The sequence below is a fragment of the Neofelis nebulosa genome, chromosome 5 (assembly GCF_028018385.1).
Source record: "Neofelis nebulosa isolate mNeoNeb1 chromosome 5, mNeoNeb1.pri, whole genome shotgun sequence".
NCBI lineage: Eukaryota > Metazoa > Chordata > Mammalia > Carnivora > Felidae > Neofelis > Neofelis nebulosa.
In genome coordinates, this window is record NC_080786.1 from 12,407,586 (window position 1) to 12,551,764 (window position 144,179).

General features: G+C 40.4%; 2 long non-coding RNA genes across 2 annotated transcripts; both read left to right on the forward strand.

The window, feature by feature from the left end:
* The first annotated feature begins 2,995 nt into the window (after positions 1-2,995).
* LOC131511702 (uncharacterized) lies at positions 2,996-62,928 on the forward strand. Its single transcript, XR_009261679.1, has 5 exons — positions 2,996-3,074; positions 3,261-3,449; positions 58,633-58,823; positions 61,460-61,540; positions 62,665-62,928. It is a non-coding gene; the product is annotated as an uncharacterized LOC131511702 (long non-coding RNA).
* Positions 62,929-88,212: 25,284 nt separating this feature from the next.
* On the forward strand, positions 88,213-88,628 carry LOC131511344 (uncharacterized). The gene is made up of 2 exons (XR_009261474.1): positions 88,213-88,338; positions 88,477-88,628. It is a non-coding gene; the product is annotated as an uncharacterized LOC131511344 (long non-coding RNA).
* The last annotated feature ends 55,551 nt before the right edge of the window (positions 88,629-144,179 follow it).

Sequence of the window (144,179 nt, forward strand, 5' to 3'; positions counted from 1 at the left end):
GGATAGTGTGTGTGTGAAATAGTGAGCATTTTACCAACTGATGTTTGAGATGGAAGAAGAATTTACTCCCTCAATTTTATTAGATAAAGAGACGAAGGCCCAGAGAGCCTATGTGGTATTTCTGAGGCAGCAGGCAGCCAAGGGCAGCAGTGCCTGCAGAATTCTGCATTTGTACTCTTGCCCCCTGAGAATTGATTGTCCAGCTTTATCTATATATTTTTTCCTATTTACTTGTATTCAGTGTGACTGTTATGGCTGAGGCTTGCTTTATATAAAATTGGGCCACTTTGGTTCAGTGGGGCCATATTTAGAATAAGAATGGTTGGGGCACCTGGGTGGCCTTGTCTGTTAAGCACCTGACTCTTGGTCTCAGCTCAGGTCATGATCTCCCAGTTTGTGAGTTCGAGCCCTGTGTCAGGCTTTGTGCTGACAGCTGGATCCTGCTTGGGATTCTGTCTCTCCTCTCTGCCCCTCCCCTGCTTGTGCTCTGTCTCTCTCTCTCTCTCTCTCTCTCTCTCTTTCTCTCAAAATAAATAAATAAACTAAAAAAAAAAAAAAAGAGTAAGAGTGGTCAACACGTTTTCAGAGAGAGTGGGAAAAGGCAAAAAGAAGACTGTTTAAAAGGTGAAATGTCAATGCCATTTTAGCAGATACGACCGAACATTTCAATCATCTGTGGAAGGCTCTGATTAGGTGCTTTGCATATGTTATTTCATTTCATCTTCACGGTTCCCGGAGGTCGCTGTCCATATCTCTATATTTACATAAAAAATTGGCTTTTAAAAAGGTTAAGTTACCTGGGAAATGGCAAAGCTCTGACTTGAATGCAGGTTCCTCTTCTCCCAAAGTCTATGTTCGTTCCACTGTGCCAGTGTTTCCCCTGGTATTTACAAGGTTATTTTAGATGGTTCTAGGATGGACATAATATAGTGCAACAGTTATGTGTTGATTTCCGTGTGCTCTAGGAAAGTAACATAACAGACACATAAAGCTCAAATATTTACCTGTTGCTATTTCTTATTTCTTTCTTAACATACTTATTGACGTTAAAAAGGGGCATGTGGTTAAAATATTCACAAAACCATGGCAAAATTATATAAAATAGCTTAGGCAAAAATATGAAGTGGTATGCCATGAAGCTGAAGTTTTAGAAACTGTACTATACTAGGTTGTCATGATATCATTGACTGGCTATTGGCCATTGAAGGGTTTCCAAAGAATTCATTCAGATTTCCTGACACTTAACACAAGTGAGTTGTGGTTTTAAAGTCTATCAATCATATTAGGGTTAAAGTATGCTCTTCAAGGAAATGTACGGCTCCTTTAAAATTTATATGTTTAATTTAGTAGAAATGTGCATCTCATGTATTCACAAAGCATTGTTCTTAGATGAGAGCACCATCTATCCATCCATCCATCCATCCATCCAATGGCGTTTGTAGGCACCTGAAATGTAGTAGGAATAGTATAATTAATGCACATTCCCTATGTTATAACAGAGCTCTCGCCTACTTGGAGGAGACAGTCAGGCAAATATTTATTTATGACATGTTTTTTTGTGGGCAAAGTACGACGGCATCAACTGAAGAGTGAATAACTCCCTGACTCTTCAGGAGTGGGGCCTCTAGGAAAATCTCATAGTGCAGAGAATTCTATGATAGATAATAAATTCCACCCAGATGGAGGCCAGGTGAAAACCTGCTGCCCACATCTGATAAGTCACAGGAATCTAGTTTGGGGTAAAGGTGAAGCACGGTACTTCACAAGGTGAAAGGTCTAGCATAATTGTCGCCTGGAGCTTATCCTTTTTTTAACACCACCACTCTTCCTTAGATAAAATTATTTTTAGTGTTATTCTGAAGTAAAAGGATTCATGATAATAATGACTTCAAAGAAGCGCAGAGTAATAGATTAATACTTTTTAAGTACATTAATGCAATCTTCAAAGAAGAGAATGTATACCATAATTGGGTTCACCCAGAGTAATGAATAACAACATCACGGTTCGTTTTTGAGGCTTAGTTTCTTGCGATTTGTTGATGACCTCACCAAAATCAATCTTCTTCACATATTCCTGGAAAAAAAAGAGTATACCTAGAGTTTTCAATCTATTCCATCTGCAATTGATGAGAGAACATACTTTATTAATTTTAATTTCCAAGAGTTGTTTTTATGTTAAGCAACATATGTGGAAATAATTCTGAAATACTTTAAATGTAAGGATCAATTTGGCAGAGACCTTAAAAACTCCACTTTATAATAAATCCTCCAAAATGCATCTACCCATAGATTTGTGTCTTCAAGATAGTGTGATTGATTCTAGGGGCTTTAAGCAAATGCCTCTGTAGCTGAAAAATTATAAACAGAAATTAAAACACGATGCAATGAATTCGTCACTCAAGTTCTGTTTCTCGTCTTTGCAATCATCGTGCCATCATTATTTATTTCCAAGTCACCCTTTAAATACAGGAATGCGTGGTACAGGAACTTAGCCTGAAGCCAGCTCAAAGGATTTCAAACCGTTACTCGTTTACTCTCAAAGGGAATTCATACATAGCTAGGTCTAGGTGTTGTGGGTCAGACTGTCTCACTGAGAATTCTCTGGGTGTCACGTAGCTATACTGAAATATGTTAATTTTCTGCTTACATATATATTTTCAAGCTTCAATGATAACCACAGTGATTGTTTAGCAGTTAAACAACAACATATTTTTTTAGGGAGGAACATCTCTATGTAACTGACATGGTTCAGATTTGCAAGTGCATGGTATTAATAAAATGTAGGCTGACTTTTAGTCAATTTTATTATTTTTTTTAGCATCGTCTACAGGCAGTGCCTAGAGTCTATTGACCGCAGTGGGGGTCAGCCACTCCCAGACCTACCCTTAGCATGCTCTTGTGCTCTTGTGCAATCTTTGTTAGATGGGAGGGCTATCGCATGTCTAATCAGGCCCTGGGAATTGGGCCTGGCCTTTCCGGTAAGAACAGGCATGTAGTTCACAACAGTAACAGTAAGCCTCTAATCTCTGGTATGTGACTCCCAGTTTACTGGGAGACAGCAGAAGCATATCCAGGTAAGGAAATCTGCCCACACATCCTGACCTCTGGGATTCTCTCTCTGGGATGCTTGTGTCTGGAATGATACCACATCGCCTTCTCAGCTCAGGGGAGTCTGACCCTCGGAGTTCTGTTCATCATTAGCCCACTGAGGGGTAAGCTGACTTCCGCCGTTCGTACGACCGTGTCTGCTCATCTGAAAGAGTGCAGGTATTGGACTGCATCAGGGGACACACGCTCAGACGGCCACAGAGGCCGGGAAGTCAGCAATGTGAGTGAAGAGGGCCAGGCACAAGCAAGAGAAGGAAGTGGAGGCTGGAAACCAGAGCTCCCACATTCCGTCCAAAGGGGGTAGCGCCTCCCTCGTTCTTGCCAGTCACCGCCACATGCAGGTACAGTGTTGCCAGATATTTATACTTCTCCCCAAAAGTTTGGTTATCTTGCTTTTCTATGTTAAATCATTTTTAAACACTGGAAATGCACTAAAAATATTTAAAACCCAAACGACATACATCTGAAGGCCAGTTTATGGTCTCCAAACTTTGTGAGTGTTCTGATCCCTGGATTCTTTAATGATTCTACCTTGCTGGCAAAGAAGAGGTTTGGCTGTCTTTCCTGAGTAGGGCATCCAAAAAATGGTTTCTGGTCTGATGCCAAGCTCACAGCTGGGACTTTCATAAATCAATGACTACATTGTTGGTTTGGTCCAAATCTATTTAATCCATCCAGATCTCATCCACCAGGCTGGGAGAAAAGGGGATTACCTTTTATCAATGGTCTCCATTCTGCATCATGGCTTTGAGGTCCGCTTGGGATCAGGTTGACTTTTTCTATTAAGATACAAATACAAACTGAAATGGAAATGAAGCAAATGAAAACTCCCACACTAGACAAAATGAAGGTACAGAATCTTTTCATGCTAAGAAGCCTCTTTATTTTAGTGGTGAATGATGAGGTCATGTGCTTTTCAAAAGGATCAATTGAGTAAGATCTATTTTTCCAGTACGCTTTTTTTTTTTTTGTACTCTTCGTGTGCACGTGTGTGTGTGAGTGCTAACATTTCCAGCTTAAATCGTTTGAACATTTAGTTATTAGGGACACTTTTTTTTTTCCTTGCAATTTACTGCGGCTCATTGCCGGTTTCAGTTCTTCTTCTCTTATTGCTTTGGTATTTTTCTAAAATACACAAAATGTTATTTTAAAGAAATCCTACGAAGGACCCTAAAAGATGAACGAGAGATGAGACGTCACTGAAATGAAGGAGAAAGAAAGGGAAGCAGGGGGACCAGGAGAGAGCAAAGGCAGGGGAGATAAAACCTGAACAGAACTATTACTCACTAGAGTCATTAATCAAAACTATTGCTCTTTATTATCATGTTGGGTCCTGGTGGGCTTACCTCTGGGACAGAAACCTGTGCTCTCATTCTTTTGTTCAATGTTTCCATTGTAATGGGAGAGGGCCCTTATTCAAATATAATACCATTTCCGGAGAATTTATAAAAACATACTGAAAGCTAATGTGTGAGAATTCTCTTATCCCCAGTTTTCCATGCCATAAAAGACATTTTCATTTGCATTGTTTGTTGTGAACAATTAAAGTAGAGGAGAGAGCATACTCCATTACAAATTAAACCTTTTCAGAAGAGGATTAAAAATGATCTTATAAACAGGCTTTTCAGTGCAAGAGCATAAGCTTTAACTCTGAATTGAAAAACCAAAGCCACGTAGAAACAGAAGCAAGAGCATTTAATTAATCTACAGTTTATCCTTTCCTATTGTGATACACAAAAAGAAACCGTAATTTTCTTAGGGCCTTTCTGTTTAATTCTTAGGAACAATTGCATTAACTGAAAGGGTAATTATTACTGCGAAGGAATGCTTGAGGATGCTTTGCAATCACAGGAATAGCACTGAAATGAAAGTCTCCGGGCTTGAAATTTAATCTCACCCTGCCGTGATCTAATACCAGAGAACCTGAATTTCTACCATTTGCAAGGTACTTCTTGCATGTGTCTGTCCTTGCCTGTTTTTATTTAACTCCTGGAAAAAAAAAAAAAAACAGCTTACATCAGTCATTTGAAACAATTATTCTAAAATATTGCCCAATTGATGAAAGGAACAAAGCATTCCCGTCAGGGACCAAGAAGTGATTTATATATAACACTTCCAATGAATATTTCACTTTTTACTTTGCCTACGTAGACACAAGCCAAGAGAAACCAGAAATGTAATTTCAGAATCCGTATGAGCATTTCAAGGCTGAATGTCAAACAAGAATTTAGGAAAGAAAAAAAAAAATCACCATTAAAGACAAGCAGGGATAATCATCCTTGTAACTTAATCTTTGCTCACATCTTTAATTATTGAAATTGGTGACTTTTTAGGGCGGTTTTGGGTCTAGGGGATCCTGGTGGGTTTCCAGTTTGAGATCTTGCTTCAGATCCAGACACTTGGGCCCTACCCCAAATCAATGAATCAGAATATCTAATTTATGGGTCTGGAATAAGATCTAGGAAGATGAATTTTAGACAAGCATGCCTAGGGGATTCTGATGCAGATCACTTTTTGGGAAACCCTACACTACAGCTGCCACAAATTACCCGTGTTTTTCAGACATTTTGCTAGCAGCTAACTGCTTTTTAAACTCAGTACAGAAACAGAACAAACACAGAGCCGCTCTGACAAAGGCAGGTGGTCATTTGAGGGACCTGTGGCCTTGACCTGCCCTCCAACCTGAAGAGGAACCCCTGAAAGTCTCCCTATGGACTGCTGACTACCAGCACACCCCTCTCCTCAAAGCCCGATTAAATAAAAGCTCTTGTATTTCCTTCCTGGGAAGAACTACAAAGTTGACATGAACATTCTTGTGAGAATTTCACTAATGTTTTTGGGGATTTGTATGTAATCAAGACTAATACGGAAACGGCAGCCCCCGCTACGGTCTAACCAGCTGTTCAAGGCCATCCTCTCTTCTGATTGGCTGTTGTGTAGGCCATCAACATTATTAAATATTTTATATCCCCAGTGTTTTTTTAGTATTGAATTTTCGTGGCAGACAGCAATATTTGGCTGCTTCAAGACTGTTCCCAGCCCCACTTTTGCTTTTCTGCTTTCTACTATAAAGGATAAAAACTCGATGTTGCCTTTCCCAGCTTCCCCTGCAGCCAAGAACGGCCCTGTCACGTCGTTTTGAACAGGGTGATGTAAGGGCAGTCTTCTGGAGTCCTTCTAAGAAGGATTCTTCCTCCGTGATGAAAGCAGACGAGTATCTACGGAGAGCTTGCTTACCACCCTGCCTGGCCTCTGTGTCCTGCCTTTGGAAGCAGTCAGGTGAAGGAGCCCTGGAGGAAGTGGCAACAGCCGCCTTACCATCCAGGGTGGGGTCCAAGAGAATGCGTGGCGGACCCCAGTCATCCATACTGTCATGGCCGAGCTAATGAAGGAACCCCGAAAGGGGCTGCCTCCAGACTTCTTTTTTTTTTTTTTTCAATATGGGTATTTTAATTTTTAATGTTTATTTTTGAGAGAGAGACAGAGACAGAATGTGAGCAGGGGAGGGGCAGAGAGAGAGAGAGAGGGAGACACAGAATCTGAAGCAGGCTCCAGGCTCTGAGATTGTCAGCACAGGGCTGGCCGCGGGGCTCGAACTCATGGACTGCGAGATTATGACCTGAGCTGAAGTCGGACGCTCAACCGACTGAACCAACCCAGGCACCCCTAGACTTCTTGTTAAATAAAAATTGCTGTGCTTAAATTGTATATCTCCTTATAGTTTAGTATTTTTGTTTCTTTTACCCGAGAGCATTCTCACTGATGCCGTCTTCAACAAATCTCTTTCTTCTTCTCTGGCCTGTCTTCTCTCAGTGGAATATTTTCCCAGGAACTTTCTTTTAGTAATATTCTAGAATTTCCAGTGGGGTGACCAATGGTGTAATTTGCATATACACCCATACTTCAGAGTCAGGATCAGGATACTCAGAGTTAAATTCTGCTGCACAAGACCTCAAAACTATCTTCGTACACATGATTTTATTAATTGACTGATAGCTTGTCTTACTCGAAAATGTGTTTAGGGGCACCTGGGTGGCTCAGTCGATTAAAGGTTCAACTCTTGATTTTGGCTCCGGTCATCATATTGTAGTTCGTGAGATCGAGCCCCGTGTCGGGCTCTGTGTTGATAGCACTGAGTCTGCTTGGGATTTTTTCTCTCCCTCTCCCTCTGTTCCTCCCCTGCTCTCTCTCTCTCTCTTTCTCTCTCTCTCTCAAAATGAGTAAATAACCCTTAAAAAATAAAATAAAATAAAATGTGCTTAGAAAAACATACAAGTATTCACAAATTACGAGCACATTAAAGTAAGGAATTAGCACAGAATCTAGGGAGCAAAGGTTAGAGCACAAAATAACCCCTGGGTAGAGGAAGATAGAAAAATGCATAACCTGAGGTCCTCGGTAGTAGGGCCATATATTTGTTTTTAAACCAAATAGTAGTTATTCAAAGCGAACCAATTGTTCAGAACAATTGTAACTATTCCTGACCGTAATGTCAGGAAAGATTTTTTTTTCCTGGGGATCCTTATAAATAGAGCATTGTGTAATGTGATCAGGTTCTGTGGTGTGGCATTCCTTAACATTCTCCCGTGGCATCACACCAGGCTGCGTGGTCCTTCGTGCAGCTTGTCCGTACTGCCCAAAGTGAAGCAAAGAACAAGTGGCCTGCCTAAATAGACCACCTAACAAGGGTCGATGGAGCACACTAGGATAGTTTGCTTGGTTTGAATAAAAGGAATCTAATTTTTTAAAGAGAGTGTTGTGATTTTAGTGCACCAGGAGCACAGACTCTGGAAGTCAGGTTGCCTGACGTTGAATCCTAGCTTTGCCGCCTTCCTAGCTGAGTGTCCATGGACAAGTTATGTAATTTTCCTGTGGGATGATAATAATAACACTTAGTTCATAGATTTTTTGCAAGAAGTGTGCGTGCTACCGTGCCTGGCAACAGTAATTACAATGCAAATGTTTGCTCTGATCCTACATAGGGCCTTGAACTAGAGCACGTAAAATGCTCCACACTCAATTCCAAAGTGGACAGTGTGTGTTTTCTCCCACGGAGCAGTTCTCGGGCACCAGCTGGGTGTCTCACAATTCAACTCCACGTTGACACTATCTACCTGGAGATAATGTCAGATCCCACAGGTTAAGGACTCAGTCCTTTAAGACTGGCGCTCTTTCCCCCACAATAACAACGAGTCCAGGTTGTTCCTTTTGCTCTGACTGACCACTAGCTATAATCGAACCCTCTCCTTGGGTTCAGTTAAATTGGTGGAGCAGCTCACAGAACTCAGAGAAATATTTTACTTACTGAATTACCAGTTCATTTTAAAAGGATAGAACTCAGGAGTAGCCAGACGTCATAAGATATCTTAAGGCGTAACCCTAGAAGTTCCAGAATATACATTCTCTGCATTCTGTTATGCAAGCAAACATAGAGTTCCATACAGATTCAAGGGAAAGGGCTCGGACTCCACATCCTTGCTGTCAACTTTAATCTATCACATCAAGTATACACCCTCCTGGTCCAACCTGGGATATGTGCCACTACATCATTGCAGGTGACCACTTCCTTCTTTAGTCTCACAAGTGCTGTTCAATGAAACGATATTTCAAACCCTTTTAGGAAAATATTTGTATTTGGGGACTCTTGACCATAGAAACCATTGAGTATTCATCACCTAATATTTACTTAGTATCAATACAACCGATTTTGTCCCATAAAACATACACAGGATTTCCCGATTTTAAGATTGGCCATCTCTACTTTCTCCTCTGTGGATTGGGCCACAAGAGAATGCAAGCTCTCAGAACTTGGCAACTATGCGCTTAGACATCTGTTACCTACATGAAGCTATCTGATGCCACCAGAGATCAATGCTTGGTGTCTAAAATGCAATACTAATCAGCGTGCCAGTTTACGGGCTTTGCAGGTCAAGTGAAAAGTGGATCACCTGTGTTAGAGACTGAGACAAAATATTATAGTTGAACCCGTTGTAAAAATGCCTTCAAGTGGAAGACACCATAACAAAGACAGAAACTTGGACTTTAGCTATGTAATAAGGGAAAAGTGCAGAGTTGTGAAAGAATACAACCAGTCTTAGGTCGGTCTTCTACTTGCTAGAAGTCTCATGGTGGGAGATCCCATACTGGATTTGTCCTCCATGCTGTCCAGCAAGCATAACGTTGTGTTTGTTCATGTTTTCTTTGTTTGTTATGGGTGTGTGTGTGTGTGTGTGTGTGTGTGAATTTGAATGTGTTTGGGTAGCGTATTCATGTTACCCTTAGGCACAGTTCTCACCACCCCTTACTGTCACACACTGATCTGTTTCACTTACAGATGCTACTCGTTTACCGCCTGCAACTTGAGGTTTTACTAGCTCTGTACACGTCTCTGGCTGTTAACACCTTTTGGGTTCTGAAACTCGCCTCTAACATGAAAGGAAATGAGTACACAAAAAATGTATCACCCAGTCTTAGCTATTGAGAGTATGTCCTAGAACTGGGGCCCAAAGCAGCCAAGGAGAGAGTGGAACGAAGCTTGCCTCACTCGTCTTGGGGGAGCTGGTGCACAATGCTGGCATCACCCATCCTCTGCTTACCTTGCTGGCCGCCTCATAGTGTGACTACCACGATGGCAATGCAGTATGGACCAGACCGGTCCTTACCTACTCTGGTGTCTTGTATCATCCACTGTAACCATCATCATGCCAATAACTACCTCAAAACTTGTGGAAAGGGCATCATTTCAAAAGGATGTGTTCAGGAGGGTGAAATGCTTTCCCTGTAGCTGTCTTATTACTTGGGATAATGGTTGGGCTCATTTTGCCCAGGATCTGAGCAACCTCTTGCTAATTATACTAACAGAGATGGCAGCAGACTGCTCGATGGCTAATACCTGTGGGGAGGACAACTCTTATACAAGACGTTAGAATGTCACAAGGTTGCCTTTTTTAGAACCACAAATCAACCATGTCAGATCAAGGTTGCCCTTGTTTTGACAGAGCAAATTCAGAGTCGAATTAATAAATGATTCTCTTTTATTATATATATTTGTACTTTCTGGGAGATGCATTTTTTCCACTAGGAATGTGCATATTCTGTACATGTTTCTTCCTATTCATCTATCCTCATTATTGGCACTTTAAGAAAGTTCATGCTAGACAACAAGAAGGAATGTTCCACAGGTGCCATAGTAAGCAAATTGCTGGGTTTCATTCCAGAAATTCTGGAATTGAACTGCAGATCATGGTTGGCTCTCTACGTAAGAGGTCACCCTTACTCTCAGCACCCCTGTCCAAACAGGATGCAATCCGAGACCCTCTGAGGTTTTCATTCTCCTATACGTATTGCCTTTTGGTCCCATGTCAAGGAATTATTCTCATTAGAACAATAACAACAAAAACCCTTTGTTCTTTCATTGGTCTCTTGGGTGGTTTTAGTGGTATTGAACTCAGGCATACATTTGCTGTTCCTTGAAACCATGAATTCCACATCTCAATGGGATCGTTACAGACCTCTAGCATGAGATAAATCAAATTGTATGGCATTTGTTTGAGAGATTTCTAAAGAACAAAAGGAGTGTACGTGTTGGGAGGAAGGATGGGGGTGGATGGAATCTATTCACATCTCCAAGATCATGGAAAACACCTCTCCTTAAAATAGCTGCCCTTTGTGGCAGGTACCGCTTGCTGCCTACCCCAAATCCATTTCCCTTCTTCCTTCCTAGCAGGATCCCTCATTTTGTTCAAGGCTGCAGTGGATGTAGTTAAAAAGGCCCATGTCTTGGAGTTCTTTTGTGTTATGGAACTGCTCTGTGTCTTGATTGTGACTATAGTTATATGGATCTGTGATAAAATGCCACAGAACCACATACACAGATAAGAAATGAAAACCGAGCTCATGAAAAAAAAAGCTGGTGAAATCTTAATGGAGTCAAACTTTAGTCAAATGTCATCTGTCAGCGATTTCGATAATGTGCTACAGTTAAGGAAGATGTGACCACTGGGGGGGCAGTGTTGTGGCTAACTGGGGCCTCTCAGTATTTGTGCCACTTCTTGTGACTCTATAATTATTTCCAGATAAAAGCTTAAAAATAAAGATCCTGATGCAAACTCCTTTACAAATAAGGATGACCCTGTGACCCAACTTTGACCAATGGGCAAAAGCAGAATTGCATAGATAGTGGTCCTGGGTAGGCTATTTTGTCATATTTAAAGGGGGCAGAATACTGCCTATGTTTTCACCTTTGTTTTTTTTATCCTTCTTCCTGCATGGAACACACACGTGGGGCCAGATATATACGTATAAAGTAGAAAGTTTGCATATGCAGGTGAAGTAGAAAATTAGAAGGAACTTGGGTTCTTTACTCTGTTCTCCCAGGAAAACTACTTTGGGGTTTGGTATCATGTGAGAAAAAGAAACCCCATTGTGTTTAAGACTGGGTAGTAGAGTTTATGGTTTTTGATGTTGCACGTAATGCTAAATGATACCTTCTTTTTTGTTCCAAATGCAGCCATGGTCACCAAAAGTATGAGTGCCAGTAGACTTTTATGTCATCATCCTCCGAAGAACTTTGGAAAATGCCCTGGGAGTTCTGTGTTCTTATAACAGTTTATTCATGAGCTATCGGTATGCTGTTGGACAAGAAGTCCATTCTCTCTAAGATGAGAGAGTTGGACTTAAGAACACTGAATGCTCTTGTTTGTATAATTAAAGGAAAACCTTGAACCAGGAAATGCATAATGATGGAATCTAGGGACATGTTAAATCAGTACCTAGTAATCAAAGAGTATTGGTGGAGTAAATAATGTAAGAAATAAATGGATATTGGAAGGAAGGAGGCAGATTAAATCGTTTGCCACTACTTAGACCCCTTTTCTTTGTGAAAGAATAATCACTCCTGCCTATTCTCATACATCTGGTTGGGCTTCCTGGAAGAAGAGTAACATGTTGTTTCATTGACTTTAGGCTTGGCCATATGACATGCTTTGGCCAGCGGAATGTGAGAGGATGTGATGTATATCACGTTCACACAAACTTTCGGAGGCAACGCAGATTTTCTCCAGAGTTCTTGCTCTTCTGTGCTATGAACACATCCTTGGCTCACATACTAACTCTCTTCCTTTCTACATTACTGGATGAAAAAAAATCATGGAACACACATACAGCCTAGCGGCAGTCTATCCACAGCTGAGCAAGGACTAAACCTTTGTTGTTGTAAGCCACTCAGATCACAGTCTTTGTTGTTACAGCCAAGCGGACTAGTACGGAGAGGAACCTAAAAGTCTTCAACAAGAACCAGTCCATGGACGTAGCTGCAAAAGTGCAAAAGCTATAATCTAAGGAGGAGATTGTGATTAGAAGCCCAGAAATAGAATCAGGCACTGAAGAATGGGAACTTGGGCTTCGTTTGGTAAATTCTCTAAATTCTGCCAAACATTCAGTTTTCTACTATATGATACACTGGTTACAAGCAGGGGATCTGAAGCCAGGTGTGTGCATTCTAATCGCAGTTTTTCCATTTGCAAATTGTGTGTCCTTGGTTAGGTGACATAGTGTCATCTCTAAAACAGGGTAACAAACAGGATTTAACTCATTGGCTGGTATACAAGGAGGATTAAATGTACTCACACACAGCACTTCAAACAAGTGTTTTGTCTATATTATATACTCAATTGCTAGCTACTATTAGTATAAGAGGGTTTCTTCCCTCCATTATGCCACATTACTCTACTTTTGGCTAAGATGATAAGAAAACTACCAGAACTGTGAACATAAACACTGACCAATGGATAGAGATCTAGAAGGAATTAGGGCAAGACAAATGAAAATCAGAAAAATAAATCCAATGAGAAATGCTTTATCTATCATCTATCTATTCTTCCTTTCTATTTCTCTGTGAATTAGTCTCTAAAGAAAAAAAATAGATATATTTACCAAAGACAAAGGCAGATTTTAAAATGGTTTTGCATTTTTACCTGATGTGTCATTTTATTAAGTTAGAAAATTGTAAGCCTACACAAAACTGGAGAGAAACGTACAGAACTCCCACGTATCTATCACTTAAGTATAACATTTATCTACAATGACCATTCTTATTACAATGCCCTCTCTTCCCCTGCCCCGCTAGATTGTGAAGAAAATCCCAGATGTCATAGCATTCGGTTGAATAACTTTGAAAAATCACTTACAATTATCTTTTTCTAATAAAAGAGAGCATGTTTGGACTCTTAGAGTATTCTCATTAGGAGTTACGTAGCATCAGAAAATTAGAGTATGATAATTAACCGGTGGGTGGTGTCGCAGCTTGTTAAGATATAAAGTGTAGGCTGTGATCATGGTCTAGACCCAAGACACTGCCACACATGCTTCCCACATGGCTTCAGGGCACTTCTTGGGAGTGCAGTGGCATGAGAGAGATTTTTGAGAGTGGCACTTTAGAAAACCTTAAGAACAAATCAACGCAAAATATCAATTCACTTTATTTCAATAGATATTTAAAGACCACCAAGTATCCAATACGCTTTCATGTTTAGGAAAATAGGTGAGTTCAAGATGGGCCCTACCTTTAGTGAGGATTAGTCACATCTATAATGAATTATAACCCAAGGCAGTCCGAAGTCTTGTAGCATAGCATTCCAAACCAAAGGCTCTACTGTCACAGATGGAGCACAAATAATCTGAATTTGGGGAGATGAGGCAAAGAGAGACAGTTTCATAGAGGAAGCAATTTTTGAATTTAGCTTTTAAAAAATGAGTAGCATTTTGACAGGTGAGCTAGGACGTGGGTGGGTAAAAGCCTAAAAAAATAAAAAAATAAAAAATAGAAAAGAAAGAAAGAAAGAAAGAAAGGGAAAAAGCAAGCAAGCAATTTTAAAAAGTGTGAAAATTTGTATGGAAACCAATTTGACAATAAACTTCATATATTGAAAAAAATAAAAAAAATAAAATTACCAACTTAAAAAAATGAAAAAAAAATAAAATAAAATAAAAAGTGTGAAAATATACACATCTTTAACCCAGAAATCAGTGATGTTTTGGGTCCCAATTCTGGAACCTTCTGTCCAATGTTATATAAGTCCAATCAGTGTCCTCGAAACCTGTTTTTTAATAGATGCCATTTGCTGACGTAAACACATTCTCTGCGTACTGATGAAATTTAATAGGCAAATCAAATGACGTAACATTTATATTCATTTTAAACATTCCCATAAAACTAGACTCAGCAAACTATAACCCTTGGGCCAAATCTGACCCATGCCTGTTTTTGTAGATAAAGTTTCATTGGAACATAGTGATACCCATTTGTTTAGTATTCTCTATAGCGTATGGTGTTACAATCGTAGACTTGGGTGCTTCCAAAGGACCGTCTGACCTGCCAACCCTAACAGATTTACTGAGTAGCAGGACGAGGGTGAGCTGAGTAAGGTATTTATAGTGCAAAACTTAAGTAGACACTCATGCTCAGGAGTGCCTGCATGACCCCGACATGAAATGACAGTTTCTTTACATTTTATGCCTTAGATGCCTCACTTGCCTTACCCTAATCCTGGCTCTGTATTTACTACCTGGCTCTCTATAGAAATGTTCTTCTAAACCTTGCTATAAAATAAAAGGATTTATAGCAGATTATCTTCATAAATTATTTAGCAGTGTTCCTGGGATGGATGAAGTCTGTTCATTCTCCAATGGATGAGAAGGGTGGGAAGTGATGGATTTAACGTTCATTAATTATCATTCTTTATTATCCATTATTTATAGCAATGTGTCACTGAAGGGTACCAGAATATGCCACCCGAAATTAGGCCACTTTGGCATAAGAGTATTTTGTGCTAAAGGCAATTAAGAGCCAACAGACACAGGGAAAGCTCTTCACCTCCCACTAACTGCCTAAAAATAAAGTATAAATTTCCCCTTTATGAGGAAATTTACATTTCTAAAGGAAATTTCCATTTGTGTAGATGTGTCTGTATCAGGAAGAGAGACAACTTTTGTCTTCTCAGAGACTCTAATCTGCATAGCAAGACAACCCTTATTTATCATATATTTCTTCCCCCTCATCTTCCCAGAACGTGCCTCCCCTGCCCAGAAGCCCTTTGTTTAGCCTAAGATGATATATAAGCCTAAGTCTTCTAGCTGCCTCCTAGAGCCACATTTTCTCCTTTGTGAAGTCTGGGGTGTATGTACGTAATTATGACTATTTTTTCTCTCGCTTGTCTGTCTTTTATCAGTTTGATTTGCAGGCCCCATCCACGGAATCTAGGAAGGTAGAGGTGAGAGGGTTCAGGGCAAATCTCCCCAAAATGTGCCACTTTGGCAGGTGGACTATTTTGAACTAAAGGCAATTGAGGCCCTGTGGACTCAAGAGAAACCTTGTGTGTCCTTTAACTACCTAGAAGAATCTAAATGGAAGAGTCTTTCCCAGAATCAGAATTATGACCAGAGATGAAGTGTTTCTGAGTGACCCATCTGTGTGGGAAAGCCAATATCTAATTACCAAACATCTGCTTTTCTTATTGCCCTGTGAACAGCCCTCCTCCGTTTGAAATACCAAGCCCCTAGCTCATTCCTTTCACTTAGGGTGGCATATATACTTCGTGTTATTTTCTGTCTTTGAACTTCTTGTGTATATGGGGTTCCCATACATAGAAAATTAAATTCAATTTTCGGTTAATGTATCTCATGTGACCTTAATTCTTAGGCCAGCCAGAAGAATCTTTGAAAGGTAGAGGAAAATTTTTCCTCCCCAATAGAAGAAAAAAGATTTTTCTTCCCCTACGTCATTAAATAGAAATGCTAGTTCACCATTTCTGCAAAGTATCCTGGGGCCAGGACTGGGGATTCTAGCATGAATGACCCAGTCAAATAGGATTTATTTGTTGGTCTTTTCCCTTCCCTGTTTATCTTACATATGGTTTTCTTTTCCAGATATTTCCCCGATGCTCGTGTTGTTTTAAACTTCAGGTTAGATATACAGCTTTGAATTGTATACATTTTAAACCAGTGTGTGCATGGAGTTTAATAAAATTACTCTCATAAAATGGAAGTAATACATTTTTTTTTTGTTTTGTTTTTACAAATTAATAGAACCAGGGGCGCCTGGGTGGCTCAGTCGGTTAAGCGGCCGACTTCGGCCCAGGTCACGATCTCGCGGTCCGTGAGTTCGAGCCCCGCGTCGGGCTCTGTGCTGACCGCTCGGAGCCTGGAGCCTGTTTCAGATTCTGTGTCTCCCTCTCTCTCTGCCCCTCCCCTGTTCATGCTCTGTCTCTCTCTGTCTCAAAAATAAATAAACGTTAAAAAAAAAAATTAAAAAAAAAAAACAAAAACAAATTAATAGAACCAAACAACAGAAGATGGGTCAGAATAAGTGAAAGCTGAAATGGAAGAAGAATGCCTCTTACCCCTTCGTCCTCTGCTGATTTTTCTCCACTCCTGCAAGCTGCTCTAAATAGCATTGTGAATATGCTCGAATTACCAGGTTTCCAGGGCTTCCGGTGGAGCATTTTCTTACGTGAACCCTACTGTCACATCAGTGAGGGCATTCCTTTCAGAGAAAATTGCTTTGCATTTTCACGTAATTTTTTTTTTTTATCCATCTTCTTGTAGCTCTTGACCATGTAAACGATTTCAAGTTGTGTAGCTTGAGAGCCTCATATCACTAATGCCACCAACGATGGCCAGAACCAGGGACCCAGTTATAATGAGGATAACTTGTAAGGTTTTTAAATTTCTTTCTATAAGAATAAAGAGCTACGTAGTTAAGAAATGAATATTGCTGGATAGATATAAAATAGTATATAATGAAAGAAGTCACTGAGACAACATTACAGTCTAACCAAAACGATTGCAAGTGGTGGGAAATGCCAAGTTGCATTTAGGGCTTTCAAAGCATTCCAGAGTGAAAAACAGGGTTTTTTTTTTTAAACAGCTGTGCAAAAAAGTAAATATCAAAGCGGAGGTAAACAGAACAAATGTCTTGATTCTCCCGGTAAACTTAGAGATCATAAATTTTTAATAAGTTTAATCAATATGGGCTACTAGAAATTAGTATTCCACATGCAGGCGTGGAAAATTGAATACGTAACATTTACCCAAGGTCAAAATAAAAAGCTTAGGAAAGGTGGTAGTGTGCTCTGCTTAAAGGACAGAGAAGGCAAGGCACACAAAAACCAAAGGGTGGTTGAAACTAGGAAAAACATACATCGTCCGTTGTCACCACTCACAGCAGACTTTTTGCAGCTCAGAAATCCCGCTGAGCAAGGTCCCTAGAAATTCAAATCGGGGACAAATGATTGGATATTGTTTATACATCCCACAAGCCTCAGGAAGAAAACCACCCTTCCCATCCTCTCCAAAGGGCCCCCGCTCCATACTCCATCAAGTGGTACACAATAGGGTGCTTATGTGGTGTTTAGTCCTTCCTCAAAAGAACCTGGCATCAATCTCAGTGGGAGACAGGATATCAGAATAAATAGGTCATTGTTCCGTTCCATCAGGGCGATTCTGGTGTTCCTGTTGCTTGACAAAGACGCCGGTGCCGGGAAGTGCGGCTGATTGTTTCAAGGAACTCACATTTTAACGTTCTCCTCGCTTGCTTCTTTGGAGTAGTTCCTCTGCTACGGGCGCATCTGGGGAAAAGGTCTTGATAGCCATGCCACTGGGAGGTAGCTCTTTCTTTCGTGCTGCTTCTCCTGCTCACCATCTGTTGCTAATTACTGAGTAGTTCCATTCGCTGGGCGTTTTAGAAATGGAAAAGGGCGCAGGCAGCTTCAGGTCTGGGTTGGGGAAGGTCTTGTGTTTAAAGGTGGAACGAGAAAGCCTTGTGATCAGTCCCAGGAGACCTGTAGAAGTCAGATCCTGGCTTGATGATACTCCTTCTTTTCATGGTAACGAGAATGCATTGTAGCCGCTCTCCTCTGTGTGATTTGATAGGAACCAACTGGATTTAGGAATTTTGGAAACGTGCCTCTGTTAGTTTGCTAGGGCTGCCATAAGAAAGTACCGCAGACTGGGGGTGGGGGCTTAGACAGCAGAAATGTATTTTCTCACGGTTCTGGAGGCTGGAAGTCTAAGATCAAGGCGTCAGCAGGTTTGGTTTCCTCCGAGGCCCCTTTCCATGGCTTCTTGGTGGCCATCTTCCCCTGTGTCATCACATAATCTTTCTTCTGTGTGTCTGTATCCTAATCTCCTCTTCTAAGAACACCAGTCATATTGGAATAGGACCCACCCTCACGACCTCACTGAACTGTAATCATCTTTTTAAAGACCCTGTCTCCAAACAGTCACATTCTGATGCACTGGGGGATAGGGCTTCATCATACAAATTTGGGGGGGCTCCTACATCGCTCAGTCTATAACAATGCCTTTTGCACTCCTTACTAGCAGCAAATCTTCTTTTGGCTTAGGATTGGATAAGAAAGTATCTGGTTTATAAACCTCACCTCAGCTGCCGAGGGCCCACCTCATACAAGAGAAATGTCTTTTGACTACTCAGATTGGGACAGCAGCAGGCTCTCTCCTCCTGGCTCTAACATGGAGTTTTCCTAAGTTTCCTCAGAATGGGGTGAGGGCTGAAGGGTAGATATCTCTGTCAAATGCTGATGAGAAGAAATAAGTTTAACTGAAAAAGTAGAAAAACTTGACACATGATTTACTGTATTATGTGTACCTTACTTTTTTGTAAGGGGAGGAGCAGGAGAGAGGGGGAGAGAGAGAGAGAGAGAGAGAGAGAGACAGAGAGAGAGAGAAAGAGATAGAGAATCCTAAGTAGGTTCCATCCTGATGCAGACTTGATCCCATGACCCCAGGGACCCCATGACCCCAATGCGGGACTTGATCCCACGACCCCAGGATCATGACCTGAGCTGAAATCAACAGGTGGCAGCTAAAACCAATTGAGCTATCCAGGCACCCCTATACTTTACTTTTTTGACATAATTATTTTCTATTTCTCCCCACCTATGTAAGTTTTCCTTTTCATCTTTCTTTTGATGGCAATTCAGAAATATTTTATTGCACCTCTATCTTTTATTATGTCATCTAAATCTACTTAAGGCAGCAACTTTTATCAAAATTTATTTCTCTATTACTATTGTTTATCAAAACCTGCCTTTATTTAAATTTTTCTTAATGTTTATTTTTTTGAGCGGGAGAGAGAGAGAGAGCACAAGCAGGAGGGGGGCAGAGAACGAGGGAGACACAGAATCCAAAGCAGGCTCCAGGCTCTGAGCCGTGAACACAGAGCCCAATGCGGGGCTCAAACCCAAGAACCATGAGATCACGACCTGACCCGAAGTCGGATGCTTAACTGATTGAGCCACCCAGGCACCCCAAAACCTGCCTTCATTTTAATTCTCACTATTAGTATCCCTTGAATACTAAAAATATTTAAAATAACCCTTTCATGTGTATATATATCAAGTGCTAATCTAATTTTCCGTTAATCTAAATAATTTTATTTAAAAATTTGAAGTCCATAAATTTGAAACAAACTTAGAATATCAACAACTAGAAGTATAACACGACAGCAAACAAATAGCAGTAAGGTATCTGAGCTAAAACTGTCGTTGGCGATTAATCCTGATCTGGTAGAAGACGGATAGAATAAATTGCCGTTCTCTTACAAAGGCACACAGCTTTCTCTCTCTCGATGCTGCACTTGGTGCCTGGAGAAGTCACCTTCCACTCTCAGACTGAGATGGCTCTGTAAGAGCCACCTGGAGGAGAAACAAGATGTGGCCAAGACAGAAGTTGAGGAATTTAGGTCATTTCTTTCCAATGACTTGAGGAACGATGGCAATCTCTCTAAAACATAAATGTGATAACTGGATACAAATCAGTGCCATGTGGTGGACAGCACGTCCCAGTCTTTAAGACTCTGTTAAAGATACAATCATCTTTTCCTCTCACAATAGCCTTGTGACAGCGGGCAGTGTGTCCCCTGAGTTCTAAGTCACAGGGAGGTCACGAGGTGTCTAATCTTCATTTGAGATGAGGAAACTGAAACTCTGAGAAAAAAAAAAGGACAATGATTTCCTTATCTGTTAGTCAGAAAGCTCATTGGGAAGTTTATATATTGGTGGCAGCTTTGTGGGATATACTTATAGTCTCAGAGTTACACGGTTTTTTATCGCACGGCCACAATAGACAGACACAAGCCTTTCCTTGAGAAAAGTAAGTAAATCCAGGGTTACATAAATCTTTCCACTTTACAGATTTTTTAAAAATTTCTTTTATCAGAGAGTCTGTTGTATCTACTTTCATAAAGTTGTAACACTTTCATGGTGTCCAATAACTTGGACACCTGAGGATTATACACATATGTAAACAAAATTGGAATCAGGCTAAATATATTTGTTCTTACAAATAGAATATTGTAAGGACTTCTCACAATTTCTAAATGGATGGTACAATCTTAATGTGCATGCTTTACATTTTTTTAAACCTTGTGATACTAGTTAGACAAAGACAAATACCGTATGATTTCATTCATATGTGGAATTTAAGACACAAAACAAATGAGGAAAGGAGAGAGAGAGAGAGAGAGAGAGAGAGACCAAGAAACAGACTGTTAACTCTAGAGAACTGGTGGTTACCAGAGGGAGGGTGGGGGGGATGGGTGAAATAGGTGATGGGAATTAAAGAGCACGTGTATCATGATGAGCCCTGAGTAAGGAATAGAACGGATGAATCACTATATCGTACGCCTGAAATGAATAGGACACTGTATGTTAACTGGAATTAAAATAAAACGCTTAATAAAAAAAAAAAAAGTATGCTATTTATCCTTGAACCAAACTGACTAAAAAAGTCTTTGGAGGAAACACACTATTTCTTGACACTTTCTACTCTTTTATTGGCTACTTTTTACAGAGTTAACCAGATAAGTGAGTGGAAGAAAAGCATTTTAGAAATGGGACACGGGATAAATAGATTTTGAAGGATGGGAGGTAGTGAGAAGTACAGAATCTAACGGGTCGGATCTAGTGGGTCTCCTGTATAGTTAGGAGACATCTACAGCAATAATCAATCAGTGTTATTTATGGAAAAAATCTCTAGCATTCGTTGCTCTAACAATAATCTGAAGCCTATTGGGCTTACCTGTGATGGCCAAGTCTACCAGGCAATGTAGTGCAGGTGTGGACAATTTTCATCACACAGCACTGGCATGTGGGGAAAGGAAAGAACTTCAGGAGGAGGCAAACAAGTACCAAGGAGCCAGCATGGAAAACATCCTAGGGGTGACTGGGTGGCTCAGTCGGTTAAGCGTCTGACTTCGGCTCAGGTTATGATCTTGCAGTTCATGAGTTCCAGCCCCGCGTCGGGCTCTGTGCTGACAGCTCACAGCCTGGAGCCTGCTTCAGATTCTGCGTCTCCCTCTCTCTCTGCCCCTCCCCTGCTCACAGTCTGTCTTTCTCTGTCTCTCAATAATAAATAAACGTTAAAAAATTTTAAAAAAAAGAAAGAAAGAAACCATCCTATGACTGCTTCTGACTTGACCATGGCCAAGCCCTGAGACTTTATGAGACATGAACTTCTCTGCTCCTTTAAGATGCTAGGGACTGAACACAACACAACCACATCTCCCCAAACTAGTCGTTTGCTTTTCCATCACTGTCTGACCCCAACACCAAAGCCTCCTTACAATGGGACTGTGTTATCGGTACTTTTCATTTAACAAGTCACTCTATGAGATTTCTTCATGAGGTGTCAACTGAGTCTAAGCTTACCTATTCTCAAATTATATTCTACCACCGATTCCCACTAAATTCAATCAAATATAATAAATAGGCCTATTTCCCATATATTCCAGAAGAAATTTTTTTCCCACCAAACTCCAAACATCATTTGGGTAAACACTTAGTGTACCTCCATGTCATAGCATTTCATTTTAAGGCTGAAATCTTTTAATCATGTGCTTAAAGTAAATGGAAAATGGGTCATAGGATCCATTAATCTCATTTTATTTTTTTTGCTCTTCTAGCACATTCTAAATTTTCATATGTGACAGCCATTAATATTACATTTTAATTGAATCTCACTTTTACTTCCCTTTTTATACTCAGTATTAGTGATTTAAAAAAAAAATCATTTGAATTCATTTGTCCTGGCATCCAAAAGTAGGACATTTCAGCTCTCGTAATAATTGCATACAGAAGAGATGAAATCATCTGTTGGTTTTAAATGCTTTTAAGTTGAAAATAATTTCCATATGGCTGAATTAGGCATGATCTCCACACTCATAAAGATCCATATGGCTGAAATTATGTATACATGCCTTTAGATAAAGTGGAGAGATATGAAAATTTTTACCACCAACAGCATATAAATTAGCAAGGATGGATCACTTTTCCAGAGCATCTAAAATCGAAATGCCAGTAACGAAGACATTAGCGATCAAGATTTGGTTTTAAAAGTAAAACTAAAACCATCTATAATTATTAGCACTTACTACGTGCTCGATACTGTATTAAGTGCTTTATACAGATCATCAAATCAGGGGTTGCAAACGTCCGCTGTGGGGAGCCGTTTAGACTGTGGGAGCCATATAGTCTTTGTCATAACTACTCAGCTCTGTCATTACAGCACTGATGCAGCCAGAGAGGGTCCTGAACACACGGTAGTGGTAGTGGCTTTGTTTCGATGAGGCTTCATTTACAAAGACAGACAGGGAGCCTAATTTGGCCTGTTGGGCTCTCGTTTGCCAACCTTTGATCTAAATGAATTCTCCTAAGTAACGGATGGCTACCTACTGAGGGCATACCTCTAAGCCATTGAAGCTTGCTGACAATGCAATGGAGAAAATTAGAAAATTTCTCCTCCAGCACCTGGATAGGCAGGATCCACGTCTGCAAATAGTCTCCAGGTCCACATCTTTGGGAGTGTCAGAATTTCTCCGCATCCTGGCTCCCCTTGGGGCACTGAGCATAGGCTTAAGACTGTGGTCCAGGACCACAGTCTGTGGGGTTTTCAGGCGTCTGCCACTACTTGGATTTAGGACACTGGTTTACCTGTACAAAAAAACCGCATGTCTAGCAAATCACTTGCGGAAACCCTTTTCCTAGTGAATTAGCAGTGTCTAGACTCAAGGATAGGGAATCATACCGTGACACTCATGGCTCCATCGTCAGGCATGCATGATGAGGTCAGCTCTCCTCTCGTCTCTGCTTCCACAAGGGTGCTTCCTTTGTACTCACCTGACCTCGTCCTCAGGCTTTCTGTCGTGACCTGTGGAACCTCATTCCATTTTAAGTAAACTCTCCTTCACCCACAGAGTCTCCATAGAATCCCTTTTCTACGTGTTCTGTCTTCACTAGGCTTCCTATTTCCATCTGGCCCTTGTCAACTTGTGTGAGGCTATAGAGTTATCCCTGCCTTCAGCCCTTGGGCCACATGGGGACCGTCACAGCCGGTGTCTCTGGGGTATTGCCTTTACCACATTTCTTACTCAACTAAGCCATACCAAAAAAGGACAGAAAAAAAAATGTAGAACTGACACTATTTCATTCACTCCTTTATCTTTAACCAGTTACTGTATAGACAACTCTCAAGCCTGTATCACTAGCTGGAATCTTCTGAGCTCCTGAAATTTAAATATAACTGTGTCAATACATTGTCCATTTGGTTGTTTCACAAGTAGCTCAAGCTTACTACACTCAAAGATGAGTTCATGACCTTCCGTACAAATGAGTTTTTCCTTAGATTGGTGAATGAAACCACCATCTATTCTCTTATCAAAATCGGAAACCTGGGGAGACCTTGACTCTTCCCTTGACATGAAGCTGGTCCTGTAAGATCTAGTTCTCTGACCTCTCCTGTAGCTATTTCTAAGTGGTTCCCAATATTTGTCCCCTAAAATCTTCCTTTTTCCTACTTAATAATCAGATATTGATAATTAAAATGTTTACTTGGAATAAAGGCTACTTTTTCCCAGACTCATTTGCAGCTAGAGGTAACTATGTTACTAAGCTCAGATAAGGAGAGGCAAGCAGAAGTCTCATGTGTGACCGCCAGGAAGGATTCTTAAACAAAGGATGCACTGCCCATTTTTTCCTTCTCTCTTTCCTGGTGTCTGGAATGCAGGTGTTATTGCCGCTTCTTGAATAGCCATCCTGGACCTTGAAGTGGAATCCACATTTTTGAGGATGGAGAAGCAGCAGGATGGAAGAGTCTTGGTCATGAAAGAATTTTTTTTCTATGTTTACTTATTTTTGAGACAGAGACAGAGTGCGAGCAGGGTAGGGGGAGAAAGAAAGGGAGACACAGAATCCGAAGCAGGCTCCAGGCTCTGAGCTGTCAGCACAGAGCCCGACGCGCGGCTCGAACCCACGAACTCTGAGATCATGACGTGAGCTGAAGTCAGACGCTTAACCAGCTGAGCCATCCAGACACCCCTGTCGTGGAAGAATTTAAGAATTTGCCTTATCAGCTTCCAGTCTGGGATTGGGAACAAGTGGATTCTTTTCACATACCAACAGAAAAAAAGAAGAAAGAAAAATACTATATACATAATACCAACACACACACACACACACACACACACACTACATTTATCTTGTTTAAGCTACTCTTACTTTGTATTTTTTTCTCTAACTCACCTCACCAATTCTCCATCTACAAAAACCTTTCTAAAAAGCAAATCTGATCATTTTATTCTTCCCATTACAACCCTTCAGTGATTCTTGTTTGTCTCTGGGATGAAGTCCCAACTCCTTAACAAAGCATAAACCATACTGACTCCTGGCATCTTCCCTTGTGGCTGCAACCAGTGCAATTGTGATAATAGCTCTTCCTGGGTTGAACTTCTTGTGAAATCTCCTCATAAATCAGGTAAATCTAAAATCAAGGCTAACATTTATTAAACTTATACTATTGTCTAGCTCTAAGAGCTCTCTATACATTAACTTGTTCAAGCATCAAAAGAACTTTGTAAAATAGTATTATTATCCCTACTTTATAACAGAGACACTGAGGCATAGAGAGACAAGTTGAATTTCCCAGTCTTGCCTAATAATGCATACTAGGGCCAGGGTTTAATTCCAAGCGACCTAACTCAGGAGCCTGCTTAACTACTATGCAATATGTCACCCACCAGTGCTATAAAGGCTAATTCTGAAAGCTCCAAAGATTTTCCAGGGCTCCCTCTTTCCTTCCCATAAACTTCCCATATCAGAAGCAGAGGCCTGTGTTGTTCCCATCTTTCCCGAGATCACTTCAGTAAAAGTGGGGAGAGGGGCTGTTTCATGATTCTCTCATTAACTCCTAAGTCATTTGAAGTATGAGCTCACTGAAGTATGGTTCACTTGGATACTTTACATCGTTCTAGGAAATGTCTAGCACTAATTATAAAGCGCTCTTATAGTTAATGCCTACTATACAATGCAAATTCATCTATAGTGCATTAACCCCAAGCTTCTAAATATTTTCAGTTTAACTTTTACTTTCCCAAGGTGAACTCAATCATGAAAACCAGCAGTTACTAGGAATTTCCTCATCTTGTAGCAAAGTATAACACACGCATTCCAGCTGAATGAAAAGAGAAAATTTGCTCTCTGTAAGTGCTCAGAGAGCCAGAAATATTTTAATCGAAGCTTGGAGTTTTGTAATCTTTATATTAGTTTTATGCCTGAGCATGCATAAACAAACAAGATTAAGGGCAAATGAAAGAGATTTAAAATTATAGGACGTTTTCTAAATGATTTCCTCACTAATTCTTTGGAAATGCGCAGGACCTATTACTTTCTACTATGGCTAAGTCACAGAACGTTAGACCAGTTCTTAGTGTCAAAAGTTGAAATTCTACCCAATTAACTAGTTACAACATTACTAGAGTTACTTCTCACAACGTTCTGTGTAAAAATACTCAGAATACACTGGCAAACACTTCTTTGCTATTAAGACATTTCACTGACGTCTGGGGCACCTGGGTGGCTCAGTCCATTCAGCGTCTGACTTTGGCTCAGGTCATGATCTCACAGCTCGTGAGTTCGAGCCCCACATCAGGCTCTCTACGATCAGCACCGAGCCTGCTTCGGATCTTCTGTCTCCCTCTCTCTCAAAAATAAACAAACATTAAGAAAAAAAAGGGAAAGGTATTTCACTGATGCCTTGGCTTTGTCAATGTCTGTCTACTTATTAATAACTGGAATACATCTATTAATACCCAATCTTGTTCCAGAAAGGATTTAAAGCAACTTATTAGGATACATATGAAATAGCAAATAAATGAGGGAAAATGAATCAGGGAAGTCCAGTAGAAGCAAGGATGAGTCAGGAAACAAAAAATCACGCTATGAAGTCATGCATACTTGCTTAGAGGTGTGCCAACAGCTTGATTTTAAGTTTCTGCTGGCCGATTAGAAGGAAACTTTATAGGTGGGTGATTCACACTATTAATAATGTTAAAACTATCTAGTTGCTCAAGATGTGAATAAGGTTATCGGATTCTGAAATCAGAATTTTCTCCTATAAGTCTTTACAGAAAGAGAACACACAACGTAATGTCATAAACCTCGTCTCGATGGTAAACATAGACACAAGTTGTACAGAGGACGTTCACAAAATATACCATAGCATTGGCTCCTGGCCGCTTGGCAAAGCGCAATCAAGTAAAAGACTTAGTGGGGCCCGTGTGACAGACCATAATAAGCCCAGGACTCCCTGGGGGCCTGGCCCAAAGAAGTGTAGATCAGAGAATTCATAATAGTACTTCCTAACATTTATATACGCAAGAATAAAAAAAAATATGAAAGGTGAATTTCTATGCTTGTTTTGCAGAGATTTTGGGTTGGTTCGTCTGGAGTGGAACTCTCCTCTCCTGAAGTGGTTCCAGTGTAGAAGGTAGGGGAAGCCCAATGGAAGGGACGGAGACCAAAAGTGACAGGCAGCATTATTTGATGTAAATTAATTAAGCATCCTTCCACTATGAGAATAATTAATCTGTAACAACTTTTTTGGAGTAATGTTAATGAAAAATTAGTGGCCTTACCCTACTACGGAGGATGTTCTCCTGGAAAATGGTCTTGTATTTTAACTCTTCTCCACAAAGTGAAAACACCTGCTGCATCAAAAAATGGAGGGAAATAGGAATTCATTCAGGGTCACTGAGTGTAGATTTCTTGAAGGTGATATTCCTTAGATGCGTGGGTATGGAAAGAGGTCTTCTGGGATATTGAGCACTTTTCAGAAAATGGTGGCTTCATATGGTGGGTGCTATGGCATGGCATCCAGATTCCCACTTCAGGACTGAGACAATTGATCACCCGGCTGCCACGAGTATTTCCTTCTGATGGCTTACAGATAGATGTCTGTAGGCGTTGTCCCCCTTCATCAAGCTTACACCTGTGGGGCAGCTGGTGTCCCACGGTTAGCTGGTGTGGAGGTGCAGGACCTGGACAGCCTGCAGTCCATGCAGCTCTAGAACTCAGTGTGGGATCGACTGAGGTCTTTGTTGAACCTGCACCACAGTTCAGCTTCTTCCTCCACCCAATTCTTTGTTCCTCACTCCTTGTATTATGGATCCTTAGGGCATTCTTCCAAAACTTTCTACCTACCGATCTCCATCTGAGATCTCCATCTGTTTCCTGGAGAACCTGACCTGACAGTGGGTTCAGAACTCCCGGGTTTCACCTCAATGACATTATTCATGTTACTTTGTTCCAGAATTTTAGTTCCCAATCCGCCACTCCTTTCTGCATCCTTCCTTTTCCTTTTTCTCCTGCTCGATCCTTGATATTTAAGGGCCCCCTACTCTGGATCTCTTGTTTCCTCTATCACTGACCTTATTAGGCTGTATCTTCTTTTTACTCTCTGTGAGCCTGACCTCAAACACACACATACACGTACAAAGCCCTGAGGTTTCTGTGATCTAAGGCATTTGAGAAATTTGGAGTTCAACAAATATGAGTTGCTGCAGGAGTTCTGAGTCTTTAAAAAGCTCATATAACAGAGGCACCTGAGTGGCTTAGTCAGTTAAGCATTAGTCTTTTGATTTTGGCTGTGGTCATGATCTCATGGTTTGTGAGATCGAGCTCTGCATCGGGATCCGAGCTGACAGAGAGAAGCCTGCTTGGGATTCTCTCTCTCTCCCTCTCTCTGCCCCTCCCCTGCTCGTATTCTCTCTCGAAATAAATGGTAAAAAAAAATGAAAAAAAACTTATAAAATGCTCATATAACATACAACTATGATTTTAAAGCATACAATTCAGTGGCACATAGTACATTTATGGTGTTGTGCAACTGGCACCCCTGTCTAGTTCCATAACATTTCTATCGCTCCAAAAAGAAATCCTGTACTCATTAAGGGGTCACTTTCCACTGCCTTTCCTCCTGCCCCCTGAAAACCACTAATCTGCTTTCTATCTCTATGGATTTACCTAATCTGAATATTTCATATAAATGTAATCATATAACACGATATGTGATCTTTCGTGTCTGACCTCTTTCATTTGTTTAGCATAATGTTTCTGAAGTTCATCCACATTGTAGAACGTATCAACACTTCCTTCCTTTTTATGGATGAATAATATTCTATTGTATGGATGTACCACTTTTATTTATGTATTCATCAGTCAATGGACATTTGGGCAGTTTTCACCTTTTCGTTATTATAAATAGCATTGCTATTAACATTTGCATACAACTTTTTGTGTGGGTACCTATTTTCATTTCTTTTTGATATATCCTTAGGAGTGGAATTGAGGAATTTTGATGATAATTCTATGGTTAACTTTTTGAGGAACCAAAACAGTTTTTAAACAGCATATTTGATAGTAAGATACCTAGGAGTAACACCCTTTGAAAAGCTTTCTGTATGAATTCACTTTAAGATGTTAATGGTTAATTGTGAGTTAATGTGTTTAACCTTACAATTGTCTGATGCTCCATGAAACTTTAACTCAAAGACTTGAATTTGGAATAATGGAATTTTAGGGTCAGGATCTACAAAGGGGAGAGATTTTTGAGAAAAGATATCTTTTAGCATGCTATGCCAGAGGTTCCCTATTCCTCTTATTTTTGTAATCTATTTCTGAACTCTTAATTTTCCTTTATCTTATTTTTATTCTGGAAAAAAAAATTTAGAGAGGGAGGAAACAATTTGGCTTTATACATTTCTATAATGTTTAGGCATTCATAGAAATATATCCCTTAAGTCTCCTGGATACTGTAGGGGAACAAAACTATAAATATTGCCATGATACACACAAATTAGCTCAAGTAATATCTGTTTATTATTTAAATAATTTTATTATATATTTAACATTATATGTCTTATGTTATATATATAACATATGGATATTTATATGTAATATATATTATATGTGCACATTATATGTAAAAACTGTATATTACATATACTATTTTCACATATATCATATTTGGGCATGGTATATGTCATAGATATTTTACATATAAATATATCTCTTTAAACCTCAAGGAATATTTTTGCTTACTTAGAGGTCAATTAGCAGTGATAAGGGACACTTGGGTGGCTCAGTTGGTTGAGTGTCTGATTTCAGCTCAGGTCATGATCTCAAGGTCTGTGGCTCAGAGCCTGGAGCCTGTTTCAGATTCTGTGTCTTCCTCTCTCTCTGCCCTTCCCTTGTTTACCCTCTGTCTCTTTCTCTCAGGAATAGATAAACATTAAAAAAAAAGTTATAACACTTAAATTTTCTTTTCAAACACCTCAAAGAAACTATTAATTACCTTTCAATGTAACATGATGTACTTTGCCAAGCCTGGTCTGTGTAAGGATCATATCAGTTACCTCATTATGACGGCAGACTGAGCGGATATGGAAGACTTTTTATTCTACTTTGAGCATATAGAAATGCTGAGTAAATCATTTTTCCCTACCGATGTAATAGTTAGCATGCATGAAATCCTTCAACTGCATAATCAAAACAAAGAGTGGCAAATCTCCACATACCAAAGCTGAAGAGAGGATCCAAAGGTCGAGCGTGCAAGGGAGTTGAAGACTTGTGGTCCAAGTGTCTATAGGGGATGGTGTGCTGATGCCCTCATAGGGACAAGGGTCACAAACTATGATCAGGAAATGACTTTGAAAGTACTGATGACCTGGGCTTAGAAAAACTCTGCCTCCAAACCTTTTACATGGTACACATTTGTGACTCTCACTTATGTAGGCCTCAGTTTGCAAATATGTTATATATTTCACCCAACATTTATACATATTTTGTATTGGAATCTTTTCCCAGGATATTCTGGTTTATTACTGCACATTTGAATCAGTGATAAGAGCAAATGTAAATTAATTAAACTTTCCTATTAAAAGACAAAGATTCTCGGGGCGCCTGGGTGGCTCAGTTGGTTAAGCGTTCAACTCTTGATTTCAGTCCAGGTAAAGATCCCAAGGTCTTGGGATCGAGCCCTGAGTCAGGCTCTGTGCTGGGCGTGGAACGTGCTTAATATTCTCTCCCCCTCCCTTTCCCCTCCCCCACTTGCAAGCACACATGTTCTCTCTTTCTCAAGGAAAAAAAAAAGACAACGATTTTCACATTGCATTAAACATGCACATTACCAGGAATCAACTACATGTATTGATCAACATGGATAGTTCTTCATATCATATTATTGGAAAAGAGTGAATCACAGCTGCATGGATTAACATGAATCAATCTCTAAAGTAGAATGCATCTTGTATGACCTCATTTATATAAAGTACAAAAACAAGCAGAAGTGGACATAGGTCACCATGTCATTGATTTTCTTTAACTGTACTAACGTCTATGTAATATACATTCCAAATTTTTAAAAGAGTAAAAAAAGCAAATTACAGATTGGTACGTATAGCATGATGTCATTTATATAAATTGTAATAGCACAGTTTATATTGTCATTGGGTAAATAGATATGTAGAAAAAAATATTAAAAAATATACTGCAGTGATCAATGCCAACCTCACAGTAGCGATCGGTTCAGAAATGGGGGTTTGGAAATGAGAGTGAAAAGAGGGTAAAAAGGGGACTTTTAAAGTTTCTATAACAAACGTTTTTAAACTGAAAAAACAATTTGAAAAAGAAAGTCAGAATAAAAAGTTTATGTTATGGTGAGATGCCAATGAACACTCAAAGCAGCTCATTGCTGGGGTCTAATTCCTTCCATGACAATTTAGAAAGTAGTTGAACCATTAAACTATAGACATATAATGGTTAAATTTTGGGCAGTATATCAGAGTCCATATTGCCAGAATAGCTCACATCCAAAAAAAGTTTTAATGGAGAAGGAGCTCTGGGGGGGGGGGGGGGGGGAGGCAGGTAGGACTGCATCTCTAGAGGAGGCCAAATCAATAGCACAAATTATCCCTCATGGTTTTCTATATAGATATATAGCCATGTAACCAAGCAGAGGTTATGTACCATTGCAACGAGAAGATAAGTTGACCATGGCAGGTCTGTGCAAGGAGCTGGCTGTGTCTGCCCCACCCCCTTCTTCCAGTGGGAGGGCCTGAACCCAAGCTCAGGGTGGAATGCAATGTCCCATTGACCCCAAGGTCTCCAGGTTCTGGCCCATCATCACTCCCAGGCAGTAGCTGCCACCTGAAATTCAGATTGCCTGGCTCCAAGAAGCGTGTGTGCTCCCCATGGGCCAGGCTGCTTTCTCAACAGCTTGTCTACACCTCAGAGACACGCAGGTGGAAGAGATTCACGTTTTGAAATGCAGGCCTGTCTTCCAGCCCTGGCAGTGTCCCGGCCTTGGGAAGCCTCTTATGGGATAACGTGAGGATTAAGTAGACCTGAGCTGACATTGTCCTGTGTCGATTTTCCCATTAATGGCTATTCCTTACCCTACACCATCTGTATTGCAGAACGTGCCTTGAACTCTAGAATGTAACATGTGGAGACCTGGATGGGCCCTGGTCTGCATTATACAGAGAGAGGCATTGAAAGAGAATATACAGGCATTATAAATAGGCCATTTATTTCCAGTGTCGGAGAAATAAAAAGAAAGAAAAAATCGAGGAAAATGTTAATAATGGAGCAGTAAGCTTCAAAGATTAATACAATATTCTTTGATGTTCGTGATGAAACAGCTGCCCCGCTAACCTGGCCATTTTGTTCCTTGGGAATGATGTCATTTGTGGCCTGTGTTTTATTGCCTCTGCCACTCTCCTGACTGCCTCTGCTTTGGCTATGGCTGCTTCTGCTTCTCTGTGAATCACAAGCTCACAAATCCTGGAAAGATCAAATTAATCCTCATACAATTAAAATCCTATTGAGTGGTATCTTCTCATTTCATCAGCGCTGGATTCTGTGGGATTCTTTTCTAGTCTAAATAACTATTGTTAGAATCAAATCCCTCAAATATGGCACCTTTTGTACAAGGGGTAAGACGAGTCTTCTGGTAAAATCTATGAGTGTGGCAGCCTGTTTCTAATTTTATGCACTCTGCTCCAGTATGGGCAGTGTGAGAGAGTTAGGATGCTGCATTATCTAAACTGGGACTCAATGGAGAGCCCAAAGAGGGGATATTAATAATTAAAGTGAAGGCATGAGTCAGTACTGTTCTGGCCAAGCCAGGAAGTGTGTCACCTTAGTAAAAGAGAAAAAAAAAAAGATAAATAGCCAACTAAGCTATGAACCAGTGGTGGGCTTGGAGTTAACCATACTTTTTTCTGTTTCCCGGCTATAACGCATTTTCCCACCAATAAATGTGGGTGTGATGGTTTCCTATAGTATTCTGTGATTTTCACATTGTTTTGCTTGTTTCTATTTGTTTCTTCAATATCTGACTTCCCTGTTAGCGGCACGAGAGCAGGAATCTGACTCTTTCAAACCACCTATCTATGTATCGCAGGGTTTGGCATATGGTAGACGCTCGGGAGCTCTTTCCCGAATGAGAGGATAAAGGGATCTACCCAGGCATGTCAGGGAATACCTGCTTTCTGTTAAAATATCCTAGAGAAAGTTGTTCCACACGTGGCTTGCTAACATTGACAGCAGCAGCAGTCGACGTGGATGCCATCCGACCAATGTTCGACAGAAGTATTTTCTCAAATTTATTATGTTTAATAGCATGGGGTGGGGGAGAAGCAAGCAAACAAAAATAGTCAACCAATAAAAATTGATACTTATAACTTTTTTTAGTGATGGTGTTTGCAATAAAAATGTAGGAGATTATGTAGAGCAACAAGGTTGGACAGGGAGAAAATTCCTCTGAGGAAATAACATTCCGCAAAACTCAAACTTGAGCGATGATTCACACTGAGCTATGTAAAGAATTGCAGGAAGAAAATTCCAGGGAGAGAAACAGCATGTGCAAAGGCCCTGAAGTAAGAAGCACTTGGATATGCAGGGAACTGCAAGAAAATGTGTTCAGAGCAAAGCATGCAAAGCACAGAGCATTCGGAGAGGAGGTCAGAGGAGGCAGGGAGAAGCTCATGCCGATGTTTGAAGATAGGGGGTTTGGATTTTATTCCAAGAGGACCACATGCTTTCATTTACATTTTAAAAATATGATTTTGTTTGGCAAAGGTATGATAGACTTAGGGACACAAGAGAGAAAGCAGACACCCCAGATGGAAGGCGAGTGCAATCATACACGTGAGGAATGATAAAGATGATAAGAAACAGCTGGCCTCAGAATGAACTGTGAAGGTACAAAGCAGGAAAGAATATCCAGTGGAAAAAAGACAGTCTCTTCAACAAATGGTGCTGGGAAAACTGGACAGCGACATGCAGAAAAATGAATCCGGACCACTTTCTTCCACCATACACAAAACTAAATTCAAAATGGATGATAAAATGCCTAAATGTGAGACAGGAAACCATCAAAATCCTAGAGGAGAACTCAGGCAGCAACCTCTTTGACCTCGGCCGCAGCAGCTTCTTACAAGACACGTCACCAGAGGAAAGAGAAAGAAAAGCAAACATGAACTATTGCGACCTCATCAAGATAAAAGCCTTGTGCATGGCAAAGGAAACAGTCAACACAACTAAAAGGCAGCCTATGGAATGGAGGAAGATATTTGCAAATGATATCTCAGAGAAGAGGTTAGTATGCAAAATCTCTAAAGAACTCACCAAGCTTAACACCCAAAAATAAACAATCCAGTTAAGAAACGGGAAGAAGACGTGAATAGACATTTTTCCAAAGAAGACGTCCAGATGGCTAACAGACATATGAAAAGATGCTCAACATCACTCATCAGGGAAATGCAAACCACAACCACAATGAGATACCACCTCACATTTGCCAAAATGGCTAAAATTAACAACACAAGAAACAACAGGTGTTGGCGATGATGTGGAGAAAGGGGAGCTCTCTTGCGCTATTGGTGGGAATGCAAAGTGGTGCAGCCACTCTGGAAAACAGTGTGGAGTTTCCTCAAAAAGTTAAAAATAGAACTACCCTATGACCCAACAATTTCACTGTTAGGTATTTACCCAAAGGATAAAAAAAAATACAGATTTGAGGGGGTACATGCACCCTGATGCTTATAGCAGCATTATCAACAGTAGCCAAATTATGGAAAGAGGCCAAATGTCTATCAACTAATAAATGGATAAAGATGTGCATAGGGACGCGTGGGTGGCTCAGTCGCTTAAACATCCAACTTCGGCTCAGGTCATGATCTCATGGTTCGTCACCTCATGATCTCAGAGTTTGTGCCCTGTGTTGGGCTCTTTGCTGACAGCTCAGAGCCTGGAGCCTGCTTCAGATTCTGTGACTCCCTCTCTCTCTGCCCCTCCCCTGCTCTCTCTCTCTCTCTCAAAAATAAATAATAAAAAACATTTAAAAATTTTAAAGGTATATAAATATATATATACACACACACACACACACACACACACACACACATACATATACACACAATAGAATATTACCCAGCCATCAAAAAGAATGAAACCTTGCCATTTGCAATGGCATGGATGCAGCTAGAGTATATTATGCTAAGCGAAATAAGTCAGTCAGAGAAAGACAAATACTATATGGTTTCACTCATGTGTGGAATTTAAGAAACAAAACAGGTGAACATATGGGAAGGGGAAACAGAAGAAAGGGACACAAACCATACGAGACTCTTAACGATAGAGAACACACTGAGGGTTGATGGAGAGAGGTGGGTGGGGGACAGGCTACATGGGTGATGGGTACTAAGGAGGGCACTTGTTATGATGAGCACTGGGTGTTGTATCTAAGTGATGAATCACTGAATTCTACTCCTGAAACCAGTATTGAACTGTATGTTAACTAGGGTTTAAATTTTTTAAAAAAGGAAGGAAATGTGGAGGTACAGCAGAAAGCAATTGGAAGCATCCATTCAATTAATGGGTTGGATGGGAGATGTTAGAGAAACAGTTAAATCAAGGATGATGCCTAGGGTTTTGCCCTAAACAGCTGAAAGAATGGTGATATGGTGATGTGTAATGCTGCTTGCAGAGGTAGGGGGATGGAGGTGAGTTTGAAGACGGGAGTCAGTGGGCAATCAAGAGTCTGTGTGGACAGGTTGAGTTTAAGAGGCTGGTTAATATCCAAGTGGAAATGCCAAGTTGGCTGGTTGGTTATACCAGTGCAGATTTTGTAGGAAAAATCAAAACCAGGGATGTGATTTTGGTATTCATCAGGCTAGAGAGGGTATTTAATGCACGGGTTTGTATAAAATCATGTAGGGAATGAGTAAGAAAGGAGAGAAAGGTTGAAATGAGACTTGAGGCTGACCTCAGGAAGAGAAGGACCCAATGAAGGGTTGCTACAAGGCGCACACTGGGAGAGAGGAGGAAAACCAGAATAGGCCATCCCGGAAGGGAAGAGAGTAAGGCATTTTGAAAAGAAAAGAGTGAGGGTCAGTTGTATGAGATGCTTTTAATTTTTCTGAACTACATCGCTCTTTAACTTCAGCTTGGATTTGAAGATGTATCGAATGGCAACATCGACTAATTAATTAAAGATTAATTAAAGATTAATTGTGCTTTTTTCTCTGAGAAGAGAGAAGAATCACAATACATCTCTGTTCATCGGCTTAAATAACGCACATGCAGACATTCTCCTCAATCATAAACAATGAGCAAAGGGCATAGTAAGCATAGTAGGGAGGTGTGGATTGGTAGAATTTACAAAAGCCAGGCTAACATTTACACAGATTTTCCAACTGCCTGCCATCTTCTGAGAAGCTGTAAAGCAGATTACATTCTTCGCTCTACTTTCTAATCGAGTTTAAGTAACTTTATTTTCTCTTCCAGAGTCCTGTTTACAGCAGTAGGAAAAGCCATTTTGTTCTAGGTAAGAGAAAGTTTGATGTCCCTAATTTGACTTTTTTTTTTTCTTTAAGCTTACATTATTCTGTTTGTTTTGGAGTTTTCTGAATTGAATGTCAAGGGTCAGTGTCTGTCACTTGACCTGAGGGAAATGGCAGGTTTTTTTGTGTGTTTTCCTTTCCGTTTTCCACAGAAAGGAAAGGATGACAATATACTTGCCTCTTCCTCTTCCGTGTCGGGTCTTACAATGACAAATGGGATGACCAATACTTCAGAACCCTCTAAGGTAACGGATTCTTTGAGCCCCAAGAATGTCAAGGGTTTAATGGCTTGGACATAATTTTAGGCAACTCAAATAAAGTCTTCAAGTTTCCATTGACGTGACCTGGAGAACTGCGGGAGAAACTGCTCAACAAAACCAGACCCTGGAGTTAACTTGCACAGTACCAGTGGCAGAAATATCTAGAGGAAAAGTAAATTCACCTCTACAGGTGTTAAGTCCACCCTGCCATTCTTGTACTAGGACTGTGACTCATACTTGACTCTTTGCCCCACCTGTGCTACAGCAGTGTGATCTTGCATGTATGTCTCAGTTGTGCCAAATTCCATTTACTACATTTAAAAAAAAATTGTTTTAAAGTTTATATTTACTTATTTTGAGAGAGACATAAAGAGCAAGGCGGGACTGGGGGGTTTGGGCAGAGAGAGAGGGAAGCAGAATTCCAAGCAGGCTCCACGCTGTTGGTGCAGAACCCTAGGAAGGGCTTGAACTCAGGAACCGTGAGATCATGACCTGAGCGAAGTCAAAAGTTGGATGCTTAACCGACTGAGCCACCCAGGGACCCCCATTTACTGTATTTTGTAACACTAGCTTTACAGCACCTTCCCTGACTGTCTCACAGAGTTCAGGTAAGGGCCCAAATCAGAGTGATGTAATGTACCTGTTTTCTAAATTAATAACATTACAAGAATTCATAATGTCATTTTTTATCATACCTTAAATCCTGGATATTTCAAAGTGTTTTATAAAGTAATCCTTTGTTGTTGTACTTTGTCTTGAAGTTTCTTAGATACCTAGAAGGCACCCTAAACCATTCTTTTACCCTACATCAAAGTAATAAGAAAGTTTGACTTAAAATTCCCGAGTTCCTTCTCCTGCTCTGTCCATTCTTACTAGCATGACCCCAAGGTCAATAGCATCATCAAAGCCCATTACTCTTTCTTCTAACTGCCTCCCAGCTTTTTATCCTTCATGCAGCAACCTTACAGTGATCCTTTAAAACAAAACAAAACAAAACAAAACAAAACAAAACAGGGTTGCCTGGGTGGCTCAGTTGAGCATCTGATTTCAGCTCAGGTCATGATCTCACACTTTGTGAGTTTGAGCCCCACTTCCGGCTCTCTGCTGTCAATATGAAGCCCACTTTGGGCTCTTCCCCCTCTCTGCTCATCCCCCACTCACAATCTCTCTCTCAAAAATGGATAATTTTTTTTAAATCCCAGAAATGATCATATCATTCCCCAGTTGAAAACCCACAAATGCCTCCCCAATGTTGGCAGGATAGAATGTGTGATTTTCAAGATTAACCATAAGATTTCTGCTAGCATTTTTATACAGAGTATCCTTTCCAGTCCTTGTCTCCAAGTCTTCAGGCAGGCTGAAGTCCTTGCATTGCCGTGATCAATTGACAGATTTCCACCTGTCCCTTCTCACATTGTCTGCCCACTGTTCTAACTCCTGGTCATCAGGCTTCTCATCTTTTAAGTTTCTGGGTTATGACTCTATACATTCCGTTTGATTTCCCTTCTTTATCCCCTTACTCCAGCCAGAATTTGTACCCCTTCCATGCTTTGTGGTCAGCTTAGCCTTCTTTCTCAGACCCTGAAGCATAGAACTTCAGGTAGGTGTTCACGTGATTGCCTCCTTCTTGACTGTGAGCTTCTTTAATGGAGACACCACTTCTATTTGTCTTATTCAATGTTGTTTTACTCCAGCATCTGGTGGAGAACCTTGTAATCATTCAACAGGAAGGAAGGAAGGAAGGAAGGGAGGAAGGAAGGAAGGTTGTAATCATTCGATAGGAAGGAAGGAAGGAAGGAAAGAAGGGAGGAAGGAAGGAAGGTTGTAATCATTCAATAGGAAGGAAGGAAGGAACGGAGGAGAGAGGAAGGAAGGAAGGTTGTAATCATTCAATAGGAGGGAAGGAAGGAGGGAAGAGAGGGAAAGAAGGAGGGAATAAAGGAAGGGCAAAAGGAAGAGACTGAAGGTATAAATCATTTTATTTATGTTGCAAGTTATATCTACTCCGAATACTAAAATAAATGATATCTACCCACCAATCAATCAAATTATTTTATGTTGGATACGTTTCTTTCACTACAATCTGTCAAAACTAAACTATATCTCAAGCAGCCTTTGGTAAAAGGTGGCACAGTTCTTGTTATTTCTGTGCTTTTCCCTGGGCTCCAGCCTCTCCCTGGGAAGCCTCTAGTTCTGAAGGTCACAGCTGCTAATAGCAGAACTTGATGAGGAAGATGCCAGAATCCCATCTGGAATTCACAAAGTCCTGGCCAACCTACTCACAAAGTCTGAATCTCCTTTAATCCAGCGAAATTAACTCAAGAGCATGTGGGACCTGAAATCCATGCTCTGCGTATCAGCGCAGGTGCCCAAGGCAAAGTAAAGGCCCTGCTTTTCACATCTGAGAGGCATTTGAAACAAAAGGTCTGTTCTGGCAGGTCCACAAGGAAGCGTCAACCATACTACAGAAATGTTACGTCCAGGACTCTCTTCTGGAGTGTGAGAATTGATTGTGCCCGTGACTTCCCTTCTCCGTGTTAGTGTTGTCAGAGCAATTGATTGAAACCCAGCCATCGTAAGAGTATGTAAGCCACAAAAATTGGCATAAACATCAGGGCTTTTCCTTTTTTTCTGGAGAGCCAGTTGAAGAGCACGCCATTCTCTCCATCTTGTTTGCCTCTTCTCTCCCACCAGCCCCCCTCCCAGTCCATACTTTTAAAAAAATTTTTTAAAAATGTTTATTTATTTTTGACAGAGAGAGAGAGAGAGAGAGAGAGAGAGAGAGACAGCATGAATGGGGGAGGGGCAGAGAGAGAGGGAGACGCAGAACCCGGAGCAGGCTCCAGGCTCTGAGCTGTCAGCACAGAGCCTGACGCTGGGCTCGAACTCACAGACTGCGAGATCGTGACCTGAGCCGAAGTCAGAAGCTCAACCGACTGAGCCACCCAGGTGCCTCCCCAGCCCCCACCCCGGTCCATACTTGAAGAACTGTGCTCCTAATGAACCGCTGGTGAGAAACATACAGAAGTCGTGTCTGCACAGGAAGATTTATTTGTTCATTTACCTTAATAGAGGAAGTTCCTCTGCAGTGTTTTTTAGATGGAGGTGCTGAAAGACCACGTCCTCTTTGGCTATTCACTTCAGCTTTATGGGGACTTTGTTTGCCAAGAAGGTGTTGAAATCTTCCCAGAACACAGTCTGAAAAAACTGACCATGAAAAATCCCAGTTAGTAGACTAAAGTTACAAGTACACACACACACACACACACACACACACAAGATCCACCTTTACAACTTTCCTTTCCTCCCTTCCCTTCTCCAGACTCTCCTAGACCACTCAGTAGGGAAACTTTTGAAATTAACAAACTAAGGAGTTCAAGTGCCTTCAGCCCCTGGTTTGAGTGGTTTTATTATTGTTGTTGGTACTCTTTCCTAAATCCTGTCATTAGAAGGGGTTTATCATAACGCTAATGAGGCTGAAACTTCAGGACCCTTTCTTAAAAGACTCTTCCCAAATTACAATGTGTTCATGCGATCAGATGTCTTTTAGAAAATTAAGAGTAAGAAAATTTTTGGTGAATTATTTTTTCGTGAAAAGTGTGCCACATGTTGTATAAATTTCAGGTCCCGCAAAAACTGGATTCATCCCTGAGAGTTATTTTACATTGTTTTTCCCTGACTTACCTGAAGTCATAATCACGCTTCTAACCCTATGCTTCTCATTAACTAAATTCTCATCCTCTTTCCCTTGTTCTAATAAATTCACAGGGAAACCTCTGTGTTATAGACTTGCATTTTTAAAGTTCTATGTTATTACCAAGAAAAAGAAAATGGATATCCATTTAACTTCTAAAGGGAAAATTGTTGACTCAAGGGTCTACCTTCCCCAACCTCCCCGTCCCCCACCAGCCCACTGCCTACATTTCAGCCATTTCCTTAGCCTGGTAACTTTTCCTTGTCCTTCAGGCTCAGCTTAAATCTCATCTCATCTCAGGAGTCCTTCCTAGGGTAGGAGCCCCTCCTATGAATTTCACTGGACCTTGAGTTTCACCCTACAGTAGACTTACCACGCCATTAGGAATGGACTTACTACACCATTAAAGCATGAGCTCTAAAGGTCAAGCATGTGTCATTTACATTACCTCTTAGAGTGCCCGGTAGAAAACCAGCCCTCAGTACATATTTATTGAATGATACATGAATAAATAAAAGAACACTTCTCCGAATTAAGAGTCGGGATACCCAAACTCTGGTTGCATCTCTGCTACTAAGAAGCTGGAGAGCATTGAACAAACCCCTAAACTCCCTGGACCACATTTTTCACATACAGATACGTATAGCGGGCATCCCAGGTGGGCCCCAATCTTTTGGGTTGCATGTGTCTGGAGCTAGTTTTTACAAGGAGGAATGAGAAAGATCCTCCTAAGAAAGAGCACATCCTAAGGAAAGGCGAAGCGGTCTCAGGCAACCTGGTTTGAGAGTGGTGGGTTCCTGCTAAGGCGGGTGGGGGTCTCGAGTATACCTGTGGCCTGCCACTCTGATGGCTCTATAGCCCAGGCCCCATGGACTCGCAGTATGAACAGGTAAACAAAGTCTGTTTTCCTTTTTTTTTTTTTTTTTCCTACTAATTGGTTCTCTGGGTTTTGGAATGTCAATATGTCAGCAACATTAGTACCGGCAGCATGCGCAGAGACAGCATGTGGCGCTGGTGGCATTGGCTCGTCAGCATCAGCAGCAATTGGCGGGCACTGGAGATAGGTAGTCTCTCTTGATCTACAAAGAACCAAAGGCACCATCCCAGTGAGATGGAGCAGAAGGGAAGAACATGGCGGACGCCTTCCGTCTTAAGAGGATAACTCAAGGGTGCTTATCACAAACACCCTAGACATCTGGAAAACTCCACGGAAGGAATGTCAGCAGGGCTCTATGTCTCGCAAAATCAGAGATATGTGACTTGACTATTACTGTGTGAACCTCCCTTTACTCCAAGGAATGAACTGGAAGATGATTTGGGGGTTTATCTGGAATTCAAAATTCCAAATGATTGTTCTTACCCAAAGAATGTAATACATATTCACAACTCAGATATTAGTAAACTGGACAAAGAAAAAAATAAACCTCACCATGGCTGTGAAATTGGGGAATATAAATTCAGAACCTATTTCTTCTATTCTCAATGCCATAGAAAGGCCTTAGAATTGGGCTGGTATCCTAACTCTGGTACTTAATAGATGGGGTAAATGAGTCGAGTTATTTCACTTGTCTGATCCTCAGTTTCTTACCTAGAAGATGGAGATAATAATATTTATTTTTCAGTCGTGTTGGGAAGGGATTTAACATATAAAACACCTAGGCAGGTGCCTGGCCCTTGGTGGGGGGCTTGATAAACATTAGTTCTCCCTCCTGCTTTTATCTCTACCTCCTAATAAAGCTTTGTCCTCAATCCCAAGGTAATAGAAGTTCAATGGAGAGAGGACACAAGGACAAGAAGAAATAAACTTCTTGTGGTTCTAGACGATCTTTATTGACATTCATTACATTTTTAAAGGGGTTGAAGACTGTATGAAGAATGGGAAAAAAAGGAAATGTTTGGCTTTCGGTCACTGAGAACAATTTTGTGTCATTGCTTCAACCTCGTTCCCCCTCCCTCTCTAACGAGGCCCCATGCTCACACTCCAGTTGCTGGAGGTTAGCTGTGGTCTTCTCCACAAAAAATATCAAGGCTGTACGTCCTATAGAAATCATCTCAAAGCCTGTTAAAAATAAACTGGTATTTTTTTCCTTTTTTTCTCCTGGGTTGTGCAAATATAATACTCCTGGGTATGTAAAGGTACTTGACTATCAATGGATTTTATGAACTTACTATTGACTGTGCCACACAGATACTAGTGAAGTTCCAGATGGAATTGTAAGTCCAGGCCCATAGTGTTCCATTCGAAATGAACCCCGGGAAAAGCATCTCCTAGATTCAAATATTTCCATAATTATGCACACCTTTCTTTTTTTTTAATTTTTTTTTAGCGTTCATTTATTTTTGAGACAGAGAGAGACAGAACATGAACGGGGGAGGGGCAGAGAGAGAGGGAGACACAGAACCGGAAGCAGGCTCCAGGCTCTGAGCCATCAGCCCAGAGCCCGACACTGGGCTCGAACTCTCAGACTGCGAGATCGTGACCTGAGCTGAAGTTGGACGCTTAACCGACTGAGCCACCCAGGCGCCCCTATGCACACTTTTCTTTATCAGCAGATGTTTTTATTGTTTGGCGAGTGGTATGGAGTGTGCATGGGCTTGTGTGTGGACACACACAGTGAGCTCTAACACATTCTGGTGAGTAGAATATGGCTTTTGGACTGGGGTAGACCTGAGTTTGCCAGTTCCGCTGTTCACTAACTCTGTGACTTGAGCATTTTACTTAGTCTCTCTAAGCTTCAGTGTTTTGTTAATTTAAAAGTGCAATTTGGAAGATTTATGCACAGAGCACCTCCAGAATGATAGCTATGCTATTAATATTCCAAATACAATAAGGCAACATGCTAAAGGCATGTTGCTAAGGCAACATACTACACGCAAACATTGTTAACAAATAGGTTTTGGTGAAATTTTAAAAAATAATTGTTCAGCTATGTTGATAGCAAAGACCACAGAAGGTAGCCAAAAATTTTTCACTAATCAAGGGAAAAGGAAGGCAACTTGTAAAAAAAAAAAAAAAAAGTTATTGCTTTATCAGTCCTTTCCCACTCAGTCATTGGAACTTAATAGCAAAAGCAGCATTTGATTTGTCATACTTACTGAAACTAACCCAACAGAGATCGTCCAGGGTCTGTTATCTTTCCAAGAGAAACTCTGGCTTAGCATTCTTGCCTCTTCCAAAAATTATCTGGCAGAAACGATATCCTGCCCGGAATTCACAACGTGTCTTTGTTTGTGAAAACAAACAAACAAAAAAAGTTCATTTCCTCCCAAATCTTCTCAGGATCCTTTCTCCTGATTTATCTTCTGGAAATCAATTTTCCCATAACCTTCTTTGCTCACTTTCAAGGTGGAAACACAGCTTGTGGGGAGAAATGTAATATCACCGAATATTTCATGATTAAGTCTGAAAGGATTTAAACAAACTCTCCATGGTAATTATTTCTTTTTTTTTTTTTTTTTTTTTTTATTTTTTTTATTTTTTTTATTTTTTAATATATGAAATTTACTGTCAAATTGGTTTCCATACAACACCCAGTGCTCATCCCAAAAGGTGCCCTCCTCAATACCCATCACCCACCCTGCCCTCCCTCCCACCCCCCATCAACCCTCAGTTTGTTCTCAGTTTTTAACAGTCTCTTATGCTTTGGCTCTCTCCCACTCTAACCTCTTTTTTTTTTTTTTTTTCCCTTCCCCTCCCCCATGGGTTTCTGTTACGTTTCTCAGGATCCACATAAGAGTGAAACCATATGGTAATTATTTCTGACAGATGGTTCTATAGGTGACAAAAACTCTAATTTTTTTAAATTTATCTTTGTTTTCCAATTTTTTCTACAACAAATAGTTATTACTCATGAGATAGAACACAATGAAAGTTAAAACAAAATGTGATGTCAAAATGAGGCACCTGGGTGGCTCCGTTGGCTAAGTGTCCAACTTTGGCTCAGGTTATGATCTCACGGTTCACGGGTTCGAGCCCTGTGTTGGGCTCTATGCAGACAGCTCAGAGCCTGGAGCCTGCTTCAGATTCTGTGTCTCCCTCTCTCTCTCTCTCTCTCAAAAGTAAATAAACATTAAAAAAATTTTTTTTCAAGTGACGTCAAGGCTGCAGTCGAATACACTTTTCTTAAATTTTGGCTGTTCTCATCTGGAGTTGTTTTTATGGGCTCTGCACTTGACATATGCTGTTTCATTGTCCTGACTATATCTATTCACATGGCCCATTCTATCCTTGAAAAGCAAAGCCCAGAGAGTTTAATAGGTTGATCTAAGTCTTGCATCTAGAAAAAGGCAGTGCCAGCATTCAATCATCATTGAATTCAGAGGCTCATTTTATTTTATTTTACTTTATTAATTTTATTTTTTTAAATTTACATCCAAATTAGTTAGCATATAGTGCAACAATGATTTCAAGAGTAGATTCCTTAATGTCCCTTACCCATTTAGCCCATCCCCCCCACAACCCCTCCAATTGACCTAAGTTTGTTCTCCATATTTAAGTCTCTTATGTTTTGTCCTCCTCCCTGTTTTTATATTATTTTGCTTCCCTTCCCTTATATTCATCTCTTCTGTGTCTTAAAATCCTCATATGAGTGAAGTCGTATGATATTTGTCTTTCTCTGACTAATTTCGCTTAGCATAATACCCTCTAGTTCCATCCACATAGTTGCAAATGGCAAGATTTCATTCTTTCTGATTGCCGAGTAATACTCCATTATATATATATACCACATCTTCTTTATCCATTCATCCATCGATGGACATTTGTCAGAGCCTCATTTTAATTTTTTTTTTTCAACGTTTTTTATTTATTTTTGGGACAGAGAGAGACAGAGCATGAACGGGGGAGGGGCAGAGAGAGAGGGAGACACAGAATCGGAAACAGGCTCCAGGCTCCGAGCCATCGGCCCAGAGCCTGACGCGGGGCTCGAACTCACGGACCGCGAGATCGTGACCTGGCTGAAGTCGGACGCTTAACCGACTGCGCCACCCAGGCGCCCCTGTCAGAGCCTCATTTTAAAACACCCTCCAAGTAAGAGGCAAAGAGGGGACTTGAACTCAGTTCTGTCCAAACAAAGCCTGTACTTTTAACCACAGTTATTCCTTCAAATATCTTCTTGGGGTGAACAAGTCCAAGTCTGACCAATCTGGTTTATTTTCGTGGCCATAGTCAATATGAAGAAAAGAATTGGTGTTTTTCCTGACGATGAATGGGCAGTTTTGATTTTTGAAATTGATGGATGTTAGGAGATCAGAGCCTCTGCTATGTCCATGACACTTTACTAAAAGGGCCCATTCTAACCCCAGAATATCTGTAAAGTGTATCTTCACTTTCAAACTTGTAAAGATGCTTCCAAAGATACTAAATGACAAGATAATATAAAGAAGATGGTGCAGAGGAACAACACAGATAAGAGGCATAATGGGTACCCCAAAATAAGGCCAATTAATGCAAGAATGGAAGAACTTAGCTCTAATACACACCACTAGTAGGTAATTAAAGAAGAAATGACTTTATTTATTTATTTATTTATTTTAATTTATTTTTGGGACAGAGAGAGACAGAGCATGAATGGGGGAGGGGCAGAGAGAGAGGGAGACACAGAATCGGAAGCAGGCTCCAGGCTCCGAGCCATCGGCCCAGAGCCTGACGCGGGGCTCGAACTCACGGACCGCGAGATCGTGACCTGGCTGAAGTCAGACGCTCAACCAACTGCGCCACCCAGGCGCCCCAGAAATGACTTTAAATAATGCCTACTATTCTAAATTTTTGTAGGCAGAATTTGAAACTCTTAATTTTCACTGGGTTGCAATTCAATGACCATTAAGTACCTTCTCAGCCAACACCATTTGGACTTCTTTTGACATTTAAAAACTTGTCCCCAAATCTTTCCCTTCCATGCTTAAATTTCTCCTCTTCAGACTTTGGTCTTTCTTTAAAAAAAAAAAACAAAAACAAAAAACAAAAAAACAAAACTCTTCTGTTTATTTTCATTCAATTCAAGGTGAGAGACAAGGGATTACTTCTTTCTTGTAGAGTTCTAGCACCAGTGCTGAGTTTAATTGAAGGGCTAAGGGAATGAGTCTAATGGCAGCAAATCTGAATTAGTCCAACTGCCAAGGAGCAGATTATAAAACTAGTCATGTGCTTGTAAAGCAATCCCAGGTTTCGCTTTTGGAAAGCTGGATTTAAGGGTAACTAAAATCAATGCCTTGGGTCTAATGGGGGAAGAATAAAGTCTGATCTGCTTTCATCATATTAAGTTTCAAACCCGCCATCCCCAGTCTCAGTTTCAAGAAGAATTAGCTGGAAAGCTTGAGAAGGGGACACTCGGGGGTCTAGGGGAATTGACCGAGAAGGAACAACCAGCTCCTTGGGTCAAACTGCACAGAGACACGAGGGGAGCCGATGCTGCCAGTTTGATAAGCAGCCCTACTCGATTCTTCAGCTCATCAGAGTTCTGGACAGAGAGATGTATGATTTTATTATTGTTTATTCCTTGACCTAGAGCCAAAATAAGCCCCCTGAACTGAAAATCCAGCTTTGCATCTAAGGCATTTTGGTGTCTCCACTGTGGCAAAGGAAAACACTTTTTTCCCCCTGTTGCTATGTACATTGGCAAATATCCTATCCAAAGAATTGTGCTCCAAGAACTCTGGAAACACCTGCCAGCAGAAAACTTGGGAGCTTTGTTTAAACAAGTGTACCTGCCAACTTTCCAGAACTGTTGACTTTATAGGACTGAAAAACGTGGACTATTTTAAAACCTACTTGATGGATAACAGGAACTGGGCCATAGAGATGAGGCACGGAATGTGCCTAGAATCATGTTTATCTTTTTTTTTTTTTTTTTAACATTGCGTAGTCTCAGTCTTGTGCAAGGACACTGCAATGTTAATCTCCCTTTAGCACTGAGCCCACCACGTGGCTCTGAATCGAGAGAATGCTTGGGACTGAATTCAAGATATTTGGCAAAACAAGAGTTTCCAAGAAATACTGTGGTAATCCAAAGCACTAGGCTCCATGACATGCACAGGCATGGAAAAGACATCTTTTAGGTTATTATACGCATGTAGGTTCCTTTTGCATTATCTTTTAGGGCAAATTGTCAATCACCCAGTGTGGACACTCTTGAGTCTTAGAGTGTATTTGCAAGTCTGAGTCTTGCTTGGACTCAAATATAATAACAAGTTCCACTCTCATCTCCCCTGTCAAGTTAATACCATAGGTAATTGTCCAATGGGCAAGAGGCCATCTTGGGGGTACTAAATAAAGGCATTTAGATGTATACATCTTGATCGCTGGCATTAAAACATTTTGTCCTGCTCAGGACAATAGCATTTAGTGGAATTTGTTTTTCATTGCAATAGGCAGCACATGATAGTTTAAGAGTAGCTGAGCTGAAGTCAGCAAGGAAAGTATGAAGATACCATGTTATTCCCACCTTGTAAAGCATGAGGTGGTCCCACTGAACTTCGGCTTTTTCCTTGGCTGGGCATGATATGATGTTTTCTGGAGAAGACCAATGCTGCTCCTCCAAAGGCCCCTGAAGATGCTCATTTACTTTGTGTGATTGGGAGGAAGAATGTTGAAAACCTCTTCTTTGGGGTGCCCATCTTCTGGCCTGCCATGAGAGTTCTACCATTTTGAGATAGGACTTCATTCCTTTGGATGAAGTCTCCTCAGGACAGTCACTTTGTTTCTTGGATCCTCAGTGTCCTCACCTATAAAATTGGGTTTAAATTATGTATCACTTAGCTGTCACCATGATAAATGCTTTACACTGAGGGTTTATAGGTTGTTTCTGCCTCCCCTGCCATTGGCTAAGGCAAGTCACATGACCAACGCCAAAGTCAAGAAGTGTAGAAATACACTGCATCTATGAAAAGGCAATGGTAAGAGTGTGGTACAAGGAGAGAACTGAAGTTAGTAATTCAACCTACCAGAGACTGGTTCAGTGGGTTCTAAACTGAGGTTTTTGCAGCTGAAAAAGAGATTTCTCAAATATGATCTGTTGCAGAATCCCAAAATGAAAAAGAAAATGTATTTAAAGCTATAATTATTCTGTAGGTCCTCTAGGGAACTCCTTAAACATTAGTTTTCAAACATTAGTGCATATAATTATCATGGTGTGAGTTTGGAAACATTAAGGTCCTGATACCCTCTGTGACATTCTGATTTAGTGGAACTGAGCTGGGGGTCTGGGAAATCCCATTTTGTTTTTTAAATTTTTTTTTTTTAACGTTTGTTTATTTTTGAGACAGAGAGAGACAGAGCATGAACGGGGGAGGGGCAGAGAGAGAGGGAGACACAGAATCGGAAGTAGGCTCCAGGCTCCGAGCCATCAGCCCAGAGCCCGACATGGGGCTCGAACTCACGGACCATGAGATCGTGACCTGAATTGAAGTCGGACGCTCAACCGACTGAGCCACCCAGGCGCCCAGAAATCCCATTTTTAATAAAACCCTCCAGATTATTCAGAGGCAAGGGCTCTGTGGAGCCTAATGACTCTAGGATCCCAGGATTCTAAGCAGCACCTCTATTTTGACAGGACATAGAGTGTCAGGTACCAACATGGTTTTACTGAGTCATGTTATGTATGTCAGCTGAGATATATTACAGTTTCTTTCCCGGTTGATGCATTTGGCAGGGACAGCAAATCCACAAGCCAATGCAAATAGAAAAGGTGGAAACAGGAAGGGAGCAAAGGCATTTTATCATGGTCGTTGTTTACAACAACAATTCTAAACAGTAAATGTGGGCGCTGATTTTAAATATTGCTTCCAGAAGCTCAGAGTTAATCAGCAGTTATCCCAGGCAGTGAAAAACTCAAGCAAAACCTTAGTTATTTGATATAACAGTTAGTGTTCCACTGGAGAAACATAGCCAGTAGGATATCTATCTGTCATCTGTCTATCATCTATCTATTCATATCTATCTATCGACCTATCGACCATCCATTGATCTATCATCTATCTATATTATCTATTATGTATCTATCAATCAGCTTATTCAATTAGCAGTTGTTGGGGCTGGCTCTACATGTTAGAATTCCTTGGAACAGGCCATGCTGTCAGGAAGGACAGGCTGGAAGTCTTGGACAGGAGTTGAAACCTGAGTCTACAAGCAGGATTTTTCCTCTTCCAGGGAAACCTCAGTTCTGCCCTTAGATTCTTTTAACTGATTCAATCAGGCCCAACCAGATTATAGGGGGTAATCTCCTTTACTTAAAGTCAACTTATTGTAGATGTTAATCAGATCTACAAAAATACCTTCAGAGCAACACCTGGATTAGTGTTTGATTGAACACCTGAGTACAACTCAGCCAAACCAAACAGACACTTAAAACTGAGCATCACAACTGAAGATTCCTCTTCTAGCTATTTTCCATCTTTGTGTGTCATCTATATTCTTACTTAACATTTTTAAGTGAACTCATTGCCCTCCTCATTTTAGCTTTTCCTAAGCAGTGATTACTATGAAATTACTGATTTGATTTGCTAGTTGTGGAGATTATAAAAATAAAATTAATTATAACTATTAAAAGAGTTAAATAATTTAGCACACCCTCGTGGAAATGCTATATCATCAAACCACCTGTCAGAAGGCTTTGCAACAAAGATGGAATTTTAATGCATCAAAGAAAGTCTTGAGCCAGTTACTTACCTAGGCATGGCAAAATCCAGGAAGATGTTTCCTGATGGACAACATCTTGGGAAAATCTGGTGTGTAAGTACCCAGGGCTTGGCAGTGAGACAGCTGTGTTGAGGAGGAAGGATGGAAGAATGCTGAGGGCTTTTGGACAATTTCATATATTTTTGAGGAATGACTTTAGCCTCCTGTATTATAACTTTCAGGAGGCAATGTTGCAAAGAACTTGAAATAATTGATTTCATCAAACTAAAGAGACTGAAGATGAAGAAGAACTAATCTTTGCCCTTACCACTCCTACAGTCTAGCGGTGAAGAGAAATAGCAAAAGGTGATTGTAGACCGATATGGAATATGTTGCTGAAGACCCACAGGGGTGATGAGTAAAGGAGTAGAGCACTCGGGAGAGGCTGCCTGGAGAAGAGGGTGTCTGAGTTGAGGTTCAAAGAGTAGTAGGAATTAACTTGGTGAATAGGTCTGAGAGATGGGGTAGGGGGAGCATTCCATGTAATGTGGAAGCATGAAAGAAGTCACAGACTTGAACTTGCATAGTGTGTGTGTGTGTGTGTGTGTGTGTGTGTGTGTCTAGGGGATAGGACTAGGAATAACTTCAATAAAGGTAAATATAGTCAAAACAGGGTTACCACGCTGCACAACTCCAGCATTCCCCAGGAACAAAGACCTTAGTTCCCACTGTAGAGTCTGCAAGGACATAGGTGCCTGAGGCACAAATCATGGAGGTTGGAGTAGTAGGAGGTGGTGGTGGAGAGGTAGGTAGGCAGAAATTAGATCATCATGAGTTCTTAATTCTATGATAAAGAATATGGCCTTGGGCAATCAGGCTACAGGGTAATGCTGGATTTCCCAATGGTCGGATCAAGCATATACTTAAGAAATCAACGGATCAGGAGAAGAAAACAATTTTATTTTGAAATGATTTGTAAAATTTGTAAGAGCAAAAGTAGCCATTTTAGAAAAAAAATCCCAAAGCATTGGGTTTTCTTATATTTATTTAATGTTTTAGTATTGCTTTTGTTTTTAAATTACATATGGGAGGATGGAGCTAGGCAGGAGGCAGCATAATGTTGTCCATGTTTTGGACAACTAAGCGTTTTCAGATCTTGCTGTTGATGATGTTGATGATGTTGATGTTGTTGATGTTGCTTTTGAAGACTGTTACTATGAAAAAAATGAAGGAGGGAGAACCTGGGTGACCAGGGTTAGATGCCTTGTTTTGGTATTAGATGAAATAGAATAGTGTTTTGCTTTTGTTTTTACCTTCGCTGACCTCTGTGTAATGTATACAACAGCATCTTGATATTACAAAGTTTCAAAATTATTAGAAGAAAAATATACTAAATCAAAGTTCCTGACAGGAAACACATGACACATTCAAATGAAAAAATTCAGGGCAATTTACCAAAGTCATCATTTACTGAAGAGGGTAGGGCAATTACTTTGGGTTAAGGGAAACCAACAGGGAATATTCTGAGACTAGCAACGGTAGGAAGCCGTTAGGAACCCATAGAGTAAAGGGCCAATGGCTGGGAGTAGTAAACCAAATCCTGAGATCCTAGATGCAGTTGTTGTTTTTTTTTTTTTTGTTGTTGTTGTTGTTGTTGTTTGTTTGTTTTTAGTTTTTTCTTCTTATTAAGTTTATTTATTTGGAGAGAGAGAGCATATGCAGATGGGGGAGGGGCAGAGAGAGAATCCCAAGCAGCCTCTGAGCTGTCAGTGGAGAGCCAGATCCCGCAACAGAACTTACAAGCTGTGAGGTCATGACCTGAGCAGAAACCAAGAGTCAGATGCTTAACTGACCGAACCACCCAGGTGCCCCTAGATGTAGTTGTAAGAGGCCAACAGAACTGGAGCTGTGACCTTTGGGTAGAAGCACAGAACCAACATGGAGAAAGCCAGCATGGAGAAAGCCAGGAGAAGAAACAACTTGTGCTCATTCTCCTCTTGCCTTCTAGATTTCTGACGATGCCTCCTGAGTTGAGTTGACCAAACTCAAACAGAGCCAGGGGAAAAGGTTGTCCAGCAATGAATCCATAACAGTCAATTTCCACTACAGAAAACAGGATGAAGAATGGATAGCCAAGTGGGACTGGAGAGGTGAACAGAAAATAGCTAGCCAAGGCATACACAGCAAGCAAACATTTAAATAAGTATTTACCTTCTACATGAGGTGTCAGCAAAACATGGGCCATATCCATTCTGCAGCCTGTTTTGGGAAATAATTTTTTATTGGAACACAACCATGCTCATTTATTTACATATCTTCGGTGGCTCCCTTTGTGCTACAATGACAGGGCTGAGCAGTGGGTACAGAGACTATCTGGTCTGTGAATCTGAAAATATTCATTTTATGGCCTTTTACTCAAAACCTTTGCCAACTCCTGTTCTACATAATAAAAAGTAGGCCTTCCCCTTCGTAAAAGTGTTTCATAGTAATAACAACATACACGCCAAGAAGTGCCCTCCTTTTCTGACCTCTGTCATCACTAAATGTGTATTATTTTCAGTCTTGATTTTTTTTTTTTTTTTTTTTAAATTTTTTTTTCAACGTTTTTAATTTATTTTTGGGACAGAGAGAGACAGAGCATGAACGGGGGAGGGGCAGAGAGAGAGGGAGACACAGAATCGGAAACAGGCTCCAGGCTCCGAGCCATCAGCCCAGAGCCTGACGCGGGGCTCGAACTCACGGACCGCGAGATCGTGACCTGGCTGAAGTCGGACGCTTAACCGACTGCGCCACCCAGGCGCCCCAGTCTTGATTTTTTAATGAACTGAAGCTATGTTTTTATTTTTATTTTTTATTTATTTATTATTTTTTTTTAAATGATTTGCCCAAAGTCATATGGGCTTTTTTTTTTTTTTAAGTTTATTTATTTTTGAGACAGAGAGAGACAGAGCATGAACGGGGGAGGGTCAGAGAGAGGGAGACACAGAATCTGAAACAGGCTCCAGGCTCTGAGCCATCAGCCCAGAGCCCGACGCGGGGCTCGAACTCACGGACCGCGAGATCGTGACCTGAGCTGACGTCGGATGCTTAACCGACTGAGCCACCCAGGTGCCCCTGAAGCTATGTTTTTATATAAATAAGTAAATAAATAGAAAATGCATTTGAAATAAACAGAAGTAACTAGCAAATCTAGACTGACATGTTTATGGTAGCCTTCCTAATTTACCTGGTTGCTCAGATGTGTTTTTTTTCTTTTTCTTTCTTTTTTTTTTTTTTTGTTTTTTGGTTGTTTTTGTTTCTGAGAGAGAGAGAGAGAGAGAGCACACACACACGCGCGCGCACACACACACGCACACACACGTGGGGAGGGGCAGAGGGAGAGGGTGAGAGAGATTCCACACCTAGAGTGGAGCCCAATGTATGTAGGGCTCTATCTCAGGATTGTGAGATCATGACCTGAGATGAAATCAAGACTCAGATGCTTAACTGACTGAGCCACCCAGGTGCCCCAAGTCTGGTCATTTTAAAAGCATTATTCCAAATGTATACAAAATATATATATTTTTACATATATAAACTATCTGGGATGCCTGGGTGGCTCAGTTGGTTAAATGTCTGACTCTTGATTTTGGCTCAGGTCATGATCTCACAGTTCATGAGATCGAGCCCTGTGTAGGGCTCAGTGCTGATAGCGTGCAGCCTGCTTGGGATTCTTTCTCTCCCTCTCTCTCTGTCCCTCCCCTGCTCACATGCAGGCATGCTTTCTCTCTCCCTCTCTCTCTCTCTTTCTCTCTCTCTCTCTCAAAATTAAATAAGCTTAAAAAAAAATTGACCTGACTCAAGTATATGATTACTTACGTGCAATTGTCATGGTGAGAGAGAAGGAGAGAGAGATAAATGTAAAGAAAAATTGAAAGAAATGTTGTAGATTTTCACATCAAGGGTCATAGTAGGTTCACCTGTGACTTGTTTCCAAGTGATTTTTTTACCCTGTTGTCTTGTTAATGAATTTATATCAAAACTCTTAGGTGCTGCTCTTATAAATTATGGCTTGGATCTTTCTGCTACTGTTCCATTCCACATTTCCACAAAATTTCCACCAGGATTTATTCTGCGCTCTGGAATAGCAAAGACTATACTTGAAGTTAGAAAGTGCACCATATAGCTTTTCTTCAGTAACTGCTGGCAGCAGCAGTGAAGGAGAAGGAGAACAAAAGACAATGGAAAGGAAAGAAATGTTTAACACAGTAATATACTGCCTCCTATAAATGTGTATAAAGACCGAATTCTTTTAAACTATATGTAAAAAAATTACATGTCAAAAAACACCATAATGAAGTCAAAGTACAAGTTGAAAAACGAATATATATGTTTATGTGGGTGTGTATTTGCCACTCATAACACCAAATTTCAATAAATGAATGAGAAGGAACAAATCGATAGTCAGAAAAAATGGAACACAAGTGGCACTCACATTATGGGAAAACGCTCATTTTTATTTGTAATAAGAGAAGTCTGAAACAAAATTATGAGGTGGCATTTTTCATCTTTCTCGCTAATGCGGTTTGATTACACACACCTATGGGATCAGGCATGCTCGTGCATTGCAATATATGAGTGTGAATGGTTACATCCTTAATGGAAAAAATTTAGCAATTTTTTGGCATTATAAATGGTATACAGTTTGAACCCATGGATTCTGCTTCCAGAAATCCTGCTAGGATTCTATATGTGAGAAATGATGTGGGTGCCATAACCAACAATACATGCATTATTCACTGTTCCATTATGTGTTAGAGCACAAGATTGGTATCAATTAATGAGATCTAGAAAATTGGTTAACAAATCAGGAATGCAAAGAATAAAGGTAAGTCAGCACATAGATCCACACTCCTAAAATGGCCCCCAAAAAGGTGTGGTGTTTTCAACACGCCATTCTCTATTTGAAGGTCGTGAACCTTTGCCTTAGTAAAAGTTACAAAGAATGCAAAATTAAGAAGCTATTAAAAAATACAGCATCTCTATCGAAATGGAATGATCTTGAAGATATATGCTATACAATCCAGCAGGATGCCCATACAAGGGAGTCTGGGTGGTGAATTTCTTAGGAATCAGCCTCCTGAAGGCACTGAGCAGGACAGAGAAGACTGAGGAATAACTCTAGTAGGGCGATTATTATCATTAAGCATGCCTCTCACAGTATTGTTGCCACAAAGATCAAAATGGGCAAAATACTTTGAAAAGCACAACATGTGATATGACCGAAAGACCTATTTATTAACCTGTTGGATCCACTCATGGCGCAAGCTCCTTGTTGGTTCCAGGTCAGACTTAATTTTCATCTGTCAGTTACTTGACGAGAGACATAACTTGAAATGCTTGCAGAAGGAAAAAAAACAAGAGTTTTGAGTAAGACCATCTACTACATGTCAGTGTTTAAAAACACCGAGCTCCAATCATTCTGTCCTCGACTCAGAAAGGGGGTGGGGGAAGGTCACAATAAAAAAGTACAAGTAAATGATGTGTCATCTTGTTGTTTCTTTGGGTTTAGACTGTCATAGACAAAAATCATCTACCTTTACCTCTTAACCCCAAATCAAATCTTGGGTGGGAACTTTCTCAAATGCTAGATTTACCATGAAGCATGTTTTGACCTCCCCCAGATCTGGAAAATCACCTCTCATTTTCCTGAATTCCCCTAGCACTTTACTTTGTATTCCTTACACACTATATCTCATCTTATACTCTGTAACTTTGTCATGTAGGAACTGGGAGGTCCATTGCACAGAGGAAGTAAGCCCTGATTTATTCACCTTTGTGAGTTATCTTGTAAAATGACATCACAGTGCCAGATACTTAGCAGGTATTATGGGCTGAATTTGTGTCCCCCTACTATTCATATGTTGAAACCCTAACCCCCAGCATCTCAGCATGTGACTGTATTTAGAGATGAAGACTTTCAGGAGGTAATTAAGTTAAAATGAGGCCTTTTGGGTGGGCCCTATCCAATCTGACTGGTGTCCTTATAAGAAGAGGACATAGCACACACAAACAGACACAAGGGGGGCCAGGTGAGGACACGGTGAGAAGCTGGCCACCTGCAAGCCCAGGAGAGAAACCTCAGAAGAATGCAAAATCTGCTGACACCTTTATCTCGGAGTTCCAGCCTCAGGAACTATGAAAAAATAAGTTGTTGTTCAAGCCACCAGGTCTGTGTCATTTTGTTTGACGGCCCCAACACACTAATACAGTAGGTATTCAAATAAATATGACTTGTCATACCCTACTGAGCTCAGCTACCAAGTCATACCATACCAGTCTACACTTGACTGGAACTCAATTTATTTAACTCCTGGAAAGGATATTTCTGAAACAAACAAAGCTAGAGAATGTACTTGCCATTGAAAGAAAGTTGGTAGAATTAATCCATAATGGGCATTCTGTAAAGGTAAGAAGGTTGAGAATTTAAGAATTTGTACCAGAATCGGATAGCCTCTTGATCAAACATCAGCACCACTGTTTGTTTTATTGACTGTGGGTAAGTTATTTTAGCTTTCTATGCCACAACTCCACAACTTTCACATCGGTACAATGGGCGTAATGGTAATTTTCTACTTCATGGGGTTTTTGTGAATATTAAATAAGTCCATGCGAAATGTTCAGAACAGTTCTCCACCACAGAAAGCACTCAAACTTTCTTTTTTAAAAGCTCTTATTGGCTAAAGCTAGTTATGAACTAGGGTGATGATGGCAGCCTCTCTGAAAAGAGCAAATAAATCAGAGTCTGTCTTAGATGACCATATAATTGACAAACGCTGTCTCCTATTCTGACTTACATCCTCAGAATCAGAGAGGAGTTCATAGTTACGGAATCAGAGCCACAACAGCTTAAGGAAGTGGGGTGACAAGAGAGTAGACTTCTTTGGTGCCATTTTACTTAAGAATAGGTGTCCCTTTACAGTTGACTTTCAAGACCATTGACAAATATGTACCCAATACTCACAAGCAGAGAGTTCTGGTGTGACTTGTGGTATAAGTGTCAGTTTCCAAATGACAGTCATTATTTAAATAGGATCTCCCTACCAGAAAAATGAAGAGGATTCTGGGTCATTTCTAGAGCAGTATCGCTCTATTGATCTAAACATCAGTCAGTTTTATGATGAATCATAACCAAAAGGCAGACAACTGGATATCCAGGCATCCTGGGGGTTATTTACGGTCCTGAGCCCTGAATCCATAGAAGGCAGGGCTGATATGGGAAGCTGATATTACCCACCAATATTCCATGCTGATGTTGCCTTTCCTGGAAAGCTCTAGATGGTTGGGAAATATGACGACCAGCAAGGACCTCAGACACTGCCTCATTCTAGAATTTGCATTAGTGGGCTTCTCTTTATCTTGGGGGGTGAAGTGTCTCATTGAAAGTCATGACCCGATCTCAGTGAGGCCTGGATGACTCAGCCAATTAAGTGTCTGGCTTTTGATTTTGGTTCATGTCATGATCTTACGGTTCATGAGTTTGAGCTCTGCATCGGGATCTGTGTTGACAGCTTGGATCTGGCTTGGGATTCTCTCTCTCTCCCTCTCTCTCTCTGCCTCTGCCTCACGTGTGCTCTCTCTCTCTGTCTCTTAAAAATAAATAAATAAACCTTAAAAAAAGCCACAACCTGATCTCTAAACAGAGAAAAAAAATGGTATGTTCCTCAGTCTCCTCTGTAAAGTAGAAATACCCGTAACATCCCAATCACAAAATTGTTATCTCTCATGAAATAATAAGGTATTCGGGCATTCAGAACAACAATACCTAGTGCATGTGCATGCATTCACATGTACGTGCGCACACACACACACACACACACATGCACATTTTCTCTTTTTCTCTTTCTCCAAAAACATCAATTCCCACTCCTTTCCAGTTTTTCTTTCTATAGGGGTGATAACTTCAGAATAACGGCTTTCATTTATCGAGCCCTTATTATGTGCCGTGTTCTATTTGATTTTCATAACAACTTTGCAGGGTACATGGTGTCTCTGTGGCATAGATGTGTCTCAGAAAAAGTGAGGAATTTGCCCAAGCTCTCACTGTTGGTGAGTTGTGACGCTGGGATTTGAATCCAAGCTTGCCTGGTAACGGCACCACCCACTTTCCGTATTGCCACTTCGATACTTCACAGGAAAGTTTGCATCAAGTTCATCTCATTTATTTATTGAGCCATGAGGACCTTGTCACTTGGTCTAAGCCGGCGCTCATGGTTCTCAGTTCTTTAAGATGAACAACAGGCTTTTCCCATAATAGAGATCGGCATGGAGGGCATGACCCATTTTTCTCTCTTGCATCAAGACTGGCTATTTTACTGGTGGAAGACATGACTCTGTACAACACGAACATCTGGCAACGTCTCTGCTTCGTGGCTCCAGCTGGGACTGGAGAGTGGCAGGCATTCAGTTTCTTCCATCTTGCCTCTGACAGGGATGTGGTTGGGCTGTGAATCACTATTTTAACACTTGCACACAGATGTGTGAGGGTGGACGATACAGGAGTCTGAAGTGGAGTATGAAGAACAGACTGCTAGAGGTGTTGGAAGCTCTCCAAAGTCTCCCAGAAAGCACAGTGGCTCAGGACTTCCAGCTGAAGGTCAGGAACAGTTGCCAGTGAAACAAAGGGTCTACAGCATCACTCTGATCTCTGTTTTCCTTTTACCAGTCCCCATGGGTGTTGCTGCCAGCAGCTCACAATTGAACGCCTCTTCAGAGAATTGTCCTTGGGCCGTTGGAGCTGCCTAGCCCGGCAGGGTCTGGGACTTATGCCCTGACTCCCTCTGTCATCACTCGGGGCACACCAGAGCCAATGACTGGCCAGTGCAGGACTCACAAGACTCACTCTCTCATCTCAAGGTAGGACAGACTTTATGGTACAGTTTACCCTCAGGGGTTCCCTGTGAGACCAGAATGAGACTAGACACAACCTGAAACCACTTCTGTGCCTAGATTCTTCTCCTCCCCTGTCTCACTCTTCTCACTTTCTGGCAGGTTTCTCTTGGAAGCTCTCTTTCATAAGTCACCTGCATAAAAATCCCCATCTCAGGGTCTGCTTTCTAGGGTCTAAAGAATTGTCAGGAGCTAGATGACAGCACCGGCAGAGGAAAGATGTAAGGACTATACAGTAGGGACCACCAGGCTGAGAGGAGGAGGACAAGTGCTGTTTTGACGTCATCCTAGAGAGATGACAGACCCTCTCTAGTATGTTTGTAAGATGGTCGTGACTCTGTATGTGGCTATGGGTGGTGAGGGCAGAGAGGGGGCGAGAGGGAGGGAGAAGAAGAGGACCCAAGAAACTCTTCCACAATTCCTGAATTCTCGAAGAATTACTCCCTCCCCCAACTCTGAGAGATCAATAATCCTTCTTTGACTATTTCCAGAGAGAGTTACACACGCCCAAGTCTAGGCCTTGAATCCTGTTATATTCTTCATTCTCTGAGGAGGCGGGGGAGGATGCATTGTTAGACTAGGCTGTTCCAAGTGTGAGGGGCCTCCTGCCCTGGCACAGTTATTGTCTTTTCTTTTCTACCTGGGCATGGAGGGGAACCCTTGACTCTGGCAGCCATGCAACACTGGGGACCCTCGGGGCCTGGAAGAGAGAGATAGATCCCCAAATCTTTAGAGACAACCAGAGACACTTAATTTCTTTATTCAACCTCAAAATATTTACCTAGCATCAGACATTGTTCTAGACCTTGAGAACCCAAAGGTGGACAAGGTAAGTTGAGCTCTGTCCCTATGGAGATGATGATCCAGAACAGGAGACAAAGAAGTAATCAGGGAAGCTCCATCCAAGGGCTCTGTGCTGTAATCGGTGACCCAGTGTGCTGTGGGAACTTGGAAGAGCAGCAGCTTTACAGATTTGGGGGTGAGGTGGGGACACCTTCCCAGAAACCTGACCCTGAAGCTAAGGACAAGCTGGAGCTGCCTAGTCAAAAAAAAAAAAAAAAAAAAAAAAAAAAAAGAAAAGAAAAAAGAAGAAAAAAAAAGGTGGGGGATATATTTTTGCATGAGCAGGAGGGAACTCTAAGCAAAGATCGGGAAGCAAAGAAAGCTGGGGATTTCACAAGGCCAGAGGAAGTTGAGAATGTTTAGAGCACAGAAGCAGAGGTCATACTGGCAGGTGCACGGATCATTTTGAAAGCCAAGTTAAGGAACTTGGGTTTTACCATATGAGCAATGGGTGGGCATCAATAAATTCTTAACATGAAGAATGCATATACTATTTTTAGAGAGATCACTGTGGCTTTTTCATGAAGAGTAGAAAAAGAAAATAAGTTAGAAAGTTCTTAGCACAGCTTAGGAAAGAAGGGGGTGGGGAGGGAAAAAGAGAGAGAGAGAGACAGAGAGAGAGAGAGAGAGAGTAGTGGCCCGAGCTGGACAAGAGATAGTATAGAGATAAAATTTCCTTAGAAGGTCAGATAAACAGGACTGGATGATTTGGTGTTGAAGCAGAGGCAAAGAAGCGAGGGAGAGCAAGTAATCAAGCTGATTTTGTGGTTTGGGGTTTGATGGTAGGGCCATTCATCAGAAGAGGAAACAACAAATAAGAGAAGATTGGTGGAGGAAATGAATCCGGTTTTGGAACAATATGACTTTGAAGGATCTGTAGAACATCCTAGAGGACAGTTGCATTTATGGTTCTAGAGCCTAAGAGAGAATTCTGGGCTTTACATCTAAATGTGGGAGTCCCTGGGATAAAGACCATAGCTGGTACATGGGTTTAGGTGAGAATATCCAGGGAGAATGTGTAAGAACAAGAAGGTAAGAGGGCCTAGGTCTAAAACCTGAGTGATCACTAGACCTCCAAAGAAATATCTACACCAAGACTATTCAAAGACTGGGGCATTGTCTCGGTGGTGGATAAGATGGTCATAGCAATGATGATGATAATGATATTAACCACTAATTGTTCCTGAATGCTTACTATTTGTTATACGCCTTATAGATTCTTCTCTCAGTTTTATGAGGTATGCATTATCATTATTCCCACGTTACAGACAAGAATACAGATTCAGAGAGGTTGCATAACTTGCTGGAGTCCACATGGCTTGGAAAGAGCAGAGCTGGGGTCCCCATCCAGGCCTGTCTTTTCAGGGCTCTCACTTGCCATGTTTTTAATGGAGGTCTCAGATACAACCCCAAGACTTTCCAAATCTCAGTGCGTGGATTAAATTAGACACACTGCCCTCTGGGGGTAGATTTAAGTGCAATCTGATTTTGTCAAAAGTGTTAATGAGCTATTCATGCTACTGATAATAACTAGTAGTCAGAATATTGCCTGTGTGAGTTGTCCCAATTCCTCATGAGTGTTAGGGACAGAAGATAGAACATCACAGCCCTCTAGAAAAGGAGGGCTAAAGGGCACCTCAGAACATCTCATCACAACCTCCTCTACAGCCGAGAAAGCGCAAGTCTCAGGTCACTCAAGAGCATAAAGCAAATGCCAGGGTCTTTTGGGGCTCCTTTCACTACGATCTTATTTTTTTTAGTTTCTCACAGCAGAAAAGTATGCCCCCCGTGCCCTGTTCTGGCACCCTGGAGAAATGAGAAGCCTCAGGTCAAGCCAGAAGGTAGGCTGGGCATCACTATCCCCAATCCTGAGTACTGTCTGCATTGCCTTCCTCTGAGTACATGACATACTCATGCAGGGGGAGAGGGCATGTTTTCTGAGCCCACATGTCTGGGCACAGCACGTGCTTGGGCTTCCTGTCCCATGTGCACTGAAGTTGGATCTCATTTCTATTTCTCTTGTGAGCTGTTTGCACTTTTGGGTAAGGCAGACTTATTTGGAATCAGTTGTAGCTGCCAGTTATGGGAACGTTCATGACACTTCTCTGTGGGACAGCCATCTGAGAGGGAACCCAGGGTCACAATTGTGCTGTCTCCTGTAGACTTTGAATAGACGTTGTCAGGGGCAAAGTATGTGTGTGTGCCCTGGAAATTCTCCCTCTGCCGTCCCATCTGATCCAGGCGAGGGTGGCCTCTGTTGGCAACCTGGGAACACAGGACATAATGCCATTCAGGCACCAGGTCTTCCCAAATGTAAATTTCAGCTAATGTCTCAAAGTTGGGAGGAAAAGCAAGAAGGAAATGAGCATTTACTGCATCTACTATGGGTGGGCCTGAGACACCTCTTTGCATAAATAACTTCTTTGAATCCTCACAAGATACTTACAAAATGAACCTTATTGATCTAATTTTTCAGACAAGAAAATAGAGGCTCAGAGAAGTAATTTGCTTGGATCAAAAGCAAGCAGTGTCCCTGCCCTCCTAATCTTGTTTCCTCTAAGTGGCTTTCTGTATTTTGGGCAGTCTCCACCCTCTTACATTTGCGAGGGCTTTTGAGTTTGCAAAGCACCACTATTTCTCTTATCACCATTTGGATGGTATTATCACCATTTCATAAACAAGGAAACTGAAGTGCATAGAGATGAAGATTTTGCTTGAGAACATACCTCTTACAAATGGGGCAACCAGAGTTGGAAACTGGATCTTCTAACAGCTTTGAAATAGCCAGTGTATGGGGAAGACACTCCATGAGTGGAATATTCTCCCACTTATTCCCTGATGCCCATGTGCCCAAAGAGCTCTTTTTCATCCTTCAAGCCCCAAAGCATGATCATCATACACATTTATGAAACACTTACTGCATACCTGCTGCTCTTATGTATGCTTTCACTTGTTTGCTCCCCAGAGTCACCGTGTGAGATAGACACCTTCAGTGTCCCCATTTGACAGATGAGGAAGTTGAGCCTGGAGAGATTCAGAACTTACTGAGGTCACACAGCCGATCAGGGGCCGAGCTGGGCTTTAAACCCAGGCAGAACTACTCAATATACTGGACTCTTTATTCTACACGTGCAGCCTCTCAGATGGTGTCCTTATTGTTTGGGATGTCTGTCCTCATTCCCCACTCCTGTTCTGCTTCCTTTGCCCTTCTTAAATAAACTCATTGTTGAAAATATATTATTTCATTGAATTCATTTACTTGTATCTCTCTTTACCATTGCACTGTGAGCTCCCTGGGGACAGGAACCACATCTTACTTATGGGTTTAACTGCTAGTGTTTGTCATGGTGCCTGGTGAGAAATGGCGAACTAAAAGTTGCTGGCTTCCAATGGAAGGATGTGCTAGCAGGTGTCATGGCTACAATGTTATAGCTTTCCAGAATGTGTTTTCTCTTATATTGAACAAAGTCATTCTATCTTGATAACCTCTCCCATTGTCTTACTGTTTTTGTTTATTTGTTTTCATTTAGTGGTTCCCCCCCCCCCCCCCCCCCCCCCGCTGAGAGTGTGAGGAGATGTTTGGGGTCACTGTTACCTTTTAGTGGGCGCGGATGTGGAATGCTGCTATGGACTGAATGTTGTGTCTGCCTCAAATTCATATGTTGAAAACCTAATCCCAAATGTGATAGTATTTGGAGATGGAATCTTTGGGAGGGGATTAGGTTTAGATAATATCAAGGGTAGACTCCCCCTTGATGGGATTAGTGTCCTTATAAGAAGAGGAAGAGACACCAAAGCTTACTCTGATTGCCACAGGAGGACACAGCAAGAACGTGGCTGCTGACAAACTAGGAGTAAGGCTCTCACTAGACATTGGCACCTCGATCTTGCATTTTCCAGCCTCCAGAACTACGAGAAATAAATGTGTACTGTTTAACGCACACCATCTACAGTATTTTGCTATGGCAGCTCAGGCAGACTAAAACAGAGTTTATAATCTTCCAGTGTAATGTGCAGGACAGTCCCACATGATTGAGATTTTTTCTACCGTGAATACCAAAGGGCTCCTATTCTAAACACTGGTCATTAGATCCATATATTTGTACCTGGACGATGGTCCCTTAGGCCAAAACATCTGGTCAAGCTGAACTTCTTCAGGGCTTATGGAAGGCTACTGAAAAATCCCAGGTTTCTCTGAGAAAGGAAGGAAAAGATGGGTAAAGCCAGCCTGAGACAGAAGTCAAAGGTCCCAGCATCTTTCTTAAGAAAGTTCTTCACTATCCTCTCAAATAGGTCGTATCTGCAGTTCTGCTGGGGAGCACTGGTATTAGAAGACTGGTATTCCAAGACTAGCTGGGGAAAGGCGATCCCTTGGGCTTACATAACCTGCAGTCAAAAAGACACTCCTTTGAGAGAAGAGCGGAGCACCATGTTACCTGTGCCCCACATACCTCACTAGTGTCTAAAGGATACTAATATCTTCCTAATTATAGTTAGCCACATTTGTCTCCTTCAAGAACCTCTGGGACCTCAGAGTCGTTCATGTACGGAAAAGAGGGGTCCCTGCCATGGTAACAAAATGTCTGTGACGTGACTAGGTGATTGAATGGAGGGAGGCAGAGACTGCACGGGAGAATATGAATGAACATAATGACCCCTGTCCTCTCCATCTCCCTCGCCGGTTCCCCTGGTTCTGCAAGCCCTGTGGACCTCACTGGACGGGAGAGATTTTGATTCACCTGGGTACCCTCATGTGCTCTAAAGCAGGGGAAGGGAGAAACTTTCCCTTTCTCAGACACGTCCCCTCCTTTTGGTGATCTAGCGCGTTAGTAAGTGAGGCTAACGGAGAAACCACACCATGATGTGGCCCCAGAGCAGAAGCGCTTCTCACTGGTCGCCTCTTTGTGGTTACGATGTAACCTCCTCCGCCCTTCTTTCTCATCCCCACCCCTAAAAATGTTTCCTGTTATTGACAAACCTAAAGAGACCAAACAAAGGGACAAAAGCCGTGGAAGTTTCTTTAGAGTTTCTTTTGCCATGCCTACCTTGCAGAAAGTGGAAAGGTTTTCCAAGATAAGGGGAAAAGAAACCACAAATTATAAGGTATGTTTGATGGACAGTTCCAGATCCTGCCTGCCACGGCGGCCCTCACTATTCCTGATAAAATGTTAGCCCCTTCATTTGTTTTCTCAAATACCAATAGTCGTTCAAGGCCTCCAGCATGATGTGAAGTTTATTCTGGAAAGGCTGAGCTCTCCACAGAGACTCGGGGCAAAGAAACATAATTAAAGGCCTTTATCAATTCTTCTATCATCTTGTCCCAGTTTTATACAATGCTCTTGACGAAGGCAGAGAATGGCAATAAGTAATTAGTTTCTTCTCACAGAGAATTACATGGGAATAGGAAATCACACAGGAATAAGTTCAGAGAGCAATCTGTCCTGTGGTCTCAGAGTCCTAAGAACATAGTCTATTTCTAAGAGAGGAGAGAGGCAAGTCAGTACTTTTACGGGATGTCTATGCCTGTGGAGGGGGTATGAATGAGCTAGTTATGCTGTAAAATAGCCACATCATTTCTTGCCACCTTTTTCTGCTTCCAGCCCATATACACCTCATGTGTTTCTTGGCTTCCTTATTCGGATGAGGTACCAACGTCCAAGTGAGCTGAGGGTGTCGTTTTAAAAGCTGCCCTTTGAGACGGGGTGGTGGCCGGGCCCACAGGAAATGAAGAAAGCTGATAGGCCGAACCTTTGAGCTCCACACTGAGGCCCGGAATCAGGACACTTGCTCTTGAGGACAAGAACTACTTTGTAAAGAATAACCAATGAACCCGCAGCCCAAAGGCTCTGTGCTTAAGCTGAGCCAAGCCCCGAAACTCATTTTTCCATAAACAAGGCTCAGCCTTAGACATAACTCTCTTTAGGCTCTCTGATGACTTCATTTACTAGGCATGCCAAAGTGCCCAGATGTATGATTCCCCATTCACTGGGGAAACTGATCTTGTCCTCTGGTTTGGTATTAGCAGAAATGTCATTTATCAGAGCTTTGCAAGGAGATCACCTACCCATAATTCATCTCTTAGGACTCTGAGGTCATTTTGAGGGTGACTGTCTTCCCCTGCCTCCACTTGCCACAGTCACACATACTCTCTTCCTAAGGTATCTGGACCTCCAGTTCCCTCACGGAGTGGGTGTTTCGTTGACAAAGACTGCCACAGCCCTTTGAGTCTCTTGGATATTTCTATGCACGAATGGCTTATTATTAAAAAAAAAAAAAAAAAAGAGGAAAAGTCTTACTATCTTCACTGTAGTCTTTTTAATGTAAAATAATTCCAGTGACAAACAGCGGTAAAACAAGCTCATTTCCCTGCCAAGCGTGTTTCAAGTTGGACAGGAGTTTCTCATCTGTCCTCACTGCTGGAGAGAAAGTAGGGTGATCAGGAGAAAAGCTAGACCGCTACAAAAGTGCTTCATTAAATTGGGGGAGTGGGACTGAGGCAATAAGGCGGGAGAAAACAAGACACTTCTCTAAATTTTTATATGGCTCAGCTTTTTTATTTAGGTGGTTTCAGACAGATGGCAGAAGTTAGTTTCAGCTTCCCATCAGCTGGCAGTCGTGGAGACAATTGTGAATTCCCATGTAGATAGTCTGCTAGGTTTTCTGTAACTCCAGGCGCCACATCTCCTGACTTGCCAGGCCATGCTAATTTCAACTGCACTCTCCCCTTCTTTCTATAAAAATCTTGACTTTTTCGGGGCACCTGGGTGGCTCAGTCGGTTAAGCGTCCGACTTCGGCTCAGGTCATGATCTCACGGTCCGTGGGTTCGAGCCCCGCATTGGGCTCTGTGCTGACAGCTCAGAGCCTGGAGCCCATTTCAGATTCTGTGTCTCCCTCTCTCTCTCTGCCCCTCCCCTGTTCATACTCTGTCTCTCTCTGTCTCAAAAATAAATAAATGTTAAAAAAAAAAATTAAAAAAAAAAATCTTGACTTTTTCTTGTTTCAATTTTTGTTCAGTTTTGATTGTTTATTAAAGTATAATTTGCATACAGTAACGTATACAAACCTTAAGTGTACGTCTTGAGAGTTTCACCTAGGTACACCCCTGCACAGACAGAGTATTTCCGGAACCCAAAGAGGTTCCTTTGTGCCTCTTACCAGTCCTAGGAATAGTCCTACTTCTGGCTATGTCATCTTTTTGCTTTGCCTGTTGTAGAACTCCGTAGAAATGGGACCACACAGTGTGGAGTCTTTTGGATCTGACCTCTTTCATTCAGTATAACACCAGTGAAGGACACTTGGGTGGCTCAGTTGGCTAGGCATTGGACCTCGGGTAGGTCATGATCTCACGGTTTGTGAGTATTGGACCTTGGCTCAGGTCATGATCAGGTCTGTGAGTTTGAGCCCCGCGTTGGGCTCTGTGCTGACAGTGTGGAGCCCAGCCTGCTTCGGATTCTGTGTCTCCCCCTCTCTCTGTTCCTCCCCTGCTCTCTCTCTCTTTCTTCTCTCCCTCCCTCTCTCAAAAATAAACATTAAAATAATTTTAACATCTGTGAGTCTCGTCCATTTCAGTGAACATAATAGTAGCTTGCTCCTTTTTATTTCTGTGTAGTATTCTAATTTGTAAATACACCATGACTTTTGGTGGTGGAAAATTTGGTCACCCTACCTACAGGACATCTGACATCAGCAAAGAGTGGGACAAAAAGTACAAGGACTGTCAAGTATGATACGAGGGTTCACATACCCATTGGCTCTGACACAGATTAGCTTTATGCCCCTGGGGAAGTTACTTAATTTATCTGAGCTTGTCTTTCATGGCATGATATATTTAATATGTGCTAGTACAGAGAATCATCCCAGAATGGAGTTCAGGAAATTGGTTCCAAAGATTTCTTATTTCTAGAGACACATACTAATTATTGAATGCTCATCCAACAGATGATTGCAAAGCAATTACCATATTCCAGGCACTGTTCCAGCGGTGGATCAGATGGACAGTTTATCCTCATAGCTATAGGGGAGATGAATACCAAAGAATCAAACATTTAAATGAACAAGATAATTTGGATATCAATAGGTGTCGATGTAGAAAATAAATAGGTCAAGGAGATAGAGTAGTGGTTGTCAGGTGCTATTCTAGATCAGGAGGGGGACAAGAACACAGAGGAAGCCATAGTTAAGTAAAGAGCCAAACAGTGTGCATTATTCATTTATCTGACTCTGGGGAAAGAGACTTCCAGGCAGAGGGGAAAGCAAGAAGCAAGGTCTCTAGACAGACATGTGTTTGGCACATCTGAGTAACAGCAAGGTCTCCCAAAGTGCTGAAAGTGGAGGGAATGGGTTGGGGATGGGGATAGTGAAAGTGGTTGAGGTTAGAAAGGTGGTTGAGGGCCAGACTCTATGGACGCCTCCCACTCACTTTCCATCAGAAGCTTCCATATGTACCTTATGAGGTGCTGGGACAACAGGGAAGGGCAGGGGGATGGGATTAAGTGACCTCTCTAAGATCATTCGGAAGATCTAAGATCTAGGTTCTAAGATCATTCCCATGTTGCCTGACAGTAAATAATATCATCTCATCAGCAGGGGAAATGAATGACTAAATGTGAATGATTTTGGGGCAACATCCACCGAATGATTACTGAGGCTTAAAATAGCCTGGCATGTTCTATAGAGCAGGGGTAGCTGACTTCAGCCCGTGGGCCAGATCTGGCCTGCTGCCTGTTTTTGTAAGGCTCACGAGCTAAAATGGTTTTCACATTTTAAACGGTTAACAAAAATCAAAAGAGAAATAATATTTTTAGACATGTAAAATGATATGAAATTCAAGCTTGTGTCCATAGAGTTTTATTGGAATACAGCTGTGCTCATGCGTTTCTGGATGTTCTATGGCTGCTTTAAGTGCTATGATGGTGGGGTTGAGTAGTTGTGATAAAGACTGTATGCGCCCCTCAAAATAAAATATATATATATATTTACTATCTGGCCTTTTGTGGAAAGTTTCCTGACCAATCTTCTCTGTAGCGTAAAAGCTGTGAGTTCAGCAAGTGAAATACCTACCCCCCAAATACCAAACTTTAAATAATACAATATTTTTGAGAACTGTCCAGGACAAATATGTTGCAAAATACACTCTTAGATAACTGGGCTGCCTTGCTGTGTGGAGTTGCCAGCCATATGCTATTATAGGCAAAATAAAGATTCTTGATTTTGGAATATTTCACCTGCGTGCCTTCTCTGCACCAGCAACTAGGTAATGGGTCTGGACTTTTGTTTTATTAAGGCTACTACTCATATGTAGAAAAAAATACCTACTGGCCCATATGATCATGCTTATTTTTCACTTTTCTATATCAGTGGATATATTCCTAAATGGATGTGAAGCACTGAGAAAGAGCAAGCATGTGTGGAAGGTGAGGGAGAAGGAAGGGCATTATGGACTGGATGTTTGTGCCCACTGCCCCCCTCCCAAAAAGTCATATGTTGAAGCATGATAGTATATTTAGGCAGGGCCTTGGGGAAGCAGTTAGGTTTAGATGAGGTCACAAGGGTAGAGCCATCATGATAGGATTAGTGTCATAAGAAAAAAAAGACTAGAGTTCTCTCTTCCCCTGTCTGCCATGTCGTTACACAATAAGAAGGTGGCCCATCTGCCAGCCAGACAGAAAGCCTTCACCAAGAACTAAATCTGTTACATGTTGATCTTGGACTTCCCAGCTTCTAGAACTATGAGAAAAAAAAATTCCTATCGTTTAAGTTATACAGTATATGTTATTTTGTTATAGCAGCCCGAGCAGACTAAGAGGAGGAGGAAGCTAAAGAGAGACAGAACACATTCTTACTTAACTCATTGGTAATTCTTTCTTTTATTTTAAGGTTTATTTTGGGGGGGGGGTGGGTGCAAAGGGGCAGAGAGAGAGGGAGAGAAAGAATCTCAAGCAGGCTTTGCACTGACAGCACAGAGCCTGATGCGGGGCTCAAACTCACGAACCAGGACCTCATGACCTGATCTGAAGTTGGACGCTTAACCAACTTAGCCACCAGATGCCCCAATTATTTCTAATCTTTCAAGAAAATAGAAATTTCAGGAGAATCCTTACCAACCTTGACTCTTAGGTAGTGTTAATATATAGATTGTCTATAAATATTACTGTCCCCAGTCAATGCTAACTCTGTGGTTTATTCTCTTACTTGTATGGGTTAAAGGCCAATAAATCCTGAGAACCATCTCCTATATTGCTGATAGATATCACTCTGAGATGTTAAGGAATGTGACAGAAGTTTTCTCATTAATAGAGAAAAGAAGAAATAAACTTTAATTTATTGAAAGCCTGAACTGGGCCCACCTTTATTATATGCTATCTCCGTAATGTCTTTAACAACATTTTAAGGTAGTTACCATTACTATTGTCATTTTACAAGAATGACACTGAGGCTTGGATACAAGAGACAAGTGATGCTCAAGGTCACATAGCTATCAAGTGGTGGGACTGAACTTACAGCTTAGCTCTACTTATGACAAGGTCTCCACTCTTCAAAATGAAAGATGCCCCTTTCTAGCAGACCCTTGGCTCTCATGAAAACCTCTTCACTCTAGGTGCCAGGGAAGAGAAAAAACTTCCCTAAAGTATGCTAGAAAAAGGAAGACTGAAAAATTTCAGACTAAGGGCAAGAAATCCCCTATAACAACAACTTTATTTTAGAACTATAGAAAGTCCCCTCTGTCTGGAACACTAAAGCATCCGAACAATCATCCAATGGGAGGCCTGCGGTGGTCACTCAGCTGGAGAAGGCACTAAAGGGCCAGCTTTTCCCCAGACTTTCTCCACTGCCTGTCCCCCCACTGGCAGTGGGTACTGACCATGCACTTTGGAGTCTCTAGAACAACTGAAAGTCAATGGTAAAGGACTATTTTCTGATCTTCTTTTATTCATTGTCTTTAGGGAGCAGAATATAGAGAAGTGGGTTCTTCCCAAAGCTCTGAACTATCCTTTGTAAGCCACTGGGAAATCTATCTGCTTTTGAGGATTCAGTCTGTCTATGCAGAGAATAAAGTGTTTTAAGTTCTTCTGATGATTTTATATATTTCTCCTTAACTCCTGGCCCTTGTCATACTTTTCTGTTTTGAATTGTTTGTTGAGCACCTATTAAATGCATAAAATTGTACTTCATGCATTGCTGAATGTGAATTGACAAGCAGCCACTCCCATCCCCCAAACCCAATCAAGAGTTTACCACATAGTGAAACAATCTGACCACAGTACAAATCTTTTACGAATCTCTTACAAATGACCTCTTCTCTTCCTTAAACTTACTTGAGTAATTACGTGATTTTGTCTCAGTGTGTCTTAGGAGATGCTTCATGACTGGAGAATGTGAAGGGCAAGATTATATCCCTTCCATTAAAGAGTTTAGGTGCCTTTATTTTATAGCAGGATAGAAGTTTGCCAACGGGATATACATCAGTATTGGAGAAATTCCGACCTGGGTTCAAATGATAGCATTTATTACCGTGTCACTTTGGACAAGGCATCCAAGTTCCCTAAGTCTAGAATATCTCTTTTTAAAATGGACACAAGAAGGGCACCTGGGTAGCTCAGGCAGTTAAACTAGCCAGACTCTTGGTTTGGGCTCAGGTCATGATCACACGGTTCGTGAGTTCCAGCTACACATCAGGCTTTGCACAGTCAGCTCAGAACATGCTTGGGATTCTCTCTCTCTCCCTCTCTCCCTGCCCCACCCCTGCTCACTCTCTCTCTCAACATAAATTAATAAACATTATATATATATGTGTGTGTGTGTGTGTGTGTGTGTGTGTATACACATATATAAATCAAATCAAATGGACACGAGAAAAGTAAGTAGTTTATAGAATCGCCCTGAGCTTAGATGGTGTTTGATGTGCCTGGTGTGGAGTAAGTATTGACTAAGTGTCATCTACAATTTCGAACCTTCCACACATTGAATTGAGTTAATTAACTCCTTAGACAAAGCATGTGCACTCTTCGGGGAATGATCCATTTTGTATTATTTTCCTCTCACCTTGCTTTTATGGAGGAATGCCTTAAAAATGGTACAAAAGAGTTTCAAAAATGAAAGATTAAACAGTTATACAGCTTCCTGTATTGAAGAACCACTGAGAGCCTTTACTATATTACTAAGCATTTATGCATTATTTGGTAACAAGGAGAAAGAGTGTGCAGTGTTTTGCTAAGTGTTTCAACCAGAGAATTCTTTGATGATCTTCTTCTTCTTCTTCTTCTTTTTCTTCTTCTTCTTCTTCTTCTTCTTCTTTAAACAGATGAACCTTGTAAATTGAATATTCCAAGGAACAAACCCTAGGACAGGCTGATTTAGGAATTGCTGCAAGGAAAATTGACTCATAATTAAGAGAATAAATTTGCATTCTCTGCATACTACATATATTGAATAGTTTAATGTAAAAAAAAGAAAATATATTAAGACCATAACAAAATATATAAGAATATTTCAAAATATTGGCATATGAATGACTTCATGTGCCTAGAACAAATGAAAAAATTGCAAAGGTAAATATCAGAGGGCTGGATTATATAAGGGCCTAAATATTTCTTAGGCCAAAAAAAAAAAAAATCTTAAATTTAAGAGGCAAAAGTCAAACTAAAAAAAACATTTCTTAAAATAAAATAATCAAGGCGCCTGGGTGGCTCAGTCACTTAAGCGTCTGACTTCGTCTGACATGAGCTCATGTTTTGTGAGTTCAAGCCCCGCAACAGGCTCTGTGCTGACAGCTCAGAGCCTGGAGCCTGCTTCAGATTCTGTGTCTCCCTCTCTCTCTGCCCCTCTCCTGCTCATGTGCTGTCTCTCTCTCAAAAATAAACAAACATTGAAAAAAAATTTTTTTAATAACCATCTATTAAAATATTGAATAAAGAACATTATATAAACAAATGGTCAAAAGATATCAATTATAGTCAGAGGAGCCAAGATGGTGGAACAGCATGGAAGTTTTTTATGTGTCTCACGTCCATGAAATACAGCCAGACCAACACTAAACCATCCCACACCTAGAAAACTGATTGGGGGATTAACACAACAATCTGCACAACCTGAACCACAGAATTCAGCAGGTACGCAGCACAGAGAAGGTGAACCTAGGGAGCTGAACTTGGGGAGCGAGAAGCCTCAAGGGGCAGGGAGGTGCTTTTGCAGGTGGAGACAAGATGGAGATGGGGGGAGGGGAGAATACGGGGAAAGCACCCCTCCCCAAAAGCAGCTGGAGAGAAAGTGGAAAATTGGAAACAGCTGCAGGGACTAAACTAAAATGGGAGAAAGGAGAGGGTTTAATTAAGACTGTAAACAAGGGGAGCACAGACTCTGCAACTCCGCGGCTCCCTACGCGGCTCCCTACCTGGCGGTACTCTGGTGGGAAGGGCGAATCCCCAGGAGCAAAGTGGGGTCCGGGAGGTTCTCGGGCCACACAGGGAAAAGCGGCTCCACTGCTGGAAGGACATTTGGTAGAGACTGTTGACGCCACCTGGTCCCGGCAAACCCCGGAAGGCGGCCACATTTGCTGGTGCTGGAACAAGGTCGTTAAGGGTGAAGCCTGGTGCCAGATGTGTGTTGCGATTTTCCATAATCCCTGAAACGCTGCTGCTACAGTCTCATGAACTTTTTCTGGGGCGGGTGGCACCTGGCCGCAGTCTCGGGGCACTGGCAGCAGCAGGGTCCAGTGGACGTACCTGGGTGCAGCTGATATTTGGCCATTGCTTATTCGGCCATTGCTCGGTGAGACCCTCCTGCAGAAGGGCAGAACGGGTCAAAGTCGCAGTCCTTCGAAATTAGGGGGCTGGGCAAAACAGCTGCATCTGAGACAAACTTGGGAGAGAGGTGCTACCTGGGACCTGGTCACGGAGAGTGAAAGAGTGGGGAGTGGACAAAAGCTGAAGACAGAGGATGGGTGCGCTGCTGATCCGGGAGAACAGACTGGGTGGCTGGGTGACGCCATTTTAACCGCTCCAGCGGATGCGCATGCGCACCTACAGGCACCGCAACGCTCCGCCCCAGTAGGCCAGCAGCGCCATCTAGTGGAGAGCGGAGCCGTTACACTGAGCCCCGCCCAACTGTGCCAACCTCGCTCTTCAAGAAGACACGTCTCACCGCCTGCTTAATTTATGGACTATAAAGCGCTTCATAGTCTGACTTCTAGGGGAAAATGAAGCAATTTCAGTCCTACTTCAATCTGTTAGCAGGTTCATCTATTCAATCTTCTTTCTTTTTTTCTCTGTTACACTACATTTCTTTTTCTCCAATACAGAGAAAAAATTTATTTTTATTTTCAATTTTTATTAAATATATTTTTCTTTCATTTTTTTACTATATGTTTTACTTTTGTGTAAATTGTTTCAAATTCTATTTTACTTCCGTTATTTTATTTTAGTCTACTTCAGTGTATTCACTTTTTCAAATTTTCAAACGATTTCTTTTTTTCTTTTTCTTTTTTCTCTTTTTTGTTTCTTTTCTTATTCTTGAATGCAGAAAGAGAAAAACTTCATTTTTACTTTCAATTTCTATTAAAAATATTTTTCTTTAATTCTTACTATGTTTTTCACTTTTATGTAAATTTTTTCAAATTCTACTTTACTTCCCTCATTTTATTTGTCTACTACAATGAATTCACTTTTTCAAATTTTCAAACGATTTCCTGTTTTTCTTTTTCTTTTTTCTCTTATTTCTTTCTTTTCTTTTTCTTGAATACAGAAAAAGAAAAAAATAATTTTTCTTTTTAATTTTTCCTGAAAATATTTTTCTTTAATTTTTTCTACTATATTCTTTACTTTTGTGTAAATTTCTTCAAATTCTATTTTACTCCCATCATCTCCATTTAGTCTACTTCAGTGTATTCATTTTTTCAAAATCTCAAACGATTTCCTTTTTTTCCCCCATTTTTTTCTCTAATCAGTCAAACCACTTTCACCGCCCAGACCAAAACAAACCTAGGATCTAGCATCATTTATGTGACTTTGTGTGTGTATGTTTAATTTTTTAACTTTAATTTTTTTAATTTTAATTTTTCTACCTAATTAATTCCTTTTCTCCCTTCAAAATGACAAAAAGAAGGAATTCACCCCAAAAGAAAGAGCATGAAGAAATGACAGCCAGGGATTTAACCAATACAGATACAAGCAAGATGTCTGAACCAGAATTTAGAATCACGATAGTAAGAATACTAGCTGGAGTCGAAAATACATTAGAATCCCTTGCTGCAGAGATAAAAGGAGTAAAAACTAGTCAGAATGAAATAAAAAAATGCTATAACTGAGCTGCAAACACGAATGGATGCCATGGCAGCAAGGATGGATGAGACAGAACAGAGAATCAGGGATATGGAGGACAAACTTATAGAGAATAATGAAGCAGAAAAAAAAGAGGGAGATTAAGGCAAAAGAGCAGGAGTTAAAAAGTAGAGAAATCAGTGACTCATTAAAAAGGAACAACATCAGAATCATAGGGGTCCCAGAAGAGGAAGAGAGAGAGAAATGGGGGCAGAAGAGTTCTTCGTGAGCAAATCATAGCGGAAAACTTTTCTAACCTGGGGAAAAACACAGACATCAAAATCCAGGAAGCACAGAGGACTCCCATTAGATTCAACAAAAAACGACCATCAACAAGGCATAACATAGTCAAATTCACAAAATACTCAGGCAAGGAGAGACTCATGAAAGAAGCAAAGGGAAAAAAGCCCCTAACCTACAAGGGAAGGCAGATCAGGTTTGCAGCAGACCTATCCACAGAAACTTGGCAGGCCAAAAAGGAGTGGCACGATACATTCAATGTGCTGAATCAGAAAAGTATGCAGCCAAGAATTCTTTATCCAGCAAGGCTGTCCTTCAAAAGAGAAGGGGAGATTAAAAGTTTCTCAGAGAAACAAAAATTAAAGGAGTTTGTGACCACTAAACCAGGCCTGCAAGAAATTTTAAGGGGGACTCTCTGAGGGGAGAAAAGATAAATAAATAAATAAATAAATAAATACCAAAAGCAACAAAGATTAGAAAGGACCAGAGAACACCACCAGAAACTCCAACTTGACAGGCATCATAATGGCAATAAATTCATATCTTTCAGTACTCATTCTAAACAAAAGCAGGAGGCATCACAATCCCGGACTTCAAGCTATACTATAAAGCTGTAATCATCAAGACAGTATGGTACTGGCACAAGAACAGACACTCAGATCAATGGAGCAGATTAGAGAACCCAGAAATGGACCCACAAATGTATGGCCAACTAATCGTTGACAAAGCAGGAAAGAATAACCAATGGAATAAAGACAGTCTCTTCAGCAAGTGGTGCTGGGAAAACTGGACAGTGACATGCAGAAGAATGAACCTGGACCACTTTCTTACACCATACACAAAAATAAACTCAAAATGGATGAAAGACCTCAATGTAAGACAGGAAGCCATCAAACTCCTCAAGGAGAGAGCAGGAAAAAACCTCTTTGATCTTGGCCACGGCAACTTCTTACTCAACACGTCTCTGGAGGCAAGGGAAACAAAAGCAAAAATGAACTACTGGGACCTCATCAAAATAAAAAGCTTCTGCACAGAAAAGGACACAATCAGCAAAGCTTAAAGGCAACCGACAGAATGGGAGAAGATATTTGCAAATGACAAATCAGTTAAAGGGTTCATATCCAAAATGTATAAAGAACTCATCAAACTCAACACCCCAACAAACAAATAATCTAGTGAAGAAATGGGCAAAAGACATGAAAAGACACTTCTCCAAAGAAGACATCCAGATGGCCAACCGACACATGAAAAAAATGCTCAACATCACTCATCATCAGGGAAATACAAATCAAAACCACAATGAGATTACCACCTCACACCCGTCAGAATGGCTAACATGAACAACTCAGGCAACAAGAGATGTTGGCGAGGATGCGGAGAAAGAGGATCTCTTTTGCACTGCTGGTGGGAATGCAAACTGGTGGAGCCACTCTGGAAAACAATATGGGGTTCCTCAAAAAACTAAAAATAGAACTACCCTACGACCCAGCAATTGCACTACTAGGCATTTATCCCTGGGATACAGGTGTGCTCTTTCGAAGGGACACATGCACCCCCATGTTTATAGCAGCACTATCAACAATAGCCAAAGTATGGAAAGAGCCCAAATGTCCATCGACAGATGAATGGATAAAGAAGGTGTGGTATATATATACAACGACAATCAAAAAGAATGAAATGTTGCCCTTTGCAATTACGTGGGTGGAACTGGAGGGCATTATGCTAAGTGAAGTTAGTCAGAGAACGACAAAATCATATGACTTCACTCATATGAGGACTTCAAGAGACAAAACAGTTGAACATAAGGGAAGGGAAACAAAAATAACAGAAAAACAGGAAGGGGGACAAAACAGAAGAGACACATAGATATGGAGAACAAACTGAGGGCTACTGGAGGGGTTGTGGGAGCGGGGGATGGGCTAAATGGGTAGGGGGCGCTAAGGAATCTACTCCTGAAGTCATTGTTGCACACTATGCTAACTATTTTGGATGCACATTTAAAATAAGATAAAATAAAATAAAATAAAATAAAATAAAATAAAATAAAATAAAATAAAATACATAAAAAATGAATAAATAAAATGACTTGGTCAGGCTATGCCACATTGAAAACCTATAGTAGAGCAAAGACTGGAAGGAGGTGGTAGATTGAGCCACGCAGCTATGTGGTAAGTCGCGTGGAATAGCAGTGCAGGAAGAGGTAACACCTTTAAAAAAGCAAGGTGGTGTGGGTATGGTAATGAAGTCAGTGGGCTAGGGCAAGGAAGCAAAGAGGAGAGTACTGGAGAGGTCAGAGGGTATGAGGGATAAAAAACAATGAGTGACCTGTTACAACTGTGCAGATGTGCTTGAGTGAGATGGGAAGTCATCCAAGGATTTGCTAAACTGAATTATGTTTGCAAAATCCTTTGTCTGCTATGTAAGAATACAACATAGAGGCAAAGGTGGAAGTCAGGGGACCAGATAGAAGGCTTGTACATTTTTTTGGAGGCGAACCACAATGGTAACTCCAAGTTCAAGACCAAGTTCATGAAAATGGAGGTAGTAAAGGTTCTTAATTGGAGATATCTTTTAAATGAAAGTCAAAAGGATTTCTTGACCACTAGGATATAGGTAAGGGAGAAAGAGTTAAGGATGACTCTAGGATTTGTAGCCTGGGAAACTAAATAGACTTGCCATTTAATGAAGTGGACTAGGTTTGGAGAGGAAGATCAGGAGTTTAGTTTTGAATGTATCAAGTTTGAGAAGTTTATCACATATGTAAGTTGAGCTGTTGAGTGTAGTTGAACCTATGATTCTAGAGTTTAAGAGAAAAAAATGGAGAAGGAAATATACATTTGGGGGTCAACAATATATTCATAGGACACTAAGCCATGAGACTGAATGATTTCTAAAGGAGTGGGGAGAAAATGGACAGAAAGGAGGAAAAAGAACACACACACACACACACACACACACACAAACCAAGGACTAGTCAACTGCCATATTTCTGGGAGAAAAACAAAAATTTTTTAGTTGAAGGTGAAACTTACATCACAAAAGGCAGAGCATCTGTTTCCACATCTTTCAGTAGGTGAAATGGTTTTATCTTATTTGTGTTGGGTCACAGCCAGAGCTATAAACCAAAAGATTATTTAACCTTAGAGTTGCTCTGCACCTTAGAGTGCTTAGGCACCATTAGATTGGTTGTACCCAATTCTCTTCACTTTGTTTTATGTTACGTGCAGAACATAGGAAAGATTATAGGCTCCCTGGATTTTTTTCCCCTAAGTTCCTAGAATCACCTAGCAACACATGGTTTCTAGGTAGCTTTGCTAATGTTTTAGGGCTGCAGACTGTGGCTTCAACCAGACAGAAATGGGAACGTAATGAAATGAGCCAGTCCAAGGAATGGCCTATAATCTGTTAATCTATTGAAAATATAACTTATGGGGCGCCTGGGTGGCGCAGTCGGTTAAGCGTCCGACTTCAGCCAGGTCACGATCTCGCGGTCCGTGAGTTCGAGCCCCGCGTCAGGCTCTGGGCTGATGGCTCGGAGCCTGGAGCCTGTTTCCGATTCTGTGTCTCCCTCTCTCTCTGCCCCTCCCCCGTTCATGCTCTGTCTCTCTCTCTGTCCCAAAAAATAAATAAATAAATAAAAAATAAAAAACGTTGAAAATATAACTTATATTTCAACGGAAATGGAGGGAAATTTGAAAGACACATCATAAGTACAATGAGCTAAAATGCATTAAAGTAAGCTTGTGCACAGAATATACAGTCTTTGGAAATAGAAACAGAAGCAGAATAAGGGGAAACTTCTGGACAGTTTAAGTTAATCAAAAAATTTTGGCCCAAGACATGGAGAAGGACTTTACTTTGAGAAAGACAACTGGGAAAATATCAAGACATCTTCAGAGGAAGGCCAAGTCTTGGAAAAAATATAACTCTTTCCCCTCAAGAATTTGAGATCTAAGAAAATACAGAGAGTTATTGTGTTAAAGTCACAGATAGAGCACCGGCTATATAAGCTTGTGAGAAATTGTGCCCATGATACTCGGGCTAGTGGAACCAAGTAGCTACAGAAAATAGGGGCTGATGTGAGAGGGATACCTCCTGGGTGGGCAGGTAAGTTCTAATATACCATAGTTGTTTTTAGTAGGCTTATTAGGCATTTGATGCCTGAGGAAAATGTACAGAATGAGGACCCCTACAGAACAAGGGTGACCACATAATTTATTATCTAAACTGGGACACATCTTGAGACTGAAAGCGGTGTTATTAACCTATCAGCTTCCTGGGGCCGCCATAACAAATTACCACAAACAGAGTCAGAAATATATCCTCTGACAATTCTGGACACTCGAAGTCTCTGTGGGATCTCAGGGGAGGATCCCTGCATTACTCCTTCTACCTTCTGGTGGCTTCCAGCAACCCCTGGTATTCCTTGACTTGTAGCTACATCACTCCAATTTCTGTCTGCCTTGCTTTCACGTGGCCTTCTTCTCTGTGTCTTCTCCCTTTCTTATAAGGACAGCATCAGTGAATTTAGAGCCCATCCCATTCTATCCAGGTAGGTTTCATCTTGAGAACCTTACCTTAATTACATCTGCAGATACCCTTATTCCAAATAAGATCACATTATGAGTGTTTCCAGAGATATATTTCTTTTGGGGGGGACCACTATTCAACCCACCACAAATAATTTCACCAGACCAATCAGATTAAACCAGGACTGTTCTGAGCAAACAGGGATATAAGATAAATCTAATAGAAAGTGCAAGAAAGATGGGATTTATGAAGGGAAGCAAGACAATACAATGACAGAACAAGCCTATGTCCAGCTTGGGGGCTAGTTGAATGGAGACTCCTCCTGGGTGAGATTTTCTTACTCAAGGAAGTGAATGAAGACAATATTTTGTTGAACAATGGATGCCCTTGCCTGTCTAATTCTCAGTGGTTTCAAATCTCTCCAACAGCCGTTGGTACCACAAGGGAAAAAAAAATCTCAGAGTATGTTAGAAAAAAAAATGCATAAGAACAAGGTTAAAGTAAAGAACAAGTTCAGATTCTGAAAACAGTGCTGTCCTAATGAGAAAGAGAGAAGGAAAGGAAAGGAAATGACTTTAAAATATTGTTAAAATGGTAAAAACTTCGGTGAGACATCCCAAAAGGAAAAGGGGAACAATACAGGGAAATTCAATCCCACCAGGGATATGTATATACCTCGTTTCAAAAATATGAGGAGACAGGAAGAAATGCCACTGCTGTTATTGCGCTAAAAACTAACGATTCAAGGTCTACAAATAAATGTTGTGATTATTTTTATGTTTTAGTAAATTTTCATTTAAGAATAACAGGCAGAAAAGGGCACAAATCACAAGCATACATCCAGGTGACTGAATTTTCAGACTGAATACGACCTTGTAACCAGCCTCAGAAATTTCCCTTATGCCCTCTTCTGATTGCTACCCCCTTGAGAGTAACCATACCCTGTTTCTAGCAGCATAGCTTAGTTCTGTCTAGTGTTGAACACTGTATAAATAGAATTATGCAGCGTGTACTCTTTCATGTCTTATTTGACCTAACTGTGGTTTGTGAGAAGCTTCCATATTTATTTTGTATGTATCACAATAGTTTGCATGGAACTACACTCTCTGAGTATTCTTCACCATATTTATCATTGTTAATGAATACTGAGGTGGTTTCCAACTTGGGGATGTTATCAAAGGGCTGCTGTGGACATTCTTGTACATGTCTCTTGGTGAGCATATGTTTGCATTTCTGTGGACACACACCTAGCAGTGGAATTTCTGGGTCAAGGGGTATGTTTATGTTCAGTTTTAGCGGATACTGCCAGATAGTTTTCCAAAGTGAATATACCAGTTAAGGGCTAGACATTTCATTCTAAAAATAGAAAGGATTCCTGAGAAGGGCTTGTGGCAGAGATCTTAGTCCTTACAGGGCCCCAAGGGCCTTGGGTTTCAGAATCATCAATGGCAGCTTTGCTTCAGGAATTTGCTGGAATTCTGCTGCTGAAGCCAAGGTAGGGAAGAGAAGGAAATAGCCCACAGTGGGCAGAGTTCAGAAACCAAGAGAATTAACTCCATAGCAAGAAGCAGTGATGGTACACCTTTGGAAAAGGGCTAAAATCACTTCCTAAAATGCCCAGAAGTAGCAGTTACTATACCAGACAGAGGTGTCGCTCAGTCCTGGAGAAGCATTGGACTCAATGGACGCTGGACACTTAGAAGCTTTGGGTATGTAACATGGGGACCAGGGAGACTAGAGCAAGATGTAATGCTGGAAAGTATGGTGGGCATGATGACATTGTTCAGTGACAAACTTGTTCACCTGGTGGGAAGACCGCTATTGGGGAAAGTGCCTTCAGTATCAATTCCCTCAGGGGTCACCTCAGAGGCAGAGAGTCACCTGGCCCGAGGTCACACCCTTGTCTGGACAATCCACATCCAATGCCTGGTCAGTGAAGTACGACAAAGTCCCGGACACCTTGGCCTAAAACTCAGGACAATTCTTAATCCTTCTAGCTCCCCATGGAAGTTGGCCAACACTGTCTGGGGACTATATCACCATTTTCCTCCCTTTACCTACTTGTTTCCTTGTCCTCCCTTCCACAAGTTTTAATCCCTTGGGAACTCATTACTACACATCCTACATACTACATTCTGTTTCAGAGTCTACTTTCCAGGAAAGCCAACCTGCGACAAGGCCACTTTGCAAAAATGACGGGAGTATCTCCAATGTCCCTCCCTGCTTCTATAATAAGTATGTCCTGCTAATTTGGAGACTCTTCAAATAGCATCCATACAATGTGAGACTCAGTCTTGAATTACTTCAATTTCAGGGATCACCAATCCAATGAGAGATCACTAGGTTCCAGCTGCTAAAATCATTCCATTTATACCTTGGCATCTAGGTAAGGAACCTCTGGCTGAGACTAAAGAGAATTAGGCACTGGGGAGAAGGATTTGGACTTTAATTTCTTTAGACTTTAACCTAAAATGGCAAAAGGATTTAATTTGAAGCCTTGTATTTTACCCCAGATTTAATAAGAAGAAGGAAGCTATATTATTCAAAGTGAAGACATTTTCATTGTGCTACTGCTGTATTATTTGTGATGGTTTTGTGCTGTCTTTAGGATGAATAGCTCTTGACCTATATTGGACAAAAAGGCTGGACATGATAATGGAAGTAGAATGGGGGGCAGTCATTCAACTCAGGGCACAGCATGAGTTCATAGTTGATTTAATGAATGTCCTGTTTTGAACCATTTCATAATCTTCTCTTGGTGAAAACTAACATGCCCACCAGAAGGTGTAGCTGAATGAGGGTAGGAAAAAAGTCACTTTATTGAAACATACACCATTGTTTGCCCAGTGGATTAAGAAATCAAAAAGATGCTAAATGTTGGGAAGAATCCCCTGGACAGATTCTGTATCCCCATAAAACGTCTGCAAATGGGTTGCCTGGGTGGCTCAGCTGGTTGAACATGTTACTCTTGATTTCGGCTCAGGTAATGGTCCCAGGGTCATAGGATCAAGCCCGATATTAGGCTCTGTGCTGAGCATTGAGCCTGATTAATATTCTCCCTCTCTCTCTCAATCTCTCTCTAAAAAAAAAAAAAAAAAAAAAAAAGTCTGCAAAAATAACATATCTGTGCTCTCTCTTTCTGTCTGTCCCTTTGTCTCTGTCTCTGTCTCTTTCCCAACTTCCCAGGAAGGAGGAGTGACTATTCTGACTGATGAAAATGGGAAGATCTGAGTATGCATGAATTGGCCCAGTTCCATGTGGAAAGAACACATTGTAATGGCCAAGACTTGCGTTTGAAAGCAAGTGTGGAAACCCCTAAGTCTCTACACATGACGACACGGTGGAACTAAGGCATCAATTCCGAGAAAGCATTTTGCTCAGCAGACCCAAATTCATTCTTGAGTGGACTGTCTCAAAATCAGGATTTGGGGAAATCTCATTGTGATTATGGATGCAAGAAGCCTAGCAAATAGAAAGCTAACGTCTTACCATCATTAGTTTGATTCATGTGTCTATTCCTCAAATACTCTGAACTTTGGAAGATAGAGACGAGAGTTATTTACTGGATGGGAAGATTGGAGGCATATCAGAGAGGGCCTCAAGTGACAAACTAAGGATTGGGACATTTTCAAGAAGATTTATAAGACTATTTGAAGACAGAAAAGGGTATTATTGTTGCAAAGGAGGTTTTCCCCCTTCAAACCCCTGGCTCTGGGTAGACTCATTTAAACCTCAAATGTTCATTTGTGCCTCAGGCATCAATGATGGGCATGTATGCGGTCCATTACTCATCCAGCTCTGATGGGTTCAGAGGCAGGCGCCTGCCCTGAATTTCACACCAGACGAGGCGATCTGAGTTTAACACTTTGGACCTCAGACTTCACAACATAGCTTCTATTCCTCAATGAATACTTGAGATGTTTTCGCCCACGCTTCTTATTCAGTTTTGTTAATTACTTTCACATTGAGGAAATTTGCCCAAAGGCTATTAGAAAGTAATAGAGGGATAAGAACGATTACCGATTTAAATAAATAAACATTATTGATATTCTCTTCTGGTGTGTAGTTTGCCATATCGTTTTAGCAAATGTAAAATACCTAGGAGATTTTTCATATTTTTATTCAAGACTTGATTCCTCTAATGCTGGTGCCCTCAACTTCCATTGTTCCCTGTAAGGAAGAACTTCATCCACTACCCCCAGGCTTTTACACCCCTCACTGTGGGGAAAGGACACGATCCTTTGGATATCACATCAGGTCATTGTGCTTGCTGGTCCCTCAGCCTGGGGTACTCTTGACCCCCGGTCTTCATTGCTGGCTTTCTATCATATTCCATGACACTGTTTTTCCCTTCTTGATATTGTATGAGATTTTTCTCATGTCATCACTTACTCACTTATTTATGGTAGAAAACCACATGGAAAAAGAGAAGCCACTGTATGCTCAGCCCAGAAAAGTGCCTGGTAAGTATGTGATGAAGAAATGCCCCTGGGCCTAGAAAAGGAAATCTGTTTCAGCTTTACACGAATTCTAGATTACGGCTAAACAGGAGAAGAAGTCCAGTGGTTTCTCTGCTCTGAAATAACTTCTGGAGTAGTTGAGGAGAGACAAGAGTTAAGAATAAAATCACTCAGCTTACAAAGCAACAAAATTGTAAATACCTGAAACAGGGACCAAGCATATGTGCTGATACAGACATTCATCTACAGACATCTCGGGTTAAACATGAGCTGGAGAAACTCCCATTTTCCAGAAAGGCTGCACCAGTTGGAACACTTACTCCAGTGGATTGAATCACTAATCCTGGAATTTCAGGCACAAGTGTAGTTTTATTTGAGCTAGGATGTCAGGGAGAGGTGAGCAGAGGGAAAGAAACTCTCTTAAGAATAGGAATTTAGTGCTGGGATTGCTCTTCGGGTAGATGCCGATGTGCATGTTACAAACTGGAAAATCAATGACCATTCAGCTTTCCCAAACCCTGCTCCTAAGGGGGCACTCTTATATGGGGCCTTAATAATCATACTTTCAACAAATAGTAATAATAATAATAATAATAATAATAATAATGGTAGTAATTACAATTACAAGAGCAGCTGTTCAGTTTCTATGTAAAAGTATTTGGCAAGAGAGAAATTTAGAGTTGTTTTCTTTGTTTGTTTGTTTTAACTTACTACAGATGTAATTATTCTCATCTCAGTTAAGAAGTCACCTCAGATGGATGCCTGGCTGGCTGGGAGGGAAAAGCATGTGACTCTTGATCTCAGGGTCATGAGTTCCAGCCCCACGTTGGGTGTAGAGATTACTTAAATAAATAAATAAACTTTAAAAAAGAAAGAAAGAATGTCATCAACTGCTCTATCTCTTTGGCAGATAAACTCTTCAATTCCTCCTGCAACCTGGCAGAATCCTTGAATGGTTTACACACAGTTAGACTTTTTCACACTTCCTGATTTGGGAAACGTCTGGAGAAGTCCCTCCACAAGCTCAGGAATGCACTGAGTGAGAAGATAGCACCGCGGCAAGACTCTGATATGATGGATGCCCATTGCATGGTTTGGGAAAGTTGTTTTCCATGGGAGATGTGGTTCAGACAATCATCTATCATAACCTGTGGCTCCACTTCGTGCCCCCACCAACTCACCTCTAATCAGGTCTGTCTGTCCACCATGGTAGAAAAGCAGTGGTTTGGACCCAGATAGCCCTAGATTCAAACTAGTCACGTTGCATTGCAGAGGCTTGGTCTCTCCATTTGGGGAATAAGAAAAATAGTGTCATGAAGGCTGTACTACATATAACTCTCCTGCTGCATAGCTGGTGTTCAATAAACATCACCAACTGTCATAAGCTTTGGAGAGGAAAAATGCAAGGATGAAATCCTTCATTCATCCATTTTTCTTGGTTGGCCATTCATATTTCTTCTGCCTAATAAATTGCCAGAAACCCTCATTTAAAAAAAATGACAGACTGTTCTGTTTAGATCACTGATTATGAAAACTGAATAAATTGTCTGCTTTACTCTTCCCTCCTGATTGACCCAGAAGTGAGATGCCTTGATTCTCAGCCCCAATGGATTCTCAAATCTCACTCCCAAACAAAACCACGGACAAAGGCATAAGACGCACAATCAAGAACGTTGGGAGATTTCCCTTTTAGAATCATTGCTAGGGACTTAATAATTATTCAAATGACTTATCAAGCATGTGTCAAGTCCGTTCACGTCTTGCAAGTGATGATTTCAAACTAGCAGGGTCCCTGGCTCCTTTTGCTTCAGTGTTTGAGCTGCGTTAGTGTTCTAGCTGAGGGTTTACTAAAGAAATACAAATTGGTGGCATTTAGATTACAGTTATGCAATTATGCTACATATTAGCAATCCATAGGAAAAGAGTAGAAGGGGAGCGTGATGTGAAGATTTCCTTAAATTAGAGTCGGGATTGTACAAGGTTTAATGTAGCATGACAAAGGTCATGCATTATCATACCCTTGCATAGCATCCTAATGTACAATGCACTTTCACATGCCACATATATTTCACTGAATACCAACAACTACACTATGATGGAGTTATTAACAGTGCCATTTTACAGATAAACAATTGATCCATGGGAAGACTGACATGCATGACATATAATAATAAATGGCAGATCTTGTATTTAAACTCAGGTAAAGATAAAATTCACATATCTACTAAGGCTCAGGGGCCTTAGATATAATATAATCCTTATTCTATAAGTCAACCGTGCAAGAAAGGTGACATACCCCTGATACATACCTACTGTGCAGAAGCACTTAGGTAAAGGCACCTTTCAACGGATGGATACTGGGGTATCCCACCCAATCATAAAAAAGGGGGGGGTGTGAAAAAGTCAAACATATCAAAGGTAGGAATATAGTTAGGCTTCAGGAAAAGCTCAATCTAGGAATTTAAAGACTTTCTCCAGCTCATCTCTACTTCCTTAAAAAAAGTGTTTTTTTTAAATGTTTATATTCATTTATTGAGAGAGCATGAGTCAGGGGGTGGACAGAGAGAGAGACAGAGAGAGACAATTCGAAGCAAGCTCCGGGCTCCAAGCTATCAACACAGAACCTGGCACGGGGCTCGAACCCATGCACCGTGAGATCATGACTTGTGCCAAAGTCAGAAGCGTAACCAACCGAGCCACCCAGGTGCCCCTCGTCTCAGCTTCTGACTCTGATGGCTTCATTTCTGCCACTGAAGTCCTGCTTCTTCTGCATGGCAAGTGTCAGAGTTAACTGTCTCCTGTATCCCAGCTTCATCACTAAAAATGAGAAGCATATTTCCCCTCAGTTACTGTTTGAGAAATCCAGCTGGATGACCTATTTGCCCAATTTGGTTTGTGCGTCCGCTACTGGACAAATGAATTGTGGCCAGTGGAACAGGGCCATCTAAGAACATAGCAACTTACTCTGTGACCACACCAATGAGATATGTAAAGAAATAATGGGGCAAGAAAGCAGTGTTCTATTCTGAGAAGGGGAGAATGCTAGGTACAGCAAAGAACCGTCCACCTCCAAACTGTAGCATATTAGCCTAACTTGTACCTTATGGGCCATCAGCCTCATGAACCACTCTCTCCATGTCTATCACAGGTGGATCAAGCCTGTTACTTAAAGAGTAGGGAAGTAAGGAGAGGGTAGGCGAGGAGCTAGGACATGTTCCAGGTACTAAGTCATCCACATCCTCATAACAATTCTTTTTATGGAAGAGAAAACTTAGGCCCAGGTTAGCTAAATAACTTGACCCAAACCCCAGAGCGCCTACGTGACAGAAGCAGGATTCAAACCCAAGCTGGCGGTTACAGAAGCCACTACCCCTTAAATCTCTCAATGAGAACAGAGAATAAGATATGACTAGCACAAGATGGCGGAGAAGCTGTGTTTCAAGCCTGTCCTGAGGCTGAGGAGCAGTCGTCAAGCAACAGAGGCTTAGGGGCCCTGCTGCGGGCCAACTGTGGGATCTTGCACAACAACTTGACATCCTTTAGACAGTTTCTTCATTACCAGGAGAACGCACTGAACAAGCTTACGCGTTCCCAGGATCTGTTGTGCCATACAGTCAACTGCATCCGAAAGTCCAGACGGGTGACTTGGGTTACTCTCCTTTTCCTAGAATAGAGCCTCTGGGTGAATCGGACGCTGTGTCTCGAGATTCTTATCAGGCCTGCCTCCCTAGCTACGTGCGGTGCTCCCTGGGAGTGGTTAGAGAATCTCCAGTTGCTCAGCCCAACTGCGATAAACTCATGAATCAGGGTTACTGGATCTCAACGAATTGATGAGGCAGGGAAAATCTCTCCAGGACACACAGGCCAGAGAGGCCACAAACGAACCACTGCCTTTTTTTTTTTTTTTTCTTTTTCAAGTCATGACATCATTCAGATTCCTTTACCCTTTTTCACAACTCATGCACTCCTCCAGCCCCAACTCATCCACACACCAACATGGCTCACATGTCCTTGCCTTCCACCGAAACCCCTAAGTCAGAACTGTCTTAAATGCTTATCCTAATGGAAGGAGCCTGGCCCCGTCTAGCTAAGAGGTGAGAAGAAGGGCTGGCTGTGGAAAGACAAATTTGATGAATGTCTGCTGCTGAATAATGCATGTGCTGTGTTTGTGAAGCTAATTAACTGAATTCACTTAATGGAAAAAACGGTGCTAAGAATTCTTTTTCTTTCAGAAAGGGCTGAGGAACTGAATAGAAAAATGCTCCCTCAACAGCATACCCCTGCTCTAAGTGTCACCGGGAAGTCACATCAAATGCTCTGAAGGTGCCGGATATATTTTTCCAATTGCTTTTTAGCTTTGTAATTACAAGGATCTAAAAACCTTGATTTGCCTTTTCAATAACTTACGGCAAAACCCCGTTGCCAGCACAGGCAAAGCGATTTCCAGCGTGCCTGTGGGACGGATTGGACTGTGAAGGAGCAGAAGGCTAGGAAAGCGATATTTCTTTTTCTCTCTCCTCCAGTGTTCTAGTTTGTCACTCATTTTCATTTCCTATTTTTAACTGCTAGCTAGTGAGCATCCAATTCGGCATGCAGGGATTGTTTTCCGATTTCAAAGCCCTGCAAGGCCACATTCAAATAGGAACGGGGACTTATTTCAGTTAAACTCTGGAGAGCATGGAAATGAGATTTTTGTTTCCCTCACTGCATGTGTATTATTCATCATTCTCTGCTATTTTGGTGAATTTTAAGGACAAGGCAATGTGTTGGTACCGTCTTTCACCATTACTCAAATGCCATTCAGGGCCTTTAATTTGTTCTTTTCTGATTCACTTTGTGCAGGATTTGTTTTTGTGCTGTTATTTTTTGCTTGGTTATTTCCTTTTTTTTTTTTTTTCAATTTAATCTACCCTAAGTTTTTTTTTTTTCTTAAATAATCACCCAATGTTTGTATTCATCTTAAAATCATTCACACCCTTCAATAACTGCTTAGTCTACTGACAGTTGACTTTAATAGCACATATACTGAACTTTCAGTCTTGAAATCCACATCACTGATAGCGAATAAGGGAGCCTACGATATCTGCAGGGAGAGAAAAGCCACTGGGCCTGTCCCCAGATTTTCTCACCTGGAGTTGTCCCGCTTGGCTACCTTAAGGCTCTCTGGAGGGCAATTCAAAAGCTTGGGAGACTTTTCTTATGAGCCCCAGTGGGGCTTTGAGCTCAACCCAACCCAGCTTAAACCACAAGCTGCCTCTGTCTCTTGGATCTGTGAGTTTCCTCTGCTCTTATACCGAGGGGCTATGAGCAATCAGCCAGCTATGCTATCCTCAGACTTGGGTGGATCCTAGAACAAAAGGAGTTTCCCTGGGTCTATGCCCTCTGCATGCCATTGGCCCAAACTTCCCCAACATGTGGCTACTGTACATTTTCATTATGTGAAGAAGACGATAGGGAACAAAGATTACGTCAACATCACTTGAGAGGGTACAAAAGCCAGATCAAAGATGGGGATGTTCTCCAGAGCAGCATTCCTTCAAGGGGTAAAAATGGTCACAACTGATTGTGTCATCTGAGAAGAGAGTTGGCATGACTGTTCTTACCAGGATCCACGCAAAGGTGCCCTCACGGGTATCTACCTGATATGATATCAAAGGCCTGGGAATATTTCCACATACAGAAAAACTGAAAAAGAAAGAAAGGCAAGAGAGGACGAGAGAGAGAGAGAGTGAAAACAACCCCACCCAGCCACCCTGATTACTGTAAGATCTCTACGATTTCACTGATGAGAATATATTCCTTCCAACTCTCAGCCTCCTTGGAGAGGCGGGCCTGGGGCCTCTTTTGAACATCATTAGTCACTGATTTTCTCAGTTGAAATCAGTGATGGGAGATTACTAGGCCTCGGGGCCAGGACTGGAGTGAGGCAAGCCAGGTGTCCAGGGACAAATATTTCAGGAGGCTCTCACTCTCAGGTGCTGACAGAGGAAGATAGAATAAAGATGACTGAAACAAGAGTATCCAAACTGCACTTTTAAGAAAATGGGTTGGGGGCTCCTGAGTGGCTCAGTAGGTTAGGCACCTGACTTTGGCTCAGGTCATGATCTCACAGTTCATGAGTTCAAGCCCCACGTCAAGCTCTGTGCTGACAGCTCAGAGCCTGGAGCCTGCTTCAGATTCTGTGTGTGTGTCCCTCCCCTACTCACACTCTGCCTCTTTCGCTCTCTCTCAAAAATAAACAAACATTAAAAAAAAATTTTTAAAGAGAGTTGGGACACCAGGCAGGAAAGGAAAGATGAGAAAAATAAAGTGACTTATCCTAAGCACATGCAGCAAAGTAAAGGAAACACAGATCTTCTGACTTCTGCCTGGACTGCTTTACCTGCTTGTTTTTGACTGCTTTGGAATCCAAGATTTTTGTTTTATGCTGGTTGCTGCAAGAACGTTTTGTTATCTCTGCATTTTTTGTGTGCTTTTTGACTTAATTGAAATAGCTAAGCTTTGGGGTAGGAGAGACTGGATTCCAGTTTTACTGCTTACAAATTTATGCAGCTTTGGAGAAATTATTTACCATTCGTGAGTCACAGTTGCTCATCTGTAAAGTGGGGCTGTTTGAGAACTGATGAGATCATTTAGATGGGTTTAAGCAGGCATTCATTCGGCAAAGTGTATTGAATGTCTGTCTAAGCCAAGTCCTGTGCCAAGAGCTGCAGTAGAAATAGTAAGCAAAACCAACATATCCCCCGGTTTTCAGTCACGTGAAGGAAACAGAGAAACAAGATCTTTTGAGTAGATCAAACATTAATGAACACCTGCAAATGGTTTTAGGTGGACTAGATACCAATACCCGTGGATTCACTTCTTCATAAAGGGGCGCAAGGATTAGTTGGCATAAAGAATTATTTCTTCTTTATTCACAGGTTTCATTTTTTCCCCCAGTGGATTAATTTAGCTTTAAACCTCACCAGGCAGACATTAGAGCTTATTGAATGGATAATGCACTTTTCATAAATTCCCTGACATAAATGAGTACAATGAGTCATGCTTTCAAAAGTGTCTAAAGATGGATTTACACCACATGATAGTCATAACGGTTCATTTGGAGCAGTTATATAGTCTGTTGGGTAAATAATGAAAGTTGTATAAATCACATCAATGCTGTGTTTACACAATAGACCGTAACTACTCCAGAGGAGCTCAAACAATCTGATACAAGAACATTTTATAAATGATGTAAATACAGTTCAAGTTTAAGTTAATCAAGTGAAGCAGCCCCAAAGGAGGACAGGGCTGTCGGGAAGGCCTGCAGGAGACAAGAGGAATGAAATATTTATCTTTGGTGAAAGTTTATATCAGTTAAGCCTCCTGGCTTTCAAATAGCGGGAGCCAACTTAAGCTCCCTTAATAAGAAACAAAAAGGGGTGGGGTGGGGAGAAGGGCAGGACAATTTCTTACAAATATACAGGGGTGCTTCACAGAGCCTGAAAGTCAGCATACATCTAGGTTTTAAGGAGAAACTGCAATGAGGAGAGACAATGCTGCAACACCCCAGAAAGTGTGTCCTGTCTGTTGTTTTCTTGAAACTTCATTCTACTCGCTGCAAATCTGCATTCTCTACGTTCTTGTCCTTGTGTCTTCCATAGCTTCCCTGTTTACTGTTCTGTTCTGTTACTGTTTCTATCCCTGGTTACTGTTGTAGCTGCATGTAGAAATAGATTCCCTGCCTCTCTAGGTCAGAGTTTCAATTTCCCAGAGAGGGAGTTTCAGGGGCTCAGTTTGAGTCAGACACACACACACACACACACACACACACACACACACACACACGTCCGCCCTGCTCCCAGTAAGTTCTGAGACAAGGCTGGGGACAGAAAGTATAATCATGGCCAACCGTGGCACATGCCTGTGTGTAACGAGAGAGTTCTCAGAGAGGAGAATGACTTCTGAGCAGGAGAGACTAGATAATCATCTACTGGAAGTGTTACAGTCTTGCTAGAGCCCAGGGACAGAGACATACACTGTGACGAGACCCGAGAGATATTGAGCCTCTGTAGAGCCAGCCCATTCCTTGCTACAACCAGGAGAGAGAAGAGCCAAGAAATTTACTGGCATGTTGCCTATTTTATGACTCAACTTACCTTATAATTCTTCTTCTAGGGAAGTGCTTTTTATAACGAAGCACTCATGTCTTGGCAGTATGCACTGCAAAACAAACAAACAAAACCAAAAATTCGAAACACCAGAAGGACAGGTTTTTTGGTGTTTCCCTTCATGCCCTGTACCCATAAAAGGAACTCAATAAATATTTGCAAATTTCCATACTTTATATAGAATCCAGAGTAGAAACCTCTTAAGAGAGTAGGCACTTGATGAGTATCGTGGGATTATTATGGGATGACCATTACATTTTTAAGTGCATTATTTATAAAATTCATTAGCCTATCTCAAAGTGCTTCAGTACCTGTGTGACTTTGGCTCGCCCCAGTTTTGCCAGAAAAAAATGACTGCAGACGATTTTCATCATCATAATGTTAGGATAGTTCTTTGAATATACAACACATGTGCTCACCACCTCCTCCAACCTCAGTGGTCACCCTCTAAGGAAGCCCAGAACCTCTGCTTTCCTCTCCTTGTCTCTTTTCTTCATTCCCCTTTCTGGATGGCTCTCAGAACCAAAGAAAAAAATTCATCAGCTCACTAGTTGAGCTTGGACATGACACTTTATTTACCTTATCAAACAGTCCAGTGTATATGTAAATGGACCAGCGCCCTTTGTGGAGTGTCTGGGAGAACCCTGCTTCCTTTTCTTCCATCACAGACATAATCAGTGTCAGAAACGCCCATCAAATTTGTCGTGATATTTGCCGAAAGTTTGTTGGTTGTTTTTCTCCCTTTGTAAAAAACAAATACAAGAAAGTGTAAGAAGGAAAGCAAACAACAACAAAACACACATAATTCCACCAATCAAGAGACGATCAAGGTCAACATTTGAGTTTATTTCTTTTTGGTTATATTTATTAATAGGCTTAGCTGAGCCCACATGGTGTCAGCAGAATTATACAGGACTTTTGTCCAAGTATTAAACATCTTCATAAATATTTTAAGGGATACAACATATTATTTCTTATGCAGGTTCTATCATTTTCCTAACTGCATCCTCATTTTTCATATTTATGTTTTTTGCAATGATTTTGATGTATATTACCAAATTATCTTTCACAAAGATGGTATAAATTAATATTCCCACCAGAAAAACCCCCTCACATGTACTGACTACTGACGAGAAATTTAAAATGTAAAATGTCCTGCCCTTATTTTAATGCACAGTTCTCTATGTTACATTTCATGTATTTATTAACCATCTTATTGCTTCTTATATTATTTATGCTGTGTCTCTCTATATAATTGATATCTTTTTTTAATTTATTTTTTTATTTTTTGTAATTTATATCCAAATTAGTTAGCATATAGTGCAACAATGATTTCAGGAGTAGATTCCTTAGTGCCCCTTACCCATTTAGCCCATCCCTCTCCACAACCCCTTCCGTAACCCTCAGTTTGTTCTCCATATTTATTAGTCTGTCATATTTTGTCCCCCTCCCTGTTTTTATATTATTTTTGTCTCCCTTCCCTTATGTTCATCTGTTTTGTCTCTTAAAGTCCCCATACAAGTGAAGTCATATGTCTTTGTCTCCCTCTGACTAATTTCACTTAGCATAAAACCCTCCAGTTCCATCCACGTAGTAGCAAATGGCAAGATTTCATTCTTTTAGATTGCTGAGTAATACTCCATTATATATACATACCACATCTTCTTTATCCATTAATCCATCAGTGGACATTTGGGCTCTTTCCATACTTTGGCTATTGTTGATAGTGCTGCTAGAAACACTGGGGTGCATGTATCCCTTCAAAACAGCACACCTGTATCCCGGGGATAAATGCCTAGTAGTGCAATTGCTGGGTCGTAGGGTAGTTCTATTTTTAGTTTTTTGAGGAACCCCCATATTGTTTTCCAGAGTGGTTCCACCAGTTTGCATTACAATCAACAATGCAAAAGAGATTCTCTTTCTCCGCATCCTCGCCAACATCTGTTGTTGCCTGAGTTGTTCATGTTAGCCATTCTGACAGGTGTGAGGTGGTATCTCATTGTGGTTTTGATTTGTATTTCCCTGGTGATGAGTGATGTTGAGCATTTTTTCATGTGTCGGTTGGCCATCTGGATGTCTTCCTTGGAGAAGTGTCTATTCATGTCTTTCTCCCATTTCTTCACTGGATTATTTGTTTTTTGGGTGTTGAGTTTGATAAGGTCTTTATAGATTTTGGATACAAACCCTTTATCTGATATGTCATTTGCAAATATCTTCTTCCATTCTGTCAGTTGACTTTTAGTTTTGCTGATTGTTTCCTTTTCTGTGCAGAAGCTTTTTATTTTGATGAGGTCCCAGTAGTTCATTTTTGCTTTTGTTTCCCTTGCCTCCAGAGACGTGTTGAGTAAGAAGTTGCCGTGGCCAAGATCAAAGAGGTTTTTGTCTGCTTTCTCCTTGAGGATTTTGATGGCTTCCTGTCTTACATTGAGGTCTTTTATCCATTTTGAGTTTATTTTTGTGTATGGTGTAAGAAAGTGGTCCAGGTTCATTCTTCTGCATGTCGCTGTCCAGTTTTCCCAGCACCCCTTGCTGAAGTGACTGCCTTTATTCCATTGGATATTCTTTCCTGCTTTGTCAAAGATTAGTTGGCCATATGTTTGTGGGTCCATTTCTGGATTATCTAATCTGTTCCATTGATCTGAGTGTCTGTTCTTGTGCCAGTACCATACTGTCTTGATGAATACAGCTTTGTAGTACAGTTTGAAGTCGGGGATTGTGATGCCTCCTGCTTTTGTTTAGAATGAGTACTGAAAGATATGAATTTATTGCCATTATGATGCTTGTAGAGTTGGAGTTTCTGGTGGTGTTCTCTGGTCCTTTCTAATCTTTGCTGCTTTTGGTATTTATTTATTTATTTATTTATTTATTTATTTATTTATTTATCTTTTCTCCCCTCAGAGAGTCCCCCTTAAAATTTCTTGCAGGCCTGGTTTAGTGGTCACAAACTCCTTTAATTTTTGTTTCTCTGAGAAACTTTTAATCTCCCCTTCTCTTTTGAAGGACAGCCTTGCTGGATAAAGAATTCTTGGCTGCATACTTTTCTGATTCAGCACATTGAATGTATCGTGCCACTCCTTTTTGGCCTGCCAAGTTTCTGTGGATAGGTCTGCTGCAAACCTGATCTGCCTTCCCTTGTAGGGTAGGGACTTTTTTCCCTTGCTTCTTTCATGAGTCTCTCCTTGCCTGAGTATTTTGTGAATTTGACTATGTTATGCCTTGTTGATGGTCGTTTTTTGTTGAATCTAATGGGAGTCCTCTGTGCTTCCTGGATTTTGATGTCTGTGTCTTTCCCCAGGTTAGAAAAGTTTTCCGCTATGATTTGCTCACGAAGAACTCTTCTGCCCCCATTTCTCTCTCTCTTCCTTTTCTGGGACCCCTATGATTCTGATGTTGTTCCTTTTTAATGAGTCACTGATTTCTCTACTTTTTAACTCCTGCTCTTTTGCCTTAATCTCCCTCTTTTTTTTTCTGCTTCATTATTCTCTATAAGTTTGTCCTCCATATCCCTGATTCTCTGTTCTGTCTCATCCATCCTTGCTGCCACGGCATCCATTCATGATTGCAGCTCAGCTATAGCATTTTTTATTTCATTCTGACTAGTTTTTACTCCTTTTATCTCTGCAGCAAGGGATTCTAATGTATTTTCGACTCCAGCTAGTATTCTTATTATCGTGATTCTAAATTCTGGTTCAGACATCTTGCTTGTATCTGTGTTGGTTAAATCCCTGGCTGTCATTTCTTCGTGTTCTTTCTTTTGGGGTGAATTCCTTCTTTTTGTCATTTTGAAGGGAGAAAAGGAATTAATTAGGTAGAAAAATTAAAATTAAAAAAATTAAAATTAAAAAATTAAACATACACACACAAAGTCACATAAATGATGCTAGATCCTAGATTTGTTTTGGTCTGGGTGGTGAAAGTGGTTTGACTGATCAGAGAAAAAAATGGGGGAAAAAAGGAAATCGTTTGAGATTTTGAAAAAATGAATACACTGAAGTAGACTAAATGAAGATGATGGGAGTAAAATAGAATTTGAAGAAACTTATACAAAAGTAAAGAATATAGTAGAAAAAATTAAAGAAAAATATTTTCAGGAAAAATTAAAAAGAAAAATTATTTTTTTCTCTTTCTGTATTCAAGAAAAAGAAAAGAAAGAAAAAAGAGAAAAAAATGAAATCGTTTGAAAATTTGAAAAAGTGAATACATTGTAGTAGACTAAAATAAAATGAGGGAAGTAAAGTAGAATTTGAAAAAATTTATATAAAAGTGAAAAACATAGTAAGAAATATTTAAAGAAAAATATTTTTAATAGAAGTTGAAAGTAAAAATGAAGTTTTTCTCTTTCTTCATTCAAGAATAAGAAAAGAAACAAAAAAGGGAAAAAAGAAAAAGCCAAAAAGGAAATCGTTTGAAAATTTGAAAAAGTGAATACACTAAAGTAGACCAAAATAAAATGATGGAAGTAAAATAGAATTTGAAACAATTTACACAAAAGTAAAACATATAGTAAAAAAATGAAAGAAAATATTTTTAATAAAAATTGAAAATAAAAGTAAATTTTTTCTCTGTATTGGAGAAAAAGAAATGTAGTGTAACAGAGAAAAAAAGAAAGAAGATTGAATAGATGAACCTGCTAACAGATTGAAGTAGGACTGAAATTGCTTCATTTTCCCCTAGAAGTCAGACTATGAAGCGCTTTATAGTCCATAAATTAAGCAGGCGGTGAGACGTGTCTTCTTGAAGAGCGAAGTTGGCGCAGTTGGGCGGGACTCAGCGTAATGGCTCCGCGCTCCACTAGATGGCGCTGCTGGCCTACTGGGGCGGAGCGTTGCAGTGCCTGTAGGTGCGTCTGCGCATCGGCGGGAGTGGTTAAGATGGCACCACCCAGACACCCAGTCTGTTCTCCTGGGTCAGCAGCACACCCGTCCTCTGTCTTCAGCTTTCGTCCACTCCCCGCTCTTTCACTCTCCGTGACCAGGTCCCAGGCAGTACCTCTCTCCCGAGTTTTGTCTCAGATGTGGCTGTTTTCCCTGGCCCCTTACTTCCGAAGGACTGCGACTTTGACCCGTTCCGCCCTTCTGCAGGAGGGTCTCACCGAGCAATGGCCGAATGAGCAATGGCCGAATATCAGCTGCACCCAGGTACGTCCACTGGACCCTGTTGGTGCCGGTGCCCCGAGACTGTGGCCAGGTGCCACCCGCCCCAGAAAAAGTTCACGAGACTGTAGTAGCAGCGTTTCAGGGATTATGGAAAATCGCAACACACATCTGGCACCAGGCTTCACCCTTAACGACCTTGTTCCAGCACCAGCGAATGTGGCCCCCTTCTGGGTTCTGCCGGGACCAGGTGGCTTCAACGGTCTCTACCAAATGTCCTTCCAGCAGTGAAACCGCTTTTCCCTGTGTGGCCCGAGAACCTCCCGGACCCCACTCTGCTCCTGGCCATTCGCCCTTCCCACCAGAGCACCGCCAGGTATGGAGCCGCGGAGTTGCAGCCTTTGCGCTCCCCTTGTTTAGTCTTAATAGAATTAAACCCTCTGCTTTCTTTCTCCCTTTTTAGTTTAGTCCCTGCAGCTGTTTCCAATTTTCCACTTTCTCTCCAGCTCTTTTTGGGGGGAGGGGTGCTTTCCCCGTATTCCACACTCTCCCCCCTGTGTCCAACCTCTCTCCGCCCGCAAAAGTACCTCCCTTCCAGCTTCAGCTTCTGGCTCCCCAAGTTCACCTCACCGCACCGCATACCTGCTGAATTCGGTGGTTCAGGTTGTGCATATTGTTGTGTTAATCCTCAGATCAGTTTTCTAGGTGTGCAGGATGGTTTAGTGTTGGTCTGGCTGTATTTCATGGACGCGAGACCCACAAAAAACTTCCATGCTGTTCTGCCATTTTGGCTCCTCTCTCTGACCAAGTCATTTTCCATTGGAAACCCTCCTCCAACCTCTGGAAATTCCAATCTTTCTTTTCTTCTTTTTACCCTTTGCTCACTGGTGTCTGATACGTAGTAGGTCCTTATGAAGTATTTGTGCATCTGAATGAATGGATGTAGATATATTCCCTGCTAAAGCCCAATCTGCGCCCATAAAAACAGTTCAGGGCAATTTGTAGAGGCATCTATAGCCCATGCCTGTAACAAAATAGCTGCATAATCACCATGGAAGCTACTATAAATAGAGAGGCTTGAGTTTATGAAACATTGAAGCTTAAGACCTAATTTTCTTGCCCTGATTGATCCAATAACTTCCTTGTCTCCATGGGTTCCACGGATTATTTCAGTCTCTGAATATCAGTGCTTACAGCTATCTATCCAGATTCCCAGTTGATTCATTCATTGGAAGTTTAATGAAATAATAAATAACATTTCTCTCTTGCCTTTCTGAGTTCAAAAATAAGGAATAGGTAAATGAATTAATGAGATGTGCATCAAAATATCAACTCTATTTATGGCAGAGGAGAAAGCAGCTCAAGGCTATCACTATAATCAGGTTCCTGATGTATCCCCGGTTCCTTTGTATTTGTTTATTAATAAAGTTCACCACAACTCTGTAGGTCAATTTTAAGACTTCAAAGTACTGAGTCCTGAGGAAAGAGGACTTTATGTCTTGGTGTGTGGGGAGGGAGAGTGGTTGGAAGTAAAGATAAATTTTATCTATGGCTAGCTTTCACTATAGGGACAGTTGTTTGGTTTTTTTTATTTTTAATTTTTTTTTATGTTTATTTCTTTTTGAGACAGAGAGAGACAGAACATGCATGGGGGAGGGTCAGAGAGAGGGAGACACAGAATCTGAAACGGGCTCCAGGCTCTGAGCTGTCAGCACAGAGCCCGATGCGGGGCTCAAACTCATGGATCTCGAGATCATGACTTGAGCTGAAGTCGGACGCTCAACCGACTGAGCCACCCAGGCGCCCCACTGTAGGGACAATTGTAAAGAATGGATCTTTCAGAATTAGTTTCCATAGTGTCCTTGGTGACATGAGCCAGCATATTCCATCAAATAAGAGAATCTTGTCAACTACCTATGGTCTTGATTTCTTTATTTTTCTTCTTTTATATGGCTTCCAAAAGGGAGAAGAGGAAAGGAAAGATACTACTCCTGTCAGTTCCACCAGCTAATTATTTTCTCCTTCTCCTCATCCATCGTTCTCTCCTTCTTCTCTTCCACCTTTTTTATTCTCCTTCCTGACTGCAGTATTTTCCTTTTTTGACCTAAGGAAAAGAGATCTGAAACTTTTGATTACTTGAATTTCCCTTCCCTCCCCTTCCCTGCCCTTCCCTCCCCTCCCCTCCCCTTCCTGCCTCTCCTGTCTTTTGCTCTCCTCCATGCACTCTCTGCTTGGATTTTGGGTAGTTGTAATTTATTCCACACTTCATGAGTTCAGATGCTTTAAAGTTTGTTGCAAAGAGTTGTGTTTTCTTATTTCCCATCATCTTTTCCTAGGATGATAAGTTCTAAAATTCTTTTTTTTTAATGTTTATTAATTTACTTTGAGAGGGAGAGAGAGTACACAAGTGGGGGAGGGGCAGAAAGAAAGGGAGAGACAGAGACAGAGACAGAGGCAGAGAGAGAGAGAGAGAGAGAGAGAGAGAGAGAGAGAGAGAGAATCCCAAGCAGGCTCCACATTCTCAGCACCTGATGCAGGGCTTGATCCCATGAACCTCGAGATCATGACCTGAACCAAAATCAAAATCAGGAGTTGAACGTTTAACTGACTGAACCACCCAGGTGCCCCTAAGTTCTAAAATTCTTGAGCCAGTGAATCCCTGACATATAAACAAAGACTAGGGAAAGTACCCTGTGACTGAGGCATTTTAATAACTATGGTAATCCCAGCACCAAATGTTTTCTATCGCCTTCTCTGCAGCTGACTGCTGCTTCAGATACGATTGGTTCATGAAATCATTTAAGATTCAGTTCCAAAGCACAGGCATGGTTGATATTTCTAGACATGTCCCTGATATAAAAACATTCAGCGTTTTTTATTAAACATTTATGAAAGATCCCAAACATGTTAGCATTTTTATGGTCTCAGCAGTGATATTTATAATGTTACCAATTTTCACAGATTGAGGAAATGTTTATCATAAAATGTAAAGCACACTATGAAATATCTATATGGCTAAGCATCTGATAGCAAGAGACATAACCCCCTCACCCTGCATTTAAATCCCCACTCCCATTATAGGCTTACATTATGCATTGACCCACTCCTTTCTCACTGACCTCTTTAAAGCTATGGACAAACTCAAATACCTACAGACATCAGAGAGGTAATATAAATGAGAGAGATGTTTGAATACAAGAAAACCAGCAGAACAAATGTGAAGATAAACAGTAAGTCCCTGAAGTCTCAGAGATACACTAAAGAGTGGTAGAGATTGTGGTGTATTAGAAACCACATACCCTGTCTAAAGGGAACAGGATACTCTCTGCATTGTTACCTGGGAAGAATATAGCCATGCATTGCCAGATCTTCCAAATTTTTTGGAGAAGTTGGACTTTGGATATTGATGTAGAATATTTTATTAGCCCAAGTGCTAGCAACTTACTCAGATAACTTAAAAGCACTGTGTGGAACGAAGATCGTCTGAAGAGTAGAACTGGCTCAAAAAGCTACAGCTTTGCTGTGGAACAATTGAAACCCACCGTCTCTGACAATTCTATTGCTTTGCCATGGACTCCAAAGTCATTAATTGACTAATGAAGGAGAAGCAAAAATAAGAAGGAAATAAGATTTAATTGGAACCTACTATGGTCCAGGCAGAGTGCAATTACTTCAATACCATTTAGAAAATGTTGGTTGAGTATATACTTCATGCCAGACATGAGGCAAAATTCTTGGGATATACCAGTGAACAAAATAGACAAAATCTCTAACCTCATTGAGTTCATTCTATCTACAGCTCCTATTGAATGTCAACTTCAATCCTGAAGAGAAGAAGTGTTATTAGCATCAAGTTTTAGATCGGCCAAAAACTGATGGAAAACACGTTTGAACCCAGTTGAGCAAGACTTCAAATCCTTATTTGTTCCCACTGTGCCAAATTCCAAATCCCACTGTGCCCAAGACAAAGGAGATGGGGAGATGGCCTTCGAGATAAAGTGGTTTTTATGTGTATTGAGGGAGTGGGGTCTCACTGAGTTACAAATGACAGTTGACCCTTCAACAATGTGGGGGTTAGGGGCACTGACCTCCCCAGCCCCAGCCCCTGTGAAGTAAAAAACCTCCTATAACTTTTCACTCTCCCAAAACTTAACTACTTAACTCTTAACAGCCTACTGTTGACCAGAAGCCTTACTGATAATGTACACAGTTGATAACACATATTTTGTATGTTATATGTATTATACATTGTATTCTTATAATAAAACAAGCTAGAAAAAACCATTATTAAGAAAGTCATGAAGAAGAGAACACACACGTATAATACTGTACTGTATTAACTGAAAAAAGTACACATGTAAGTGGGCCATGTAGTTCAAACCTATGTTGCTTGAAGGTCAACTGTACATCTCGCAACTGTAATAACAATAGCCATATCAGCACACATTTATTAAGTATATTCTTGGCTCAGCACTGTGCTAAGTACTTTTCATATACTAAATTTTACTGCAATAGTATTGTTAGGTAACTGCTATTACTCTCATTTTAGAGATAAGGTAACTGAGGCTTAAAAAGAATAAAAAATCTACTCAGGCTCACACAGATAATCAATGGTATATATCCAATTCAAGATCAGATGTGTCCTGATCCAAAGCTTGTGCTCTAAAAGCCAGCTCTACTCTGAGTCCCATCATTCAGTCCTTTTGAGATCAGCAAAGACAGTGGAGTGAAAAGCTACACACTAGAATGCAAGTTTGATACACTATCATTACCCATTGGCAGGAAGCCCATGGCAAGGATCCATTCTTAAAGAGTGTGGTCAGGGATTTGAACTCTGCCCTGCTCAGTATGAAAAGCATAACAGTAGGAAAACCAAACCCTTCTTTCCCCCCTGCTCCAAGTCTTTAGTTCATAGGCTGCCTGGCAGACTTGGCTGTTGTCCATCCTTGTGCTTTCTCTTACTGATAGAGCCGGCCATCTCAGGAAATTCAGTAGACCACGTAGATATCAAAGTAAGAAACCCACTAAGCCAATTATAAGTGGGAGAAGTCATGATGTAGACTAGTTGCATTAAAGCCACCTGTTCTTTGCATAATATACACACAGCTAATAATTATTAGCAAGTAATTTACCTCTCTAATTTGAGTGAAGCTGGGAAAATATTTGGGCTATTTATAAAGAAATGCTTTCTCCTTTTCAAGTATTTATGAATAAATACTGAGTTCTATAGATTATATAGTAAACTCTTTATCTTCTCCTATAAGTCTGTTTCTTGTTTTCTGTTTTCTCCTCAGTAAATGCACCTAGTCACCCAAGCTAGAAATTTGATTTTTTAAAAAAATTTTCCTCTACTTTAGTCCTTATCTTAATCATCAAGGCCCTTTTAGGCACCTCTGAAATTTCTTGAAATTTTTGTTCTTCTTCATATCTGCTGTCTTTGGCATAGATTGGTCTCATAATCAACTGCATGAATGATATGATAGCCTGCATACTGGTTTGTCTGCTTTCATTTTTTTCAACATGATTGGTTTCAAGACATGTTAGAATATGATTCTGTTCTGTTAAGACCCTTCATGAGTACCTTATGGTCTATAGAGTAAAGTTCAAACTCTGCCATGCATAATGTTTAAGTCCATTTATTCATTTAAACTTTTATTAAGCTTCTGTTTACTACCTAGAGGAAAAATAATAAAAAAGGAGAATTTCCTGTCATTGACAGAGACTACCTAGAGTCTAGTGGAGGACTTGTATATATAAGGACATATACAATATGTATAATAGGTGTAGTTAGAAGTTTGTTTGAGGTAGTATAAGGGTTTAATGAGGGAGTGGTTAATTAATTCCTGTGGGGTATAACTGTTAGTTGATCTTGTAACATCCATTCTCTAATTTTCCATAATCCCACATCATGCTGCTCTTGGGTTTAGTCACAGAAAATGTGATATAGGTTAAGCCAAATCGTGTTTTCTTTGTCCCTGGTCTCAGACAATGGTTTAGGGAGGCACTTATGAACTTGCTGGTCAAACAAAAATGAGTGTTGGGACTTCTGTAGGAGGCTCTGGATCAGAGATGCTCTGTTTCTTTCTGGACAAGGAAGCATGATAAGCCAGGACTTGCTGGCAGCCATTTGGAAAATAATATGGGAGCCAGGTCAAGATGAAACTTGATTTTGCTTGAAAAATCAAGCAAAAAGATGATAGGAAATGTATCTTTAATGATGCTGTTGAGCTGGGGGATTAAGTATTCTTAAACTCTGTCCTAATTCTGAACTTTTTAGTTAGGTGAGACTACTTATTGTTTGGCCAAGATTATATATAATTTTGCCTCCAGTTTTTAATTCCTCTTCTCTTGGAAACTGTTGGGAACCTTACTTTTGCAGCTTAAAGAAGACCTCGTATCTGGTCTAGATTCCTTCCTGCGAGGCCTACTTTATTCTTGCCAGCTATGTTCTTATGTGTTGAAATGTCTACTTTTTGCTTTAGGATTCTCATTACTAAGACCAGTCTTTCTCTCTCTCTCCCTCTCCCACTCCCTCCCTTTAACCACATGCTCTTTCAGATGGACTGTGCTGTTTGCACTTCCTTAAAATCAATTCTTCACACTTTATCTTTGGGAAACTACCCCTCTCTTATTCTCGGTCTGTATAATGTTGGTATCTGTGACTGTAGCCTATGGGTCTAGGAGAGCTAATTAGTGGCTAATGAGCTCACTGTGTTTCTCTGGTTCCAAATATTAGGTTAGCAGGGGATCCGTGGCCACTCCTGGTCAATATGAATGAAGAGCACCCTCCCTGGTGTATCAGTCAGGGCCCAGTCAAGAAAGATTAATTGATAACTTGATAATTATAATAATTTGATAGTAAAAATATGATAATTTTAAAAGGAAAATTTACTATAAAAGATTGTTAATGATAAAAAGAGGTAGAAAAGAAATCTAAAGCACATCCTAGGGCTCTAGGGCTGAAGGAGGATATCTAAGGAAGAAACAAACTTGGTAGGTGGGAAACTCTCACCAAGGCCAGGATTCAGGTCCCACTGGAGAGGATGTGATTGTAGACACTAGATGGTGGAGAGGTTCCTTAGGTTGCTCAGACCAGAGCTGGCTCAAAGTTGGTGGAACATGGCCGGTAAGCAGAGAACCACCAGTTGGGAGTGCTCATGAAATCACCAGGAAGCTGCCTATAGGAGCTGCTGTGGAATCTGCTGTAAATCAAGCTGGAGTAGAGTGGAGGTAGGGTTTTAGGGCTCAATGAAGACACCAGGGAGCTGTCACCAGAAAGCTGATAGCAAGTGAGCTATGGCACGTATAGAACTCATCCTGAGGAAGCCTGCTCTGTCACTCCCATAGCTTGCCTGGAAGCTCTTCAAGATGAGTTTGTTCTAAGGATCTCACTGCTGGGAAGCCACCTAAGGAGGTGAGTTTTACTGAGTGTCTCACATGCTAGCACAGCACAATAGCAGCAAGAAAAAACCAAGCATACCGGAACTAGGAAGAGAATCCCTTTATTTTCCAGGGTCCCTCCAGCATCTTCTACTGACAAAGTTTAACATCATTCTAGCTGGAAAGGGGAAAATGTTCCAATTATCACAAGAAGGGCAATGAAGCCTGGCTTTGTAGGTAAGAGGCTATAATGAATCGCTGTCACATTTGGAATTTTTATTATAATATGAAAAAAGAGAGGCTCCCTGATGTCTACTGATGATCACTCAGAGCAAAATGGTGGCTATTTTGCCAACAGGAGGGAAAAGTTCACCTTAGAATAAAACCAGCACAGAAAAAAACAGAGCTGAGAGATGAGGAAAGGCAAGTCATTACAACATTGTTTGAGTGCCTGGATCCATCCATGCCTTCAATCCACATTGAGGAGGAGCAAAATATGTGACCCTAAAATATGTCATTTGGCACGTGGATTATTTTGAGCTGAAGGCAATCAAGAATCAGCAGACTCAAGGAAAACTTTTATCTTCTCCTTTAACTACCTGAAAGAAGAACTATTATCAAAAATAACTTTTTATCTGAAAGACCTATCTGTATAGAAGGGCGAACATCTAATTATCAAACATTTGCTCTTCTTACCATTCTGTGAATTACCCTCTTTCTCTTTGAAGCCCCAGGCTTCTATACTATTCCTTAGCTCAGGACAGCATATCAGCCTTGATTGACCTACTTGTCATGAGGTCTTATATTCTTATGGGATTCCCATAAGTGCGTAATTAAGTTTTTTTTTTTCTGTTAATCTATCTTATGTCAATTTAATTAATAGATCAGTCAAAATAACCTAGAAGGGAAGAACAGAAAAGTTTTTCTCCCCTGCAACATACACTTGGACTTTTTAGTTATAAAGCTAATGAGTTTTTCCCCTAACTAAACCAGTTTGAGCTGGACTTAAGTGGCTTACAGTCTAAAGTGTGCTGACCAAATCTTCAATAAATCCTTAAGCATTCATATCAGTTCAGTGTTGTCTTTTTAATCTGCATATATTGTCTCAATTTTTGATTCTGGTTCCTGAATACATCATCCCAGATACCGTAATGACCTAGAATCTCCACATTTGCACAGCCCCATAAACTTCTTATGGAACATCCTCAGGCTTCCTGTGTCATGCCCTTTGCAGGTGTATCTCAGGCTTTTATGGTTCAATCATTTCATGTGCAATATCATATTAATTACAGTGGAACAAATGAGATTGAAACGGGTTGAGTGACAGTGATAGGGGGAAAGTTCTTAATGAGAGAATCTAGGTTTGAGAGCCTTAGTATTTGTTTTCCAGATTTGGGGAAATTCCTGGCTGGATAAAGTCTTTCCAGAGAGCCAAGATGCTCAACAAAACCCAAAGTATTACCTGCCCTTTTCTGAACTGAATGATTTCAATGTGAAAGACGAATGAATAGCTGTAATATGGTCCCATAAACTTAAATGGTCACAATTTAAGAAATTGAATTGGTTTTGATGGGTACTTTTTCCTACTGCTGTTGAAAGGTAATTTGCCTGAAAGTCAAAGACAAGGGGAGAGAATTTTGTTGAACACACAGAGGAATGGTTTCCAGGTGAACCATTAGCTCTGCTCCATGATCTCAGTGCCCTCAACCGAGGCTGAAGTGGTATCAATAGCAATCACTCATGTAATCTGACAGGGGAGGGATTGCCTGATGGAGAATATTTCCAAACACACAATAGCCCAGAAATTGCTTTCAAATAACCTGGCACTGTTCCCAGAGATGACAGCCTCTATTATATATATATATATATATATATATATATATATATATATATATCTTTGTAAGAAAAGATTTCTGCATTTCTCAGATTCCACAAATTTAGTCCAAGTTAGAAGGTTTGCAGCAGAACAGAACTTGATGTTGGAAGAGGCAATAGAATTGAAATACTCATCTCATTGATCTTGGCAACTTTCAACCTTCTCCAGCTTATTCTACATGAAACTTTGGCCTGACATAGGTTTTGAATGTGGAAAAGGAGAATGAAAAGGAGAAAATAGAAGGAATGTGGGGGAAGTGAAGAAGAGCCATTGAAGGATCTTCATTCATAGTCAGGAACTTGACACAATGATGATTGGGGAATCAATTTCTTCTTCCCTGATATTCCTCTCCTTTCAGAGAGAGAATCAGGGTGTGAATTGAAGCTCAATGTTCGCCTTGAGGATTCTGAGTCACCAGGGTAGATTATTGGGAGTCCTCTTTCATAAAGGACCATAGATCTTCTAGGATAAACAGTGCATGTTCCAAGATGTGAGCCCAGAGCTCTCTAGTTGGAAGATAAGTGGTGCCCCAACCTATCAGTAAACAAAGTTTACATTTTCTCAGAGGGCAGAAAATTCCTCCTGAGGGAAGAGTGTTCTAAAAGATACAGATAGCACACCTGAATGTTGTGCTTCCTGATGGTTCACTAAGCACAGGCCCTTGGGGAGCTTAGTCTAACTTGTTAGAAAAGGATGATTGTTACACTGGATTTTTAAGACAATCAGTTGGTCTTTGGAAGACCCAAGAGAGCCATAATCCTTGACAAGTGTACCCACCTACAGTAGGTCAGAAAAACCCTGCTCACTTTATTTGTAATATCCAAAAACTAGGAGAACCCCAAGTGTCTATTTTTGGATGTATGGATAAAAAAAAATTGTGAATATCCTTCTAATGGAATACTATTCAGCAACAAAAACAAATGAGAGAGGGATACATGTAACAATACGGAGGAACTTCCAAATAATTATGCTGATTACACAGAAACGCAAACAAATCTATAGTGACGGAAAACAGTTCAATAATTTCTTGAATATTTGGGGAGGGCAAGGAAGATGGGAAGGAGGAATTACAAAGGGGCACGAGGAAATTTTGGGTGATGATGCATATATTCACTGTCCTGATTGTGGTGATTGCTTTATATATATACCTGTCAAACATATCCAATTATACACTTTGAATTTTGTACGCTAATTATGCCTCAGGAAAGCTGTTAAATATATAAACAAACAACTCTGCTCACCTAGTGGCCAGAGTAATTACATTTGTCTTTAAGACCTGGAAAAGAAAACTGCCTCCTGACTTCAGGATGCGTTTCATGGAGATGATGAGAACATCACAGTGGCACATTGGTTGTGGAATAGCCACGGGCAAGGTACAGTAGCTTCCAAGGTGGTCAGAGCTACTGGATTTGGAATTGTAATGATGAGATGAAGCAAGAGTTTAGAGATAAATCAATTTAACTTTGTTGTTGACATGCAAGTCCTTGATTATAGCTAAGACTTGAATTGAAGTCAGGGATAAGAAAAGATTACATGATACATACTACAAATGTGGACTTGTCACTTACAGCCATGAAACTGGGATGTTCTGAAGAGACTAGAAAGCAGGAAGATCAATCTCAGTGGCCCGGACCAATACCTCAATTTGTTCTAGTTCAGTCCACAGAAAACAAGGCCTACTTGTTTTCTTTTTCATTTTATTGAGAGGGCATTTACCAATTGGGATTGTATGGGCTCAGGATTGATAAAACAAATGAAGGGAAAATATGCCAGTTTCCATACTATGCCATGCATACAAGAAATAAGAGTTCTTTGTGGCTCAAGAGGACTGAACGTAGAGTGAATGGATAAAAACTATTGGGTGATAGCACTTGATTTAATATGAAGAAGTTATTAAGAATATGGGTAATATTTTAAAAATGAAATGGGTTCTTAGTGAGACAGTAATCTCCGTGTCAACAAGAGTATTGGATCTTAAGATAATTATAGATATTATTTCTATAGTTTGTGCTCCCTTAGCTAAATAATACAATCTGTATTATGCAGACCACTATTAGTTATAACACGACAACTAACTATATGGGCATAGAAAAAATATTGCAGGAAGCATAGTAATATGTAGATTTTCAGTGGCTGCTTACTTAATTTGCGTTACATTCCCTTGTTTGATATATGCGATTGTAAATTGTGTTACAATTTTGTAAAGTTTTGTAATATAATTTGAATTATGTTCGTTTTGTAAACAGTGTGCAGTGTAGGTGATATGGAAGTATATCTGTGGATTAATTGCCTTTATGACATGATTTTTTTATAAAGTAAGATTTCTTATGATTAAAACTCTAACAACTATAGTGTCACAGCCCCTGTAGAAGGGATGATCACACTGGACAATATTAGACTAGATCCTCTAAGGTGAATGACAATTCTTCAGTTGTCTGATTCTAATAATTGTAGAAAAGTTCATCGATGGGGATAGAGTTCCTTCTGCTGGGAACATTCCCCTCATCCCACCCCCACTCTTTGCCTGAATTCCTCCTTCTTATTACTTAGGTCTCAACTCAGAGCCTCTGGGAGGACATTTTGGAGAGAAAGGATCAGTAGTTTGTTTTCAGCCATGTCACAATGTTAGATACTTTTTTGACACTCAAAGAAAGAGGTGAGTTGGAGGCTGAGTGTCAAACGAGCGAAGAGAGAGCATTGTACTGAGGGTACCTGTTTCCATGAGATTTCGATAAAACAAGCAAGAAAGAATGTGGATAGAAGAGGGGGGAGAACACAGGGAGCACCCTGGGCCCCTTTGACATTTAGAGATCCAATAGAGAAGACAAGATGCAGTAGCCAGAGAGGTGGGAGAAATTCAGATGAGCACCGTGCAACAAGTGCCTGGAGAATTTCCAAAAGGAGGAAAGGCTACACCACCTGAGTTTTGTGCTCTTTTTATCAAAAATGTATAACTGAATACGATCATGGAGAAACATCAGACAAACTCAAATTGAGGGAGAGTCAGCAAGATAATAAGTGGCCTGGAGCCTTCAAACATATCGAGGACATGTCTGATAAGAAAAAAGTGAGAAATTGCTCCAGATTAAAAAGAATAAAGGGGGGCGCCTGGGGGGCGCAGTCGGTTAAGCGTCCGACTTCAGCCAGGTCACGATCTCGCGGTCCGTGAGTTCGAGCCCCGCGTCAGGCTCTGGGCTGATGGCTCGGAGCCTGGAGCCTGTTTCCGATTCTGTGTCTCCCCCTCTCTCTGCCCCTCCCCCGTTCATGCTCTGTCTCTCTCTGTCCCAAAAAAAAAACAAAACAAAAAAAAAAAACGTTGAAAAAAAAAAAAAAGAATAAAGGGACATCATGCATAATGCAATGGATCTTGGATTGGACCCTGGTATAAAAATAATATAGGGCCGCCTGGGTGGTCCAGTCAGTTGAATGTCCGACTCTTGATTTTGGTTCAGGTCATGGTTCCAGGGTCATTGAATGGAACCCCATACCAGGCTCAGCACTGAGCACGGAGCCTGCCTGAGATTCTCTCTTCTCTCCTTCTGCCCCTCTCCCCAGCTTGCGCTCTTACTCTCTCTCTCTCAAAACAAATATATATGTGTATATATATAATATATATGTGTATATATGTATTTATAAATAAGTTTATAAAATATATAAATATATAAGATAAAAATATATAAATATATAAAATAAATAAATTTATAAATAACAACTGGCAAAATTTGGGTTAGGTCTGCTTGATAATATTATTTATATCAATATTAACATCCTGATTTTGATAACTCTAATGCAGTTGGGTAAGAGTGTCTTTGGGTGTTAAAGGTAAAAGAGCCTAATGTTCAGAATATGTTCTCAAATAGTTCAGAAAAAATACCATCTATCTATCTATTATCTATCTAATCTGTCTTCTATCTATCTATCATTAATCTATATAGATAAAGTAAATGTAAAATTTTAATTTGGAGAAATATGAGTGAAATATAGTAATAATTGTACTATATTTACAACTTCTTTTTATCTAAAATTATTTCAAACTACAAATTTCATTAAAAATTTGAAAAACAGAGGAGAAAATGAAAATACAAACATGTCCCTGTCAATTATCACAGACTATCATTATTATAGACTATTCAGTCTATCATTATTATAGACTGAAAAATGTGGCCTTTCATGACCCCTAACACCTACCATCTGTTGTACATATGTCTTTTAACCTCACACGTGACTTTCGATCTTCTTTCTGCTTCAGAAATTGAGAACAACTTCTCTAGACGCAAGGTGCCTTAGACCATTTTTTTCCCATAGAAGGATTTCTAATGATCCCGGATACAATTAAGCCCTGGTGAAAGAGTACTTCAGTATGGTTTATGGGACTATTCTGCTCGACATATAAGTCTATTAAAATGACTTTTCTCATGAAGAGATTCTTTGATACATTAGAACAACAATGATATTATTGTCACTCAACCATTTCATTCCAAGAGCCAGAGCTATATATAAGTCATAAGAATGCATTCATAAGAGATGGAAAACACAGCTTTGTGAGATTGACAAGAAGACGTTTTAGTATTAGAACAGGCATGCTTTCTGAAGAGCATTTCAGAAATTGGGGTCAAGAAAATGGCAGCTGGGTCTGTAGGATATTCACATCAGCACTTTTTCCCTTTAACATTTGCAGTTTTACAGAGGCCAAAAATTATATCTTTGTTTCCCTCAGATTTTCTTGACTTCTCAGACATCTGAGTGATTCCTTAGTTGTCGCTTACCAACAAAGACTTAACATTTACCAGAGGACTTGAGAGCAAATTCCTCAGGCCTTGAAACCACGGATGATTAGAAAAGCCAGCATTTAGTAATTAAACCATGAAATGAATGTGAACCACGGAATATTTGGAAGGTTATTGCAGAATGTCCCCAGCAGCTGTCAAGCATGAAGGACTTCTCCTAGAAGAGAAGCCCTTCAGTCTTCAAGATGTCCAGGGGACCCCTCTAGCTATGTTACAGTTTTTCTCTAGCTGGATATTTTCTCATACTTCTTAATAGCTAATATAAATCACAAAATTTCATAATGGTAGACAGGCATCCTAGGGTTGGCTTAATATGTATCATCTAGCAATTTGCAACACAACCTACTGGGTAACTCTGCATAAGTTATTTTGATCAGTTTATGCAGCATAATGATAATGGCTTTTGTAAATTGCTTGTTTTTCCTTTTGTGTGATAGATTTACTGCTCCGGATTCTGAGGGAGCTCAGAGACTCATAACTTTGGAGAAATATCAAGCCTTCACCCCTCTGTGTTAAAACATGAAAGTTTTCATGAATCAAGAAAATGTACTCTGTATTTCCAGAGCTTACACAATCACAGGACACCCATCAAAATATCTGTCTGCTGAGAGTATTTACTAGTATCTGCTTCTGTAGCAGCATTTCCTGATGGACCCACGTTGAATGATAATTATTGTTTTATTCATGAAGGGTAATTCTTTCTTCAGTTGGATTAATGATCAGGCTTTTTCTAGATTGGTACTCTTCCATCAACTCAGAATGCATGCACCAAAGTCGAAGAAAAAAATAAATGAGAACAACAGTATGGTAGGCCCTTTTTTAACCTTACCCAAGGTGAATAAAGTATTCATCTTTATTCTACTGTCTGCACAAGTTATCAGTAAATAGTCAGCAAATAGTCCCTGGGTACCATCATGAGCAATCCGATGGGGGTAATCAAAAATAACATATTTTGCTAGGTTTGCCACCCTGTCATATCTCTGTTATTTTTGATAAGGAAGAACAGCCTCCTTGGCTGGGCTAATGGATGTAGATGTTAACACCTGCATAAAAATACACCAGTATTCCTATCTTTGTTGTCATAACTTTCAGTGACTTTTCTTTAAAGTATAGCTTTGGCAGATAAAAACCTCCGATCAAGGCTCTTGGTCTGGTGACCAGGAAATGATAAGGAGAGATGAAATTAAAAATGGGTAGCTACGGGGTGCCTGGGTGGCTCAGTCAGTTAAGTGTCTGACTTCGGCTCAGGTCATGATCTCGTGGTTCATGCTTGGGATTCTGTCTCCCTTTCTCTGTCCCTCCCCTGCTTGCTCTCTATCGCTCTCTCAAAACAAAACAAAACACTTAAAACAAATGATTAAGAACACAGGTAGCTCCTACTAACATGACACTTCTTTGTCAGCTTAGACTTTTGAAGTTGAAAGGAGCTTTAAAAGTTGCCCGAGAAAATTTATTTCTTGTTCTTGGATTTCTTCCTCAATTAGTAATTGTCCTGACTTTGGATTGTTTGGGTTGATATGGCTTGAGATTGGAAACTTACTACCTCTTAAGAAATCTCTGTAAAAAACACCTTTTCTTATTAAAATTTTTTTTCTTATATTCAGGGAAATAATTTTATTATTGGTTTCTTCCTATGTGTCAAGCATAGTTTAACTTACACCCTTTGACTCAATTCTTAGGTTTTGGTGCCATACAAAACAAGTCCAATTCCTTTGTATGTGAGACATATTTTTTTTTTAATATATGAAATTTATTGTCAGATTGGTTTCCATACAACACCCAGTGCTCATCCCAAAAGGTGCCCTCCTCGATACCCATCCCCCACCCTCCCCTCCCTCCCACCCCCCATCAACCCTCAGTTTGTTCTCAGTTTTTAACAGTCTCTTATGCTTTGGCTCTCTCCCTATGTGAGACATATTTAAGCACCTGAGGCTGGTAATGACATTCCTTTATTCAGGTTAAATACCTTCCATTTTCAACTGGACTTCATAGTTTCAAGTTTTCTCCTCATCATTTTACCAGTTAACCATTTATTTGTGACCCAGATCCAGACAATGTCCCTTGTTTTACATAGTCTATTTCCATGTACATCCCCTAAGATGTAATTAGTTCCTGTTTTTGGCAGCTGCACTATATTTTTAATTTATTTTAATTAGTGTTTATCAAGGAACTACTTTTTACCAAGTACTGTTATGTGTTAAAGATAAAATAAAAGAGAGACATGGCCCTTGACATGGAATCTGTATTTGTATAAGGTCAACAAACAGGATGAATACATGACTAAGGGTGATACAATGTACTTCATATTCTATCAGAAACATAAAATGCTCTGGGAGCATAGGGGAAGGCTTTATTACTTCTACACGGCTATGTTGCTGCTGCTGGTAAAGTCAGAAGGCTTATCTAAGCACAACTGTTGAGCTAGATTATAAGCATGCCAATAAAACAGCAGATGAGTTGGAATTCTGGAATATTCTAGGAAGATACAAGATAGAGGCCAAGCAGAAGTGTAAAAATATGAGCTTTGTTTCAACAATGGCTAGTAGAGCAAGAGTCAAGGCCAAGGACAGAGAGGAAAGTGGTAGAAATGGAAGGTAGAAATGAGCTGAAGCAATGACTTCTAAAGAAAAGCATTTAGAGTTTGTATGATGGGTCCTCACCTCTCCAAGTGTGGTTTGTGGGTTAGCAGTAACATCACTGCCTGGGAGCTTGTTAGAAATGCAGAATCTCAGAACTGCATCTTAAGAAGGCTGCCAGGTGGCTTGTGTACACACTGAAGTTTGAGAAACATTGCTACAGGTGACAGAGAGCTCTTTATGTGGAGTTTGGGGGCAGAGAAAGAGGTGAAAAGGAAAGGTGTATGGTTTGGGCACCAGTGTTATCTCAATAAGTCCTCACAAGGAACTTCTGTTACCTTCTTTGCATAGAGAGGAAAGCTGACACCTGAGGAGGTTAATTATATCATCCAACGTCATGATTCAATAAACAGCAAAGCAAGAATTCAGACTCTGGTATTTCTAGCTCCAAAGAATGACTGGCTCCATTTTGAGACTAATGGTGATTTCATCAGCATTGAGTTTTAGAAAGTTAAATGTGAGAGAGTCCATGAAGGGAGCTGAGTCTGCCTGTCAGCTGGAAACTACCCTTTTTGCTCTTGTAAGGACTGAATGAGATGGTTTAGGGAATGAGTGACATATGGCAGGGAGGTGAGATCTGTTATTTTTAGTTATCAAGCCCTAGAGTCTTTGCTACAGTCCTCTTTCCAGGCTATGCTTATGTAACCAAGTGTCTTCATGGTCTTTTCCCTCTTTAATATCCAAATATCAACCATCCGAGCTGTCTTCCTGAGTGGGGAAAGTCTGGTCTTTTATTTTATCCCCACTCCAAGCATATCTGGGAATGGCAAAGGCTTGTTTACATGTGTGATGATCCCTGTGTGGCTTTCACTTTTCAAGTTTGCCAGCCTTCTTTTTGATAACTCTTTCCTCATTAGTTTCACTCTAACAGTGGAGATGAGCATCTCTATTAATTCCCCCAAAGGACTATTAAGGTCAGTGTTTGGGCGCAAGAGTAGGAAACAACAATGCAGAAAATATAATTGGATCCTGAACAGCTTTTAAAGTCTCTTTTAGTATCCTCCTCTCTTTCCTTAGCTTCGGTTTGCTCTGATGTTTCAGGGACCAACCTCACTTTTCTCCACGTGGGTGTTTTGATCATTTCTACTCTGCCTTGAAGACAGGCTCACAGCTTCTTCCTGGGCTCAATAAGAAGGAGAAAGGGTTCTTGACTTCCCCAATTCCAGAGTTGCTTTTTTTTCTTATTCCCCAAGATTCACGAAAGTGGAAATGTTCATTTCCTTTAGAAGAAATATCAATCTCTATCTGAAGGGTGTAAATTGGCCTCCATGTCTAAATCAGGCAATTGCAGTACTCAACATTTTATTTCCTGTTTGGCTACTGTAAGCTAAAATAACACCATGAGGGGGATACCAAACTATGAGGATAGCTCTCCTTAGCCCTCTAGCGCTTTATTCCTACTGATGTGGCTTGGTATCATAATTAGTAAGAAGCTACTTTTCAAACACACCTACACAGTAAGAACAAATAGCTTCCTTACAGAGGAAAGTCTGAAGTCTAAACAACTTTTAATATCATGAGCTGAAGTAGGCCTTCCCAAGGACAGTAAGTAGATAGTACATCTGCATAACTCAGTGGGCTTAGTAAGCCCATCCTACACTGTCCATTATGACTGGCACATGACATCACTCTTAGAAGACGTACATTTATTAGTAGGTATATGTGTGTGTAGAAGTAACCACAAGGTTATAGAAAAAATAAATCCATCCAACTGCTATATTCTTTGACACCATCTTGACACAATAAACCACAGAAACTGGCAGTATCTAAACACTGATTCATAGTTCCTGCTTGATTTAAAGGTCACTCTATATTAAGGACTGGAGGAGTGGTCTCCAAAGAGGGTACACGTACCCCAGAGACAAAGTTTACATCTACCTTGAAAGCAAAAACTTCCTGTAATCCATCAAATGATACAATAAGCTTCGACAGTTTTAATATATTTCCCTCCATGAACTACCCTATTACTTGTGCTCTGTTGTTTGCCTTGGATACAAAACGAAGACTTTGCCTTCACACCTATGAAAATTATTCAAGGTATGTTTAAGCCACAGAATAAGTTTTTTATGTCCTTACTGGATGAAGTCTATATTTTCAGTTTGGAGTTTGAAGGAGTAGGAAGAAAGAAAGAACTGACACTTGTATTGAGTTTTATGCTTTTGAGGACACACATCCTTATGTACCTAGAAGCTGTGGGCTTAGCCTCTAAAAATGCACTCACAGATAACATTAAGAATATAATTTGACCTGATATATTCTTTCAAACCTTTCATGGATCCCTCCATGAAGACTTTTGATTTAAGATTATTTTAGAAAAATGGGGACAATATCTTGGTACCGTTGACTGGAAGAAAATGTTAATACCTTTAAGGTAGCGGAAAACTTTAAACCTCTAAAGAGTAATCTCGGCATCATGTTATTGCTTCAGTCTGAGGTAAAAGATGGACTTCATCTGTTACCATGATGGTTTTCCTGAGGCCAACCAAGTTGTTGACCAGATTTATCCCTGCAGTAGTTAATGCTGGATGCCTGCGGCTTGAATGGCTTTTGAAAGTGGGTAGGAGCTATAAATCAATGGTTGTATATTGCTAGTTTCTGTGGCTTAGTCTTCAAAATGGAGCCAAGAACAATAGCAATTTAAAGGATTTAGTTTCTTAGTGATAAGGTATTTCCTTTTCTTTCACACCCACACTTACTCACTGAGTGATGGTGTGTGACAATCACTCCTGCTCTTTGAACACTTGCAAAGTATTTGATCACTGTAACTTACAGAGTTGCTTTAATGGAACCTTCCTCATGACTTTTCTTCTGGTAAAGGGACAATTGCTGAGTGTTCTCTAAAACCTAATGGGGAAAGAGAGAGTGAGTGACAGAGAATATCACGTAAATGAGTTAACCAGGGTCATTGATTTGTGGATAGTGGGAGATTCTGTGTTTCTCAAAGTAAGGAAGGGAGGGCAGGGCAGAATTAACATCATTTATGTTTTCGACACACAGGCAAAACAACAGTAGATCTTATTGCTTAAGTAGTGTGGATTTCAGCAGGTGCTTCTCTGAGGTGTAGGTTTTTTTTGAAACAAAATTTTAAGAATGTCAAAGTGCACTTAACTCAGTCAAATGTCACTTCATTTCAAATCTTGGAAATTCCATTAGTACATGTCTCTGATATAGAAACACTGGTGTGTAAATTATTCAGATAAGGTCTCGAATGTTAAATGTTAATGCGAAATAATGGCTTGAGTTCCTGGGAAACGAAAACTTGTGTAATCGGGTCCAAGTCACTAGCATGTCTAACTAGGATCATTCTTTTTCTCTCCTTGCTCCCTATGGTCCATTCTCCACAAAGAAGGCAAGAAAACATTGCAAAAAAACCAAAAAACAAAAAAACAAAAAACTTAAGACTTTAACATTTATTCATTTGTGAGAAACAGAGACAGAGCATGAGCAGGGGAGGGGCCAAGAGAGGGAGTCACAGAATCCGAAGCAGGCTCCAGGCTCCAGGCTCTGAACTGTCAGCACAGAGCCCGACTCAGGGCTGGAACTCACAGACTGTGAGATCATGACCTGAGCTGAAGTTGGGTACTCAATCTGACTGAGCCACCCAGGTGCCCTTGTCTTATTTTCTTTTATTATATTTATAATATAATCATATACATATACATATGTATGTATATATATTACTTAAAAATATGAAATTGATTAATTTTGTTTACATGTTCATCTTCTACTTCTCAGTAGGATGTAATCTTCCCAAGGGCAAAGACTTTCTTTTATCCAGAATTATATCCCCAAGTTTTAAACAGTGCCTGCCGTAGAAATAAGTACTCAAAACAGCTATTTGGAGTACTGAATGAATGAAAGGGCTAGCTTTCACTGAGATTTCACTTTGCTGGATCTCATGATTAAATACAGAATGTTAGAGAAAAAAAATATCTATTTCTCAGACTCATTGGGCCCCCATTCAACACAATCTCAAACCTGTCTCTTTTGTGAGCGAACGAAGAGAGATCCCATGGAAGACATAGTCTGTGATATTTGGGACTCCTATCACCATTGGAGGGAGGGCAGGGAGAAGCTTCAAAAGCCAATGACAAATACAGAAATGGAAAGAAACCTGGAACATAGCAGTTCCTGTCTCTGAACATAGCACCCGATTAAGTCACTTTAATGGTTCTATTCCTTGGGCAGAGAAGGGTTTTGAGCTCAGAATATAAACTCAAGTCCTATTCTTGCTAAACATAAACCCCTGCAAACCTGGACAACATCCAGACTTCTGGGCCTGTTTTATCATCTGTGAAGTGGGAATACTAATAAAAAGAGCCAATAATTTTATTGAGTCTTTACTTTATTCCAAGCCCTATGTAAATATTTACATGTATTATTTTATTTAGTTCTTACAATCATCCCCATGATATGGGTGTTATTGCTATACCCACCCCCACCTCCACATCACAGATGAACATCAAGAGGCATTTGGTAATTATGGAAGGGCTATAACAGAGCTGGGATTGAGGCTTCATGTCACTTTGAACTAGAAACTTAGGATCTTTAAAAAAATTTTTTTTAACTTTTTTTTTTGAAGGAGAGAGAGACAGAGCGTGAGTGGGAGATAGAGAAGGGCAGAGAGGGAGACCCAGAATCCGAAGCAGGCTCCAGGCTCCGAGCCATCAGCACAGAGCCCAACGCGGGACTTGAACTCACAAACTTGAGATGATGATGTGAGCTGAAGTGAGACACTTAACTGACTGAGCCACCCAAGCGCCCCAAGAAACTTAGGATCTTAACAGATAGGCTATGTGGTTTCACCCTTTTAACACAGTTGGAAAAACAAAATGAAATAAATATGTAGCTCTAACTGAATTTATCATACGCTCTTGCAATTGTCATAAACACATAGAGCTTCCGCCATTAGACTGGGAGAATTTCAAGGTTACAAACATGCTTTTTATTTACCTCTGTGTCTCCAGGATCTAGTGTAGAGTTCATAAAATTAAATAAGTTCCCTCTCCATTCTCACTCCCTTCCTTGCTTTCTTTCTCCTCTAGTGATAGAACTTACAGGTGCCTTACCCCACAGGGTCATAACAAAGGTGTTCCTGTGCAAGGAGAAGCGGGTCACGGCCAAGGCACGCTCCCCAGCTTTCCCTCTTCCAACCAGCTGGAAATCCACACTGCCGCTATGCTTCCTGCAGATGCAGCTTTGCCAAGTACTTTGCACAATTCCCGGGCAGGTTAGGGTGAGTGCTATGTTTAGAGCACAACTATAAGTCTGTAGGAGTTTTAAAATTCTAGGAAGTATCATTAGCTCTGTCTGAAGCACAGGGCTTGGCTTCATTAACTTCATAAAGTACAGGAACAAGGCTTCTGGTCACATATTGTATTTAGATTCAGTGGTGGTAATTTCACAGAGGGTTGGGGGGAAAGGCTCTGTGATTCAGGAGCAGGAGGCGGGGATTCAACAAATACTACAGGTTACACAAAGAAAACAGATTTATTTATTTATTCATTTATTTATTTAGTGCCACCCACTGTTGAAGTTATGGGGGAAATCATTTAGTTCTTACTTGGTTCTGATCAGGGTCCCAAAGGAAATGTAAACAGCTGTTCTCAGCTGTGTGATTTTTGTTTATAAGTGTTTTAAGTTTATGTTTGTGCAATATGTAATTTCCCTTTGGATCCTTTTATGTATGTAGATAGTAAATAATAATGTGACAGTCCACACACCAGGGTGTATTAATCATTCTTGGCAGGTAGAGAGCTGCTACTCGTTTTTCAAACAGAGGGAATAAAAGTTCAAGAACATTAAATGGCATGCCTTGGATCAGTGGATGGGACAGTCATGATCAAGACTGAAGAGAAAAGGCCAAACCTGAAAACTTCCTCATTAACTCAGTAATCAGAATCTGATTATGTAGAAGCACATTGGAAAGAAAACAAGAAAGCAGGCTGATACTTCAAACTAAAAATAAGCTTGGGGAGTTTTTAATTGTTTACCTTGGCTGTCCTCTGCCCTTTAAATGACCTTGACTGGATAGCCATTTGGGGATCCTTAAGGCTGATCTCCTTTTCCCTAAGCAAACAAGACTTTCACTGCAGTTAGAGGAAGTTGAATATTGGAAGGGAAAGTTGTACCACACCACCTTCACTTTTGCTCATTTCACTTAGTCTGTAAATGGCCATCACTTGAGAAATGAAAATAGAGTCACCCTATTATGCAAAGGTACAAAGTGCAGGAGCAGGCAAATAGATTCGCTTCTTGATGCTGACATGAGCTTTTGTGCTTTAGAACTCTTAAAATTCCACAAATAAGTATGGGGCAAGCCTACCCATTCACGGCACTCTGCACAGACTCAGAGGGCTGGATGGAGTGCTGGAGATTACCCAGAATCATGCTCCATTTAACAGATGAGGAAACTAAGACTCCAGAAGGACAACTGTGACTGGAACCCAGCTGCTTAGTTAACAGTATTCTTCTCAAGTCCTATCCACCATTTCTCAGGGCCACCATCACTGAGTTCCAAGCCTCACAGAAAGTCATTCAACTAGCATATTACAAAACGCAGATTTTTGGACTCAGTCCATTGGTCTTTCCATTTTTGTGCTGGACTTGCTTTTGTAGCAAATAAGAAAATTGTGCCATTGTACCTTCTGGTCTCTAGACCTTATTCTGCAAAATGACATCCTAACTTCTGTTCTTAGAGCGAAAATATTTCATAGAAATAATGGGTTGAACCACAGAACCACAGAAAGAGTCCCAAGGCATTCTGCTGATGGAATTGATTTTTCAGAGTTGTCTCCTTTGTTCTGAAAGGAAACAAGTTGGCAATCTCACTAGAAATGAGGACCACATTAATTATTTATTATAAGTTATAACCATTTACACAGAGATATAACAAAAGCAGGTTTGGACATGTTTATTAATAATTCCAAAGCTATTTTTTAGTACTTGACTTATTATAATTCCATGACCAACATAGGAAATCGAAGAAAAATGACTTCCCTTCAAGATACATTGAGAAAATGTTATTTTAAAATATCTTCCAATTCTGAAAGATAACACGGTGTTTTATTTTAAATTTATATCTAGAGCTCTCTGGCGTTTTCTTGGTGATTGTTCTTTAGTGGCAACAACTAAAATCTTTTTTTTTTTTTAACTTTTTTTTTTTTAACGTTTATCAATTTTTTGAGACAGAGACAGAGCATGAACGGGGGAGGGTCAGAGAGAGAGGGAGACACAGAATCGGAAACAGGCTCCAGGCTCTGAGCTGTCAGCACAGGGCCTGACGCAGGGCTCGAACTCACGGACCGCGAGATCGTGACCTGAGCCGAAGTCGGACGCTTAACCGACAGAGCCACCCAGGTGCCCCAACTAAAATCTTTTTTTTTTTTTAACGTTTATTTTTGAGACAGAGAGAGACAGAGCATGAGCGGGGGAGGGTCAGAGAGAGAGGGAGACACAGAATCAGAAGCAGGCTCCAGACTCTGAGCTGTCAGCACAGAGCCCGATGCGGGGCTCGAACTCACGGACTGTGAGATCATGACCTGAGCTGAAGTCGGACGCTTAACCGACCGAGCCACCCAGGCGCCCCCCAACTAAAATCTTAAAGAAAAGAAAGCACAGGGAGATTCCTGAAAGAAAAGATACAGGAAGTTGTTTCTAAAAATGGAGCTGCTTTTCTGTTGCAAGGGGGGACATAATTGATAGTCTCCAACATTTTTTTTATAGTTCTGATGAACTGAGTTCAGTGCAGAAAGTAAGCCCCACTCTACAAGGACCATGGGGCCATTACCAAGTAGGGAAAAATTGGCCAGAATGGTTGTGAGGGCAAGAAGGGCCAGGGCTAAGTTGATCTAGTGGTATTAGGGCATACAAAGGAATTTCTTGATAACCGATTCTCTTATTTTCAAAAGTAGTGTGAGGTGGCATATAAAAAAAAGACACAGGGATGTTAAGGGAACGAAATGAGGAACAGAAAGTTGAGCTTTCTGTAGAAAGGCTCTTTATGAATAGACTATCCTGCTGTCAGTTACTGAGACAGTTGCCCCCACCTGGTCCCTCTGATAACTCTGAAGAGAGTTCTTGATTCTTCTCAGTGAACGACACCCATTGTTCATCCCAGAACAAGAGCGCCTTCTTTCTTTGCCTCCGCCACTTTATTTTTAATTCAAGGTACAATTTATATGTGAATTATACAGTGAAATATACAGGTCGAAAGTATAGAATCTGATGAGCTTTGACAAATGGATGCATCCCTTTGACCCAGACCCCAATGAAAGTATAGAACATTTCCAGAAAATTCTGTTGTGCCTGCTGTCTCCTAAGAAATAAATTGTTGATTTTAAAAATAATTTGTTTATTTTCCTCGGTGACCTGGCAATGTTTCTGTGGCCTCCTTTGTCAGATAACTGGGAATCGAGACTGTATGAAACCATACTGCTTTCAGTGGCCTTGGCTAATTGAATGTTTAGTGAATTTCTCGGTGTAATTATCACTGATGATATTAAATCAACTCTGCAAATAAGGTGACATGGTCAGAATGCCTAGGTCTTCAATATAAAACCGTCATTTCACTTTCTGCAGGAGCAATGTGTCCGTGTGTATTAAATAGAATGTCCCTAATGCCAAAGGTGTTCCCTGGCTGTAGGGCAGGAAATATTGGGAGCTGCCTTTTTATGACTCTCCTGCTGGTTAAGCAAATTCTCATCTCTCTCATAGGAGTGAACTTAATTTCAGGACGAATAAGCACTGGGGAAATAAAGTTTCACATGGGTAAGCAGGCAGAATTCTGTGTGTTTTTATAGCTGGCTCTTGAAAAGTCTTTGAGCTGGATATATCATTCACACCACGGAGGAGACTGGTCACATGACAGGCTTGCTGAAAGTTGCTCAACCAGGGTTTTGTTGAGAGGCTCCCAAATGCTGGTCTCTGGTAGAATCTATGTTGACTTTATGGCAAGCAGTTATTTAATGTGCTTAGTCTTTGGGGACCAAAGCAATATGTAGACACTGCCTACAAAATTCCACTCCTACCACCAGGCCTGTGAAAATGCTTGTTAGGGAAAGAGAGAGATGGAGATTTATCCTGCTCTTTAAAATTAAAGATGCCTTTCCTATACTAGGGCCTCCTGAGAAACATGAACTTTCTTTAACTGCAGTTTGTGCCAGCAGCAAAAGTACCAGCAGGGGAGCTGTTTTGCTGAAACTGGGTTGAGGCGCTATAGTTTATTTTAGATTAATGGGCTTCTCTGGTTTCATTCCCAAAGTCCCTACCTGATGGATGTTGACATTTCTCCAGTCCTGGAACAATTATACCTGCCCTGGGTCTATAGCATGATTCTACCTGCAGATGTTGTCATTCATTTTTCTGGGGCGTACGAGTTGTTTTCTTAAGGATAAAAGATGTAGGATCAAAGGATGATGGAGTCCCACTGGGAGACTGGTCTGACTAAAATTTGTTGGTATATTTGTAGAAACCCCTTGCATAACATCAGGAGTACATTCATACTCAAATCATGCAGCTAAAAAAGACTTAACCCTGCTAATGGAGTTTAGGAAGGATGCAGTTATGAAGCTTCGAGGATGTGTTGGCATTATTCATGAGGCACCATGGTATAGGAACGCATATTGGACTGAGAGCTTGGAGGCCAGCATTCTCGTCTCAACTTCACCGCTAAATTGATGAGTCACTTGCCAAGTAGGGGGATTAGAAAGAGATACACGCTGAAGTCTTCTTCAGCTATAAAATTTTAGGTAGTATCAAATCAGATGCAGTTTTATGGGAATGAAATTAAAATTTCAAGATTGGCAATAATGATGACCTGAAACTCACATAAAAATTTCCATCAGCAAATCTTTAACAGAATTTGACTTCTGCTTTTTGCAGTGATGGAGTAGTTTATACAGGCTGATCATTCTGCTTAGACACCAAAAAAAACCCAAAACCAAAAACAAAAAACCAAAAAAAACCCTAGGTAAAATAAAAACAAAATAAAGCAAACCCCGCTCAGGCGTTTGAAGGCCTTGGAGAGCAAGAATGATTTTGAAGAAAAAAATGCATCATGGTGAGCAATGTTCCTAGCTACTTTTCTCCTTGAGGCATTAACGAATTTGTAAGAGGTGTGGGGCGAAGAAGCCAAGTAGAAGGGAACTCAAGCCTCTGTAGTCTCACCAGCTGTAGGAGACAAAGAGTGGTGTTCATGTTTATCAAGCTAGCTGGAACTTGAGGGTCTAACATCTCAGAGAAAAGGGAACTCCAGTGAAGTGATTCTAAAATCCTACACAGGTTTTACGCTCAAAGCGTTTGCAAAATCATAAAATACATGGAGTGAAAGCCTACATGAAAACAGGGAGCAGAGGCTAGAAACTAAAATGTTAATTAAGCACAGTTTTTTAATAAGTTCATGATGCTGGGGAGACCGAATTTGAATATCAGGGCACTTCAAAGGAGGTTCCTGGTGAACCTGAGAGGCTTCGGAGGCTATATCCTAGGAGTAAGTCAAAAATTAGAAATAGATCAGCCCTTACAGCAAACAGAAGCTCAGGCTTTAGTTATCTTCATTCTTGGATTAAGATTGGATCATGGTGATCTGGCCCCTAAACTACCTATCAGAAGGAAATAAAATTTTCTCTGAGAAAAATAACATGAATAACATGAGACAGATCTTTTGCAGTATTTCATTCACAATGCCCAGCATTCATTTAAAATTACCACATTTACCAGGAGATAGGGCAAAATAAATGTAAACTGAGAAGAAGAAAAGAATAGTCAGGAGAAACAGGCCCATAGGTGATCCATATATCAAAATTGCTAGTCATGGAATTTAAAATAAATGTAATTTTCTTTGGAATATTAATGAAAAATATTCTAAATTGTAGTGATCATTGTGCAACTATATGAATATAGTTCATGTAACCCATTGTATTTCACATTTTAAATGGGTGAACTGTACTATATAAAGTTGGCCAAACAAATCCTAAGAAATAATCCACCAGAAAAATTCAACAATACTAAATTTGTATAACATCAAAATATATAGGGCAAAAATTAGCAAAGTGTTAAAAAGAAATACAGAAATTCACAATCATCGAGGCAGATTACAACATAATCCTCAGTAACTAATTGAACAAACAGATAAACAAAAAGTAAAAATAAAAAGTTGATTTATTAATTGACCTAACAATCACTGCAATCAATAAGTGCAATGTCCAAATTTAGGTACAGAATGAAAATTAAGCAAAATTGATCATAAGCTGCATCATAAAAGCAAGTCTCGACCAGTTTGAGAGGATTAAAATCTAGCAGGTTATATTCTCTGCCCAGGATGGAATTACGCTGGAAAAAAATTCATTGAAAGCTAATTAGAAATCCTACTAGCTGTAAAAGATGTAAATCCTACTAGATAAAAGATGTAAAAACAGATGTAAATAACCAATGGTTCAAAAACATCACAATGCAAATTAGAAAATATTTTAAGCTCAATGGAAAAGAAAATATTTTACATCAAACCTTTTAGAATGTATGCAAAGCCTCATTTGGAGAATTTAAAGCCATAATTGGAAATCTAAGAAATTAAGGAAGTGCTAAAAGTTAATGACCCAAGTATCTAGTTCAAGTAATTAGAAAAAACAAAATTAGAAAAGAAAGTAGAAAGAAGAAAATAATAAACATAAGGAAATTGATAAAATTAATAAAGTAGAAAACCAAGACATAATAGATGTGATCAACAATCAAAAGTTGGTTATTTGGAAACATTTTTGAGGTGGTAAAATTCTGGGGCACCTGGGTGGCTCAGTTGGTTAAGCTTCTCACTCTTGATTTTGGCTCAGGTCATGATTTCACGGTTTATGAGATCAAGTCCTGCACTGGACTCTGTGCTGCCAGCATGGACCCTACTTGGGATTCTCTTTCCCTCTCCTTCTGCTCCTTGTCTGCTCGCATGCACATGCACAAGCTCATGCTCTCTCCCTCTCTCTCAAAATAAATAAGTATTTTTTTTAAAGTGGTAAAATTCTGACTTGATGGGTTAAAAAAAAAGTAGTGAGAAATAAAAAAAATCACAATATAATGAATGAGAAACATCATCATAGATCCTATAAACAACAAAGAGATAATAAAAGAATTTTATGAGCTACATTATTCCAATGTATTTTAAACCTTATATTGAATGAACAATTTTTTGTGTGAAAAACAAACTACCCACAATGACACAAGGGATAGATAATTTGAATAGGATGATGTTTATTAAAGTAATAAAATTCATAGTGTAAAAAAATCCAACAAAGAAAATTCAGAGACAAGTGGCTTTTCTGGCAATTTTTTTCCCCAAACATTAAAGGAGAAAAATATCAGCCTTACTAACTGTGGAAAACAAGGAACATTTTCCAGCTTGTTTTACAAGGCCAGCAAAACTCCGATGGAAATTTTGACAAGAAAGGGCCACTATAAGTCAGTCTTTCTCATGATCATTGGCAGAAAAACCCTAAACAAAACATTTGAAAAGAAAGCCCATCGATGTATAAAATTTATAGTATCACAACCATATTGGGTTCATATCAGAAAAGTATGGGTGATCAACATTTAAAAGATCAATCAATTCAAACTCATACATTAACAAGACAAAGAAGAAAATGATATGATTATCTCAATAGATGCAGAGAAAGCATTGATAAAATCCAATATATATTCATGATTAAAAATTTACTTTTTAGTGATTTTGAGTGGAAGAGAACTTTTTCAATGTATGTATCTGTAAACCTATATATATAACAAAGAAAATGCTTAATGGTGAAATATTGAAAGTAGCACTGCTAATGTTAGGATGGAGGCTAGGAAGGTCATTATCATGGTGATAATGTTGCTGCAGTAGGCAACGTCCAACATGGCCCCTAGGAATCTCAGAATCCTGGTGTTCATGCTTTTATGTCATCCTCTCCCCTTCAGTAAAGGCTGTATTCACTTATAAGAAATTAAATATGGCAGAAGCAATAAGATGTTATTCTGAGATTCTTTATTAAAAAGTTGTCACTTCCACTTACTCTCTCTCATTGTCTTAAGTCACTCTCCATGAGAGAAGCCATCTACCATGACCTGACACAGACCTGTGAAGATGCCCAAAGTGAGGGAGCTAGACCTGCTAACATGTGAGCTGGGTTGGAAATGAATCACCTCCTCCATACTTCTCCATTTGAGTCTTCAATTAAACCACAGCCTCTGCCTAGTGCTTTGACCACAGTTTCATAAAACACCTTAAACCAGAGGCCCTCAGATAAGTTTCATCCACATACATGGCCTGTGAAATAATAAATATTTGTTGTTTGAAGCTACTAAGTGTAGAGGTAATTTGTTATGGAGTAATAGATAACTACTATAACTACCATTCAGCATTATCTTGTCGGTCTTAGAATGCTCCATAAGGAAAGATATTATCATTGAGTATATAGAAAATAAGATAAATTTATTATACTTAGAGGTTACAAGATCAATATACAAAAATCATTGTATTATATTCATATAGATATAAAGTATGTATTAGCAATAAACAATTTAAAAATAAAATTTAAAACATCAAGAAAGCACTGATAATAAAGAGATTAATAAATTGAACCTCATGAATGTTCGGAATTTCTATTTATCAAAAGGTATCATTAAAAGATTGAAAGTCAGGCCATAGGTTAGGAGAATATATTTTAGAACATATGTTCAAAAAAATAAACTTATTCAGAATATATTAAGAATACGTACTAATCAAAAACAAAAAGAATCCACCATTTAAAAATGGACAAAAGTCCTGAATTGGCATTTCACAAAAAAAAAGGATATCCAAATAGCCAATAAACATGTGGGAATTGCTCAACATCATTAGTCATCAGAAAAATACAAAGCAAAAGTCCAGTGAGATACCATTCATTATACACCAAACAGAAAGGCTAAAAAAAGAAATAAATTGTAACACTAAATGTAATTGACAGTATGGAAAAATTGGACTCTCATCTATCATTAGTGACAGTGTAAATGATACAATCGCTTTAGGAAACTGTTGGCAGTATCTGTCAAAGCTATATTTATGCCTTCTTTCCCACGTAGCAATTCCATTTTTAAGTATATACCCCAAAAAGTCATACATGTGTGCATCAAAGCACATGTAAAAGAATGTCCACAGAAGCATTGTAAGCAAGTGCTACAAACTAGAAGCAATACATAGGAATGGGTAAATAAATTGTGATCTGTTCACACGATGGAATACTATACAGTAAAGAAAATGAGTAATTCTCGCTATAAGAAATAACAGGGATGAATTTCAAAGTCACTATATAGACTTAAACTATTTACAAAAGAGTACATTAGTGGTATCCCATTTTTAAAAGTGCAAAGCCAGCCCAAATGAGTCTGCAGTGTTAGAATTCACAATAGTTGTATTCTTTGGTTAGTAATGACTTGGCCAGGGGATGGAGGTGCAGGGGACAGATGTGAAGGAGGATGCTGAGTTGCTATAATATTCTTTTTTGTTTGTTTGTTTTTTTGTTCTGGGTGGTGGTTCTACAAGTGAGTTCATTCTGTGAAAGCTCATTGAGCTCTACTGATTCATGTTATACTTCAGTAAAATGTGGACTAAAAAATTCTTCTTAAACGTCATCCTTTTTCTTGTTGGGGTAAACTCACGAAGCCCAAGGCAGGGGCACCACACTCAGAATGCACAGTGTCCAGCAGGTACAATGAAGACAGTAAGTACGCATGGAGGGAATTCTGGCAAAGTGGAGCCTGCCCACCAGCTCCGCCTAAATGGCCAGTCACTGCAGCTTGGTCCACGGTGGACTTTTGGGAATACAGGCCAGCCTGATATACCTCTCCGTTTTTCAAGGGACTTCAGAAATTCACATTTGTTTATGAAATCTTCTGACTTTTAATGTTGGCATCAAATTACAATTCCTTTTTTTTTTTTTTTTTTTTTGATTTTCTTATGTTCATTTATTTTTGAGAGAAACAGAGCATGAGCAGGGAAAGGTTAGAGAAGAGAAGGAGACACAGAATCGGAAGCAGGCTCCAGGCCCAGAGCTGTCAACCCAGAGCCCCACACGGGGCTCAAACTCCCAAGCCGGGAGATCATGACCTGAGCTGAAGTCGGACGCTTATCCCCCTGAACCACTCAGGCTCCCCAAATTAGAATTCTTTAAAACACTACAGAGAGAGAGAAGAGAAGAGGGGCTAGTACAAGGCTGTGTGGCCCTCTGACATTTATGCTACTCATAGAAAAAAGAAGGGCCAAACAGATGATTTACAAGGAGCAGCCAGGGGAATGAGAAAAAAACAAGGTAGGTGTAGACTCACAGAAGCCCACAAACACAATAAGAGGAGAGAAAATCCAAGTACAGTCTTGGGTCAGTGACCACTCTATAAGATGGAGCCCCCTATGCCTTTAACACTCCTGTAACACCGTAGGCTCCAGCCTCTTCGACTATGTCATGCTGCTCTTTCCTTTGTTCATGACATTACAGGCACACTGGCCTTCCTCCAGAGTCCCAGGCAAACCGAGCAGGCTCTCACCACTAGGGCTTTGACCTTACTGTTGCTTCTACTTGGAAAACATCCCTCCTGGCATCTCACTTGGTTTGCTCCTCATCCTATATATGTCTCAACTTAAATACCACTCCTCACAAAGGCCTTCCCGGTGGACTCCCTAAAGCAGACCCTACTCTAGGCCCTGTATCATTTCAGTCTGTTTAATCTCCCTCAGCACTTCCTTCAGTGAAGTTTCACTGTGTACATTTTTGTTTGATCTTTTGTCATCTGTCCCTCAGGGAGAACAGAGCTCCATGAGGGCAAGGATGGTTTTGATTGTGTCCAATGCTGATCCTAGCATCTGGGGAAGTGTCTGTTTTGTTCGAATAAGTAAATAAGTTGGAGGAAGAAAGCTAATTGAGTTCACAATAGGAAACCTTGATGGCAATATTAAAACAGTCATGTATCCTTATTTGTCCTATTTTATTAGCCTGCTAGTCCTGCCATAACAAAATACCATAAATTCTCACTCTTCTGTAACCTGGAAGTTTAAGATCAAGGTGTCAACAGGTTTGATTTTTTTTTTTTTTCCTGAGGCCTCTTTCCTTGGCCTGCAGATGGCCGCCTTCTTGCTGTGCCCTCACATGGCCTCTCCTCTGTGCTTGAGTATCTCTGGTGTCTCTCCCTCTTCTTATGAAAACAAGTCCAGTCCTATTGGAATAGGGCCCCACCCTTATGACCTAATTTAATCTTTTTTTTTTTCATTTTTTTGTCAATGTTTATTTATTATTTTTGAGACAGAGAGAGACAGCGCATGAACGGGGGAGGGGCAGAGAGAGAGGGAGACAGAATCGGAAGCAGGCTCCAGGCTCCGAGCCATCAGCCCAGAGCCCAACGCGGGGCTCGAACCCGCAGACCGCGAGATCGTGACCCGGGCCGAAGTCGGACGCCTAACCGACTGAGCCACCCAGGCGCCCCATGACGTAATTTAATCTTAAAGGGTCCTTAAAAGACCCTCTCTCCAAATACAGTTTCATTGGGGATTAGGGGTGCGACCTATGAATTTGGAGGGGCAGGGCACAATTGTGTCCATAACACCTGCGTTTATCTCTGGCATGCCCACTCTCCCATTGTGTGAGTCTGTGACTCAATTCCGCAGTGTGACTGAGTGCCATTTGTATTCTCCTTGAATCAGCTGAGAAGGGGGTGGGTAGAGCCCTTATTTAGTTACATATAAATGACTTTGCCGAGACTCAAAAGGACAGAATCTAGAGGACAGAAATGGGTAGTACGCTCTTTTCTTTAAAAAATATTCTACCAGGAAACTTGGATATTTCCATCATCCACTCCAGAACATTAGCTTTCTTCCTCCAGAGATGTGGAAATTCAAGCGTGAAATTCTGTTATTAAAGACCTCATTGTTTCTCTTCAAATAGCACATAAGGCCTAGAAATACAGTTTAATTATTTAAAGCGACCATGTTATAAGTAATGATTGACTAGTACATTGCTTAGGTAGGGAAAAAAATCATGTTGGCGCATTTAATTTTGTTGAGTAGTGAGCAGTGACTTCTTTTTGATTAATGGCTTCACATTAAGTGCTTCTCATTTTGCTCTCTGAAACAATAAAGATTAGGTACAATTAGAATAACCTTCACCTTTCAACCTGGAGAGCTCTCCTGGTCTGCTTGTATCTTCACTATTTAACTGGAAAACTGCATGAAACAAAGGAATGACACTGAAAGAAACAAGACCACTGTGATTTTCCCAGGGATTCTTGGGTAAAAACAGAAATGACTGATGCATTTTCCTTTTGCCCCCATGCAAGGATTGATCATTAAATGGAGGTTCCCGGCATTCCCTGAAGCTGCCTATTATAATATAATGTACCAGCCTTATGGGACACCCAACCATGTGCGGAATACAACAAACTAACAGTGCCTAGGCTGGCTCTGGGGTGGAGATTTTAAGCTGTATTGGACTGGGGCTTCTCAGTGTGTTGTCTAGAAAGTGCGTTGAACCAAGTCTGAGACTCGCTGTGAAAAACGTGTTTTGTTTGTTTGTTTTTTTTTTTTTTAATTTTTTTTTTCAACGTTTTTTATTTATTTTTGGGACAGAGAGAGACAGAGCATGAACGGGGGAGGGGCAGAGAGAGAGGGAGACACAGAATCAGAAACAGGCTCCAGGCTCCGAGCCATCAGCCCAGAGCCTGACGCGGGGCTCGAACTCACGGAACGCGAGATCGTGACCTGGCTGAAGTCGGACGCTTAACCGACTGCGCCACCCAGGCGCCCCTGTTTGTTTGTTTTTTAAGAAAAGCACTGAGTTGATTTTTGCACAAGCTTTTTCCTATCAGACTATTGAGTGAGAACACTTTGATCCTAGCAAGTAATAAAGACACGGGTGCTTCAATTCCTGCTGACACACCGATATCCTCCCAATTGGGGGATCCCGAGCATCCTTGTGAGATGAAGTTCATCTGGTGTTTGGGGGCTTTCCTGCTGCAGTCTGACCTTTGTCATACTTTGAACACAACCAGATCTAAAAAAGGCAATTTGTTGAGAAGCAGAATGTAACTTTGCTCCTTTCGAGTTGGTTTTCAGCCGCCACACAGCTGTGGTCTTCTATAGGAAGGTGGGGATTTCTTCACAAACAGGACAATCAGGAAGCCTGGCAGCAGAGTCTATCCACATATGAATAGAATCCTCTGTGACCCGTACAGGCCAGGATCCACCTGAACTGAGTCTGTTTTACCCCCAGGTCAGCCATAACTTGAAGCTCAGTTTTTCAACCGTTTTCACAGATACCCTCCTCAAAAACACTGGGGAGTCTACAGAAAACTCCGGAGGTTTTCTGCTTACCCTTTTTTCCTTCTACCTCAAGAAAGCAATACAAATTCCTTTTCTGGTCCTTTATTCCCTTGTCATTTCATCAAGAACCAAAGGTAACATCAGAAACAGGGTGAGGGTAGGTGGGCTTATCAAAGAATGTCTTCAATACAGTACCTCTCTTTCCAAGAATACTTCTGATGAATACAATTTTGGCTGATCCTAGGATAAATCTTTATTCCCTTGGAGTTATCTAAAATTTGAAGGTAGTAGAGAAATCATGGGCCTTAGAATGACACCTATCTGGATTCAAATTTTAGGTTTCTGGCCTGTCAAAATCTGCTGTCCTCTATAACTCAGCACAACCAATAGTAAAATGCTGTGTCAATAAGGTAAGATACAAAGCTCCCAGAAAAGGCTGGCAGTTTCCTTATTTCTTTTCTCTTCTTTACATCATGTGTAGTACCTAGCTTAGCTCCCAGAGCCTGCGACATGTTTACATGTTTGATAAGTTGAAACCAGTTTAAAGTAAGCTCTGGAAGAGGGACTTCTTTATCCTGGAAGGACTTTGCAGGCCAGGAAGAGCAGTCTCTTATGAGAAGAGAGCAAATGTGAGTTTTACATTGCTGTTTTAGCGTTGTTTTTTAGAAATACAATGTCTGCTGTGCTAGGTCCAGTTATGAATACATAAGAATCTGTTGCTTCTGAACGTAGGGCAGTAACCTTAGCATCATTATTTTGCAGAGAGTGAAATATTTTGAAAAAAACATCTGAGACCTGTTAAGAAACTGAAGAAGAATCTACAGCTGCTGGTGTGGGGAAGAGACATAAAGAGGTATAGTGAGAAATTCACATTAAGGTTATTATTTTGGGTCAGAAGAAAATAAAATACCTGTCTCACCTCAGTCCCTGCTCTAAGTATGTTCTCTCTAGAGAAGCACGGCATCCCCCCAATTCCATCCCACACTGGAGTAAGTTCTATAGTTAACTCCTTCCCGCCTTCATGTTTAAAAGCTTATTGTAGAGTGCTCCCTATTGTAAAATCCAATAAAAACAAAGGGCTTGTTTTCCATCTAGGCTGTTTTCCTGAGTTTCTCCCAATGAGTTTAATGAGCATTGATTCAATTTATAGGCGGTGCGAGCGCTTCAATAGCCCCCAAGACTATAACACCACGAGAGGCAAATACCCTTATTCCAGGTGGTAAAGTGTAAATGCATCCTCTATCCCACCTGTTTTCATTTAATCTTGGATTGTTTGCCTCATTTTGTTCTTCCCACATGAAATGGAAATGCCTGGTGCTGCTGAGAGAAGCCAACCAAATTGTAACATTTCAACTTTTAAATCTCTCCTGAGTCGGTTAGAGAATAAATTCAAAGTTCTTTTTTTCCTGTTTGGAATTGGATCTGGTCCTCCCACCCCCCACCCCATGATAGGGGAACATACACCGCATTTTGCATTTTAAAGTTTCTGACCTCTTCTTTGTCTAGGAAAAGGCAATGTAGAAGATTATTTATATGATAATTTTTCTTTCCCCAAGCTTTTCCAACTCTAGCCTAAAGATTGCCCTTCCACTTCCCCACCCCTCCCCACCAATCCATACCAAGAATTTCAAAGCTCAAAAGGAAACAGTGAGATGAAGAAAAATGGTGGTGGAAGCTTAGAAATAGAACCCAGAGTCTCCAGAGGACTCTGGGTTTCCCTGGCCCTGCCAATCTAGTCCCTTTTTTATTGAGCAGACAGATCTTTTCAAGGAAATGAGCCAGACTTCCCTATCCAAAAGACACTTCTGATACAGTCCCAGCATTGACAGATGTGGATCAGATAGGAGGAAGAAAGGGAAAAGAACAATTTGTAAAAGCGAACGAGGAAGGAAAAAGCGGGTGGACAGCTATTCAACTTTTCTTTTCCCAGTTTTTTCGCCCAGAAGTCTTTTTCACACCATCTGCTGGGAGGTAGTTTTAATTTTTCCCACTTAATACTATTTCCATTATATGATGAAGTGTTAACTTTAGAAGAATTGAGTAACTTGCCCCAAATCACATGCTCATTAGGTGGTAGATGGATTTCAATCTGAGTCTGCTGTTTCCATGACAATCTCCTCTTTTTTGGGTAGAATGAAGAAAGGATGAAAAGATAAAGGAGAAAAAGGACTCTGAAGAACAATATAGTGCTATCAGATAATTACTTATATTTGAGATATTTAATACTTTAAAAAATGTGTGTGTATGTATAGGATCAAAAAATTGGAAAATCCTGTAAGATATAAAAGAAGAAATAGAAATGATCTCTCATCTCAGTACCTACAAACACTGTTAATTTCTGGTACATTTCCTTCCAGGGCTTAAAATTTTCTTTGGTATTTGCCATATGTTTATATATACCTCGAGGTCATCTATTTTTAATCTGCTTTCTTCACTTAATATATTATGAACATTTTTCTTTGTCTACATATACTCTTCTATAATATGATTTTAAATAACTGAGTAGTTTATTCAATTAAAAAAAAGGCTTCATTGAACATGTCCTATATGTCCCAGGAACAATACTAGGAAATAGGGATTCACAATAAATGAGTGAATGAATAAAGCAAACGTTATCCTGGACCTCAGAAAGTTGATAAGAGGAGGCAGATAATAAACAATGAACAAATAAACAAGGCAAATACAGAATATGATTTATAAAGCATGATGAAGAAAATGCATATAAGAATATAATAAAAAATAACTATTTTGGTTAGGAAAATCAGAGAGCATTTGTGAAGCTGTGATATTGGAGTTGAGAATTAAAGAACAAAAAGGAAGTTTAAAAAATAAACTAAGAAATTACATTTCAAGCAAAGGAACAGCAGTCCACAGGGCCCAGCAAGTAAAAAGACTTTGGACAGGAGAGATCTTGCTCTGCTCAAAAAGAAAGTCTGTGCTGCTGGAATAATCATGGGAGGAAAGGAGAGCTGAAAGTTGTAATCAAGGAGGAGAGCATATGGGGTCTTGCAGCCCCAGAGTTTGGATTTTATTCAAAGCACAACTGAGAAGCAATGCAGCATTGCCCAGCAAGGATAGCCCTGATTTGATGAAGGTTTAATAGGCATGAATTTCTCAGTCACAGACTCAGGCATGTAAAAAAAGAATTTATTTCTTAACCCAGTTTAATTTCTGACTTTTAGCCTCAAGCTTGCCCAGCAGCAATCAAATCTATCCATTTGCAGGTTTCTCTCGGTTCAATCCAGTGATTTTCTAGTAAATCCTCAAGTATAATCACATTCTACCCTTCATCTCCTTTTTCTGGGAAGAAGAGGGTATGGACATGTGTTAAGATGTGTGTGTGTGTGTGTGTGTGTGTGTGTGTGCTCGAGAGTGTGCATATGCATGGGTGTGTGTGATGGCATGTGATAGTGGTGGTGATATGGGAAACAAAGGCAACTGGAAAATTAAATTTCCTTCCAATTTATAGCCCATTGACAAGTCCTTGTGACCGAAAGTGACATTCTTCCTGGGGCCCAATTGTTAATGCTTTGCTAGAGGAAAAACAAGTGGTTAACTGATACAGATCACAGTCCTGCAAGACCTCACTCTACCAGTTTGCAACTGTCTTGATGATTTATAAGAAAAAAGCAATTTTTGTGTTTTTTTATTATTATAATTTTTTTTTAATCAATAGCTAGGCCTCCAGGGTCCTGTGAGTCTTCTTTAGCATATAAAAGTCCTTTTGGAAACTTCCCCTTGCCTTCACCTCCCCCAGCTCCCAAGTATATCATTAGTCGCTCCTCACAGCCCCAGTGCAGCTCTTTCTGTCCATGGGTCCTGTCCCCTGCTTTAACAAAACCACCTTTTTGCACTAAAGATGTCTAAAGAATTCTTTCCTGGCTGTTGGCTCTGAACCCCTACATTTTCCACATCAGTGGATTATTGCTTCTTTGCTGGCCTTCACTGCTGATATAACTGGTCTAGTCCTCAGGCACATTTCCCATCCATGTGGATATCTGTGAATTGTCCACTTGTTAACCAATGCTCCCATTAATATTATCAGCGTAAAATTTCAACTTTGAAAGTCTTCTCCTATAGAAAGTATATTTTTGTGATTTAAATTACTTTCCTTTGACATGCTTATTTCCACTTTAATACCACACCTTTAATTATTGTCTCATATATGTTTCATATTTAGCTGGGAAGTTTCTTTTCAGTATTCCTTGTTTATTCAAAGTATCCTTGGCAAGTATCATCCCTATATTTTTAAAAATGAATTTTTATCATTAATCTGCCACGTTTTTAATAAGCAAACACCTTGAGTTTTTTTACAAACTTTGTATTAATTTTTACATTTACTTGGCAAGAATTTATTTTCATTCCATGTGCATAACAACCTATTCTTTCTTATAAAATTATTTTGTACATATTTTTTTCTATTGGGCATAGCCCTAGATATTAAATGTCTTGTTTTCTGTTGTGAAAGTATTCATTTTTCCACCATGGCTATTGGTTTTTACATATTTACTTTGTCTCTGGACATTAGTTCTGTATGATTTTCTAGCTGATTTCTCTTCATTTTTCTAGTCAAATGATAGTACCTACAAATAATAATTGTAACCTCTTTTGCAATTGTTGAACATCTTATTTATACTTCTTGTTTTATGTTACTGATTAAATCTTTCAAAACAAGGTTTAAGAAAAGTTAGTGGCGGGGCACCTGGGTGGCTCTGTTGGTTGAGCATCCAACTTCGCCTCAGGTCATGATCTCACAGTTCCTGAGTTTGAGCCCCGCATCAGACTCTGTGCTGACAGCCTGTTAGTGTAGAGTCTGCTTCAGATCCGCTGTCCCCCTCTTTCTGCCCCTCCCCCACTTGCACTCTACCAAAAATTAAATAAATATTTTTTAAAAAAAAGGAAAGAAAGAAAAGTTAGTGGCAATAGTCCAAATTTTTGTCTCTTTCCTTATTTTAATGGAAATGTTTCTTGCATTTTATTCTCTTTGTCGAAGTTTATTTATTTATTTTGAGAGAGAGAGAGAGAGAGAGAGAACAGGAGAAGAGCAGAGAGAGAGGGAGACAATCCCAAGCAGGCTCTGCACCACCAGCATGGAGCTCGATGCGGGCTCGAACTAATGAACAATGAGATCATGACCTGAGCCAAAATCAGCAGTTGGTTACTTAACTTGACTGAGCCACTCAGGTGCCCCCCTCTTGCATTTTATTCTTATACTGTAAACTAGCCTTAGATTATCTTTTAACTGTGTAAATGTTCCTTCTGTTTGTAGTTCAAGATTTTCTGTATAATGTATTCATAGTCACTGAATGCCTTTTCAACTTATTACATGGTTTTTCATTTGATGTGATAAATTATATCATTTTATTTTTTACTGAGAGATCACAGTACAAGATTTTTACTTTATGTCCTACTTGCTCTTGACATATCACTTTTTAATAAACGACTGAATTTGTCTATTATTCAAGAGCTTAGAAATGATATCAATAAGTTTTATATTTTTATATTCTAACTTTATTGAAATGTAGCATTTATATGAAAAAATTCATGCATATATTTATTGTGAAACAATCACATGAAATTTGTTTTTATTTTATGTTTTACTTTATTTTAAAATGTTATGTGTTGGTCTTGTCTGTTAGATTATAGTCTCTGGATTAGGGTCATTATATAAAATGAGCTGTGAAGCTTTCCATCATTTTCAGTGATGGAAAAAGTTTGTATGATATGAAAATTTTCTGTTGCCTAATACTTTGAAATAACTAATCTATAAAACCAGTCTGAGCCTACATCTTTTTTTATGAAGCTTATTCTTTGGAACATTTTCCATTTCTTCCATAGCTGTTGTTCCATATTTCATCTGTGTACAATTTTATACTATTTTGTGTAGGAATTGTTAATATATTTTATTTTCTTATTCTTTGAAAGCAATATCCATTTCTCTGGTTATATTTTTAAAGTTGATTTTGTGAATTTATGCTTTTCAATTTATTTTTGAGATTACATTTGCCAGAAAAATTCATTGTTTCTCTCGAGAACTTGTTCTTTGATTTATGCAATCTATTTCTTTCAGTGTAATTATTTATTTTCTGCTTTTGGCTTTATTAATTCCTTCCATTTTATTAAGTTTATTTTATTGTTCTTCATTATTAATTCCCTCCATTTTATTAAGTTTATTTTATTGTTCTTCATATAATTTCTTGAGTTAAATTCTTTAGTCATTTGTGTTATTTTTCTTGTTTAATAATGAAAGCATTTATAACAATGAAATAACTCTGAGAACATGCCGTGTGTTCTTATATGAGTTATCTAATTTTTTATCCTCTTAAAATCTTGCAGTTGTTCTCTGAGTTAGAGTTCAGGAAGCTTGAAGTGTCTAAATTGGGTTTTAGTGGTCTTTAAACTTAAAAATAAAAGGTAGAAGCTTACTTCTCTTCCACATATTAAGAGTTCCAAGATTGTCCATAGCCAGTAAGATGGTTCTTCACATGGTTGTCCAAGGTCCCAAGATTCTTCAAAGGATTTGCACCATCTTATCAGAGAGAGAGAGAGAGAGAGAGAAACACTTTCAGAAATATGACTCCAAAGTTCATCTGAATTATAATTGTTTGTAGTAAAACACTTTGCCCAGGGTATTTGTTTTAATTCATTCTTGTGCACCCATGTGCAGACACCTATCAACAGGTAATTCAAGAATTACGTGAATTGGCATTAGAACATGAATTCTTTTTTTTTTTTTTTTTTCAACGTTTATTTATTTATTTTTGGGACAGAGAGAGACAGAGCATGAACGGGGGAGGGACAGAGAGAGAGGGAGACACAGAATCGGAAACAGGCTCCAGGCTCCGAGCCATCAGCCCAGAGCCTGACGCGGGGCTCGAACTCACGGACCACGAGATCGTGACCTGGCTGAAGTCGGACGCTTAACCGACTGCGCCACCCAGGCGCCCCAGAACATGAATTCTTTAAAATCAATCAGGAGAGTCCTTTGCCAAATTATATGGCTACTGAAAAATATTGTGCAGTTCAGTTGTGAACTGGAGGCTTCAGTGCTGAACTGTAAGATATTTGAGGCCTGTCACAAACACTGCCAAGGAGACAAGAGCTCTTTAAGAGGGACCCTGGAGTGTCTTCCTGAGGTCAACCCTCAGAATGGAGTGGGACCAGCACCGAGTTTTCACTAGCCTAGGGATGTTAGCATGGAGGAAAATAAGGACCACACTGATAAGTTCGTATAAACTAATATATATTTATTAGAAGGGAGGAATTTAGGGGAGCCTGGGTGGCTCAGTTGGTTGAGCATCGGACTCGTGGTTTCAGCTTGGGTCATGATCTCGCAGTTTCGTGGGTTTGAGCCCTGCGTGGGGCTCTGCACAGACAGTGCTATGGAGACTGCTTGGGATTCTCTCTCTCTCTCCCTCTTTCTCTGCCCCTCCTCCACTTGTGCTGTTTCTGTCTCTCTCAAAATAAATAAACTTAAATTTTTTTAAAGGAGGGAAGAATTCAAATGTCCCTTGTTTTTACAACAGTGGCACTGATGAGTGCTATTTGTTTGTAGGCTGTTTTTTCTAAATGTCTTCACTCAGTAAAATTAGAAGTTTGCAAATCTTGTGTTGGGTCACCCATTTTTTAATTGTTAGTTTTACCTCTCTTTCATTCCTAAAGCCTGGTAGCTTTAGTATAAGGGACATGATGGTTTTCAATGTTCAGATTTGTCAGCCCTTGTTCTGTGTCATCCATCCGCAAATGTCTCCTGCATGTCATTGAACCCATTTTTCCCCTCTGACGACATCTCTTCAAAGAAATGATAGCTGCCTCAGGCTTCATCAAAGGTCCTATGCAAATGGAATACAGGCTCCTCCCATCTCCTCTGAGCTTGTTCTAGACTGGAGGGCCATGAATCCTTGTGCTGCTCCCCTTCCGTGTGCCTGAGAAATTGACCTAGGACCAGCACTTGCATCAATGACAAGAGGTCAGAGGGAAGGGAAAATACTTAGGATACAGCTTGTAAAAATACAAGACAATTGAAATATTACACCAAATATCTGAGAAAATTTTTTTCTTTAGATGTAAAAGCATGTATCTTTCCATTAGAAAGTAAGATTACTCTCTCTCCTATTTTATGACAGCTGTAGCATCTTGGGCATATATGCAGTGATGGCAGTGATCCAGGTTTCTGCTCTCCACTCATAACTCCCATGATATTCTTCTTATCTTAAGGAGTTATTTGATTTCTAGCTTTGCAATAATAGGCCACATCCACCCTTTTTAATTACTGGGTTTTAAAATATTTGATAACTAAGTCCTGGTTTCTGGATAGTATGGAATAAGAAGTCTTTACTCTTGTACTTGTTTTCCTTTTTAAATCTATTTATATTCACTTTCTTCCTAAAGGTAAGAAATCAAGTTATGCCATAAAGAGCAAGTTAAATTTTATTTTTCATTGTCATAAAAGATAACGGTACTGAATTATGAGTATCACACTCACTAATCTCAAAGTATTTCAAAATGGCGGAATGATGAGTATCATATTGGCATCTTCGGATGTTTGTGGGGGAGAGGGAAAGAGAGAGGAAGAGAGAATCTAGGGAGATAATTCTTTAGTCATTTTCTGGATTCCCTTTTTTTTTTTTTTTTTTTGGTCCAAAAAACCCACACCTAAATTATTATGTCTCTGCTTAGTTTGTATGTATGCATGTATACATAAAGCATTGTACATATGTGTCAGGCTTGTTTCATGCAGGATAACACTAACAAGGTGGTTTTTGTAGGCAGGGTGCACTTGGTGGATGAAAGGAAAGTAGGAGAAAGTGTCACAGAAAGGGCTTGTATGTACCTGCACTCGCCATCCCCAGGTGATGGCCTCACTGCTGGGAGAAGGGAGCTTACGTGCCTATAAAGGGAATCCATGCATAAACATCCTGAGGCCCTGTGAAAGGCAGGGTGGTAGAGTCTGTTTAGAGTAAATGATTGCTCCTGCTTCCTGTGGTCCAGAAGTGGAAGAAAATAATCCTTTACAAGAGTCCTCATCCCCTCTGGGAAACAGTGTTTCCGGTCCGATCAAGAGATGAACAGCTTTGAGGACAGAAGCATAGAGAAGATGGGCGGATCCGTTCTTGTGTTGGAATTTTTGGCAGAGACTACTAATTAGCGCCCAAAGGCATTCTTCTCTGTGGCAGATTGTATCATTGCTCTATCATTGCTCTAAATACTTTCCGTCCCTCCATCTCAGTTTGGATTCCCAGAAGGAGACCCTGAAGCAAAAACTCAAGTGCAAGTAGTTTATTTGGGAAGTGATCATAGGAAATACTAACATGGAAATGAAAAGCAGGACAAAAAATGGACAGACGCCAAACAAAGGGCATGTTATGAAGCAAGTTACCGCTGAGGGCAACTGGAGCTTGATTTTATCCCAGTAGAGACCATGAACTTCAGAGTTGCCCTGAGGGATGAGAGACCTGGGATGTTTACTGGATGAGGCTGCCCATGGGAGCGGTGGGAGGAGGCTTTAATTGCTCAGCATTATGGGCCTGTTCTAGACAGGGACAAGGAAGAATCCATGCTAGCAACTGGTTGTAAGGCTGATTTGTACTGAAATAGCAAGCACTAAGCAAATATTCATAGCGGGCTCACTGTATCCACTTTACCCTCCTGACTACTTAATTCAGAATTATTTTATATGGAAAAGAAACACAAACTTTAATCTTTTTAAGGCCACTGGAATTTTTTATTTCTATTACTAATATCTGAATGCGAATTGAAGCTAATTTAATGTAGTCATAAGACTCAGAGGAGGGTTGGCTCTAGAAAATGTCCAAGACTTTGGTGAGCATGGGCAGAGTTTGATCGGTGTGCATTCCTCTGGGAAGGCCAAGATTGAGGCACCAGGCTGAGATGAGGAGTATGTACCTCCATGCCAGGGGATGCTGCACAGTGGTTTGTGGATAGGCTAGCAGGAAGGGCCGGGACAGTAAGCGGCTGGCTTAGCTGATGGTGGCCTGAAACATCAGCCGTTAGTTCTCCTTAGGCTTGCCTAGGAATGTCACACAGTACACCTCTGGTAGGAGTTTGTATTGTCTGCCAATCACTATGAGTGATCCTTCAGGACGAAGGGGTTACTCTTCTCATTATTTGTATAGTAATTCCTCTTGTAATTATTTGTGGCAAAATGTGAGATAAGGACTCTTCCTTATCTACCTCTTCCTCTTGGTATTTTACTGTACTTATGGAGTCATCTTGAGCACATTCTACAGAATTCTGATGAAAAGCATGCAATTCCATGACATGGAGAACTTGGTGATAATTAGCTTTATGTTTTTGACAAACAAAGGAGTGCTTGTTCAGCACAGAGATGGGGCCGATTTAGGGCAAGTATGGATTCCTTTATCAATACTGAAGTTCACCTTCCCCTTAGTGAACACATCCTGTAGCTACTGGCCTCACAGGACTGTGAAAGCATTAACAAAACCATTGAAACATAAAATAGGCCTTCTTTTTCCAGGGTCCATTAATTATTTGCAAGGAATTACCATGTCTGGTTAGTAAAGAAAACCTCAATAAATTCCAAATGTGTGTGTGTGTGTGTGTGTGTGTGTGTGTTGTCATGGAAAAAAAAGTGAGAACGTTACTTCACTAGACTCACAAGTCACTAGACTTCAGCAAATATAAAGCACTGATTTGTTTAGATTCAGATTCAAACAAACCAGCTATTAAAAAAAAGGTTTTTGAGAGAGTTGGTCAAACTAGTTATGGGCTAAGATTTCTATGATGCCAAAGAATTATTGTTGATTTTGTTAGGGTGATAATCACAGCACTGATTCTTCCTTCCAAACTTACGAGTTTCTAATAAAATAAAATTTGTTGAGTGGGAGGCAGAGGATTTGGCTACTGTGGACAACCTGTCACAGCCTGGCCCTGCCACTTCTCCAGCACCATCTGTAACCATCATAACAATATGTGTTCCAGCCAGGCTGCTATCCTTGAAATTACTCAAACACACTCTCCTTTTCCAGAATTCAGTATCTTTGCAAAAGCCATTCCCAGGAGTTTGCCTGAAACCCCCTAACCCTGACAAAACTATCCTGTAAGACTCAGCTCAAAAATTGCCTTCCTATGTTCTTTCCTCAGCAGATGTGGCACATAAGTCCTTGTGTTCCCACATTTTTAAAGCACTTACGCCATTAGACAGTATCTATTTCTTGGAACATCTGTCTTTTCCTGGTGTGCCCTGTATATGCTTCCATCCTGTCACCTCAGTCTGTCCATTTCCTTCAGAAGAGAGGAGTCTCCATTTTCTTACCTCTCCTTACTTTACTCCACACTCTATTTCATTATTGCTTCCCCACCCACCTCTTCAGTGAACTGATTAACAGTTCCAACCTTGACTAAGGAAATCACAATTATGGGCCATAGGACTTCATCTTGCTAACAACTGTGTAATGAGCTATGAGGATGCACTTGAGAATGTTCATCCTGAGGTTCATAAGAAAGTCATATTTACTCACCATTTTCCATCCCCACTGGTCAAGGGTTGCTCCATCGGCTGTTAACAACCTTGTGCTTCTATGCTTCCATGACTGGAAGACTTGTTGAGTGGATCCTTGCAGGTGCCCTTCTTGCTGATGGCAGCAAATCCCCACAGCAAAAATTTCTAGTTACTTGTTATAGCTGTGACAAGATACTTTCAGATTACATTTGAGCTCAGCTGGTTGC